This window comes from Phoenix dactylifera, chromosome 15 (assembly GCF_051530095.1).
Source record: "Phoenix dactylifera cultivar Ajwa chromosome 15, Ajwa_hap1_PhDact_Kaust_v1.1, whole genome shotgun sequence".
NCBI lineage: Eukaryota > Viridiplantae > Streptophyta > Magnoliopsida > Arecales > Arecaceae > Phoenix > Phoenix dactylifera.
Genome location: NC_143204.1, coordinates 25158212 through 25290119, shown reverse-complemented (window position 1 = coordinate 25290119; position 131908 = coordinate 25158212). Strand labels below are relative to the sequence as shown.

General features: G+C 40.7%; 9 protein-coding genes and 1 long non-coding RNA gene across 14 annotated transcripts; 6 read left to right on the top strand and 4 right to left on the bottom strand.

The window, feature by feature from the left end:
* Positions 1-20781: 20781 nt before the first annotated feature.
* On the bottom strand, positions 20782-22897 carry LOC148699956 (uncharacterized). Its single transcript, XR_015973682.1, has 2 exons — positions 22445-22897; positions 20782-22323 (listed from the first exon to the last, which is right to left on the bottom strand). It is a non-coding gene; the product is annotated as an uncharacterized LOC148699956 (long non-coding RNA).
* Positions 22898-23275: 378 nt separating this feature from the next.
* Positions 23276-26477, bottom strand: LOC103723137 (protein YABBY 7). Its single transcript, XM_088711823.2, has 7 exons — positions 25761-26477; positions 25520-25654; positions 25257-25365; positions 25109-25157; positions 24672-24747; positions 24489-24569; positions 23276-23890 (listed from the first exon to the last, which is right to left on the bottom strand). Exons 1-7 carry the CDS (start codon positions 25917-25919, stop codon positions 23843-23845), a joined length of 657 nt encoding a protein of 218 aa, XP_088567949.1. The 5' UTR covers positions 25920-26477; the 3' UTR covers positions 23276-23842.
* An 8162-nt stretch (positions 26478-34639) lies between these two features.
* LOC149751272 (uncharacterized) lies at positions 34640-36823 on the top strand. The gene is made up of 2 exons (XM_089927428.1): positions 34640-34847; positions 34905-36823. The coding sequence occupies exons 1-2, from the start codon at positions 34640-34642 to the stop codon at positions 36821-36823; spliced, it is 2127 nt and encodes a 708-aa protein (XP_089783554.1).
* Positions 36824-41947: 5124 nt separating this feature from the next.
* LOC103723125 (UDP-N-acetylglucosamine-N-acetylmuramyl-pyrophosphoryl-undecaprenol N-acetylglucosamine protein) lies at positions 41948-48619 on the top strand. Of its 3 annotated transcripts, XM_088711691.2 has the most exons (10): positions 42059-42242; positions 42331-42674; positions 43191-43542; positions 44134-44167; positions 44352-44579; positions 45953-46042; positions 46669-46734; positions 46832-46923; positions 47024-47071; positions 48039-48619. In XM_088711691.2, exons 3-10 carry the CDS (start codon positions 43220-43222, stop codon positions 48154-48156), a joined length of 999 nt encoding a protein of 332 aa, XP_088567817.1. In that variant the 5' UTR covers positions 42059-42242; positions 42331-42674; positions 43191-43219; the 3' UTR covers positions 48157-48619. The 3 variants fall into 3 exon arrangements, with proteins under 3 accessions (XP_038990377.2, XP_088567817.1, XP_038990376.2); XM_039134449.3 differs by lacking the exon at positions 42331-42674 and having other exon boundaries at positions 41948-42242; XM_039134448.3 differs by lacking the exons at positions 42059-42242; positions 42331-42674 and having other exon boundaries at positions 42695-43542.
* Positions 48620-58824: 10205 nt separating this feature from the next.
* On the top strand, positions 58825-63801 carry LOC103723126 (Mitochondrial import inner membrane translocase subunit Tim17/Tim22/Tim23 family protein). The gene is made up of 5 exons (XM_008813945.5): positions 58825-59239; positions 59783-59887; positions 61248-61503; positions 62473-62550; positions 63201-63801. Exons 1-5 carry the CDS (start codon positions 59192-59194, stop codon positions 63344-63346), a joined length of 633 nt encoding a protein of 210 aa, XP_008812167.2. The 5' UTR covers positions 58825-59191; the 3' UTR covers positions 63347-63801.
* Positions 63802-66174: 2373 nt separating this feature from the next.
* LOC103723127 (ATP-citrate synthase alpha chain protein 2) lies at positions 66175-72311 on the top strand. 2 transcript variants are annotated; one of them, XM_008813946.6, is made up of 13 exons: positions 66175-66548; positions 66791-66899; positions 67185-67361; positions 67471-67632; positions 67814-67894; positions 68065-68116; positions 68243-68357; positions 68492-68573; positions 69670-69765; positions 69849-69950; positions 70214-70330; positions 70425-70541; positions 71913-72311. In XM_008813946.6, the coding sequence occupies exons 2-13, from the start codon at positions 66801-66803 to the stop codon at positions 71982-71984; spliced, it is 1272 nt and encodes a 423-aa protein (XP_008812168.2). In that variant the 5' UTR covers positions 66175-66548; positions 66791-66800; the 3' UTR covers positions 71985-72311. The 2 variants fall into 2 exon arrangements, with proteins under 2 accessions (XP_008812168.2, XP_038990378.1); XM_039134450.3 differs by having other exon boundaries at positions 66491-66676.
* A 1547-nt stretch (positions 72312-73858) lies between these two features.
* Positions 73859-82018, top strand: LOC103723128 (anthranilate phosphoribosyltransferase, chloroplastic-like). Of its 2 annotated transcripts, XM_008813948.6 has the most exons (10): positions 73859-74545; positions 74698-74841; positions 74924-75085; positions 75190-75273; positions 75563-75751; positions 79471-79561; positions 79746-79805; positions 80015-80133; positions 81492-81626; positions 81740-82018. In XM_008813948.6, exons 1-10 carry the CDS (start codon positions 74336-74338, stop codon positions 81752-81754), a joined length of 1209 nt encoding a protein of 402 aa, XP_008812170.2. In that variant the 5' UTR covers positions 73859-74335; the 3' UTR covers positions 81755-82018. The 2 variants fall into 2 exon arrangements, with proteins under 2 accessions (XP_008812170.2, XP_026655781.2); XM_026799980.4 differs by lacking the exon at positions 75563-75751.
* Positions 82019-82986: 968 nt separating this feature from the next.
* GRXC1 (Thioredoxin superfamily protein) lies at positions 82987-88304 on the bottom strand. Its single transcript, XM_008813949.6, has 4 exons — positions 87836-88304; positions 84440-84528; positions 83601-83699; positions 82987-83301 (listed from the first exon to the last, which is right to left on the bottom strand). Exons 1-4 carry the CDS (start codon positions 87952-87954, stop codon positions 83222-83224), a joined length of 387 nt encoding a protein of 128 aa, XP_008812171.2. The 5' UTR covers positions 87955-88304; the 3' UTR covers positions 82987-83221.
* A 2268-nt stretch (positions 88305-90572) lies between these two features.
* Positions 90573-114262, bottom strand: LOC103723130 (Isocitrate/isopropylmalate dehydrogenase family protein). Its single transcript, XM_008813950.6, has 15 exons — positions 113792-114262; positions 113626-113669; positions 113420-113529; positions 112781-112818; positions 111656-111733; positions 110557-110610; positions 110376-110477; positions 110182-110270; positions 110000-110103; positions 109436-109504; positions 109233-109348; positions 93324-93358; positions 93075-93217; positions 92657-92779; positions 90573-91235 (listed from the first exon to the last, which is right to left on the bottom strand). Exons 1-15 carry the CDS (start codon positions 114063-114065, stop codon positions 91133-91135), a joined length of 1482 nt encoding a protein of 493 aa, XP_008812172.4. The 5' UTR covers positions 114066-114262; the 3' UTR covers positions 90573-91132.
* A 5006-nt stretch (positions 114263-119268) lies between these two features.
* LOC103723131 (protein CLAVATA3 INSENSITIVE RECEPTOR KINASE 1) lies at positions 119269-128054 on the top strand. Its single transcript, XM_008813951.5, has 11 exons — positions 119269-120641; positions 121707-121839; positions 121952-122023; positions 122274-122417; positions 122567-122638; positions 122764-122823; positions 122941-123038; positions 123175-123324; positions 124774-125115; positions 126673-127064; positions 127552-128054. The coding sequence occupies exons 1-11, from the start codon at positions 120533-120535 to the stop codon at positions 127867-127869; spliced, it is 1890 nt and encodes a 629-aa protein (XP_008812173.2). The 5' UTR covers positions 119269-120532; the 3' UTR covers positions 127870-128054.
* The last annotated feature ends 3854 nt before the right edge of the window (positions 128055-131908 follow it).

Here is a 131908-nt window from a genome sequence, read left to right as displayed (position 1 = left end):
ACCCTTGGCCAAGCATACCAGTTGGCTCAAGATGTAGATAGTTTCTTACAAGCCCCTGTAGTGAGGCGTACCGACCCTCGACCCATGGCCCCAGGAGCCCGACCTAATCAAAACTACCTCCCACAACCCAAGCAGCTTCCCAATCCTTCTAACCAGCCCGGCCCTAGCCAAGCACCGATTCGGACATCCCCGATACCTGTCCAGAACTCTTCAAATGATAAAGAAAAGGGCATACTAGGTCCCAATCCTCGTTCTAGAAGCCAAACCCAATGTTTCAGGTGCCAAAAGTTTGGCCATATCGCGTCCCAATGTAATGCCAAGACCTATCTAATGACTGAACTTGAAGTAGGAACCCAGGAGACTGAATGTGTCGAAGAAGTCTATGAACCAAACATCGAAGATTTTGTAGAAGACTTTGGAGACGAACAGACCGGGTTAGAGTTTATCCAGTCTGAACCCCAAAATGAGCCTACTGATCGGAATGACCAAAATCCTAGGCTTCATGTGGTTCGGCATACTCTAGCTCAAACCAAGACCGAACAAGATTGGCGTAGAACCTCCATATTTTACACGTTTCTTAAGATCAATGATAAAACATGCAAAATCCTATTTGATAGCGGGAGTTGCATCAACGCCATTGCGTCTGGAGTTGTTTCCCGCCTCGGCCTGAAATCTACCCCTCATCCCAACCCATATAAGGTAGCCTGGGTAGATAAGACATCCATCTCGGTGTCGGAAAGATGCCTTGTACCGATTCAATTCCTATCTTATAAAGACGAGATCTGGTGCGACTGCCTTCCGATGGACGTAGGTCAAGTCATTTTAGGGAGACCTTGGTTATACGATAGGGACGTCACACTTCATGGACGTTCGAATTCGTGTAGCTTTATGTTCCAGGGTCGGAAAATTGTACTGAACTCATTGCCTCCCCGAGAGCCCGCCTCTACAAAAAAGAGTGCTACCCTACGGAAAGATAAATCACTTCACATCATTACTTCGAACGAGGTAATAAAAGATATCGACAGCCAATCACCTGTGTTTAACCTTGTGGCTAGAGTTATCAATGTGGAGTCGAATCCTGAGCACCCACCCGCAGTAGTTTCCCTGTTGGAGGAGTTTCACTCTGTTTTCTCTCAGGATCTTCCAGATATACTTCCTCCGATGCGTGACCTCCAGCACGTCATTGACCTCATTCCTGGAGCATCCGTACCAACTCTTCTCCATCATAGGCTCAACCCAAACGACCACACCAAACTGAAATGTAAAGTTGACAAACTCCTCACTCGAGGGTATATTCATGAGAGTTTGAGCCCCTGTGCTATACCCACACTCCGCACCCCCAATAAAATTACGGTTAAGTATCGTTTTCCCATCCCTAGGCTGAACGACCTCTTAGATTTTATGTCTAGTGCCACGATCTCATGGCAAGATGTCAATATGGACTTCGTGTTGGGACTTCCTCGTACCTATATCAAGCACGATTCCATATTTATGGTTGTGGACCATTTTTCGGATATGGCGCCTTTTCTCCTATGTCCTAGGACTTCTAACAATTCTAGAGTTGCCAAACTTTATTTCAATGAAGTCGTTAGACCTCCTGACCTTCCAACACCTATTATGTCTGATAGAGATGTTAGATTCGTGAGTTCCTTTAGGAAAATTCTTGGACACATGATTGGCACTAAATTAAAATTTTCATCGGCCTATACTAGGACCTGGGATTTAGTGTTACCGACCGCCGAGTTTGCATATAATAGTTCAGTCAATAGGTCCTTAGGCGTGAGTCCTTTCGAAGTGGTGAATGAATATAAACCTAGGCAGCCCATAGACTTGATTCCCATGTCTCATCAACATAGAGTCTCTGAGTCTGCACAATCATTTGCTTCACACTTGCATTCATTGCATCAGGAGATCAGCAAACATATTCACTCTAATAATTTAAAATATAAATCTCTTGCTGATTTGCACAGACATTATAAAGAATTGAATGTAGGCGATCATGTCATGGTAAGAATTAGACCTGAACGACAACCTTCGGAAATGTTCAAAAAGTTGCAATCTCGTAGTGTGGGACCGTTCAAAGTTTTAAAGAAAATCAGTTCGAATGCTTATGTTGTAGATCTTCCTGAAGACTCTGGGATTAGTGCGACATTTAATATTAAAGATTTAGTCCCAAACAAGAAGTCCACATTCATTCCTTCTGATCCTTTTGTTGATACACCCATTGTTGTTGATCACCCTGACCCAGCACCTGCTATTGAGCCTCCACCTCCAAAGTTTCATGCACGCAGAGAACACATAGAACATATATTAGATGAGCAGGTTATTTCTACCAGGAGAGGAAGCTACCAACGTTACCTTGTTCGGTGGAAAGGTCGAGCCGAATCAGATGTGACGTGGATTTCGCAAGCCGAGTTGCAGCGCCTTGACCCTGATTTTCTGGAGCAGTACGATAGCCGACCAGATCTGCACTCGACGAGGTCGAGTTTTTCCCACCCGGAAGGAGTTGATGGGGACATCAGCTAGGCCACCAGTTTATTTGCATGTTTATTTTATTCCTGGGTTATTGCATTTTAGGGTTCATTTGTGTATTTTGGGTTTATTGGGAATTATTTTGTGTAAGGGGGTTTATTTTTAATTGTTCTTATTTGGGCCCTATTTATAGGGGACTTTATGTTGATTAGGGTTAATGAAGAATTAAACATTTTTTCTCCACCTATTCTCCTCCTCTCTTCTTCTCTCCTCCTCTTCTCCTCCTCCTCCTCTTTCTCTTCTCCCTCTTCTTCTGTTCTGATTTACAATCCCGCTGAAGTTCTTCCTCCAGATTTGGTCCGGCATCAGATGATCATCCCGGAAACAGACCAGCCTGAAGCCCCGACCGGTCGCCTCGGCTTGCGCCAGCCTTGGCCGACCAACGAGCGGAATTCCCCGAGGCTCGGCCCTCGGATGCCAGGCTAACCCGATGATCATCCCGGGAGCAGACTAGCCTGAAGCCCCGACCGGTCGCCTCGGCTTGCGCCAGCCTTGGCCGACCAATGAGCGGAATTTCCTGAGGCCTAACACTCGGATGCCTGGCCTAGCGCCGGAAGAATTTCCTGAGGCCTGACCCTCGGATGCCTGGCCTAGCGCCGGAAGAATTTCCTGAGGCCTGACCCTCGGATGCCTGGCCTAGCGCCGGAAGAATTTCCTGAGGCCTGACCCTCGGATGCCTGGCCTAGCGCCGGAAGAATTTCCTAAGGCCTAACCCTCGGATGCCTGGCCTAGCGCCGGAAGAATTTCCTGAGGCCTAACCCTCGGATACCTGGCCTAGCGCCGGAAGAATTTCCTGAGGCCTAACCCTCGGATGCCTGGCCTAGCGCCGGAAGAATTTCCTGAGGCCTAACCCTCGGATGCCTGGCCTAGTGCCGGAGGAACTTCAAGAGTCAGGAGTCGGCGAGACGCTACCAAAAGTTAAAAAGAGGAAGGACGAAAGTGAAATAGGGAAACACTTTGTTTGCATTAACTTTCGTTGCATCAGGGCCGAGACCCATACAACATGGCAAAACGCCAACATACAAAGAAAAGAACAAAGAAAAAGTACAGAGGGTCAGCTTGGAGGAACCCCTGGATCGGGAACGGCGAGCACGTCCGCGAAGGGTAGGGAGACGGTTGGAGAACCGGCAGGCAATGGCATCGGAGGGGAGTCGAGGAGGGAGACCCCACTCAGGTCAATTCCGGGGTATTTAGTGGACACCCTTGCCAGGCCTTCATCGAAGCCTAAGGCAAAGGAGTCGGACCCCGCATCCGACATGTCACGGATGAACTCGGCAGACTGACGATAGGCCTGTACCGCCTGACGCCCGATTTCTGCGCTCTTCTCGGCCAGCGCCGCCTCCGCTCGCTCCGTAATCTGAGCTTTCACTTCCATGACCTTCGCCACAATCCGGTCGTCCGCCTCGGAGGAGACCCTCAGCAGATCGGCCCGAGCCTCCGTGTGCTTCGCCTCGGCAGCGACGCGGGCAGCCTCAGCCTCCTCCAGGCGCGAATGAAGCTCCTGGTTGCTCGCACGAGTCCCCTCCAAGGCCGACTCCAATTCGGCCATCTTGGCTTCAAGAGATCGGGCTCGGTTGCGGGCGTTGTCGGCCGACTGCTGGGCCTTCTCCCACCTTTTCCGGAAGTCGGCAGCCTTCCGGGACTGCTTTTCGGCTCGCTCCTCCGCCTTCCTGATCTCGCTTTCGAGACCCGAGGCAACCCTGAGTTGCTCCTGAGCCTCCAACAGTTGCCTCTCGAGGGCGGCGAAGCCAAGTGCCCGCTCTTCGGCCACCTGGAGCCTCGTCTCGAGGTCCCTGGTCGTTCTCCCCGCCGCAGCCTGGCCTCCCTCCTCTACAGCTTTCAGTCGGCTCTCGGCCTTCGCCAGGAGCCTCGCCTGTTCCTCGTGGCTGTCCTCCAGACGGATCATGTACTGGGCGAGCTAAGAGATAGGAAAAATGAGAGCGTCAGACGGGGATCAATAGAGCCTATAAATGACGAAAGCGACCAAAAGAACACTCACCGACATGAGACAGACGCAGCTGGCAGCTCCGACTTCAGGGATCCTCATCTGCCGGACCTGCCTACGGTCACCCTCCAGCAGCACCGTCTCGATGAGGTTTCGGGCGCCGGCGAAAGTGAAGGCCGACCCCGACTTCGCCCCGGAGCCGGACGGTGGTTCTGCGGCCTTACCCTTACCCATTGCTTGAGGGAGAGTCATGCCGACCGTGCTCGGGGCGGGGGCCGCGCCAGAAATCGACAGGGTCCCGCTCGGCCGGGGCCTCGGCGCGCCCCTCCTTCTCGTATCATCCGAGGCCGACCGAGTCGAAGGCCGGGCTGGGGACCGACCGCGTCCGACCCGGCCGTCTCGGGCGCGCCCGGATGACACCTCTGGAAAAGCGGTAGTCTCATCACCGGAGGGCTGATACGACGTCAACCGTCGGTCCGAGCCCGCGGCGTCCCCCTGATCGGTGGGCCCGGACCCGTCTGTCGGCGTCGGAGTCGCCTGCTGGCGGGGCTTCTTCGCCGGTGGGACCCCGCTCGGAGGAGTCCGTTTCTTCCTCCGGACCGCTTCCAGTAGGGACGCCCTACTAACAGCCATTGCCCTGTCCGACTGCATGACGTCGTCGATTTCTGCAAAAAGAACGAGATGGTTAGAAACTAAGAAACTGATGGAAAGAAGAAACGAAAGAGGAGAAAAGAGCTAAAAAAGAAGGAGTGATGGCGGGCTCACGGTCGGCGGGGACCGAGCTCAGACCGACGTTCACCAAGGCATCCTCGGAAATAAGGCGAGCCACCGGGGGGAGCCGGCCCTCGGCAACCAACCCCCTCAAAACGGCGACGCCATCGGACTCCTCCCTTGACAACCTCGATAGGCCGATCGGGGACTTCATCGGCGTCTCCCAGGTTGTCCCGATTCCCCAAGAGGGATCTACGTCAATGAAAAAGAAACGCTCCTTCCAGCCATGAATGGAGGAAGGAGCCTCCTTGACGAGGCCGCACCCTCGCCGCGCCGCAAAGCACCACCACCCTCTGTCCCGGGGGTGGCCGTTCAGGCCGTAGCATTCCCAAAAGACATTCAGGGTGGCGGGAACCTCGTGCATGCGGCAGAGAACCTGAAAGGCCGTCAGGGTACGCCATGAATTCGGCACCAGTTGCGTCGGCGCCACTCTTAAACCTCGAAGCACCTGCACGACTAAGTCCGATGGGGAAAAGCGGAACCCAGCCCGAAGGATGTCCTCATTGATGGCGGCCTTCCCTGGAGGAGGATGGGACATCCTCTCCTCAGGCCCCGGGAGCGTAACGTTGCAGGCTTCAGGAAGGTGGTACCGGGCCACGAACCTATCTAGGTCTTCGGGGACCAGCTCCGACTGAATGCGGTCCGCTCTTACTTCGTCCATCCCTAACGGCCAGAGAATCTACGGTCAGGACGGGGTCAAGAGGGAAGAAGGGACCGGAACGACTGGGGTACACTAATACGAAAGGAGAAAGTACGGAGAGCCCTAAATTGAAGAATGGGGCAACTCACCGGAAGGGAAGGAAGAACGGCTCCAAGAGCATCAAAAGAGGAGCGAACGAACAGTCCGACAACAACGGCAGCAGCACAAGAGAGAAACTCGAGGATGCCTGTGGAAAGAAAGGCGGACGGGGAGGGCCCCCGGTTAAATAGGCGGAAAGGCGGGTGACGCCTCGGTGACGCCAGAGGACGCCTGGCTGCCGAAGGATCGTTCGCGCCCCAAAGGCGAATCGACGCCATTAAGGAAGGATGTCCGCCGAAATCCGCAGACTGCCAGATCAGCGACAACCGCCATACACCATAAAGAAGGCGGGGAGCTCGGAGCGCGCGCGCCTTTCCGAGGGATGGCGGCAATCTCGAAGCGTCACTCCCTTCACCCGTTCCCCTCCTGGTTCCAGGCTCGGAAGTGGGGGGCTACTGTTACGGAGGAACTTAGCCACCATGCCCCACGTGACCGGCATGCGCGCCCAGAAAGACTATGGCTGCCCCTTGATCCAGCAATCCGACCTCGGGTCGGATATCTTCGGCTCCGCAGCCCGACCCCGAGTCGGCTGCCCCTTGATCCAGCAATCCGACCTCGGGTCGGATATCTTCGGCTCCGCAGCCCGACCCCGAGTCGGCTGCCCCTTGATCCAGCAATCCGACCTCGAGTCGGATATCTTCGGCTCCGCAGCCCGACCCCGAGTCGGCTGCCCCTTGATCCAGCAATCCGACCTCGGGTCGGATATCTTCGGCTCCGCAGCCCGACCCCGAGTCGGCTGCCCCTTGATCCAGCAATCCGACCTCGGGTCGGATATCTTCGGCTCCGCAGTCCGACCCTGAGTCGGTTGCCCCTTGATCCAGCAATTCGACCTCGGGTCGGCAATCTCTTGACAACAACAGACTGTTCCCCTGAGGCACGTCGCGGCCCCCTGCTCCACTACTTCCTGCAACGGCCGAATCCGGCGCTGCCCCACGATCCCCTGTAACAGCCGTACAAAGCGGAGCTCCACTACGTCCTGCCATGGCCGTACCCAGCGCTGCCCCACGACGCCCTGTAACGGCCACGTCAGTGGCAACCCCATCGTGCCACACGATGACCAATCCCCAAAAAAACCCCCCAGCCTGATATATATGGGGCTGGGGGGGGAAGGGGGAGGGTAAGAAAGATTTTCCAGAGTATCATCTTACTTGCTACCTCTCCTTCTCCTTCTCCTTCAATCTCTCCTGACTTGATCGTCGGAGGGCCCCCACTACCCTGGTGGTGGTGCGAGGCTTGCTTGCAGGTTTCACGGCGGAGGGCGGAGCGCAACCAAAGCAACTCAAAGGGAACCCCGTTCACACCGCTGTGCCAATCGTTCTCGGTTTGGACCCCCAGCAACAATTACTATTCTCGATTTTGTTATATCTACTTGCTAAAGAAAAAATCTGAAGCACTTGATGCTTTTAAAGTCTTCAAAGTCGAGGTAGAAAACCAACTTGGTAAGAGAATTAAAGTAGTAAGATCAGATCGAGGTGGTGAGTATTTTGGTAAATAGACGGCCATAGGCCAAGCTCTTGGCTCTTTCGCAAAGTTTCTTGAACAGTGTGGCATAGTTCCTCAGTACACCACTCCTGGCACGCCTACCCAAAATGGTATAGCTGAAAGGAGGAATCACACATTAATTGATATGGTCAGAAGTATGATGAGTCTTTCTAACCTACCACTTTTCTTGTGGGCTGAAGCCTTAAAAACAGCCACGTATATCTTGAATCGGGTTTCTTTGAATGTTGTTCCAAAGACACCCTATGAGTTATGGATAGGAAGGAAACCGAGTTTGAGACATTTTCACACGTGGGGTTGTAAAGATGAGGCTAGGGTGTATAACCCATATATCAAGAAGTTGGACCATAGAACCGTATCAGGTTTCTTTATCGGTTATCCAGAAAGGTCCAAAAGGTATAGGTTTTACTGTCCATCATCCCATATCAAGATCATAGAAACAAGAACTGCGAAGTTCTTAGAGGATGACTCAATTAGTGGGAGTGCACAACCTCGACACATAGAGTTTGAGGAACTGGCAGAGCAGAACTCTTCCTCACAAGGGACTTCTAGACCTATTCCATATGGGTTTATACCATTTTCAATGTTGCAACCCATAATTCAGGAACCTCGAAATGTGGAGGTGGAACAGGAGCCGCTCCATCAAGTTACTGAACCCGCTGCTATCCCACAGCAAGAACCAGTGGGAGAACAGTTAGAATTGAGAAGATCCTCTAGACAGAAAAGATCGGCCATACCGAATAATTATATCGTCTACCTACATGAAAATGGCCTATGTGTTGATGATCCCCTTAGTTTTTTCGAAGCCATGAATAGTAATAAATCTGAAGAGTGGTTCAATGCCATGAAAGATGAGCTTGAATCTATGGCTCAAAACCAAGTCTGGGACCTTGTTGTATTGCCTAAAGGTTTGAAGCCTGTTGGTTGTCGATGGATTTTCAAGACCAAACAAGATTCGAAAGGTAACATAGAAAGATACAAGGCCCGATTGGTAGCCAAAGGATTCACGCAGAAAGAAGGTATTGACTTCACTGAGACTTTCTCTCCAGTCTCGAGAAAGGACTCCTTCAGAATTATCATGGCTTTGGTAGCTCACTTTGACCTTGAGCTACATCAAATGGATGTCAAAACTGCTTTTTTAAATGGAGATTTGTGTGAATATGTTTATATGACTCAACCTAAAGGATTCATACAAGATGGGCAGGAGCACTTAGTATGCAGACTTAAGAAGTCAATATATGGACTAAAACAATCCTCCCGACAATGGTACCTCAAATTCAATGAGGTGATTTTGACTTATGGTTTTAAGGAAAATGTTGTTGATCAATGTATATACCAAAAGTTCAGTGGGAGCAAAGTTATATTTTTAGTCCTATATGTTGACGACATTCTGCTTGCTAGTAATGATCTTGGCCTGCTACATGATACGAAAGCCTTTCTAGCTCAGAATTTTGAAATGAAAGATATGGGTGAAGCTTCCTATGTTCTTGGCATAGAAATTCTGAGAGACAGATCGAAGGGTATTTTAGGTCTGTCTCAAAGACCTTACATCCATAAAATTCTGGAAAGGTTTAATTTTCATAAAGGCAGATCCAATACTGCTCCGGTACATAAAGGGGATACACTCAGTAAATCGCAATGCCCGAAAAATCAGTTGGAACAAGATGGGATGGTAGATATACCTTATGCGTCTGCAATTGGCAGCCTTATGTATGCACAAACGTGCACACGTCCTGACATAGCTTTTGCCGTTGGATTGCTTGGTAGATTTCAAAGTGACCCAGGCAAAGCTCATTGGGATGCTGTCAAAAAGGTATTTAGGTATCTACGAGGGACTACAAGTTTCATGCTAACATATAGGAGGTCAGATAAGCTGGAGATTATTGGGTTCACTGACTCTGATTTTGCCGGCTGCCCAGATACTAGGAAGTCAACATCTGGATATGTCTTCCTACTAGCAAGTGGAGCAGTTTCATGGAAGAGCCAGAAGCAGTCTATTACTGCTCCTTCCACAATGGCTGCATAGTATATTACTTGTTATGAGGCCACATCACAGGCGATTTGGCTGAGAAACTTTATCACAGATTTTAAGATTGTGGACTCTATTTCTCATCCACTCAGGCTCTTTTGTGATAATTCATCAGCAGTAGCTTTTTCCAATAACAACAAGTTCTCAAGTGGGTCTAGGCATCTAGACACCAAGTATGTTGTTGTAAAGAAAAAGATTTCTAGTCGTCAAATTATAGTTGAGCACATCGGTATAGACCGCATGCTTGCAGATCCGATGACTAAGAAGCTAGCACCTGGTATCTGTATGGATCATGTAAAATCAATGGGAATTGTTGATTCTTTTGATGTGTAAAACTATGCAGTATATACATTGGGGTCTATGTAGATCATGTACAGTTATGTATTTTGTTTTGACTGGCTATAAAGTTGTTTCTAATCCATTGGGATTATACGTTAGGACCAATGATAGACATAAAGATATGTCTGTCATGAGAGTGAATTAAACATGACTCGTTCACTCATTAAGTATCCCAAATAAAGTTACTTGATGATTATGCTTTGATAGCACTTGTGGTTACGAAAGGAAGTGTGTGGCTCTTTAAAAGGATAGCACAGGACTGCCTGACCCTTACCATTGAACTTTTTCATTCAAGTTAAAGGAACCTAGAGCATGGTGAAAGGACCATAAAGTTGTTTTATTAAAAAAAAATGCCGGCATTTAAAGTTTTTTCCTCTGATTATTCAATCACTTGACCACATATAGATAAATTTAAAGTATATATATATATATTATAAATATAAAATATGTATATATATATATATATATATATATATATATATATATATATATTCTTTTGAAATCTTGTGGTCAACATGATCCAAGTGGGAGATTGTAAGCTTATGAGCTTCTGGATGTGGCCCAAGTGACCACGTAGCTGTTCATATAAGTGTAACCCACTCCGGATGGGCCTAAGTGATTGATTATTGGGTCTTTCACTTATATAAATACTTAAGGTTATTGGGTTAATTGTGACGATCCCATCCGTCGGATCTTGAGAGTTATCTTTGATGGGGAGAAACTCCACTAGTATTTATAGGGTCTTGGTCCCCCTCCCAGATTGATCGATCATTTTTCTCTTCTATCAAGTGGAATATCCCTTCTGTCCATACCAAGAGAAAGATCAAGTCTCAAGTAGTGTTGGGCATCGGGCCGTGCCGGGCCGGCCCGGCCCAGGCCCACCGGGCCCAAGGTCTAAACGGGCCGTGCCTGGCCCGGCCCGCTTATGAAGCGGGCCGTGCCGGCACGGCCCGTCGCGGGCGCAAAAGGAAGCCCGGCCCGGCCCCCGGCCCGTCTATTGGCGGGCCGGGCACGGCACGCCACGGGCCGTGCCAGGCACGGCCCGTAACGGGTGCAAACAGGTCGTGCCTGGCACGGCCCGCAACGGTGAGGGGTGAGGAAAATAGCCGTTTCCAACGGCTATTTTGGGAAAAAGTCGGTTTTACCCCTCCCAACAGTCCAATAATGGCTGAATTGAGGGGTATTTTGGGAAAAAAAATTTGGGCTTTTATAAATAGCCCTTTCCTCCCTCATTCTCACCACAACAAACCAACTATTCTCTCCTTCTCTAATACTATTATTTCTCTCTTCTAAAGTGCTCTTCTAGCAATTTAATTTTTAGTTTGCATTTAGCAAGTGTTCAAGTGCTACACAAGAGGAGGTTCCTGTTGAGAAGAGAAGGTCACTCCTGTTGAGAGCACAAGAGGAAGCTCAGAATCTCGGCTCTGCGGCTCTGCCTCTGCCCTCCGACCCTCTACTCAATTCCTCCAATCCTCCTTGTGGTTAGTTTTTATTTTTTTAATTCATCAATTTAGATATGTCATCTTTTGAGGAAAGTCAGTTTGGCATTCCTCCTGTTTCTGAGGGAGAAGAAACTAATCCCCAACCCCATGTTCCTAGTTCCTCTAGAACTAGTGAACCGAGTGAAGATCAAACCTCTTCTCGTAAGAGGACTAGTGCTGTATGGACTGAATTTGATAGAGTTATGGTTGATGGAGTCTGGAAAGCTAAATGTAAAAAATGTGCCAAACTTTATAGTTGTAGTAGTAGTGGGGGAACAGGGCATTTAAAAAGACATCAAGAGAGTCATAGGATGCATGATTCTCATGCTCAAACTCAAAGTACCCTTAATATACAAGGAGGATTACTTGTAGGTAATTTTGCATATAATCATGAAAATCAAAGAAAAGCACTTGTAAAATGGATAGTTAAGGATGAATTACCTTTTAGTTTATGTGAATCTTTTAATTTTGAAGAATATGTTCAATTAAACCTACAACCTGCTTACAAAAGAACTAGTAGGCGTACATTTAGAAGAGTAGCTATGACTAACTTTTTAGCAATGAAACAAAGTTTAATTGAATCACTTTCTACTTTAAATGTAAAAATTTCATTAACTTCTGATATTTGGTCAGCATCTGTAGGTAGTAATTGTTTTATTGCCATTACTGCTCATTATATTGATAATGATTGGCAATTAAATAAACGTATTCTTGCTTTTCGTGCTTTTGATTTTCCACATTCTGGACAACAAATTTCAAATATCATTTATCAAACTGCATGTTCATATAATATTAATGATAAAATTATGTCTATTACTTTTGATAATGCATCTAATAATAATTCTGCTGTTGCATTATTAAAAGACTCATTGCATCCCATGTTAGATGGAAATTTATTGCATATTAGATGTGCATGTCATATCTTAAACCTTTCTGTTCAAGCTGGCATGGGTATGATTCAAGATGTGATTGGTAAAATTAGAAATGCAGTTTCTTTTATTCATGCTTCAAGATCAAGACTTCAAGAATTTAAGGAACTATGTATAAATCATGGTAAACGTTTTAAAAAATTTAAACTTGATGTAATTACTCGTTGGAACTCAACATATAGCATGATACATGATGCATACCCATATAAAAACTTATTAAGTGCATATATTAATGATCGTGGATTAGGCTTTACATTGACTGAAACTGATTGGAATAAAGGAAAAAATTTGGAAGATTTTTTGCTTAGTTTTTATAATGCTACCAATGTTCTTTCTGATATTTATTATCCAACTTCATGTTCATTTTTACAACAAGCATATATAATTAGTCAAAAATTTGCAGAACATAGATATGATGATGTTTTAATGCCTATTATTGACCTAATGGAATCTAAATGGAATGAGTATTGGGACAAGATATGTCCTATGCATAACTTAGCTGCTGTATTTGATCCTAGAGTTAAATTAAATGGCGTGCTAATTTTACTTGATGCATACTGTGAAAATATGATTAAAGATCCTGAACTTGCTAAAAATGAGGTAAAACAACTTCTTTATGATATTTATGCTATATATGATGAAAAAATTCATGGATCTAGAACACAAATACAAACCTCTATTCCTTCTTCTAGTAGTTCTCGTTCGTCATCTATTTTTTCATTCATTGCACAGAGAAGACACACACATGCTTCAAGTTTATCTTCATCTTCTTCATCTTTAAGTAGTGAACTAGAATTTTATTTACGAAATGATCTTCAGTCTGCATATGATGAAAATCAAATAGAGAATCTAGATGTATTATCTTGGTGGAAGAGTGTTAGAAATCAATATCCTGTTATGTCTGCAATTGCACGCGATATTTTAGCCGTGCCGATGTCCACGGTAGCATCGGAATCCGCTTTTAGTGCAGGTCGGCGTGTTCTTGACGAAAAGAGAAGTAGGATGACGGGCGAAACGGTGGAGATGCTTCTCTGCTTCAAAGATTGGTTGGATGCTGAGGCAAGACTTCAAAATAAAGGTGGACATAATACAACATCCTCTTATGATGATGATACAAACACTACTGAAGACTGAAGAGTGAATACTGATTCACTGAATCACTGATGATTAGTAAGATTTCTTAATTTTTTATAATTGTACATTTTTATTGTATTTTGGAGGTCAGACCAAGGTCCAAACCTCGGCTCTTTGGCCCCTTTCTTATTGTATTCTGGAGGTCAGACCAAGCTCCAAACCTCCCTTCATGTACCATTTTGATTTAAATTAATAAACTGGTAGGGGTCTATGCCAAACCCCCCACCATTAAGGTGGCTTTATATTCATAAATCCTTAATTTTCAATATTTATTAATTTATTAAAAAAATTTATGAAGTATTAATTTTTATCGGGCCGGGCCGGGCCCAGGCCCGGACCATGCCAGGCCCGCGGGCCAGCCCAGCCCAGGCCCTGATGGGCCGTGCCGGGCTGGCCCGCGGGCCGTGCCGGCCCAGGCCCGAAGCGGGCCATGCCGGGCTCGGCCCGTGGGCCAGTAACCTGTGACCCGGCACGGCCCCTTTAAATGGGCCGTGCCAGGCACGGCCCGGCACTGTAGCTATCGGGCCGTGCCGGGCCGTGGGCGGCCCGGCCCAGTGCCCAACTCTAGTCTCAAGGAGCGGAAACCAATAACCAATACAATGGAATCATCTTTCTATGGGTAATTGATCTCTTCCCTAATCTTTTGGTAGAGATTTGGCAAATCTAATTTTTCAGGCAACAAATTCTCCATTTCCTCGAAAATAACAATCGAACCAAGTGGGCAAAGATAGGATGCTCTCTCTCATTCATCCATGTAAAGTCAGATTATCTTTCATACGTTGTGGTCATCCCTTTCTATTCTCAATATATTTTGTGATGTTGAAGTTGCCACCCAGCAACCATGGACCAGGATGACCATGTCTGGTATATTTCAAGAAGAAATTTTTCCGGAGATCATGCTTGTGAGGACCATAAACAGAAGTGATTGTAAGGGATTGCTTCAGAGCTGGGCAGTGCAAGATAGCAGGGAGGGAAAAAATCCTTTTGTTTGAACATCTGAGAGAATTAAAAGAAAGAGCAGTTCCAGTCTAAAAGCAGCCCCTCAGTAATGCCAACAAAGTCCGCATGAATCCATTCATCAATTCTAGAGCCCCTAATACAGCGAAGGAATGATAGAAATGGAGATGCACTTTTTGACTCCTGAATCATTATGATGTCGTAGCCTGAAGATAAAATGAGGTCCCTGATAGCCCTTCTTTTTGATGTAGGCCCAGAGCCTCTAACATTCTATGAAATGATGATCATTTTCATACCACCATAGCAACTCGATAAGGGCCATGCTAGGAAGCCCAAGCATCACAAACCTTTTCAAGGGGAGATTAGGCTCAACATGGAGTAGGGAAGCAGGACACAACATTAGCCAATGTGAGCAAGAAACACATAATTTAACAGAATTAAGTGTTTAACAGGTAGCCAAGAAGGTGAGTATTCCAATTTAACAGATAGCCAACAAGCAAATATCTAGCCCAAAATCTAGACACCGGCAAACCAAACACTTTAGAGAGGGAGGAAAATAAACTAGCCTACTGAACAGTACGTAAAAAGTAGCTAGCCCAGGAGCGCCAAGCAGCCAAAATGTACGGAGATTAAAAATAAGGATAGAATCCAAAAGCCCACCAAGACCCACAGCATGGCCAGCATTCCATCCAAAACATCAAACAGATTATTACCTAGGAGAATTCCAAACCATCAGTTAACAGCAAGGGACACCTTTTTCTTTTCAAGATCAAGAAGGGTATTGAGCCCCGCCACCTCCTCCGAGAATGTGAAGCCGCAAGCTCTCCCTCATTCCAGGAGGAGTCGGTGTGAGATAGCATGCAACAAACGACTAGGGTCCTGCTGACCAGCATCCCTCCCAGTCATTTTTCGTTTCCTTCTGCGCCTGGCTGTTGGGAGATTGGATGTAGCCTCCTTCACCCCATCAACTGCCTTCAGCCTTATAAGTCTGGTGGCTGTGAGGGGAGGGGCATCTGGCAAGAAGATGGGAGACAAACTTAGACGACTTGCCCAGCTGGTTGGGAGTTGGGGACGAGTTTCGCCTCCACATCAGGGGCTTCCAGCTTCCTGATTGTAAATATCGGTCACTCTAGATGGCCTCGCCCCTTGTGCCTTGGTGGGGTTCACCTCTTCTTCTTCTTCTTCTTTTTGTTTCTTTTTTTCTTTTTTTTCTTTTTTTTTTCTTTTTTTTCTGGAATCGGCAAATCATATAGCTCTAAGTGAGTACACCCTGCCAAGTCAGAAGAAAGAAGTGGGGTTCATCTCGGGGGAGGGGGATAGCTATTGAAACTTGCCCCATGTCAATAATTGCTGACTGATGAAGTAGAACAGCAAGAACAGAGGTAAAGATCGAAAGAAAAAGAATTTGATTAAGAATGAAGATGGGAAAAGAGAATCGTCACAAGAAGATTGAGAGTAAAAGTGTTTTCATTCTCTACTGTTTTTAGAATACAAGAAGTCTAAACTCAGAATACTAGAGTTGAATACAAGAACACTTCTTTCTCTCTTCTGTCATACTACTCTGTTTATATAACAGCCTCATTAACCACCGAGTAACTGGATGCAACAGTATAACAGTATTTCTAACTGACTAACAGTTCTAACTGAAGCTTAACAAACTTAACTGAATCAACTGAATTACAGCTAAGTTTAACAAACATAGTAAAGGCTGTATAAATAGAACTGCAACACTCCCCCTCAAGATGGCATGTGAATGTTATGAACACCCATCTTGCTTAATAATGCATTGAATTGAGCAACTCTAAGAGCTTTGGTTAACATGTCAGCAAGTTGATTTGCTGTGGAAACATGTAAGGTTCGAATAAGACCAGATTGTACTTTGTCTCTCACAATGTGACAATCAATTTCAATGTGCTTTGTTCTTTCATGGAAAACTGGATTGGCAGCAATATGTAATGCCGCTTGATTGTCACAAAAGAGTAATGCTGATCTTGTATGATTAACATTTAGATCCTTGAGAAGATTCACAAGCCATGTGAGTTCACAGCATGTAGAAGCCATGGAGCGGTACTCCGCTTCTGCAGATGATCTTGAAACAGTGGTCTGCTTCTTCGATTTCCATGATATGAGTGACTCCCCAAGGAAAACACAGAATCCTGTGACTGATCTGCGTGTGTCTGAGCATGCTGCCCAATCCGCATCACAAAATGCTTTCAAATGTAGTTCTAAATTTGAGGAAAAGAACAACCCTTGCCCTGGTGTAGTCTTTAAGTATCTCAATACATGGTAAGCTGCATCCAAATGTGGCTGTTTTGGTGAGTCTAAGAACTGACTTAACACCTGTACAGAGAAGCTCAGATCTGGCCTGGTTATGGTAAGATATAACAACCTTCCTACAAGCCTTCGATAAACCGTGGGATCCGCAACAGGTTCATCTTCAAACCTGCTCAATTTTAAATTCTGCACCATGGGGCATTTTGTAGGTTTTGCACCAAGATATCCGGCATCTTCTAATACCTCCAAAGCATACTTTCGTTGAAAAACAGATATCCCTTTAGAACTTCTAGCTATTTCAAGCCCAAGAAAAAATTTTAAGGTTCCCAAATCTTTAAGCTTGAACTGTGCATCAAGGATCTGTTTGAGATGATCAATATAGGAAAGATTGTTTCCTGTAACTATTATATCATCCACATACACAAGTATGGCAGTATATGAGCAGTCATTTTTCATGGTAAACAAAGAATAATCTGCTTTGGATTGAACAAAACCATGTGAAACAATGAATGATGACAACTTCTCAAACCATCGTCTTGAAGCTTGCTTTAAACCATATATAGATTTGTTCAATTTGCATACTAATTTCTCCCCCTTCTCCCCCTGCTGCTCATAACCAGGAGGTAAGTTCATGTATACCACCTCATGAAGATCACCATGTAAGAATGCATTGTTTACATCTAGTTGGTAGAGGTGCCAATTGTTAACCGCAGCAATTGCCAATAATGTTTTGATAGTAGTCATTTTAGCAACCGGAGAGAATGTTTCTTGATAGTCTAAGCCAGCTTGTTGGGTGTAACCTTTAGCAACTAACCTTGCCTTTTTTCTTTCCTCTGTACCATCAGCTTTAAATTTTGTTTTATATACCCATTTGCAGTCCACAACTTCTGCACCTTTAGGCAAAACAGTAACAGTCCATGTATTGTTTTGAATAAGAGCTCTCAGTTCATTATCCATGGCAACTTTCCATTCAACAGACTTAAATGCTTGACCATAAGTTTTGGGATCCACATGAGATGAAATAGATAAGGCATAAGCACGATGAGAAGATGAGAGCTTGTCATAGGTCAAGAAATGAGAAATGTCATAAGGTTTACCTTGCTTTGCAGAATTTTCTGATTGCTGGTTGACCAATTGAGAGTGAGGGGGTCTTGAGACCAAACTACAATGATATTCTTGAAGATAAGAAGGGGGACGTCTAATTCTAGATGACCTTCTAAGTGACTGATTTTGAATAGGTTGAACAGCTACAGGGGAAGAAGCTGAATGTGGTTCTGCTGCAGACTTAGGAATTGTATTGGTAATTAAGATTCAGAATATCAAGGGAATTTGATGTATGGATAAGTGTTTCAAATCCAGAATTGTTCAAACTTGTAGGACTATAAATGGATTGAGGGAAACAACAGTCATTATGAATGTTAGAGGATGTGGAAAAGATAGTATCATGATACGGAGAAGAAGAAGAAAGAGTATCATGATACGGTGGTGAATGTATAGTGGGTGTAAGAGAGTTATGTTGGAAGGGAAAGATGGACTCATGAAACACAACATCTCTAGAAAAGAAAACTGTTCTTGACTGAATGTCATAAAGTTTGTAAGCTTTCATGCCATGAGAGGGTATCCAAGAAAAATGCATTGTCTAGCTCTAGGATCAAATTTTGACCTATGTCTCTTCAAAGTAGATGCATAGCATAAACAATTGAATACTCTTAAATGAGAATAAGAAGGCTTTGAAGAAAATAGGACTTCATAAGGAGATTTATTGGAAAGTTTGGGGGTGGGAATTCTATTGATAAGATACACGGCAGTGAGAACACAATCTTCCCATAAATTCAAAGGAACATTGGCTTGAAACATTAATGCTCTAGCTATGTTAAAGATGTGCTGATGTTTTCTTTCCACAATTCCATTTTGCTGAGGAGTTTCAACACAAGTTATTTGGTGAATGATACCCTTTAATGAGTAAAATTCTGTCATGTTGAATTCCAGACCATTGTCAGACCTAATCATCTTAATTTTGACAGAAAACTGAGTTTCAATAAGAGAATAAAAGGATTGAATAAGTGGCCGGACTTGTGATTTTGAGTGCATGAGATACACCCAAGTTGCTCTACTAAAGTCATCTACTATAGTGAGGAAGTATTTTGAACCATCTAGGGAAGTTGTTGAAAATGGCCCCCAAATAACACAATGAATTAAATCAAAAGGAAACTTAGATGCATGTTCAGATTGGGGAAAATTCAATCTATGTTGCTTGGCAAGAGGGCAAATTGTACAGTGAAACTTCTGATTAATATGCATCTCAGGTACAATCTTATTCAACACACTAAGCATGGGAAATGGAATATGTCCTAGCCTACGATGCCAAAGGCTGGAATTGCATTCAGCATCATCAAAAACAGCAGACAAAGAAGCAAAAGAACTATTGACAGCTTGGCTGTTGTTCACCTAAAGATGATACAAACCATTCTCAAGTTTCCCCACTCCAATCGTCTTCCATGCAAACAGGTCATGTATAAAGCAAAGGTTTGTTAGAAAAATAAGGCAGCAATTGTGAGCATTTATGAGTTTGCTTGCTGAAATAAGGTTGAAAGAAAACTGAGGAACACAAAGAACATTGGTCAAGACTAAAAATTCTGTGAGCTTGACTGTCCCTATGTGAGTTACAGGCACCAAATCTCCAGTGGGGAGCTTGACGGTTGCATTGACATGGGTTGTGATAGTGTGGAGGTGTGAAATGGAGCACACCATATGATCTGTTGCCCCTGTATCTATGATCCAGGAGGTTTGGGTTTGCTTGTTACTGCACATGCTTGAGAAACATGCAGATTTACCTAAAAAAACTGGGGTTGATGCCAAATGGAAATTACCCACTTGATTTACAGTAGGTTGCACTGGATTTTGTGTGGCAGAGGAAAGAGATGAAGATCCAGATGAAGAACCATGGGACTGTAATTGAGGTTTCAGAACAGAGATAATTTTCTGGCACTGTGCTGGAGTAAGAATCATTTGAGAGAAATCATCCAATGACTCTGAAACATTTGCTGCAGGAGATCCTCTGCCCTTTGTGAACTTGAAACCGGGAGGAAAGCCATGAAGCCTATAACATTTTTCCTTTGTATGGCCTGAGATCCCACAGTGGCTGCAAATTGGCTTGTCCTTCCTAGAGATTTGATTTTGATTCTTGTAGTTTTGTTTCTGTGTAAACCTTTCATTTGAAGAATAGGTACCTTGATTCCCTTGTTGCATAGATTTGCTGACGAAGGCAACTGATTCTACCTTTTGAGTCATTGAGGATACCACTCTTTGTCTTTCCTCTTGAAGAATTAAAGCAAATACCTTATTGATTTGTGGAATAGGATCCATTAGCAAAATTTGACTTCGAATTGCTGAGTAAGATTCATTCAATCCCATAAGGAACTACATGACTTGATCTTCATATTGATAAGGACATTGATGGTGAGGCCTGAAATTTGACAATTCCTCCCAAAATCCCTTTAAACAAGTAAAATATGGAATGACAGAGTCTTGATTCTGAGAAAGAGAGGAAATATTTTTCTGCAATTGAAAGATCCTTAGTCCATTGCTTTGATTGAACCTCTCTTTCAGCTCAAGCCATATCTTTCTGGCCGAATCCATGTAAATCACGCTTGAGCTCATTTCTTTTGGAATAGAATTCAGAATCCATGAGGAGACTACCATATTGCATCGTCTCCATGCCATGTATTTTGGATCATTTGGTGGAGGCTCAATAATGCTTCCATCAATGAATCCCTCTTTGTTCTTGACACTCAATGCCATGATCATGGATCTGCTCCAGGTAGAGTAGTTGTTTTCATTCAGAATCAATGAAACTAACTGTAACCCCGTGTTATCACCATGATGCAAGAAGTAGGGGCTGGCTGGATCTTCGACGAAGCTTTGCAATGGAGAAGAACCTGACTCAGACATGATCGGAAGTGTTTAAAGCTCTAATACCATGTCAATAATTGCTAACTGATGAAGTAGAACAGCAAGAACAGAGATGAAGATCGAAAGAAAAAAAATTTGATTAAGAATGGAGATGGGAAAAGAGAATCGTCGCAAGAAGATTGAGAGTAAAAGTGTTTTCATTCTCTACTGTTTTTAGAATACAAAAACTGAATACAAGAAGTCTAAACTCAGAATACTAGAGTTGAATACAAAAACACTTCTTTCTCTCTTCTGTCATACTACTCTATTTATATAACAGCCTCATTAACCACCGAGTAACTGGATGCAACAGTATAATAGTATTTCTAACTGACTAACAGTTCTAATTGAAGCTTAACAAACTTAATTGAATCAAATGAATTACAGCTAAGTTTAACAAACATAGTAAAGGCTGTATAAATAGAACTGCAACACCTCATCTTACGTGAAGGCTCCGAAATCATTTCATGCTCCATTCAATGGGGCTAAGTAGAACAAAGGACACATGCAGCTGAGTTTGGCCGCAAAAAGTTGGTCTAAGTTGGGCTTGTAGAATGAAGCTTTCTAAGCACCAGACACAGCCGAACTATCAAAAGAGATCAAGTCATAGAGCCCCTTTGTTTTCTCGAGCCCCACCCCGTGTGGCTTGGAATTCAAATTGGTGTTGGCTAAACCGAGTTCATTGGCTTGTTTGTTCACACTTGGATGGCTTGTGAATCAGGAACTACAGCCACCTGGATAAGGGATCGAGGCAGCCATGCACCTTCTTGCCGGATAGATCACCATCGCCTTTGTGGATCTTAGAAGAGGAAGGTGCTGGTCAAGCATCCTAAGGAACAACCTCCCGGTGGATTGTAGCAGCTCTTACATTCGAAGGTTCCTCGGTCATCTTCTGTAAAGTTCTCCTCCTGAAAGTCATCCAGGTGTGGCAAAGGATGGGGCCTAGCCTGATCATCAAGAGAAAAGGGCCCCTCTTTGCATCCAGTCACCTTCCCGATCAGATCTAGGAGCAATATCCGATGGCAAAGGTCTTCCTGCTGAGGCATCCTTGATGTTCACGTATGCCTTGAAGGTTGCATCCTCCAGGGTCATCCGGACGATCTTGGGGATTGCTTCCAAGCGCTCACAAAATGCAATGATTTAAGACCGGCATGTCTGTGCCCACCAGGGTTCTTGGATTCACTCTCTCGAGAAGAGCAGACCAAGCTATCAATCTCTTGAAGGATTTACTATCCCGAGCATGAAGCGGGACCTCGATCAGCTCCAAGCTAGCTTTGTTTTGCAGGTTGCGAGGAACAGCACCCTTCCTACAAGGCCAAGGTTGTACCCTGAATTCAAACCACCGGTCTCTTTGGTTAGCTTGGCGGAGAGCCCTAAGGATGCATCCTCTCGAGGCAAATAAAGCCATGAATGTGTTGTATCCGACGGGGACTGGATCCTAATCAAAAAAAGGATGGAAGTTCTTCAAAGTATAAACAATCCTCTGTGGTCCTGATGGCCAAGTTCTAGGTTTCCAAGAGAGTACCTCAACAGGAAAAACCAGCATGGCCATCTCTAAGACCACATCCGCTGACCTTAAAGAGTCTCTATTCCACCAGCCTCCTGGCCTCACAACTCTTCCTGATCGGCGATCAGTGTTCCTCCGACCTCGTTGTCCACGACCTCCACCTCAACCTCCTTCTCTGCATTGACATTCCTCCCACTTAGACTACTGGTTTTTCATCTTCCAAAGAAGGTTTATGCAAGGAGTTTGTGCAGGAAAATATTTTTCCAAAAATAAAGTATTTTGCTCCATACACGTACCTATAGTGCCAATGATCTGCATCATGGTGCATGCCTTAATTGTGGCCGGTCATTTCCCAGCTTTAATATCCCAGAATACTGCTCTATTTGTTTTTTGTTTCCTGCTTTATGAGTTCTCAAGTGGCTCTATCTTTACTTTTCCAATCCCAGCTTTAAGATCCCAAATGGCTGTACCGGCTGTGTTTTGCTAAAATCCTTTTTTGTAATAAAAGAAAGGGCCTCACACAAAAGAAAATGCTAGTAGCCTTTCCCATTCACATTAGTTCATCAAGAAGGTTATGCACTATTTGCTTAACATTTAATAACTGCAATTATTGGTTTTATTACTATGCATTGCCTTTGGATTGATTAGCCTAAACTTGTTATCAATCAGAGTCATGCAGAATGCGTTCTACAATCATGTAAGGGTGGAAGTTGGAATCCTAAGATACTTTCAATCTTGTTATTTCAATTACTTTTTTTCTAAACCGCAATCTTTAATTAATCTTCCAATTCACATATATATATATATATATATATATATATATATATATATATATATATATATATATATATATATATTAATTACACCATTGCTGTAATTTTTCTATATTAAGCATGAGAAAGACAAGATTGATCTAATAATTTCCACCAAAAGAGGGTGATGGACTATAAAAAAGCTTAAAGTAACTGTTTTCAAATTGATGAACTTGGGTTTGCCCCAGTGGTCATGTCTCTTAACGACAAAGAGATTCTGGATCAGAGACTTGGATAACGCAATTCTAAGTATTGGACCTTAGCAATGAGGGTCTCTCTCTCTCTCTCTCTCTCTCTCTCTCTCTCTCTCTCTCTCTATGTGTGTGTGTCTACATATATATAATTAAAAGAAGAAAAAAAAGTTAATTTTTGAACTATCTACCTCTTTTAGTGTGAGTTATTAGATGAATCTTTTCTTCCTTAAGGTTAATATAGAGGTAAGGAGGATATTTATATTTTCCCTCAACAATACATACAAATTTGTAGCATTTAGAGTTATCACTGCCATCATCATCATTTGCTTATCAATAGAGGAGGACATCTCAATTTTCTGAAAAAAGTCATGCCATCATTGTGCCTGTATTATATATAGGTTGTTGTAGATGCATATAAGGAATAGCTACCCTTGCCAAGGACTTCTTTCCACCAGCTAAATCCAGCTTCAGAAGCATCAACTATAAGAGGACGGGTCATGACATCATATGTAACAGTACATCTTGTAGAAGGAAGAAATTAAAGATAGCTTCAAATGTAGCTAGCAAGTCTTTTTGAAAATGAAATTCCAAGCCAATATTATGATATCCGTTAACCTAACTCCATGTCTTAGCTTTTAGAAAAGACCCATTTCCACCTTGCTCGAAAGGATGTCCCTATCAATAGAAGTTACCTTGATGCCTTCCTCCTGCAAATACCTTGGCTTCTTCCATCCACCTGAAAGAAATGGAAGTCCAAAACCCCATTTCAATGGCAAGTAGTGATAGTATTTCAAACCCTATCGAAGATTATAGAGCTTCCCAAATCAATGTGAACAAGAAAACTTCAACCATTACTCCTATTTCTCCAAAAAATGCAAATGATTGCACTGGTGTAAAAATGAATCCTTTCTAAGTGTTTGCAGCATTCGAAAAAAATATAGTGGCCACTTGGGAAAAGAGTCTAATCATTATATATCTTCAAGAAGCCATGGCCAACCAAATGTATGTAAAAATTAGAAAAATGTATTTCAAAGAGGAGAGAACTAATATACTGGAGTCCCTTTAGGGTGCTTACACCATTTTTTCTCTCTCAAAGAAAGCATTGCCGAAAGCGATGTCGACACAAGGAAAGAGTAACTTTTCCCTTTTAAAGAAGATTAGTGTTTGAGTCAACTAATCGATGACTGCATAATGTTGTATAACTCTCGTTAGCCACCATTTGATTGCCATTCATCTTATGGCCATGGAGTATTGTATAGCACTCTACAGTGCAAACCGTGCATCCTAGAAGAATTATGCTTGAGTCAACTAGCTTATATATGCATACATATTACCTCCTCATCCGTGGCGTTTTCCCCTTTTCCCATGCTGCAGCTCTCACCTCCCTTGTGCTGAACTCGAGGGAAGTGAGCCCACTGTAATTTTGCAACAAACAAGAGCTAGTGAAACAACTGCCTTCTTGTGACCACCCTAGCCATTACGACACAATAGTAACAAGAGTCCAATTGAAAACTCACATTTTTAGCAGCCGTGCTAAAGGCCTCCTTGTGGGTGATGTTGGGTTCTTTAGCTTTGATCCTCTGAATCTCTTCTCTGCATAATATTTTTTATCACCAATTTGGTCTTTAGATTTGTATCTTTCAGCTAGTATAACGTGTTATATCTGACCGTCGTATGTAATGTAATGTGGGTGGAAGCGGTTTTTAGTGACTTCAGAAGTTTTCTTTTAAGTAGTAACTTGCGAGTTTGAAAGTTTTGATCTTCTCTAGCTAATCGGGGGGGAAAAAATTGTGGAACTTCAAAAGCATACTCGGTTGGCAACTTGATCTAATACTCTATTGGGAGGTCTAAATGATCAACTAAGTCTGTCTGAACTCGATGACTATCACCATCACAAAAAAAAAAAAAAAAAAAAAAAGGAGGAAGAAAAGTCGATGGAGAAGAGTTCTTTTACTTGATGAAGCGGTTATAAGCTGATGGAGCTCGCTGTCTCTTCTCTGGAGCTGTAGAGGAACCAAATGAAAAATATTATGCCCTGATTCTTCTTTCTCTAGAAACCTGAAAAAAGATGGATATGAGTGGGGAGGAAAATGAATGCTTACGTTTATTTACCACAGGGGTCTTAGGGGGACCCTCTTTTTCATTGTCTTCTTCATCGTCTCCATCTTCGCCGGCCCTGGGAGGCGCATCCCCACATTCTTCATGTTTTTCCTACGGAAGTTTAGAAGACATGATTATTAGATGTAGATCCATGGAACGATTGGCAATAATTGTGCATGAAGTTGTAGGAGAAGGTTGACGACATTGTCGATGCAGCATATACAACAATGATGCAGGAAGTAAGGTCCAGGTGGTCAGAGACTACCTCATCAGTCCCTAGGGAGGCTAGGAGCTGCAGAGGAAGAAAGGAAGTCCGCACCAAGCTAACAGAGAGGAGACCAGTGCAGTGTCCACATCGAACTGTCACCACCTTCAACAGGCTGCTGCATGGTACACTGACCTGTAGCTCATAGGAGGAACAGAAGGAACTGAGAAGCATGGAAAGATGCCGTACGATCAAACGAGTAACCGATGAATTCGAAAGATCATGGAGGGAATGCATCTACCAGCAGAATGGTTGTGCAGAAACTGCACTGGACATAGCCTAGTTGCTCTGGGAGCTCCAGGAACGAGTTGCACGCAGACATGGTTTCGCTTTGAGCTGAAGACTGCTTCAAGGATAAAAGATGAAAGAAGCACGGTGGCCGCTGGGCCTGTTTGATCATAGCAAGGTGGTCTTATAGGGGGCTATAGGACATGGTAATGACGATGGAATGCTCGCTGTTGTTCTGTCACATTATAGAGAACAATCGGTTCTCTCTGATTAAGGAATTTTTGTTTCCAAAGCATGAGAAAAGCTTCGCAAAGCCAGCAGTGTCATGATCTTATCCGAATCAAAACTATGCTTATCTAATCTGGCTGTTACTGTAAACGACATTAAAGTGCCCCACAGGTGTGCTTGAACTTTTTATATGCCTAGCTAGCTGGCCGATCAGCACAAAATTCAAATAGAACTGCCACATTATTTTGGAGGCTATATATATATATATATATATATATATATATATATGGTGAAGACATCCGACTGCGCTGTCAGTGGTATCAGCCAGGATCGAAAATAGCATCCCTGAGTGAAGATGGTGAAAGTGGCTGTTTTTGGATCCAGAAAAGACACAGTGCTCGTTTTTGCTGTTTGCTTCATACGTTGTTTTCTCCGCAATTACTCTCCACTCGTCTCCTCCCCTGCCATCTTCAAAGGAAACGGCATCTAATCTCCGTCTCAAGTTTCTTCCCTCGTTCCAAGGCCGCTGCCTGCTTTGCCGTGGTCGATCCCATACAGGGGAAGTGGATGGTTCTGGAAAGGGGCATTGGGCGAAGGAAGATGGCATCTCCGCACCACTAGATTGGTCTTCCCTCGAGGGTGGGTCGCTTTCGCCAGCCACAAATGCCTCCCCCATTTCTCCAGCCGACTCCTCTTCTTTCGGGGCGTCTCTGAAAACGGATGGATTCCCATCCGTCCGAACTCCCACCTCCCCTTTTTCTTTGCAGTTTGCACCTGGGCTGCAAACTTTAAAAGCGGCACCTACTCCCCTACCACGAAGAGGCATCCCTGACGGGGTACCTGAACCGCCACCTGCTCCCTTACCAATCTCGCACCCGAGCTGCTCGCTTCTCGCTGCATTGTCGCTGTAACCTTGCCGCATCAAGCCACCCTCGTTACTGCCTCAACGCCGGAACCATGTGCGGCGCACCGGGCTGCTCACGTGCAACATGCGTGAGCTTGATTGGTGCGGGGTGTCAACCTTTTGAATTGTTAGAATGTGTCTAATGAGTAATGAATCTCCACAACAGTGTCCTGTTCTTTGGTTGCGGTTTGTTAGGATAGTTATTTCAACACTTACTTAGATAATGTTTGTTTATTTATTTATTTATTTTTTTTTAGGATAGTACGCTCAGAAACTCGAACGAGATGAAGAAGGTGGAAGGCCATGACCTCAGTTGAGATGGCAGGGAGGAGTCGAGGTGGGGATTCGAAACGGAAGGTAGGTCAAAAAAACAGGGGAGCGACGGTGGTTTTGCGCACGTCCTCCGGCCACGCCAGCATACCCAGCCAAAGGTCTCCGGCGGCAGATGAGCACCCGTGCCCCCCTTCCGGCTGGCGTCCGCCTGCTCCCATCCTTTCCGGCCGAGGATTCCGCGTTCGATTTCCTCTTTCGGGCGGAGCCAGGGAACTCGCCCAGCTTCCAGCTAGACAGTTCGAGCAATCCGGTCCATTCGGACCGGCCGTTGGCTAATGACGGTCGACTCTTCACATTTCAGCAGTGTATCTAAAATTTTTGGTCTCTCAGCGCGCGCGCGCGTGTGCATATACCATCATTATTTCTTAAACTTCTGATCTGATACAGAAGTTTGATTTTGTAATTTTGTTTGACTGCAGTTTAAATTGCCCATGGATCTTAACTTCATGACAAACTCTCTGGTGTGCATATTTTGTATCAAGGATATTTATGTATATTCTTGCGTGGATGTTGCCGATCTTAATAATGCACATGCTTCTGTCCCTAATTACTCAAATCAGAGAAAATGAAAAGGTGTTGATATTGCTTGGTACCGAGTATAAGGCGTGCAACCGCCCCTTTTTTTGTTTAATTTTCACATCCTAAGCTTGCCGGTAAAGGATTTTAAACTCCTGGAGCATAATGGACTGCACTAAATTGAAAATTTATCCTTGGAAGCCATCATCTATTATTTTTTGATGAAAATGCAAAGAATATTTAAAATCAAATTTCATTAAAAAAAATACTATTTTTCTTTTGCACACAATCGCATCACTTAATTTGACTTTTTCTAAGGGATAATTGGCAAATGCTATTGTTGATGCCCTTGTGAGTAATGGTAATAAATTGAATATTGCCATGCTCAGTCCTGTTATGAAATAAAATAAGCCCAATTTTATCTGGGGATAATGGTTTGGTGGTAAGTGCAGATTGATGGCTCCTTGTGAGGAATGGAATGAACGTTTGCCATGCTTTTCTCTTTCTCTAATTTATTACTTGTGTGCTTTTTCTCTCCTTTTATGCTGTTCTCTCATGTTATATAAGCTCTTTGCCATCTACTAGTGCATACATTAGCATGCACATATGCTTGTGTATGCTTTCAAGGTATATACTGTTACACGCAATTAACTCCCTAATCTTATTTCTATAAGATCCCATTTGGTAGCTGAATGTAGAGTCAAAAGTGTTTAGATTAAGGGGAGGAGACAATCAACAAAAGGGTAATATTTTTTCTGCCTATTGGATTAGAATCACTAAGGCCCTGTTTAGATTTTCTTATAAAATTATGCTGAAAATTCTGTAAGAACCGAGCTTGTTGGCCCATGTAGATTGCATTTTCTAAAGGACTATCCAAATCCAGCCTAGATCTTAGCCTTTGAACTGCAAGAGAGATTTTTTTTTTCTTTCCATAGAATTTGGGCTAGGTGAAGTCTGGTAGATACTGAGCCATGCTTAAATGGAAGACCCAGTCTATGAATTCTACATTATTTTCAACCTAATTCTATAAAAACAGCGGCCCTAATACCATACAATGTCCTGTTCAACTCCTTAGGAGGCGTTGGATCATAATAGATGCCAAAGGAAAAAAACTGTGAACGTTGGGTCAGCACACTTTTAATCATTATTCCAGTATTCTTCAGCATTCTATTTAATATTTCCTGTTATACATTTTCCCCTACTGGAAATGTTCTGTCTCCTTTCCAGCAATGTTGGTGTAATAGGAGAGCAGCCATTATTCTTCCTAGGACTGGACATGCCCATTAAGCACCCCTAGTAGAAAATTGAATGAGCAAAAGGAGAAGATTATCCAGACGTTCAAAGGCAGGAGAGCTTTCATGCAAGTAATTTTTGGGTTTCCAGATACCATACATTATGATTTGTTTATTATGCTCTTGCCGTATTTTATTCTGTTTGAGAAGAATTTTTGGCATATTTTATCATGTGTCTTTTCAGAATGACTTTGTGCAACATTGGTTTTGATTACATTTGATTGAGAGATCCATTGATAGTTTTGGACTCCTTGGAAATATTTGGGTGCCGGCTCCTCACACCAAACAAATATGAGTACAACCAACAAAATCAAAAAAAAAAAAAAAAACTATCTAAGCAGATCGGGAATGTCCGCCTAGTTCACCAAGAGGAAGCCCCCAGAGTGATGCGCGCGCATTAAAGGCCACCCAATCAGCAGTTATGTTTGCCTCCTAGTAAACATGTGCTGCCCTAAAAGCCCCACAGTCCTCGGTCATCCTCCATATGGTTTGGATCAGAGTCAGCTCGTCCGCCACGGTATGCCGCCTGCTGATCCTCTCGATCACAAAAGCGGAGTCACTCTCCATGTAAATATACTCGACACCTAGAGTGTGCCTCATGTAGACGACATCCTCCCATGTCGCCCGCAACTCTGCTCCACTGGCTGAGGTGTCGTGGATCCGGTACCCACCAGCCACCATAAATCTGGAGTGGTGGTCTCTAATCATAAATCTAACATCTCCCCTCATGCCCTGCTCCGCAGCACTGTCATCAAAGTTCATCTTAAGAAAACTAGGGGGTGGGGGCTCTCAGAAAACAAGAATAAACCTGGTAGCTAACTCGGCTGAACGAGAGACTCAGATGTCCCTAGCCGTCTCGGGGGACTGAGATAGTGCACTGTTGATGACCTTCGATGCATGAAGCAGGGCTCTAGCTGCCACCATCTTCAGATGCAGCCGCCTATCGCGAAATAGGCACACAAGACTCCCACTCCACCATATCTGACCTCTGGATCCACAAGTAGAGTGTCGGATTCACCAAAATTTCTTACCTTTTATGCTTTTCAATGTTGCCATTGCCCCATTCTTCCTTTCCAGCTGTAATAAACGTAGGCAAGTGGGCCAACTTGGACAAACTCGTCTTTAAATAGGTTGCTTTCTGTTAAGATGACGTCGACTCTCCAAGTTTCCCATCCGGGTTGGCATCTATTCCCCCGTCTCCCAAGTGAACTGGGTTATGCCTCTTCGAGAGGTAAGCAGCAGAGCGGTGGGATCCATCTAAAACGTGTTAGGTGGCGTAAAAGCATATACAACGTGTTTGATAGCAATGCTCAAAGAGATTATAACAGATTGGCCACCAACCATGACATTGACACCAGGGGATAGCAATGAAATAATATGATTTATTTTTATCAGCACATTCATCTCAATAGAGTCAGAAGCTCATTAACTATTGCTATCAGGAAGGAAAGGGTTTCTCTGAATAAATGCACATCCAAATCATCTTTGATCAACAGCAGGATGGTCACGGTGAAATGGACCTGTCCGCTTAGCCCCTTCTTCCGAAACTGATGCAGGTGCATGAATGCCAGACAACTTGCATGCCATTTTCAGAGTATTAAATGGCCGAATTTAGAAAAGTTATTAACATAAAGGTTTCAGGTCTCTTTCTCTTCTTTCCAACAAGCCTAAGAACATTATAATCCGAGTTATGGTTGGAAAGTTATAGGTATTTCAAGAGGCAGGTGTCTTTTGACCTTTCAAATTTTCTAAGAGAATTTAGTTGGTTTTGATGTCTTTTATTGTGTGAGATACCCATATTAAGGTGACTTTTGACCTTTCATTTTCTTTTGTCTTTTCATGTTACCCATGACTTGCCTATAAATAGTCATGAATTGTAATGAGAAGGCATCCAAGTATTTGAATGAAAGTTATCTTCCTCCTTGCACAAGAAATTTATCTTGTCTTTTCTCCCACTTCCATTGGATTGCAAATTGATCCCAGCGGTATCAAGTAGTATCAGAGCGAGGTTATCATCTCTTGATGTTTCGAGAGGAATCCTATCGCATTTCTCGTGGTGGTGTTGACGCAAGCTTCAACCAACCATGGCAAGCCGAGGCAACCAAAGTCGTTCTAGCGATGAAGAACCTCGTAGAGAGCGAGATCTTCGCGACATAGAGAATGATGAGTTGCGGCGGCAAGTCCAAAATCTTACTGAAAGGTTAGCTCGTTATGAGCAAAACCTGAGTGAAGAGGAGGGCGGCACCACTGAAGAAGATCGCAACACCTTCCGTGACTAAAGTTTACGTCGTGGTAGGAGGAGCAACTCTTCTTCATCTCACTAACATCGTCATCAATTTCGATTTCCAGACATCAGGGTAGACATTCCTGAGTTTGAAGGAAAAATGCAACTCGACATCTTTCTAGATTGGCTTAACACTGTTGAGCGGATCTTTGACTACAAAGAGGTCCCCGATGAGCTTAAAGTAAAGATTGTAGCCATCAAGCTTCGAAAGCATGCATCAATATGCACCAATGAGAGAAATTCAACATTGCATTGATCTTATGCGAGGTGCAATTTTACCAAACAAGGCGGCATATAGAATGAGTCCCAAGGAGCATGAAGAATTGCAAAGACAAGTGAACGAGTTGGTGGCCAAAGGCTTGGTACGTGAAAGCATGAGTCCATGTGCGGTTCCTGCCTTACTTGTCTCCAAAAAGGATGGAACATGGCGCATGTGTATTGATAGCCGAGCTGTTAACAAGATCACCATCAAATACCGTTTTTCTATCCCTCGGCTAGACGACATGTTAGATCAACTTGCCGGCGCTTGCATCTTCTCCAAGCTTGATCTTCTAAGTGGCTATCATCAAATTTGCATGAGACCGGGTGACGAATGGAAGACGGCATTCAAGACAAGAGATGGACTATATGAATGGCTTGTGATGCCATTTGGGCTCTCTAATGCACCAAGCACATTCATGCGCCTCATGAATCAAATCTTCAAACCTTATATAGGTAAATTTGTCATTGTTTACTTTGACGACATTTTGGTCTATAGCAGGGATCAAGAGCAACACTTGGAGCATCTTAGACAAATTTTTATGATGTTGCGAAAGGAGAAGCTCTATGTCAACCTTCGCAAATGCGACTTCTTGACCGATAGCCTAATATTTTTGGGTTATATGGTCACCGCCAACGGCATCAAAGTTGATCCTAAGAAGATTGAAGCTATCTCTAGTTGGTCGGTACCTCGTACCATTCACGAGATCCGGAGCTTTCATGGGTTGGCCACATTTTATCGAGGTTTATACGACATTTTAGTTCTATTATGGCCCCCATCACAAATTGTTTGAAAGGTGGATCCTATCAATGGACTATGGAGGCTCAAAAAAGTTTTGAGAAGCTTAAGGTATTAATGACAACGGCCCCTATCCTTGCCTTGCCAGATTTTGAAAAAGTTTTCGAGGTGGATTGTGATGCCTCTAATGTGGGCATTGGCGCAGTGCTTAGTCAAGAAGGACGCCCTATTGCCTTCTTTAGTGCCAAACTTGGAGATGGGCGAAAGAACTATTCAACATATGATAAAGAATTTTATGCTATTGTTGAGGCTCTTCGTCATTGGCGGCACTATCTTGTGACTAAGGAATTTGTTCTCTACTCCGATCATGAAGCCTTGCGATTCCTCAATACTCAACACAAGCTTAGTGCAAGGCATGCCAAGTGGATTGAATTTTTGCAATCTTTTACCTTCACCATCCATCATAAAGCCGGAAGTCTCAATCAAGTTGCGGATGCTCTTAGTCGAAAACATGCTTTGTTGTCAACCTTGGAGATTAAGGTAATCGGTTTTGATTTCATCAAAGATCTCTATTCTAATGATGATTATTTTGGCGAGATTTGGGCTCGATGCAGTGATGCTCCTCATGAAGATTATTCAATTCAAGAAGGTTACTTATTTAAAGGTAACGAATTATGTATTCCTAATTGCTCTCTTCGCCAAGCAATCATCAAAGAAGCCTATAATGGAGGACTTGGAGGACACTTTGGCCGAGACAAGACTTTAATCCTTGTCAAAGAAAATTTCTTTTGGCCGAAGATGAGAAAGGATGTAGAGAGACATGTCAACTTATGTCGAACATGCCATATTGCCAAAAGCCGAGCTCAAAACACCGGCCTTTATACTCCTCTTCCTATACCTCAAGCTCCATGGGAGGATGTAAGTATTGATTTCATTCTTGGTCTTCCTCGCACTCAACGTGGAAAGGATTCGATCACGGTGATTGTTGATCGATTCTCTAAAATGGCACATTTTGTACCTTGCGAGAAGACCTATGATGCATCTAAAATTGCTGATCTTTATTTTCGAGAGATTGTCAAACTTCATGGCATTCCAAAGACTTTCACTTCGGACCGAGATCCAAAATTTGTAGGACACTTTTGGCGGACTTTATGGGCGAAATTGGGCACCAAACTTCAGTTCAATTCTTCTCATCATCCACAAACCGATGGTCAAACGGAAGTGGTGAATCGAAGCCTTGGCAATCTTATTCGAAGTTATTTGGGCAATAACAAGAAGCAATGGGACTTAATTCTTCCTCAAGCGGAGTTTGCATACCACCACTCAAGTAGTTCTACTACCAGTGCTAGTCCTTTTGAGATCGTCTATGGGTGCAATCCTAATGGCCCCCTTGATCTAGCTCCCCTTCCTCATGTTGTTCGATTTAGCGGTGATACAGAAGCAAGAGCTAATGAAATCAAAAAGATGCATGAGCAAGTTCGATCCAAGATTGAGAAGAGCAATCAAAAGTTTAAGGAGAGAGCTGATAAGTATCGACGCTCGGCATCATTTAAAGAAGGCGACCTTGTATAGATTCATCTTCGTAAAGAACGATTCCCCATGGAAGATATAGCAAATTACAAGATCGTGCTGATGGACCATTTCGAGTTCTTAAGTGTATTGGAGAAAATGCCTATCCAATTGAACTTCCTGATGACTATAGAGTTTCTGCTACCTTCAATATTTCTGATCTAATTCCATATCATGATAAAGAAGAGGCATTGGACAACTCGAAGACGAGTTGAGCTTCAACCGGGGGAGTATGATGCAGGTGCATGAACGTCAGACAACTTGCATGCCATTTTCAGAGTATTAAATGGCCGAATTTGGAAAAGTTATTAACATAAAGGTTTCAGGTCTCTTTCTCTTCTTTCCAACAAGCCTAAGAACATTAAAATCTGAGTTATGGTTGGAAAGTTATAGGTATTTCAAGAGGCAGGTGTCTTTTGACCTTTTAAATTTTCTAAGAGAATTTAGTTGGTTTTGATGTCTTTTATTGTGTGAGTTACCCATATTAAGGTGACTTTTGACCTTTCATTTTCTTTTGTCTTTTCATGTTACCCATGACTTGCCTATAAATAGTCATGAATTGTAATGAGAAGGCATCCAAGTATTTGAATGAAAGTTATCTTCCTCCTTGCACAAGAAACTTATCTTGTCTTTTCTCCCACTTTCATTGGATTGCAAATTGATCCAAGCGGTATCAGGTGGTATCAGAGCGAGGTTATCATCTCTTGACGTTTCGAGAGGAATCCTATCGCATTTCTCGTGGTGGTGTTGACGCAAGCTTCAACCAACCATGGCAAGCCGAGGCAACCAAAGTCGTTCTAGCGATGAAGAACCTCGTAGAGAGCGAGATCTTCGCGACATAGAGAATGATGAGTTGCGGCGGCAAGTCCAAAATCTTACCGAAAGGTTGGCTCGTTATGAGCAAAACCCGAGTGAAGAGGAGGGCGGCACCACTGAAGAAGATCGCAACACCTTCCGTGACCAAAGTTTACGTCGTGGTAGGAGGAGCAACTCTTCTTCATCTCACCAACATCATCATCAATTTTGATTTCCAGACATCAAGGTAGACATTCCTGAGTTTGAAGGAAAAATGCAACCCGACATCTTTCTAGATTGGCTTAACACTGTTGAGCGAATCTTTGACTACAAAGAGGTCCCCGATGAGCTTAAAGTGAAGATTGTAGCCATCAAGCTTCGAAAGCATGCATCAATATGGTGGGAGCGCCTCAAGTTGCAAAGAGCAAAGGAGGGCAAAACCAAGATTCGTACTTGGAAGAAAATGAAGAAAGAGCTTCGCAAAAAGTACCTTCCCGAAACTTACCTTCAAGATGCATTTCTCACTATGTATCAATTCACTCAAGGGATGCGAACCGTGGAGGAGTACACTGAAGAGTTCGACAATCTTATGGTTCGTTGTGGTGTAGCAGAGGCCGAAGAGCAAACAATAGCTCGTTACCTTAGCGGATTGAGGCATGACATCCATGATATGGTACACCTCCATTCTTTTATTTCTCTTAATGATGTTATTAAACTTGCTACTAAGGTGGAACGCCAACTTCAACAACGGCGAGAAAAGGGTTTAACAAATGCTCCTGGAGGCCGAAATTTCAAGCATGAGGGCATTCCTAACCGGGGGAGTGCATCGCAATCTCATTCATCTTCTACATCTAAGCCAACCACGATGGTGAAAAAAGATGCTTCATCTTCTTCTCGGCCAACATCATCTCGACCTCAATGTTTCAAGTGTTCTGGCTATGGGCACATTGCTTCTGAGTGTCCAAATAGAAGAGTGGTTTCTCTTGCCGAAGAAAGTGATAGTGAAGAAAATGAGTCAGATTCTATATATGATGAAATTGAAGGAGACATCACATATAGTGATCATGGTGAAGCTCTTGTGGTCCGTCGAACCCTGAATTCAATACGAAGCGAAGATGATCACATGTGGCTCCGGCACAATATCTTTCATACTCGATGTACGGCTCATGGCAAAATTTGCAATGTTATTATCGATGGAGGAAGTTGCGAGAATTGCGTCTCAATGGAGATGGTGGACAAGTTGAAACTCAAGACAAAACCTCACCACCACCCATATTCTCTTTCTTGGCTCAAGAAAGAAAATGAGGTAAAAATTTCCCAACGTTGCCTTGTTCAATTTTCAATTGGAAAAAATTACCATGATGAAATATGGTGTGATGTGGTTCCTATGGATGCTTGCCATTTACTTTTGGGGAGGCCATGGTTATTTGATAGAAGGGTTGTTCATGATGGATACAAAAATACTTATGCATTCTTGAAGGATGGTGTCAAAATAACCCTTAGGCCTTCAAAAATGGACAACACACCCAAACCCATTAAGGGAGAGGGAAGTACCTTTTTGTCCATGGCAGAGTTTGAAGTTGAAATTCGAGAAGCCTCCCAAGCATATGCTCTTATAGTGGTGGAATCTAATCCAGAGGGCAATTTATTGCCACCCAAGATTACTTCTTTTTTGCAGGAATTCCGAGATGTGACTCCCCATGAAATTCCTTCTGGACTTCCACCAATGAGAGAAATCCAACATTGCATTGATCTTATGCCAGGTGCAATTTTACCAAACAAGGCGGCATATAGAATGAGTCCCAAGGAGCATGAAGAATTGCAAAGACAAGTGAACGAGTTGGTGGCCAAAGGCTTGGTACGTGAAAGCATGAGTCCATGTGCGGTTCCTGCCTTACTTGTCCCCAAAAAGGATGGAACATGGCGCATGTGTATTGATAGCCGAGCTGTTAACAAGATCACCATCAAATACCGTTTTCCTATCCCTCGGCTAGACGACATGTTAGATCAACTTGCCGGCGCTTGCATCTTCTCCAAGCTTGATCTTCGAAGTGGCTATCATCAAATTTGCATGAGACCGGGTGACGAATGGAAGACGGCATTCAAGACAAGAGATGGACTATATGAATGGCTTTGTGATGCCATTTGGGCTCTCTAATGCACCAAGCACATTCATGCGCCTCATGAATCAAATCTTCAAGCCTTATATAGGTAAATTTGTCGTTGTTTACTTTGACGACATTTTGGTCTATAGCAGGGATCAAGAGCAACACTTGGAGCATCTTAGACAAATTTTTATGATGTTGCGAAAGGAGAAGCTCTATGTCAACCTTCGCAAATGCGACTTCTTGACCGATAGCCTAATATTTTTGGGTTATATGGTCACCGCCAACGGCATCAAAGTTGATCCTAAGAAGATTGAAGCTATCTCTAGTTGGCCGGTACCTCATACCATTCACGAGATCCGGAGCTTTCATGGGTTGGCCATATTTTATCGAAGGTTTATACGACATTTTAGTTCTATTATGGCCCCCATCACAAATTGTTTGAAAGGTGGATCCTATCAATGGACTATGGAGGCTCAAGAAAGTTTTGAGAAGCTTAAGGTATTAATGACAATGGCCCCTATCCTTGCCTTGCCAGATTTTGAAAAAGTTTTCGAGGTGGATTGTGATGCCTCTAATGTGGGCATTGGCGCAGTGCTTAGTCAAGAAGGACGCCCTATTGCCTTCTTTAGTGCCAAACTTGGAGATGGGCGAAAGAACTATTCAACATATGATAAAAAATTTTATGCTATTGTTAAGGCTCTTCGTCATTGGCGGCACTATCTTGTGACTAAGGAATTTGTTCTCTACTCCGATCATGAAGCCTTGCGATTCCTCAATACTCAACACAAGCTTAGTGCAAGGCATGCCAAGTGGATTGAATTTTTGCAATCTTTTACCTTCACCATCCGTCATAAAGCCGGAAGTCTCAATCAAGTTACGAATGCTCTTAGTCGAAGACATGCTTTGTTGTCAACCTTGGAGATTAAGGTAATCGGTTTTGATTTCATCAAAAATCTCTATTCTAATGATGATTATTTTGGCGAGATTTGGGCTCGATGCAGTGATGCTCCTCATGAAGATTATTCAAACCGATGGTCAAACGGAAGTGGTGAATCGAAGCCTTGGCAATCTTATTCGAAGTTATTTGGGCAACAACAAGAAGCAATGGGACTTAATTCTTCCTCAAGCGGAGTTTGCATACAACCGCTCAAGTAGTTCTACTACCGGTGCTAGTCCCTTTGAGATCGTCTATGGGTGCAATCCTAATGGCCCCCTTAATCTAGCTCCCCTTCCTCATGTTGTTCGATTTAGCGGTGATGCAGAAGCAAGGGCTAATGAAATCAAAAAGATGCATGAGCAAGTTCGATCCAAGATTGAGAAGAACAATCAAAAGTTTAAGGAGAGAGCTGATAAGTATCGACGCTCGGCATCATTTAAAGAAGGCGACATTGTATGGATTCATCTTCGTAAAGAACGATTCCCCCATGGAAGATATAGCAAATTATAAGATCGTGCCGATGGACCATTTCGAGTTCTTAAGCGTATTGGAGAAAATGCCTATCAAATTGAACTTCCTGGTGACTATGGAGTTTCTGCTACCTTCAATATTTCTGATCTAATTCCATATCATGATAAAGAAGAGGCATTGGACAACTCGAAGACGAGTTGAGCTTCAACCGGGGGAGTATGATGCAGGTGCATGAACTCCAGACAACTTGCATGCCATTTTTAGAGTATTAAATGGCCGAATTTAGAAAAGTTATTAACATAAAGGTTTCAGGTCTCTTTCTCTTCCTTCCAACAAGCCTAAGAACATTAAAATCCGAGTTATGGTTGGAAAGTTATAGGTATTTTAAGAGGCAGGTGTCTTTTGACCTTTTAAATTTTCTAAGAGAATTTAGTTGGTTTTGATGTCTTTTATTGTGTGAGTTACCCATATTAAGGTGACTTTTGACCTTTCATTTTCTTTTGTCTTTTCATGTTACCCATGACTTGCCTATAAATAGTCATGAATTGTAATGAGAAGGCATCCAAGTATTTGAATGAAAGTTATCTTCCTCCTTGCACAAGAAATTTATCTTGTCTTTTCTCCTACTTCCATTGGATTGCAAATTGATCCAAGCGGTATCAGAAACTCAAGCTTTTCATTATTGGAGATGACGCTGGCGAACCCCATTAAGCGTACAGGGAGGTGATGACATCGTTTGTGAGTGGCTAAAGATTGTTTGGGGATTGAAGGGGAGGCAAAGCCAGCCAATTATTCAGTTGTTAATTTATTACGGCACGATTTCAAGACAGTTGTTAAATAATGATCTTTCTTTTCTATATTTTTTGTTTATACAATATTATTTTTACATCGAATAAATTGTTAATCAATTTATATGTGATTTATGAATTTTATGAGATGACAATTTGAATGAGAAATAGACATGTAATTTGGAGTAATATTTTTCAAACTATTGTTATATTGTTTACTGATCTTACAACATATATGTATATTTTGATTGGATTATGATAAATATGTTATTTTGTAAAAAAAAATTTGACATGTATCATATTTGAACTCTCATCCTGATTATATAATGGATCCTGCCAATTTGGGGTTATGCATTATCACTTTGGCTATTATTAAGGTCATTGATTTTGCTTATGGCCCCATCACAGAATATAAATATGATATTCTGGTTCACTCCATAGGATATACGTGCGGCATTCTGGCCTCGCCACAGGGTATAAATGTGATATTTTGGTTCATTACGTAGGATATAAGTGCGACATTCTGGCCCACTCTACAGGATATAAATGCGGTTCTTTTTCTGTTCTAGCCACAGGATATAAATGTGGCTATAGTAAAAAGCTGTTGAGTTGAATGTGATCTATTTTGAATTGAATTTATAATTATATATATGAATATTTGAAAGAAATAGATTTTAATGGATTCGTATTTTAAAGCGGAATTGGTTATGTCTTTATATTGATTTGTGGTAATTTGTGTTTTACTATTGTATCTTATATTATTACTGGTACTATCTAATTAAAACATTCATTACTTTCTAAGTCGTCTAGCTCATTATACGACTTCTTATTTTTTTATAGATTCAGAGAACTAGTCTGATCTGAGTTCTAATACGAGCGACTAGCAGAAGGTTGACACAGTTATCTTAAATTAGAGTTTATTTAAATTGATATATTACTTTAGAATATTGTTAGAATTGTGAAATATTTAAATTTCTGAGTTAGTTATTAAAATAAGATTTGAATACTATTATTTAAAATTATTTTACTTTATGTTTATGATAACGTGATGAGATGTCTTGCATACTTGTAGAGGGAGTTTTTTATGAGTATGCGGTGGTTGCTGCGACTCTCAGCTTGTGATCTTAGGTCAGAGGCGTGGCACATTTTCTCAAGAGGGGAAAAGGACCTGCCAAATTGTCAAACATATCTCCTCGTCCCAATGCCAACCCAGCACCATTCTTTTGGTTTGCCATCACTACGCCTCTCATCGCCCGAGCTCTACATATCCCCTTATATCTCTCTCTCTCTTCAGAATCCAACTCAAATTCAGTCAGGCAAGCTTCTTGCAATGAAAGGTATACAGTCGACCCTCCCTAGCTCCAATTTTTTCATAAGTAGGAATGAGTAATTCTCAGGGGCCAAATGTGCTCTTGCTAGCTATATGTTCGGTAGTGGACTGCGAGGTGGCAGGGTGGATTTGCCCTGGCTGATTAGTTCATACAGCCATGAACTTTGTCGTGATTCCTCGGGCCAGTTAATCTCCTCATCCCATAATGATCCTATATTCACTAGAGGTGTCCTTTTTTTTTGTGTGTGTGGGGGCATAGGGAATGATCAGTTTGACTAAAAGAAAAGCTAACGAACGACACACCTGTACACTAGAGGTGGTTGATGGCATAGCTTGCTTAATTGGGTTACCTAGTGGCTGTTTGTGTTTGGACCGCGAGATGGCTGGGTGGATTGGCCCTGACCGGCTAGTTTATAGAGCTGGGAAGTTTGCCTCGATCCCTCAGACCGGTTTAATCTCCTTATCCCATGATGCATGTAGAATACTGCAGGGAATAGGATTACCATTGAAGCTTGTCAGCTCCCAGCAGTCAATTATAAGGCAGAGTGATACCATGTAGACATGGTTCTAACATAACTTTCAGAAGCCAACAACCGGTTGACTAACTTCGCCCGTGAACTAAAAGTTGGCGGCATGCACGTGTGTATATATATATATGTATGTATATATGTGTGTATGTATCTATCTATGTACGTACGTATGTATGTTTGTATGCATGCATGCATGCATGTAAGTATGTATGTATATATGCATGCATGCATGCATGCATATATTTTTTTGAATTGCGATCATATTCAATAATACCACTTTTAAATATATTTCTATTTTTTTTTTAAATGCATAACTCCTATACCGTACACCATTTTAGGCATAAGCTAGGAAGACGACTGATTAAAGAAAATTTGTGGTCCCTTGACTCAGGATTCAAGATTGGTTGTAACTTGGAAGCGGGAAATAGTAGTTTCTGTGGGATAATCGTGGCCAAGATAAATTGATTTATGGCTCTCGGTTTGTATGAATCATTAGGACCATTTTTTTCGTGTGTGTGTGTGTGTGTGGGGCATGGAATCATGTTTTGTTTGAAGTATGCAGTTACGTCTAATTGAACGCATTCTTATTTAATTTTGTATACACTCAATCTTCACATGAAGATCCAGGGTTAAATAATACCAGCAATTACAAGCAAGGTCTGGTCAACGAACCCTAACCGCGAACAGCGAAATCAGGGGGAGGTGATAATTTTCGGGCGCCCAAGATTCTCAGAATTGCTGTGGACAAGCACGTAGCGTTGCTGATGTTTCTGTAACTCTGTGGCCGTACAATAATTTATAACAGAACGGACAGGAACAAAAAGAAAAGCCTACGGTTGTTGAGGTGTCGCCCTGAGAAAAAGAGAGAGAAAAGAATCCATTCAGAAACACAAAAAAAAAAAAAAAAAAAAATGGAGGAGGTTCGCAGGGGTGTTTTGGTCCCCGGACTGGTCCCGAGCTTTCAGGTTGCGTCCCTCGCACACCTTGCCCGAGAGGACTGGAAGGCACCGCCCCCCCGCCCCCCCGAGCATTGTGATAAGCTCGTCTTTATTTTTTTCCATTCTTATGAAGCAATCCGGTAGCCTATTATTATACGCATCCTCCGTTCCCTTGCATCCACCGCCTATCTACCTATACACGGGTACTTTCCCAGACTCCCCACCCTCTCTCCTGAGGACCGAAGGAAAAATATATGCATATATTGGAAAGGACCGGTCGCTGGTGTGTCTGAAAGAAGAAAGGACTGGAGTGGGACTGTTTTCCAGCCCTCCTTTTCTACGTATAGAGGAGATTGAGGACCGACATTATATAATATTACGATATAGGGAGGTGCCTGCGTGCTCCCGCTTTGTTGCTTTTCCCTCCAAAGGGAAGAAGCAAGGTATCTCGTCCAGTTATCTGCTTTTCTTGGGCGTAAGTATCCGCCTTTCCCTTCCTCTTTGTCTGTTCATGTTCCCACTAATCAATCGATCGATGATAATGATACTAGTAACAATAACAGCAGCAATAATATTAACGGCTTGTCCCCTTTCCGGCCCGGCGGAGAACCCCATGATCCAAAGTCTGGCTTCTTTCCTCGATCCCGTCCGTCTATTAATTAGGTGCCGAAATGCAATTAGCATAAAGGGGTTGCGTGCTGAGGCGATGGCATCTCGGGTCCCTTTTTGGATATTGTGCTCATTCCCGGCAGTTTGTTTCTGGATAATAAGCCCGCTTTGAATTAGGAGGCGTCTTTATCGCCCTTGGGGTCTACCGCTACTAAATTTTCTCCGAATTAGGCTTCCTTCGAGAAATGGGCTATCCTCTTCTTCCTTACGGTCTTTCGGAGCTGCTGCTTAATTTCAAGTGTTCTCTCTCTCTCACACACACTTTCCTTTCCTTTTCTTTTCTTTTCTGCTGAACTGGTTTGGATTGGCGAGTTCTGTCGTAGAACAGAACAGCGGTCAGGCGAATGGCTTTCCTGTTATTTTCCTTCGCAGGGTTCCTCTTCCTTTTTATTGCTTCCTGACCTTCGAATTAGCGGCAAATGCTGTGGAAAAAATGCAGATGTAGTTTTCATCCCCCCCACCCCACCCTTTCGTCTTCTTCTTCAGATAGTCGAGGGGCTTGCGGTTGGACATGGATGTTCTACTCTTGCCGGCTTTCTGAATTGTTTCCATGTCCTACTTTCTAACTTAATTTGCTCTAATCTTCAGCTCGAGAAAGGAGCTTGTGATTGAAATTCATAACCCGGCATTCTTTGTTTCATTTCACTCTGGGACTGGGGGAGTAGTTGCGAGGAGAGAGGAAGCAGCAAAAACAGTAGGATATATTATTCGGATGCGGGAGTGAGAAAATAATCCTCTATGCATTCCTCAACAGGACCTTCAAGAAGTTCTTGGCAGCCAGCCATGACTGCTGATACCACCAACCCGGATTATTGGCTCAACTGGAGAGTTTCACTATGTGGGATATGGGTGCTGTCTTGCGTGATCGTAGCATCCATTCTGATATGGAAATATGAAGGTTCCAACTCAGAGAGAGAAGAAAGAGCAGAAACTCAACAGGCGACGCCGGGAACTTTGTACATGGATGAGTCTTGGAGACCTTGTCTTCAAGAAATCCATCCTGCTTGGCTGCTGGCTTTTCGGGTCATAGCGTATTTTGTACTTCTGGCATTGCTCGTCGTCAATGCCATTGTGAATGGAGGTGACATCTTCTACTACTACACACAGTAAGCCAACTTGTTCCTGTATACGCGGTGCTACTTTTGCTGCATACTGTTCGAATTTCTTCGAGTATCATGCATATGTAAATCAGCTTTCCACTCGTATATGTAAACCTCTCTGCAGTCCTCGGTTCAAAGAGTACTCTTTGCACCAAAACTACTCTATGAGTTATAAAGTGGGAGAAATTTTGCATATCTGCACTCTTATGGAAATTTTCTTCCATGCATCGGTTGGAAACTTAGTTTCTTTCACCCTCTGTTTCCTTAATAGAATCTGCCTATTCAGGGCACCCGATTGCAACGACATGACCCTAGTAGCTGCATTTGTGTCGCCTAGGTTCTCTCCCCCATTGACAACTCTAGTTCATGATCGTGCCATCATCCGAATATCATTTCCTTCTTCAGATGCTTCGTGCCTCATTATTTGACCATTTGTTGCTCAACGTTTAAGCTAAACTCTGTATTTTATGAAGTCGCAGTTTCAGTGAAGCTCTTATTCTTGTTGCATAGAGTTGACGAAATTCTTGATTCGTTTTCTTGTTGCCAAAATAAATGCCTTCTCTAATGCTGGATGTGTTTATCATGTCGTTGGCTCAGGTGGACTTTTGTGCTGGTTACTGTTTATTTCGGGGTATGTGATTTTAATCTGGAGCTTCACTATTTAAATATCTTTGTACTTGTACTGCTTCCTCAGAGTGGTGATTAGTGCCATGAGAAAAATTTTAGAGTTATACTTCTGTCTGTAATATGTTAGCTTAAATTTGTCGGAATCCATCGCTTCTGAATCTGCTGTCACATGAAACCATTTCTTTTAGCTTGGTTCGCTGCTATCTGCTTATGGGTGCCATCAATACCTCAATAAAGTTGGCGCAGACAAGCTCGACCTTGTAAGGCCAGATGAAGAACGTGGCCCATATATGGCTCCTACAATTGAGGAGAATTCAAATGTGCATGATGAAGTGAAAATCTCTGGCTTCCATGAAGAAGACAACATTCAGGAAATTGCTGGATTTTGGGGTTATGTGTTTCAAATCATCTATCAGGTAATCTTTCATGAATCAAGTAACTGCAAATGTCATCTTAATGTCATTTAATCTCTTCCATGAGTGGCAGGCATCAGGCGTGACTTGGAAGAAGAAAAAGAGTTTTCTCATAAATATTAATTATGGCGAATCCTGAAGATTATGATTCTATCCATGTGTGGCATTAATATCATGAACCAAGTCTTTTGTTTGAGTATATCTTTGACCATAATGGTTAGTAAAAATATTCTGAGTAATTAATAATTGGTCAAAAGACTTTCTAGAACATTTTTTTTGCTTCTGGATATGTGAGGCATGACCGGTCTTGGGAGATATGAATTTAGGATAGCCTCTGATCTATGATGTCAGGGCCCAAGCCACATTTATTAAGCTACGGATGTTGAACAGACTGGTGCTGTTACTAACCTGATACTCCAAACATCCCACGGTTTTCTAAGACAGATATTAATCTAATTGAAGTGCAACTTATTGTCCAGGTTTCTATGATGAGGACCGAGATAATACCTCCCATACAACATCTGTGTCTTCAGGTGTTGGACAGAAAATTGAATACAAATTGAAGTTAGCATTTCTCGTTCATAAATGAATGAATTGGATGATTGCATGCCAAGGGTGGTCTTATATATGAATGCCATTTTTTGAGCAAAGGATGAGGGAAACCTCCAGCAGAGTTTGAATTTTACTAGTGCAGGCATATGATATACCATAATTTAGATGCCCAAACAGTTTATCCACGAATAATTTGTTCTTGGCAGAAAATATAGTTCGAAAAGAGAGGGAATCCAAGGACTTGGGGAAGTCTTGGAGCCTCTAATCCCTATTTTTCTGCGATGAGGAAGACCACCTCTCATTTTGATTATTTTATCTTCCAAAATCAGGATCAGAAGTTTGATAGCGTCTTCCAACTGCTCATGCTTATCTTCATCTTCTTGTTCTTTCTGAAGTAGCGCTCTCACCCAGCACATTCATCCATGAACAATTAGTTCGAGCATCCAAACAACCCTAAGAGTTTCTGATAAGTTGAATTAGATGTTCTTGAAAATTAGATCCAAAATGGAGGATAAGGCTACAAAGTATCTATATTAGTGCACTATTTTGCAACTGGATATGTCGGGCCTGTGGCGGAGGAATTCTGAAATTGCAGACTAGGTTTTTATGTCCACCCTTTATCAACTCATGCGGATTTCTATTTAAAGAAAACAAAAAAATGGAATCATAGACAACACATGATTTTAATAAACAAAAAATAAACAAGATATTTTGCACTTGTTCATTCAGTTTTCCTGTCATTCTTATGTCATTGCTTTTACTTAAACAATTCTTTTCTCATTTCCTTGCAAGTCAACTAATTTGCCTCTTAAAATTGTTGCCAGACAAATGCAGGCGCTGTGATCCTTACTGATTGCGTCTTCTGGCTCATCATTTTCCCCTTTCTTGCCATCAAAGATTATAATCTAAATTTTGTAAGTATGCAGGTTATGGAATTCCAACTTTTTAATTTCCATGTGTTTTTCTAATAATTTCCATTGGTATTATCTTGCTTTCGTATGACCAAATTTGAGGGTTCATCTAATAGCAGATGGTGGGAGATGTCAACATGATGACCTTAGTACCATCTGTAGAGTAGTGCTGCTTCATACTATTTGTGCAATGGGCTGAATATTATTTCATGTCATCACTAGATGCAAACTGTGCAATCTCATTTGTGAATCAGGAAAAGTAATTTGAGCTTTAAGTTATTGCTTAGAATAAAACAACGAATCCTCAATGGCAACATGTGATGTGATTAATTACAACTTCTTAAAATTAAGCTTGATGAAAACACTGCATTTGATTACCTGATTGAGATGAGAATGACTCATAAATAATTGGTATGCTCTCACTTATGTATGCTAATATATATATATATATCCAACAAAATTTACCATTTACCAGTCGATTCTAACAGTTCAGATGTTACATACACCTTTGGTTCTGTTGCAAAATTTAAATCATTGAAAAGTAATATATGGAAAAACCAAAAAAATTGATGTTTGTATTTCTATCCTGGTTCTGTGCTAAAAGTATATGTGTTTTCCTTGTGTTGCAGTTACTAATTGGTATGCATTCGGTCAATGCAGTCTTCCTCCTTGCTGATACTGCCTTGAATAGTTTGGTACACCCTTCTATCCTTCGTCATCATTACCGGTGGAGTTACTGTTACTATATTAGTGATTTTGCTTAGTCTCTATTCTTTTGTGTGTATGTGCTAGCGGTTCCCATGGTTCCGGATTGCATACTTCCTACTCTGGACAGCAGCATATGTCATTTTCCAATGGGGGGTCCATGCTTGTATCTCAATCTGGTAGTGTTACGCTGCTTTTTTTATAGTTTGCAACAAGAATTTTCTCGTTCCATTATGTCATTTTGTATTTACTTAGTTATTTAGCTATTTATTTTTACAGGTGGCCTTATCCATTTCTTGACTTGTCATCATCTCATGCCCCTATATGGTATGCCCTTTCTATTTGACGAAACTTTGCGTGTTTCATTTGTATGGTATTAGCCAATGATGTCATAGGTATCCGGTGGTGTTAAGTTACAAATATATCCAATTATCCACTTTTTTAGTTTTGAGTAAAAGTTTTGGAAATAAATAACATGTTTTTATATACCAATACCTGAGAAATAGACCAATTATGTTTACAGTTGAGCAAGATTTACACTTGAGGTTCCCAGATAAGATGTCATCTTTGAGAGGAATCAAGATAATCATTCTAATATCTTTTCATCTCTTCTTCATTGACAAAACATTCATTTTCCAAAGATATCGTCAGCATCCTTTCGACCCTTTGGTTATTTATTGTATATTGTTTTTAGGTTCACAGACTGGCAATTGCAGGATCCTTTGAATCTGAACTGGCCGCAATAGTGGCTAGAGATTCTAATAAAGAAAGAAACTTGCTATAACCAACAATGAAATGCAAAAAAGAGATGAACTCAAAGATAGTATCTAGAAGAAAAAAGAAAGGAAAGAAGAATTGAATGAAAGAATGGTTCGAAACAAAGAAATGAATCCAAAGTCAGTTCTAACTTTTGGAACTGCAAGCACTCACTAGCTAAGCTATAATGGTGCTAGTTTTACTCTCTTTTCCCAACCCATAGAACCGCAATATGATTATATCTGTTCGCTCTAAGCATAACAAATTCAAATGTGGAAAACATGTTCAAACATTCAAATCTACATGTGTAATGTAATTTTATTCGTGTTCCATTGCGAATCATATTTAAGCAGTCCCTGCAACTTTTTTGAGTTGGCATGGATTTTTGAAAAGCAAATTTGTGGAGACTTACCAGAGAAGATAAAAAGAGTAAATTTGACCTCCACTTGCCACAGAGAAGCTGACAATCAGACTACTTAACTCTGATAAGCAGCGTTGCCAGAAGCTGACACCTCTCCTGTTCCTCCCATGACAACAGGTATTTCGTGGTGGCATTGATGCATGTCCCTTGCTATGCTGTATTCCCATTGGTTATAAAGTTGAAGCACATTCTGCTATCCAGATGGTTTCCTCAGTCCTACCATGGTATGAGGTAAGCCAGCATGAATCATTAGCATCAACTGTGGCTTCATTCAGCACAGTAAATCGCCAGAGTACGGTCATTCCCCAGCTAGCTCGCCTTTCAAAACAGCTGCATCCATGATGGTGGGTTGGAGCCGCAAATAGTCAGGAGATCTATCTAATAAAATCAGATATGAAGTGCCTTGATGATCTCTGCATCAAGGGCCTTGATGAAAACGAGGCATAAAAGGATGCATGAAAGGAGCTTTGCTCCTAGACTCGAGCTGCTAGTTCTATCCATATTGGAATATACAATTGTATAGGGAGCTTATAAATTTTTTCAACACTCCTATCCTCTTTGTTTCAGTGCATATTGTGATAATTTTCACAATCATCTCCTATCTACGTGAGTAATCAACGGGCATTCACGTTTCAGATGGCTACCAACTGAATGTTGCAACTTCAAGATGAATGGAATTAAATCAGCTGACAATTAAATCTTGCAACTTTGAGACGGATTTACCTTCTTATCTTTCTTTTACTTCTTTTTTTTTTCTTTTTTTTTTTTTGAAGGAGATTGCTCTGGTTGAAGACTTTGGAGAGAGAGAGCTCTCCCTTTGTAGAGGAGCCCTAGGGTCTTGGCAGCCCTTAGGACTCCGACTTCTAGTCAGAAACGTCGGAGGAGAAGAAGACTCCAACAGCCGGAGCCTCTTCTCTCCTGCCTCGTGCCGCAGGACACGGTGGCTTGGGCTTGGCCTTTTCGGGCCGGCCCACAAGCCCAAAAGTTGGCTGGGCTGGGCTTCTACAGCATTAGAGCTGCCCCTTTGTGTCGCATGATTGTGCACGCATGCGTGCATGCACAAATTGCGACTTTGGGATTTCCTGGCACCGGTTATGGGACTTACGCTAATACGAGGCTTAAGCTAATCCCTTAAATGGCATTCCGCCAAACGGCTCTAGTGGTTTGTGAGCGACAATGTAGCATGTTTTGATGATCATATATATAGGCAGCCATTTTGCTATGTTTTTCTATGCGTAAGGTCAGTGATGATCGGTGCATCTACTCCACAATATAATCTAACAATAAAGTCGCTGGTCAGCAGCTTCTCTATGATTATATTTTTTACTGTGAATCACCAAGTGAGAAAGAAGGTGGTTCCTTTCCAAAATTTCTATTTCTTCGCATACTGCCTATGTACCAATCATTCAGCCCACTGCTGCTTCCTATGAGGCCATATCTCTCTCCTAGTAACCCCTCATTGACATGGATCATGACATCATCCCATCCCAGAAAGTACAATGCTCTATATTAACTCAATAGTGAATCTCATTTCTCTGCTCGCTTGTACTCTGATCTGCCATGCTTCTATATTGGATGGGCATCAAGCCATTTATTTGCATCTCTTCTTTGATTTTCTTTTTCTATTTGGAATTGAGTTCTCTGCTCCCTTATATTATCATTTGCCTTGTTCCTTTATTGAATAAGCATCAAGCCACTTTTGCATCTTCTTCATTGGTTTTCTCTGTATTTTTTTCTTATGACCGTAACATATGGTATAAGATTTTGAACAAATGCTAAAGATGGTAGTAATGATTATGGTAACCAAAACTCAGAGAAGTGACGGTTGTACTTCAACCTATTCTATCCGTAAAATTTAGGGCACCATGTTTCATGCTTGATAGAGAGTTGCCGCCGAGGCTAGCAATCAACTCAAGCATTGGCCCTACTCCTTCACTAAAACTGTATAATCATCACCTAACCATTGGGCACCGAAATGCCGCCTTTTATGTTGTGAGAGTTGTTATAGGTTCATCCTTCCTGGAGCACACTCAACTTAAGAATCTTCATGGGATGACTTAAAAAAGCAATAACAAGAAATTCAAGATTAGACTATATAGAGTATATTAGACTGATCAATGCATTCGTAGAGAAATAAAACTACCATAACCCAACATATATTGGGAGGAAAGGCAGGAGGAAAGAAGTACGATAACTCACTTTCCCCACTAATTAAAAATCTAGAGAGAAAATAATAGGTAGGTGTAGACACAACCTAGTTATAGGAATAATATCCTTACATAGTGACAGAAAATTCTAATTTGACCTGAACTCTAGTCTATCCGGCCAAAACCCTAATTTGACCAAAAATCTCTAATTATATCCAAATGATATTCGTTCAAGCTCAAGACACTTGATCAAGCTCGATCATACTTAATCAAACCCTTTCCCAACCAATTTAACTTTTTCTTAGACCTATGACATGCATCTTGCCTCAATTCATCCCTTTTTTAGAACCAAGCCTAGCATATTAATCTAATTAGTTCCTAAATCTTATATTTACACTCATATTGAGCTTGACATGAATCCAATATAAAATTGGGCCAAGCTTAGATGTTATTAGATCTCTCGATATTCTCACCTCATGACCCGTATCTCTTATCAAGAGTATACCCTAAGAAGAATCTAACTTACTTACAAGGGTGCACTATGATCAAACAACACCTATTCCTCTCCTCCCTTAGAGATCAGTTGCCAAGTGGTACCATCTGATCCCTCAACCTCATTATTGTCTCTAACTTGATTTCCTTTTAACTCTTCATTTATCATGTGTCCACACCCTACCAAAATGCTGTTCCTTTGCCATGCGTCCATCCTCCCAAAATTCTCTCAAGCTTCCTCCATCATATTTAATCGTAGCTCCAATAAGTGACAAACTTAAAATTCTTCTCAACCACTTTGTCCATTTAGATGCCAAATCTTTGACATGGTATCCCATGTTTGACCCTCATATCCTTCCTAAAAGTTTTAAATAATCTTAAACTCTCTTCTAGATCTAATAATATTCACATCAATGACATCATTAACCTACACCATTGGATTCTTTCTCCCTCTTCTACAATATCGTAGCCATCCATCCACCTTCCACATCACTAATCCTTATGAGCAGAGGAAAAATCAATTTTCTCCATCTATGTGTCTTTCTCATTGTTAGATTAAAATCTTAACCCTAATCTTAGTCATCTCCTCTCGCCTCTAATCCTAGTCTTCCGATCATGGTCTTAGAGAATGCATGACTAACCGATAAGGATGTTTGATTAAAATATACTGTAAGTACTAGATAATCTTGATAGAGTTGATTGACTATAGATTGATTTCCTCGAGCTCATCACTCTAAGATTTTGCTTCTCATTATTCTTGTGTCAATTCAATCTAACCTAATCCTTCTAAATTGCTATATAAAAGAGACGATCCGATCGAGCATCCATTAAGGTGGATGGATGTATAGTAAAATTAGGAGCACAATTAAAATTAAGAATTTTAAAAGGTATAAGTAGGGGAAAATTCAAATGGCTTATATCAAAGTAATGTAGGTCTAAGATGATTGTTTCATGTCTAAAGAAAGAACCAAAAAGAAGAAAAGTTCCTTGATGTCATCTAATAGTGGTGCAATCTAAACATTTCTTAACCAATTATAGCAAATGCATGGTAGGATATAAGTGAATATGTTTATCATCAAATCAAATGTATCCTCTTTAAATCTCTATCATCTACAATTTCAACCCTCTCTTTATACTCCTTAGCTAATAGTACCTTCCCATCTCAGCTTTGTCACAATACTTAAATCTCTAAAGTTTAATCATGACCATCAAACCAAACCACCTCTTTCTACTATTTAGCAATCTAAAGAAACACACTCTTCTCCACCATCCGCCTCTCTAATCGTCTTTTCATCTAAAGAAACAAACTCCTCATAACCCTTAGATCTCTTCAAAAATTGAATTGTAGCTCTCAAACTAACCCCTCCCTTTTTATACAATTTTAGTTCTACAAAGAATACAACTTAGGGAAACACACTTTCTATTATCTTAATCCTCCATTTATGCCACCTCACCAGTCTCCACTTAAACTAATTAGTCAATAGGATTAAGCCATCTAATCCCACTTTGCTAACTGCTAGATTTAAGGCAACCCTCATCCCTCATTAAATCCTAAAAATTGAACTCCTCATCTCTCCCAATAAATAGCCCTCTTATTTTCCAAAATTCTAAGGAAGAAATCACAACAAAAAATTCTTTAGAATTAGACTAGAATTTAGAAATCCAAGAAAATCCATCTCTCTCTGGAGCCTCTCCAAACCTTAGCCATCTCCTTCACAACCCTTACACTCCACTAACTGCTTGATAAGGAAGAAAAAAGGAGCTTCAAAGGAGCATCAACACCTGCATCCCTTTCCTCTCTTCCCCCTCTTCTTTTTCTCCATTTTTCTTTTATTTTTTCCATCCATGCATAAAATCCTAAGGATGAATTAGGAGACCTATTATACTTTAGAACATCCTCATGGGAGGGGTGATGTAGTGTGTTCATATGATGTGAGTCTGTGCCTATTGCATACATCGATTGGAGAGCAGCGCTAGACAACCCGAATGAGAAGATGTGGGAAATAGTCCAGGTATGTCCCATCTTAATTTATTTTTATAATGTAATCTATTCCTTTTCACATAAACATGACTTAAATATGTAGTATTCTTCCATTAATGCACCAAACATATAAACCTTCAACATTTAAAATTTTGTTCAAACTACATTTGTTGATTTATTACATGTGTTGAAGACAAATTAAGATCCAAATTGACACGATAGCCAAAGATTGGATTCTCTATCTATGAAGTGGAAGGTTTGGAAAGCCCAACTTAAGTGACAATATTTTGATATCCATGAGAATGATGAGGAAAAGCACAGAGCCTTTCAAGATCAAATTAAGGCATATATATTTGCAGTTTCTCCTCACTGATGAAATGAAGGTAATTGTAGAGTAATACATAACACTTATTTAATAGATTTTACTTATATCCAATTCCTCAATATTTGTTATTGATGAAAGAAAGACAGCGAGACTGACAAGGATAATTGTTCAATGCAAGAGACGACCCACACCACAGGAGCAAAAAACTTTACAACAAGAAGTCATGGAGAGGTAAATGCAATGATCAATTATTAACCATATTTCTTGCCTATCATTTTATGTACTCAAGTATCAATCATAGTGCGATCATAGTGCAATAATATACGCTCGGAGGAGGCCTAATGGCTTGCATCCTACAGGGTTGAACACCCACTAGACCTTTTCCTAGTGTAGACCTACCTGCCTGATAATGATGAGATTTGTTGCGGGGTTTCACCTGGCAGCAGCCCACACACCAGCCGAGCAGGGAAAGCATCTGTGTCCCTCCCGAGGTATTGTCCGCTCTGGGATTGCCGCTTCGGGTCTCCGGGAGGTCGCCCAAGGTCTTTGCCCAATGACAGTCCCGAGCCCTAACGGCGCAGGGGTCCGCGGAGGTACTACCCCTACCCTCACGGTTTTGTCCTACAAAAGGGCCCTCGCAGAGAGAGTGCTGGAGCAGCTCAGCTCAGAGCGAATGTAGTATTGTCCGTTTTGGGGATCGGGTGAACCGGCCCAGCGGCTGCCGCCCCCCCGCACGGTTTTGTCCCTCCTTAGAGGGGCCCTCTGTACGCAAGGGACCTCCATAGAGGAGCCCTCGGTAAGGAGAGGTTATTGAGCCCCCCATTTAAGGCACAGACCTTTCCGCTGATTAGCCGATGTAGGACTAAACTGGGAACCCCATCCCACAACACAGCCCCCCCAGTGGGAAGGTCTGTGCGTGGCCGGGGCCCTTCCTCTAGCGCCAACTGTTGCGGGGTTTCACCCCGGCAGCAGCCCACACACCAGCCGAGCAGGAAAAGCATCTGCGTTCCTCCCGAGGTATTGTCCGCTCTGGGATTGCCGCTTCGGGTCTCCGGGAGGTCGCCCAGGGTCTTTGCCCAATGACAGTCCCGAGCCCTAATGGCGCGGGGGTCCGCGGAGGTACTACCCCTACCCTCACGGTTTTGTCCTACAAAAGGGCCCTCGGTAAGGAGAGGTTATTGAGCCCCCCATTTAAGGCACAGACCTTTCCGCTGATTAGCCGATGTGGGACTAAACTAGGAACCCCATCCCACAACACAGCCCCCCCAGCAGGAAGGTCTGTGCGTGGCCGGGGCCCTTCCTCTAGCGCCATCTGATGCGGGATTTACACCCCGTCACCAGCAGAGCCCACACACCAGCCGAGCAGCAGAAGAGAGAGTGTCCCCTAGAAGGTATTGTCCGCTTTGGGTCCGATTCGGGGGTCGAGCGTACCCGGAGCCCTCCTCACGGCGCCTCACGGTTTTGCCCCACAAAAGGCGCCTCCTTAGGGAAGGGTGATTGAGCCCCCCATTATATGGCACAGACCTTCCCGCTACACGGCCGATGTGGGACTAAATTCGGAGAACCCCCCGTAACACAGCCCCCCCAGCGGGGAGGTCCTGTGCCCGGGTCGGCTCCTTGCTGGATAGGCGGAGGGCCGAGGCCCTCCTTCTAGCGCCAACTGTTGCGGGGTTTCACCCCGGCAACAGCCCACACACCAGCCGAGCAGGGAAAGCATCTGCGTCCCTCCTGAGGTATTGTTCGCTCTGGGATTGCCGCTTCGGGTCTCCGGGAGGTCGCCCAGGGTCTTTGCCCAATGACAGTCCCGAGCCCTAACGGCGCGGGGGTCCGCGGAGGTACTACCCCTACCCTCACGGTTTTGTCCTACAAAAGGGCCCTCGCGGATGAGAGAGTGCTGGAGCAGCTCAGCTCAGAGCGAATGTGGTATTGTCCGCTTTGGGGATCAGGTGAACCGGCCCAGCGGCTGCCGCCCCCCTGCATGATTTTGTCCCTCCTTAGAGGGGCCCTCTGTACGCAAGGGACATCCTATCATTAATGCATGAGACCCCCTCAGGCATCCGATGCACTCAGTCATTAAATGAATACGGCTCAAGATGATCTCCGGATCACTGAACCATCAAAGCGTATGGCTCTTTCTGACCACCGGTTCACTCAGCAATCAATGCACTTGTCATCTACGAACCCCAGGCCCACCATGGCCGGCGGTTCAACCACCCCAACGGGTCCGATCAATCGTGACAGCTCCCTGACAGTGACGGTAACCCATTAATTCGTCCAGTCACATCACAGGTAACCCTGCCACTCTCCCTATAAAAGGAGGAGGCTTCTTCTCCCTCTAAAAAGAGGGAGGAGGCTTCTTCCTCCCAAGGGGATTTTTCGGACTTCACATACAGTCCCTCTCTCTTCTCCAAAATTAAGCCCCCCTCTGACTTAGGCATCGGAGGGCCGGCGCCGGAAAGCCCGGCCACCGGCTTTCTTGCAGGACTATCCAGGAGGACGCCACCAGTCGACGCACCGCCATCCACCGCCCCGGCAGCGGAGCTCCTCCTCCTCGGTTCGCGGCTGCCCCCGGGTCCAATTTCCAGCAACAGTTGGCGCTAGAGGAAGGGCCCCGGCCACGCACAGACCTTCCCGCTGGGGGGGCTGTGTTGTGGGATGGGGTTCCCAGTTTAGTCCCACATCGGCTAATCAGCGGAAAGGTCTGTGCCTTAAATGGGGGGCTCAATAACCTCTCCTTGCCGAGGGCTCCTCTACGGAGGTCCCTTGCGTACAGAGGGCCCCTCTAAGGAGGGACAAAACCGTGCGGGGGGGGCGGCAGCCGCTGGGCCGGTTCACCCAATCCCCAAAGCGGACAATATCATATTCGCTCTGAGCTGAGCTGCTCCAGCACTCTCTCATCTGCGAGGGCCCTTTTGTAGGACAAAACCGTGAGGGTAGGGGTAGTACCTCCGCGGACCCCCGCGCCGTTAGGGCTCGGGACTGTCATTGGGCAAAGACCCTGGGCGACCTCCCGGAGACCCGAAGCGGCAATCCCAGAGCGGACAATACCTCGGGAGGGACGCAGATGCTTTCCCTGCTCGGCTGGTGTGTGGGCTGCTGCCGGGGTGAAACCCCGCAACAGTTGGCGCTAGAGGAAGGGCCCCTGCCACGCACAGACCTTCCCGCTGGGGGGGCTGTGTTGTGGGATGGGGTTCCCAGTTTAGTCTCACATCGGCTAATCAGCGGAAAGGTCTGTGCCTTAAATGAGGGGCTCAATAACCTCTCCTTACCGAGGGCTCCTCTACGGAGGTCCCTTGCGTACAGAGGGCCCCTCTAAGGAGGGACAAAACCATGCGGGGGGGCGGCAGCCACTGAGCCGGTTCACCCGATCCCCAAAGCGGACAATACCACATTCGCTCTGAGCTGAGCTGCTCCAGCACTCTCTCATCTCCGATGGCCCTTTTGTAGGACAAAACCGTGAGGGTAGGGGTAGTACCTCCGCGGACCCCCGCGCCGTTAGGGCTCGGGACTGTCATTGGGCAAAGACCCTGGGCGACCTCCCGGAGACCCGAAGCGGCAATCCCAGAGCGGACAATACCTCGGGAGGGACGCAGATGCTTTTCCTGCTCGGCTGGTGTGTGGGCTGCTGCCGGGGTGAAACCCCGCAACAAGATTAGTTCAAGCTAACTCGAGGCTTGTTTGCTCTAACCTCATTCAAGTTAGAGCTACCCACTGACCAAAGTAATCCAAGATCCATGCTAGGACTGGACGAAACATCAAGGCCGAAATGGTTACAGCGTGGGTATACTTCACCCTTGGCTTGACCGAATCCCAGGGCAAAATGATTTATATTTAATAAATATGTTATTTTTTACATTTCAAGGTTAATTGTATGAATGATATAAGGACGGTAGTTCCATATCACTATCAATACGAGCATTCCACAATCGACCATGCAGACCAAATTATTAATCTTCTTCCTCGATCTCCAAGCTTCCCAAGCACGAACCTGGTATAGCCTACTCAACGAGCTCACTGTCGTGTGGCCTCTCCTGCTTGACTTCACCTTCTATTAATTGGACCCTCATGGCCCTCACCGCACCATTGGGTCATTTTGTTGTCATTTCATCTCTCCCCCCATTCCCCCTCTCTCTTTCTATCCATACACACAGCCATAAAAATTCCTTTCCGAAGAGCTGCAGATGTCCCAGTGCCTCGAGTTACCATGCAGAGTATTAACCTGTCGATAGTGACAAGCTAAGGCAACGGCTCGAACGGCAATAATATCAGGATCGGTGATGCAATGATTGAAAAATCTATTATTCGGGCAGTTCCATAATAACCATCCACAGTATCCAACAATAGATTGGTGAAGCGATATGACCGACTGTTAAGAGAGATTTGTTGTGTAATTCTTGATTGGTTCGCTTGTCTCGGCTGATAACAAGTTCCAGATCTGGGATGCAGTAGAGCAGTGGCACAAGATGTGGTCAAGGTTCTCCTCGGCACCACATTGATCACAGTTAATCCTTCCAAGATCCAGCATCCAGCGAGTAACAAGGAAAGCTTTACTCCAATTTTCCACCAGAACAAACGAACTCTAGGAGGCACTTCAAGTTTCCAGATTGCTGAAAAGACATGGTTAGGCTGAACAGTAATATCACCATCCGCATCGAAGGTGTGGTAAACATCTTCCACTTTTAACTGAAAGAGAGCCAGATTGATACCAAACCTTAATATTCTCACAAACATTCTTAGAAATAGCAACATCCATATTGTAATCAACAAGGTCACAGGAGCAAATACTCCTTGAGCTGGTTCAGGAGCTCCATCTTCCATTTGGTTTGGAGCTCGTGTACCTTTATCCTCACTGTACATTATTATTGTCAGTATCATAGACAAACAAAGATTTTGACAAGTTTCTTGTTTGAAGTGCCAACAAAAGCAATCAAAGAATCAATGCAGTCATCATGGAAATTTAAACCAAAAGGGAGAGGAGGGAGTGAGGGGATCATTTAATTGCCTACCTCTTTCTCTCTCTCTCTCTCTCTCTCTCTTTTTTTTTTTTTTTTTTGCTTTTTGTATCTCTGTTTCTTGTACGAGCGAGGAAGACACTGAATGGTGGGACGCACACAGGAGAAAGAAGAGCGGCTCTTGATTCTTGAACTCGCAGTGCTTCCTGGACGGGGGTTGAGGAGCGAGGTCGAGGAAATGCAATCGGCGCGCAGAGACACGCAGGATAGCTGGCGGACTTCAAACTTTAACTTTAATTACAATTCATTTTAAATCGAGCCCGAGGGGCCGTGTTTCCTCCCGGCAATTCATCAAACACATATCTCAAAGCTCCGAGCCCCTATCTAACACCAGATGCTCCATCGGACCATCAAGTGGTCGTCCAAACCCTGCATACATGCCTCCATGCCTACATCAAAATTTATTATATACACAAAAACCGGCACGTCACCGGATCTAACCCGGGCCCCCTCCGAACATCTTTGGACTCGTTTGGTTCGCAGGAGGTATTTTTTTTAAAAAAATATAATTTTTAGAAAGTAGATTTCTAGGAAGAGGATGCCTAGGAAAGTACTTTTGGCATGTTTGGTTGACGATGGGAAGTGATAGATTTCCAAAGAGCTAATGTTTGGTTGATCATCCACTTTTCTGGAAAAGTTATGTATAATTTCTATTATACTCTTAATAAAAATTAGATTTTTAATGCCTCTTTAATGCTTCTTTAATGCTAAAGGATTTTTTGGGAAAAAAATAAAAATGGAATGATTCTACTTTATGGGAAAGTAACTTTCCTATGTTTTTCATGGAAAAGATTTTTCGATGAAATGTAAAAATCATATTTTTATGGGAATACAACTTTTTCATCTCTCTTTTTTTGAAAACTCCAATCAGACAAAAGACATCTCATTACTTTTTCATTGACCATATTCTTCTCCTTCTTTTCCTTGCTAACCAAACCAGCCTTTCGTGGAAAGAAGCCTCCCACCTTTAACCACAAAAGAAAAAAAAAAGAAAAAAAGCCTCACACGGACGGGCTAACGCGTGCAGCGACAGCCAGTGGCTCCTGAACCTAGCTGAGGCTGCCGGCTCATGCTCTCCGACTCTTCTTCTTCCCCCACCCCAACACCCCAACACCCGCACAGAACACAAACTGAAAAAAGGGAGGCCCGCCTTTAAGGGCTCGATCGCTCTCTCGCTTGCGTGCGGGCTGGATGGATTTGATTCTGGTATTTGGTATTTTCTAGGCTTTTGAGTGGGCGTTTTGGTGATTTTGTTTTCAGGGGAAAAAAGAGAGGCGAAATTGATATCCTACTTCCATATTTTTTGGGGGATCATGGCATGTGCACAACACCCAGAGGAGGAGGAGGAGGCGATCCCAACGGTACGCATCTCTCTCTCTCATAGGATCTGCCCAGATTCAATTACTAAATCTTAAAACCTCTTGCTCAATTTGTTACCGATTTGGAGAGGAGATAGTATGATGGGGGTTTATCGTTTCTAGTTAGGGCTGCCAAGGGGTGGATCCTTCAAACGCCCGTGTTTAGCTTCCTCTGGAAATCGTTCCATGAATATAATTCTTTCAGTTAGAAAGAATTTCCGCTTTTTGTACTCCTACGATTTGCGGGAACGTTGCAGTTCGTTATATTTAACTCGATCCTGCTTCATTATGAGAGCACCTGTCGACAGAATGAGTCATTTTTTTGGTTCTGCAAGAGTAAAAGGGCGAGGAGTGCACCAAGAAATGACCTTTTCCTTTCTCCAAAATGAATAATCACTGCTAGAATGGAGTGATGATGCACGAATACTTTAGATTAGATGCTGCTGTTGATCATCATAAACACTTATAAGGACGTCCTGGTCGGATTTGATAATAGATACTTGGTACTGTTTCAAAGATTTCTAATCCCATGTTGTGCTAATCCAGGGAAGTCCAAGAATACCAGGAACAGTTAATTGGGGTACAGCAACAGTCGTCGCAGTATTCGCTGGCCTGCTATATGGAGGAAGCAGGGAGGCTGCTGCATCTATTGTAAGCTTAATTTTTCTCTGAGTTCTTTAATTTTTTTTTGTGGAGAACACGTTTGCACCTAAGGCTCTTAGGACTACCTCTGGATTCCTTTTGGATACATATAGTAATAATGAAATGATCTGATTTTTAAGAATATTCATCTATAACATGGATTTCCTTTTTCTCATATCCTGAAAATTTTCTTGTTATTTTGCCTATTGGTGTCAAAGACTTTGGAGCAAACCTTCTAGAATTAGATAAGTGGCACCATGAACATTTGTGGAGTGACTGGTTGCATGAATGTTACCTTGGTGGGCATGGTGGAGTGATCGGCTCACCATTTTTGTGGATTGCATTGCATGCGGCGTAGTGGGAAGTACAGGAGAAATGGAATTTGGTGACTTGGGAGCATCATAGTCTCAACATTGGTTGGGATTTAGGACTTCACCTTAGACTACTTTCTCTTAGCTGCTGATGGTAGGAACAATTTTCAGTCTATATCTTGATGCCAAGTGTTGTTTGGAGTAGGTTTTATAGTTTCTCTTATTTCCCCAACATGGTTGCATTTCATCTGCTTGATAATAGGCAAGGTCTCCCAATATTTCCTGGACAATTTTGTTATTTTATTGATGCAATCTCCAACTTGAAATAAATGTGGTTCTTTTTGTTTATTAAAAACTAAGTCGCTATTGTTTTCATTTTCACATTGCAAAAGTATGCCGGATATGTAGGTGCTTCTTGTCAAGCTGAGTTTTTTCCCCCCTTTTTAACCAATAGCTTATTTTCTGTCACACAGATACAAAGGAATAACAGAAATTGTTGTCATCATTCTTTTTCTTCCTGCTCTCACCTAAGGTCTTCAAAACCAGATCCTATGACTGCCTAAATTTCGCTTCAGAAATCTGTCTATGCTTTAAGTTAATTCCACGCCTTAATCCTGTATTAGGTATTTAGTTCTATTTCATTCAATCTCTAAACCCAGAAATTTCAGATTAAGCTTGCATTTTTTTTCCCCCAAGTTTTCAACTTCCCCAACTATCATAGCCCCATCGATCCAGAAACATCTTATTTCACCCTTTCCTTGCTACTATTCTTTAACTTTCTTCTCAATCTGTCCAAAAGCTTATTTTCTGATAGCAAACATACAACTAACCTTGGGCATATCATACCATTTTTGGGTCAGAGATCTAGATCTTGTCTCATTCCACCAAGCAAAATATAGAGAGAAGAGGAGTTAGAAAACAGATTAAGTGTGGAAGATATGTATGGGTTAACTAAACTAACAATGTCTGTTCGATACAATTTGATTTTCCATAGGGCATGAAGAGTTTTCATTTTATTTCTTCTTTTGTTGATCGATAAGAATATGCTATCTTGGCAGAGCAAAGATGCAGAAGTGATGTTGAAGCTTGGGAGTACACCAGATAAGCGTGAGCAGTACAGACTAATGAGAGATGCCATGGAGAAAAGGTTCATCCGAGTTGCTCGTGGTTCAATAATTGGTGGTGTTCGCCTTGGCATGTTTACTGCTACATTCTATGGCTTGCAGAACCTTCTTGCTGACAAGCGTGGTGTACATGATGTGTTCAATGTTGCTGGAGCTGGTGCTGCCACTGCAGCAACCTTTGGTCTTATATGTGAGAAAACAGTTTCTATCTGAATTCTTTCTGCATTTTCACTTAGTTTTTCTGATACATTAGACCAGTGTTTCGTTGATATTTATCATTTATTTGCATGCGCTTGTCCCCTGTGCCTGCAGTTATAAGGAGCGCTGTGCTCTTTCTTTCTTTCTTTTGTAAAGGAACTTTCTAAATGCACACTAGTTTGTTATCTTAAAATGTGGAGTCGTCATGCTACTTATCACATGAATATAAAAAGCAATGTTTGCTTTATCTTTCAGTATATCCAATGCCTTCTACTTTGAACATAAATCTTGTTCAAATTTTTGAGCCCTAATTGAAAAATCACCTCCTTGTTTCTAAGGCCACTGCTGTTCTATGTTGCCCATGGCTAGGCCATCTCGAACAGGTCTCGATGCCTTGTTCTTCATAGATGCAGAATTTAGAATTTATTTCAGAATTTAAGATTTTGTCCAACTGGCTTTTGATGCCAAATCCCTTCTATATTGGTGCTAGATCTCTGATAGAGCTAAGTTGCCACAGAGTGACAAAACTATCAGATTATAGAAAGCTCATCCAATTATCCATGTTTTGTCATTGTCAAACAATGATCCATGTTATTTCCTTGTTGTTCATCTATTTGTTAAGTTAAAGTGATTTATTATTCCACAGATTATTCACAACTTGATCATGATTTCATATTGATTATTGGTTAGTTAAAGTTGTTTGTTAGTGTCCTTGCATCTCTTATGCTTGTTGTCTTTTGGATGTACTACTTTTCTTACTTTCCAATTTGAGGTACTTCTCTAATTTCTTTAAATTCTTTTTTATTGCAAAGTTCCACACTTTTTTATGTCATAATTTTTTAGTTCAGTAGTTATCGAGGCCTAAATTCTGCATTATGACTATGATAGTCGGTAGGGATTACCACCCACAAGAAAGTTGTTCCTCAACTGATTCCAATTTTAATTTATTCTGTAATTTCAGTGCCAGGTTCTATGTTGTGGCGTGCCAGGAATGTATTGCTTGGTTCAGTCCTTGGAGCTGGAATTTGTTTTCCTCTAGGTAATATAATCTTTTTTTGCTGGTGTATTCTCTTTTTTTGTTGTTGTTGTTGTTGTTGTTGCATCCAGTGCTAATATGGCCAAATCAATAATTTGAATTTTACTATTAGCAAAATAGCTTGAAATATTTTTGGTTAAAATGCTTCCTCCAAAACTGGAGCTAATACAATGGCATTTGTCTTTGGATTGTATGTTTTACATATTAAATATCTCCATCCCTTCTGACCTTTATTCAGTGGGGTTATTAGAAGGTATGATCTATGGAAACATTGAGAGAGCAGCTTGCGAAAAACCTTAAATGTATAATCTGCATTTGGTAGCACTCTATGAATGATCTCGTGAACTCTGAAAAATGATGATGCAGGAATTTTGAGAAATTCAATCTTCCTTGTTCAGTTTCCTTTGTTTACTGTAGCCTAGCTTGAACTTCACATTTTTACTACTATATAATGAGCGTTGCTCCATGAACATTTGGTACATCATGTTCTCTAATATCTAATGGTGTTCATTGTTCAGGAACTCGTTCTTCAGCTATTTTACTTTTCAAGGATGAAGCATGCTAAACTGTTTTCTGTTGCTTAACTAAATCTGTTCCTGACGTTTTGGAAATTTTTGCATGTATCCTTGGTTAATAGATGATGATATTTACAGGCTGGTTACATCTGAAGCTGGTGGAGAAGGCAAATGAAGATATGCCGAATTGTAAATCGTCATCTGATTTAAGTGAGAGGGGAGAGATGAGTGGTACCCGTGTTGGCGCTGCAATAGAGAGGCTGGAGGGCAGCGTACAAAAATAACTGTTTTCTCCTACCGAGCCTGGTTTCATCTGTTTTGGTACATCAGGAAGGGGATTAGGTGGAAATAAGATGACCGTTCGCCAAGAAGAAACTTGACTGGGATGATGTGTGCTGGTGATTGGTGGGGCCGGTGTAAATTGACCCGGAGCTTTTGCAAATCCTTTGAGTGCATCATTACTTTCTTGCTTAGGCAAAGGTCTTTCCTGAGTTAATATGCTATGTTTTTTCATAAACCATCTGAGTTTTGGTGCATACAGCTTATAGTACTGAAGTGGCCAGATGCTGTTCAGCATGGCAGGCATGATTGGCAATGGTATACATGCACCCTTTACATTATTGTTTGGAACTTGCTGTCATTTTTTGCGAGAGGAATTCTTGGATAAATTTATGTATTTAGTTTTTCTACTGAGGCAATCAATCATTATCTATTGATGGCAAGCAGCCATCGGAATCTATTACTCAGCATTCCACAGAAGGAGCTATTAGAAAAGTGATCCAAAAAAATCACCGAACTCAATGCAGACTATTTAGGCCACTACGAGTATTCAGAAAGATAATCAAATTCGATATGAAATATTTTAGCCATTATGAATATCTAAGAAGATTATTAAACTCAATATGGATCATTTTAGCTACTACAGATATTTAGGAGGATCACCAGACCCGATGTGAATTATTTTAGCTACTACGAAGATTCAAGAAGATCAATAGACTCGATATGGAACATTTTGGTCGCTATGAACAAGGTCGGATAGAATTCAAGAGCGAGATTTGTCACATTGGAAAATCTAGTCACAAGTCAAATTTTAGAAGGTCATAATTTGGTCATACGATATCCGATTAAGATTTTTTTTTTTTTTTTGAAATTCGGTATCTTTTCGAGATCTCTACAACTTTGAGCCAACTTTCTAAGAGGTTGAATCGGGGCCCAAAATAGGCCAGTCAAATCGAAAGTTTTTTTTTCGGGTAAGATTTTGACATGGAGTAGCTCTTTATCCAAGAAAAATTAGGCGGAGCGATAGAAGATAGAGTTAATATAGAAGTCGAGATCGGCTGCTTTGAGGATTTTAGCTTCTTGTAGAAGATTTCTATTAAATATGTCTATTTTAGAAAAAGGAGTCCTACTGGGGTTAGGAAGAAGATCTAATCCAATTTGTGTTAGGGCGGATCTCACACTATAAATAGACCCAATTTGATTATAATATCTATTTTATATTTAGTTAAACATGTCAGACATGTTAATGTTATGATAGAGAATATTTTCAAAGTATATTATGTGATATATTATGAAAAATAGAAAATATGACTGGGCAAATTATGAAAAATCTGTTTTGTATGTATACATTCTCAGTATGACTATGATCTAGCCCCGCTAATGGGGATTATTTGTTGGCCCTATAGACTTGTAATCTATAAGAAACTAGTTTCGACACCGCACCACCGGTGATTAGAATAATGAAATTTGGACATCATACCACCCATGGTTAATAATACTGGTGTTTGACACTTTATGCATTCTAACTCATACCACTAGGTTACGTGGTCATAGCCTATTGATGTTGGGTTTCTAATATCAGTTTATAAAAATGATAATATATTTCAAATATATATATATATATATATATATATATTATTGATGATTTATTTTACGGTCAAAATTTTATGCTTTAATTAAATATTTGACATGCTTTGACCCCACTTTGGGGTATTATATTACTTACTAGGCTAGTATAGCTCACTATTATATTTCTCTATTTTTCAAATCCAAATGCATAGACGCAGATTGCTCAAGACTTGGGGAGTGCATTAGATTTTCTGAAGATATCTTCAGTTATTGGCATTTTAGTCAGACTAGTTAGAATATTTGATTTATGTTATTAGTTAGCACATGCTAACTTATGTCACATTGGAACTATTATCAAATTGATTTGAATAAATTATTAATAAAATAAATTTTTAGAATTTATTATTGCTTTAATATGATCTCTAGTCTTGCATATTTTAATGGTCCGCCCTACATGTGTGCAGTGTCTGTTACGCTCTAGGTTTGGGACAAGACAACATCATTATTATTATGCATGTTAATTATCTTCCCTCCATAAATACTATATTCTAAGTAGTTGTACCACTCCTTCCATATTCTGGAAAGTGGTAAGATATATGCAACTATTTCACTTCTCTTATATGATGAATAGTTGTAAGATAGGTACGACTATCATCTTGAGACTCCGCTCCACTAAGATCTCATCCTAAGTCGATAATTCCTGCTCTCTTAGATCAATATCATATTCATTTGGCTTGCATCTTTGATGATTCGATCTACAGCTCCCTTCATATAGCGGCTTTTATATCACAATCGTTGGTCCGAATGTGGTGTAAATAACTAGATTGGCTTCAATATTGATCGGTTCGCTTCCAAAAATTACCTATACAAGATTGTGTGATTTTAGAGTTGCACCACTTCATTATATCTCCATTGGAGATTCCTCCACAACTAATAGATAAATTTAACAAATTCCAAAAATATAAATACAATCATTAGAAGGAACCAATATTATTTTGAAGCAATGGAGACCATAACTCATCCTTGACACAATGATGGTCACCAGTATAGCCAAAAAATCACGAGCCATCGTTTCAAGCATATATATTTTGCACAGTTGATCTGTCATCCATTCGAGATGCCAAAGTTATCCCTGTAAGAAGAGCTCTTTTCCTGAGTCCTGATGATAATACGATCGCAAACGGGCGAATCCGGGATTTGGAGGAGGTGATACGCCCCCGCCACGCAAATAAAGAACCATCACTGGGTGACCTCGCAACACCCCACACACACAGCCAGCCGAATCCAATTATAAGCTCCCTGCATCGTCGCTTGAGTTCTGTTTTAGAGTGCGATCAACGATCGTTGGCCTATGTAAATTTAAAACAGGCGCACGAGAGCGCGTTACACGAGGCATGGCGTGGCGCGAACTCCGGGTGGGTTTCACATTTTTTATTTTATGTTTTTTTTTCTCCTTTGGATACCAAACGCACACCGATGAGGGCAGTAGTCATGACGTTTGTCCATTTACTCCATCTTCCCACCAACCCCCGAACCCCACCCTCCTCTCAAATCTCTCGCCGTGCCCTCCTCTTCCAAGTAACTCACTCGCCCACCGCATCGCATTGCCTCCAACCGATCGAGGAGGATAGGATACGGGTGCGTTCTTCTGCTCTGGTCTTCCACTAATTTCATTTGTTACTGCAAAAAAAAAAAAAAAAAAAAAACAATGAAGAAGAAGAAGAAGAAGAAATCTCCGCTCTCTGCGTCCTTCTGATCATCTCTAGGCAATAGCATGATTTTTTTCGTGTCATCACAATGCAATCATATCTTGTCCTAGCAACAAGATTTCTCTCTTTTTCTTAAAAATAGGGAGATAAGATTTTGAAAAAAAAATGCAGGTCTGCAACGATGGCGCGGAAGAAGATCCGGGAGTACGACTCGAAGCGGCTGCTGAAAGAGCATCTCAGGAGGATCTCCGGCATCCATCTCGACATCAAATCTGCCCAGGTTGGCACTGGAACCCCCCACCCCGCGTTTGTTCTTTCTTTTTTATTTCCGGCATGGAATGAGATGTCGTCGAGATTGTACCTTTTCTCCCTGAATCGGCTCGCGATGAAAGTCTCTACTTTAGGGCTCGTAGTTCTGATCTCCTTTTGTTCGAATTCTTTCTTGATATTTTTGTTTTTTTTAAAAAAAAAGAAAAAGAAAGGAAAAAAAAAAACTTTAAGATTTGATGGTTTTGCTTCTGTTTACCTATTTTGTGCATATCTTGCGCTCGATTCGTGTCGTCAGGTGACGGAAGCCACTGACTTCAACGCATTGGCGGAAACAGAGGCGTGGCTCTCCTCGGAGAAGCTGGTCGTGAAGCCTGACATGCTCTTCGGCAAGCGTGGAAAGAGCGGGCTGGTGGCGCTCAATCTTGATCTTTCCCAGGTCGCTGCCTTTGCTAAAGACAATCTCGGGAAGGAGGTATCTCGATCCACCACCATGTGGCATGGCATCAACACCTTCTTTCTCGCATGCATGAAACAAACTTTTGGGTTTCTGTTTTTTTTTTTTTTTTTTGGACATTTGATAGGTCGAGATCGGCGGCTGCAAGGGACCGATCACCACATTCATCGTCGAACCTTTCATACCACACACGCAAGAGTATTACCTTTCCATCGTTTCGGAGCGACTGGGGTGCAGCATTAGCTTCTCTGAGTGTGGAGGGATCGAAATCGAAGACAACTGGGACAAGGTAAACATGCATATACTAGTCCGGGAAGAAGAAAGAAAAGAAAAGAAAAGAAGAGAGAGAGAGAGAGAGAGAGAGAGAGAGAGAGAGAGGAGAGAGAGAGAGAGATAATATCATGCCACAAAAAGCACATCAGATATCGTATCCATCTTTGATAGCCCTGCTGACATTCAGTTGCAATCAGGTGAAGACTGTGTTCATCCCAACCGAGGCATCTCTCACAACAGAAACCTGCGCTCCTCTGCTTGCTACCCTGCCGCTGGAGGTAACTTCTATTTACACAATTAATCTACAGGTTATTTGTCACCTAGGCTTAATCCTTCTACTATCAACCCTGCTTGCTTGGGGCATGAACATGTCTGAAGTAGTTTCTCTGTTTTTTGTTAGCATCAACGAACACGAGATTGAAATGGCTGATGTTTTTTACTCCTACAGGTTAAGGGAAAAATCGAGGAGTTTACTAAAGCAGTCTTTGCTGTATTTTTAGGTAAGCGAGATTACCTGTGCTGTTGAATGTATATATATACATATATTGCTTTAGAGCTGCTTCTTCCCTTGAATTATGTGTCCAACCCCTAAATTCTAACCATTTACAATCAAAATTCGCTCACAGACCTCGACTTCACATTCCTTGAGATGAATCCTTTTACATTGGTTAATGGAAAGCCTTATCCTCTGGATTTGAGAGGGGAGCTGGATGACACTGCTGCTTTTAAAAACTTCAAGAAGTATGATTTCTTCACCTCATTATTGACTGCATAATTTTATTTGTAGTCCCATAATAAGCCAAATGATGATAGCTGGTCTACTTGAATACAGATGCCATCTTTTTATGTCCCTTGTAAACACTTTTTATGTGCAGGTGGGGTAATCTTGAGCTCCCACTGCCATTTGGTAGAGTTATGAGTGCTACAGAAAGTTTCATCCATGGGCTGGATGAAAAGGTACATATTATTTCGCTCCACTTGTTGAGAGAACATTTATGTGTCATCTCATGCATTGCTCCATCTCTTGTCCATGACAATGGATGTGGTTTCTGTTATAAACACAAGAACAAGGTAGTAGATGGTGGGTACTTTTTCCTCCAAGAGGGAAGGCCATAAAAAAAAGAGAAAGAAAACAAGAAAAAATTCCCCATCGAAGTCCTAGAATTTCCAAAGCAGTGCAAAAGACTCCTCACTCCTCATCCTTTTTCTTTAAAAGGAAGCAAGAAAAAAAATGATTATCTGACAACATATTAGATCAACTAGGCTTTATTAAATTGAACAACCTATATAAATCCCGTCTTTTATTCTTTTTCCTTTTCTTTGAGGTGGTAATAATTTCTTGGATCAGTAAAGCTTTTGAAATAGCCATTGGGAACATTCTCCAGCCATGACCTCATTATATTTCAAGAAGTTGCTTACCTGCATAATTACATCTGATTGCATATGTGATCCTTAAGGTTCCATCTTATACATAAAATGGAGAAGTCTCCTTGAGAAGAACACCTTGCAAAAGATGCCTGTTTGAACTGAGTGCAGTTCATTAAATAGACATAGTCATCGTCTTCCCTTCATGACTATGTTTGCCTTATAAAATTTTTTGTTAGGTTACGTTACTCTAGGCCTGACACAATCCTGCATTTTCAGGCTTTTCTTGCGATATTTTAGATGTTTGTTGAGACAAGCCTGTGATGTTGTTGTTTGAAACATTAATTTAATGGCTGAACTTGGTCCCCCCCCCCCAACCATCTTTCTTTATTTCAGATGCTTTGATAATCTTTTTATGATTGCAATTGATCTTGGACCACATTGGACACCTGGCATGTTTCTTATTTATTAAAGAGATTAAATTCGCATATGTTACCAAATAAAAACTTACAGCTTCCTCAGATCAAGGCTTTTGTTTTCTTCATTCAGTTTATTTAATTAGTCCTCTTAATTTGTGAATAAAATTCTAGTTCATGAGCATTCTTTGGGATACATTAGTTTAAGGGTTTGCTGTCCAGGCCTATCAAATTACATCTAAATAGTTTTCTGACCCACTCCTTGGCTGCAGACTAGCGCATCTTTGAAATTCACCGTACTGAACCCACGAGGACGAATTTGGACCATGGTAGCTGGAGGAGGAGCTAGTGTCATATACGCTGATACGGTAGATCCTTTACCTGTTGCACTCTTTACTGTATGGAATCCTTACTTGGTGAAGTAATACACTGAAATATTGGAGCCTGTCAGGTTGGAGATCTGGGTTATGCCTCTGAACTTGGTAACTATGCAGAATATAGTGGAGCACCAAATGAAGATGAGGTGCTGCAGTATGCAAGGGTTGTTATTGATGTAAGTGCTCTCTAATTCTTGCATGTTATTTTGTGAACCTGCATTTATGTGTATTACACTGCCTTTTGCAAATACATGATTATATTTTGTATTCATATTTCTTTCAATATATTCTATAGTCCTCTTACATGCTTAGGTTAAGTTTGTTCTTGAAACTACATTTTTGTGCATGAAGGTATGTTTGACCATGTAAGCATGTGTTGTTAGTGCTGCCTGGTTTTGGTTTCTGACTTTATAAATTTGTTGACATGTGAACTCTACAGTGTGCAACTGCAAATCCTGATGGCCGTAAAAGAGCTCTTGTAATTGGAGGAGGAATAGCCAACTTTACTGATGTTGCTGCTACATTTAGTGGAATTATAAGAGCTTTAAGAGAGAAGGTGGCCTCATCATTTGACCATTTGCTTATGATTTTTCAGCTGTCCTTCAAGTGTTACTTTTCCCTCATTTCTGGTGTTTGCTTTGGCTTGACAGGAATCAAAGCTTAAAGCTGCAAGAATGCATGTATACGTGAGGAGAGGAGGTCCAAATTATCAAACAGGTCTTGCAAAAATGCGATGTCTTGGCAAGGAAATTGGCATCCCTATTGAAGTAAGAAAATGAATTCTGAAGCTGTATGAAGTGCTATAATATTTTTAATATTTTTATGTTATATGGATTGGTTAGGGTGAAATATTTTTTGCTGATGGTTATAGACAATTATGTCACCAAGAATTTTGAAATCCTTCCTCTCAAAACTGAGCCTTCTTAATTACCCGTTCCACTATTCGAACTCTTACCCTCAAAACTGCAGCCGCTGCCTGTGAGTTTATCCTTTGGTTTTCCACATCCTTGACACGGCTATGTTGTATGGTCTCTTATCACCTTATCCTCCTTCGGTGCATGGTGAAGCTTAGTCTGATGTACTCGGTTCTAATTTTATACTACATTATACTATTCATTTCATGCGGCATTCTTTTTTCTCCCAAAATTGATGATATATGTTTTGCTGATGGTTATAGACAAATATTTCACCAAGAAATTTCAAATCCTTCCTTTCAAAACTGAGCCTTCTTAATTAGCTGAATCACTATTCTAACCCTTACCCTCAAAACTGCAGCCCCTGCCTATGAGTTTATCCTTTGGTTTTCCACTTCCTTGACATGGCTATCTTGTATGGTCTCTTATCACCTTATTCTCCTTCGTTTTCAGTTGTACTCTTTCATAGTCTTATTGTCATAGTCATTGATGTTGTTGACTTGTTGTATGGACAACTGGCTATTGAACCTTTTATTTATCACACTTTCATATTCACTGCCCCAATATTAACTGACCATTGTCGATTTTCTGGCCTCTCCCATTTGGTCCTGTGAGCATGAAAATTTAATCCTTGTTGTCACTGTATCTGCTCTCTGTTTTTGAACTGTTTCTGCTGCAGGTGAAAATTTAGTTTTTTTTTTTTTGGTATTAAAATCTTTTTTAGATCCCAATAATATGCATAGGGCTGCTTCTTTGTGCATTGGAATATTATTTCTAGCTTTTTTTATTATCTGACTTGGTTTTGAAGCATTCAAAATCAAGGGACCAATCACTCCTTAGAAGTCCATCAATCATAATATAGTTTTGAACTCTTTCCTTTTTTTTAAAAAAAAATCCAGTAACAGCTATTCCAACTCACTATTGGCTTCCAAGTTAAACGTATTTTACCCTGAAAATTGTGAGTTGTAAATTGATGATACATGGGCTTCTTGTCAGATGTTTTCCTTTATTAGCCATTTTATCTAGTGTATGGTCTAGCTTGCGGCTTTTAGTGCAGTCAATCTTATCTGGTCATCAGTTTTATGCTTGAAGTACCTTCACATATTAGATCAGAAAGCACGAATCATTAGCTATGCTATACCCTCGATCATTCCTTTATTTGTTGGGAAATCAGATGTGGATGGTGTGGTTCAGTTTTTCACAGCATGTCTTATTGGCATATAGGTTTATGGGCCGGAGGCAACTATGACTGGCATCTGCAAGCAAGCCATTGACTGCATCACTGCTGCTGCATAAATTTGGAACGTGGAAGACTGAATAATGTTTCCTTCTCTCTAGGGAAATTCAGAAGATGGGCATGAGAAGGGGAAGAAACAGCATAGAGAAGTTAGCTTTAGTTTTGTGGTCTGAATTGGCTTTGTAGTCCAGAACTGGTGGTTTAGTGGTTGAACTCCCATTTCTCTGATGTGTCAACTTTTCTTAGAAGGTGTTGTTTTATAGCAGTCTGGCTGATGGCCTGCAAACTGTAGCGAACCACGAGGCCGTTAACGTGGAAAGCTTTTGATAATTCCTCCTCCTCTTCAAAGAATGTTTTGACCATGCGTGCCTGGTGGCTTAGAAGTACTCGGTGCCTCTTTTGATGAATTTTGTTGTTGCAGGCAACCCTGCCAAATATTTTTTTGAAGGGTATCCATCCAGCCTTATCCATTTGGGCAGGTAAAAAGAGACCCACCAATTCCCTTCCATGTGTGGATCGATTGCAAGCTGCAGCGTGGCAAAGCTTGCAACGAAGTGAAAAATGATGAGAGGCTGAGCGATAGCAGAGCCTTCTTCACCCTCTCCCTCTTCTTAGGTTTTCAATTTCAAGCAGGGTTCAAGGCTTCAAGATTTTGTCCCATAGGAATGTAGTCCAGGGATTTCCGGGATCCAAATCTCGGCTTCGTGTCCCAGGCCAGCCCTACTATGTCCTCTTCTACAAGTGGGACTGACTTCCTTTTTTTTTTTTTTTTGCTCTCCCTCTTCTTAGGTTTTCAATTTCAAGCAGGGTTCAAGGCTTCAAGATTTTGTCCCATAGGAATGTAGTCCAGGGATTTCCTGGATCCAAATCTCGGCTTCGTGTCCCAGGCCAGCCCTACTATGTCCTCTTCTACAAGTGGGACTGACTTCCTATTTTTTTTTTTTGGAAAAAAAAACAAGCGCTGGACCAGAACTTTTGATGTGGATTTTAATTTAGTCAGAACTTTTGATGTGGATTTCCATTTCTGACAGGCCTCACCCGGTTGGTGAATATGATGCTCACGGAATCCGCTGCCTCCTCATGTCGATGAATTGTCCAAGGGAAAACTGGATCCGCTGCCTCCTCAAATTGAGGAATTGTCCATAGTATATGGAATATCAGCCAAAACGGGAATATATGGAATATCATAATATGCATATCCATATTTATTTAAGAAATATGCGCAAATATTAGTTAGATGTAAAAATTTATATTTATATTTAGTTTAAACGTCAAATAATTAAATTTTATAACTATAATATCAAATATATTACTAATTACAAGTAAATCAAGTTAATAATAATTAGTATGTTAATTTATTTTTTTAAAAAAATATTTGTTTGGGATTTGTTATTATATCATAGGATAATTTGATGTGAATCATTTATTTAAAAAAATAATTATGAGAAAAAATAAATTTTACTATTTTTAGTTGGTGGAAAAATTATTTTGGAGAAAAATTACTGTATTTAGTTGGAGATAATTTTATATAGAAATATTATCAAATTTCCAGCAATACTTTTGAATAAACAATTCAACTATTTTTTTAATATATTTTTTGGTCATTTAGGCTTTCTTACACGGAGGCCATCAAGATGGATCATTTTGAATATTTAGATATTCCTCCATGAGTTAACATATATTTTTAAATTAATTATACATATATTATAAAATATATTTTTTATTTTAATAATTTTATAAATATATTTATTAATAATAAATATATTATTTTTTGATATATAATAATAATAATAATAATAATAATAATAATAATAATATATTATTTATTAATAAATTAACTATTAAATCATATCCATATTTTTTGGGGGGTACAAAAATCATATCCATATTCATTTCCTCATCCGGATATATTTCGATAGGAAGTTAAATTTCCGGTCCACTCCCAGGTTAAAAACTGCCGAAACTGGTTGCGCGAGTAATAATGAGAAAATTTGAGGCGATCGGGCCGGACGAGAGAGAAAGAATAGTGGGGTTGCAAGTGGGCACGGCGAGGGAAGGGAGAAACGAATCCTGCTTCGATGGCTGCGATGCTAGTCCACCATCACTAACGCTGTCTCTGTATTCATCCATCATCTTCTTCGTCTTCTTCTTCTTCTTCTCATCCCCTCCGCCGTTGCTCCCACCCCACCCAGAACCAAACTGAAACCCCTCCTTCGTCCGCGCTGCCGCTCTGATCGATCCCGTGTCTGTCTTCCCGGGTCCTAGTCCCAGCTGTTGGTTGTCGTCACCGTCATCTTCTTCTTGGATCTGGCTTCTGGGCCTCGTTCGTTGGTGGGGTTTCTTTCCAATTCCTCCTGGGTGCGGGGCAAGGCGTGAGCGCGATCCCATCCCACAGATATATCCGTAATAAATGGCGCTATACGGATGCTTGGGCGGCCTCTCTCCTCCGTACGAGGGGAGGCCCTTGCAGCAGCGACCATATCACAAGCCAAGGGGCCTCTTTTCCACGTACACGCCGGTCCTTCGCCGCGCGGGCGCGCGCGCAGGGAGGCCCTCAATAACTTCCCTGGTGCCCGCTCTACCGACATCCCTAGGGCCGGCCCAGGTCTCATTCAAGGAGGTAACGAAATGAATACCCCATACACCTCCGGGGGCCTCCTCCTTCCTTGTACTCTTCTGTTGTATCCATGGTTGATTTTAGGGTAAAAGGTGATGATGCACTGCCATTCTTGCTGATTGATTGCTCCATTGATCGATTGCCTGGCTGTCTAGGTGATTGAGTTGCTGATAGACCGGGTCGATCTATCCGAAGACGAGGCCGAGGCATCTCTCGACCTTCTGCTTGCGGAGGCGAATGAGGCTCTGATCAGCGCCTTCCTCGTCCTACTGAGGGCCAAAGGAGAGACCTTTGAAGAGGTAATCCCCTTCCATCTCTTCTCGCCGTCAAGATCTCGGCCGGTAACCTGTAGACTGAAGCATACGGCTTAGCTGGATGCAGATTGTGGGATTGGCAAGGGCCATGATCAAGTGCGGCGTCAGGGTGGAAGGACTGGATGATGCAGTTGATGTTGTTGGAACGGGCGGTGATGGGGCGAACACCGTGAACATCTCCACCGGTGCTTCTATTCTGGCTGCAGCTGCTGGTGCGAGTGTTGCAAAGGTGAAATAAGTTATGCTTAAATGTTTGTCCCGTGAAGCTTGTTGGTGCTTGGAATTCTAAATGTCATATAGGGGAAATGAATGATGCTCTTGTGTGCCTTCCAGCAAGGAAACCGTGCCAGCTCTTCTGCTTGCGGGAGTGCAGATGTGTTGCAGGCATTGGGCGTGAAAATTGATTTGGGCCCTGAGGTACAGAGGATGAATGATTGTGATAGATGAAATAACATTTCTTCCATTAAGCTGTAGTCTACAAGGCTATCATTTCTTCTGTTCGTATACCATGGTATTGTCCCAGTAAGCAAGCGAGGAACACCTGAACTGGGTAATCTGGATAACAGAACCAAAACATGCCCTGAAAGCTAGACATGGCATAACATGGTTTTGTCGTGCTGTTGCGTTTTAGACCTTATGTGCTTTTATAATCTATAAAACATAGTTATATTGATCTTTGGTGCTAATATTATATTTATTGCGTAAGGAGGTGAAAAGGTGCGTCAAGGAAGCGGGCATTGGGTTCATGATGGCTCCCAATTACCACCCAGCTATGAAAATTGTCAGCCTGGTACGGAAAAGGCTTAAAGTGAAGACAGTATTTAACATTCTTGGACCAATGTTGAATCCAGCACGGGTACCTTTTGCTGTTGTTGGTGTGTACAACGAAGATATCGTAAGTAGATAACATAGTAGGCGTTGGTTTGATATTTTTGCTTCTGATTAAAACATTGCTAATAGCATACCTTCTGAGATTTTGTTTCTTAAAATATAACCCTCTAAATGATGGTAGTATTAATGTTATTAGTGCTCTTCAGTCTGGTCGATATGGCCGTGAATTAGGATCAGTAATATTTTGCAAACTGAAAGCTTTTCCAAAGATAGCAACAACTTAATGAGAGAACCAAACCAGCACTCGGAAAGAGTGGAGTAAAAGAAGCAAATTTTGGCAAACATGGTAAGTGAAAACTACTGCGAAACAGTGATGGTAGGTCCCCTCCAATTTTAGAAGGAATTTAAGGCAATGGAAGAGTTACCCATGAGTGGTAAGGATATGAAGTGGGTAGAGAACTAGAGATGAAGATTAAAATTTTGGAAAAAAAAATTGTTGAGTGGAGGCTTTCTTGATAAAGGGCTCATCGGTTCACCATAATGACCAATAGCTCCCTTTTCCCCACACTTTGTTCATCACCACATTATGGACATTTAATGGTTGATCAGTCATAACATCATCCACTAGATTTTGGGGTCAATATCTGCACAACAGAAATGTCTGATGTAGTTTAGTTGCAGTTTAAGTTTTTTTATTATTTATTGGTTCTGTTGTTAGTTAACTTACTGTTATTGAATCTAAAGAGACTTATTACTAGGTCTTTTAGGAGTTGGTCAGGATTTTCTAACTTTCTAGGGATTTTCATAATCAATTTTTTCTTTTTTTGCTGAGATTTTGAGCCCTATTATAAGTGGGAATATCATCTAAAGGTCATATTATCAGGTTTCACTAGCTTGCACTGCAAATTTCATTAAACTTTCGTCTGAAGCTAACATTAGACTCTGGTGTTCATTATACCATTGAATAAATTAAGAAACTTTTGAACCCATTAGGATTGCAATTTGAAGAAAATTTTATGGCCTTTTATGTGGAATCATATAAAATTGCAAGTTTTATTTTCAAAAAGTTTTTGTGGTCGTTCTTTTTGCTTTTTCTCCCTGCTCTTTATCCAGATAAATGCCAACCTTCAGCTCCATTATTGTTCTCCCCTCATAGCCATTTCATTTACTCATATTCCATTCCTTTAAGCGTGACCTTTATTTTTTTGAAATACGAGTGTGATAGACCTAAATCTTGCCAAATGTAACCTCCACCTTTTGAGTTACACTTGCCCATTTTGGAATTTTCTTGCTGCTCATACTGAAATACTACTAAGATGGTTAAGACTCTACCAATCTCTCACTGTCAATTCTATTTCATGTTTCAACGAACTTTTCTTAACATAACATATCTCAGCCCCCAATTGTCTACTACTTGTCATGCACTATGCAGATTTCGTTGGAAGTAGGCACGGACAATTCGGTTAGTTCGTGCAACGATAAATAATCTTCCAATACTTGGTCAACGATTGGTTTTGACTAGTTGAATTTATTAGAGGAAATATTGACCAGTTTATGTCTTTACTTACAGTCTAAGAAATCAATTGGACTCCTACTAAACTAATAACAGTGTTTAGAAGATGTATGTTGCAATCCTATACTAAACATCAATTCTCGTATAGTGGCATAAGATCTTATATATCTCATGCCATAATTGTAATTGACCAGATTGTTATGGCATAAACATTAGTGACATCCCCATTTTCTTAAAAGTAATAAGCTGAAAAGTCCCTTTTAGATGCAAACAAAAGCACCATCCTAGGAGAAACATGTCTAGTTATGTTTCCTGTGAGCAACCCCTTGCCTCCACCAACCCACGCCCTTCCAAGATTTTCTGTTGTGTGAATACTAATCTACTATTTGTGCTCTCATATGTGTTGTATTACAAACAAACCAAATCCAATAGCCTTTTAGACTCCTAATTGCCAACCCCCTCTAAATTTTCACATGTTCCATGATGAGATCTTCATAAATTACCAGCAATTTCCCACTTTATTCCACATCCCACCCCATTTGATCAGACCCTGCAATTTGCACTCTAAAATTGCTGTGTTTATGCTCTTGAATCTCTCTTTTCCAATCATCAGAGTTACAATTTTTTTGGAAAGGAGCAAGTTTTCTTTCCTCTGCACATGCTAAAAAGACGCCTAGCTTGATGTATTTTTCAAGGTAAGGGAAACACCTTTGTTATCTCCTATACTATTTAACATCTCGTCGGGCCAACCCATCTAACTCTCTGGTCCTTTGAACACATTGATATAATGCACCTTATTATATTCCCCATTGATCTTCTTAGATTTCTATGTTTATGGTGTGCCGCCTGAAGGGGTGGCAGAATCTAACACCTAAACCTGCCAATCTACATGAACCCACCCAGAACAAATGGGTTTGGGTGAGGTTTCTTAGAAATTGGATTAATTCGAGGTCAACCCATTTTGGGTTTAGCCTTGGACCTGATGGATCACCCTGAGTGATCCAATCAAGAACCAACTAGCTCGTAGGCACAACATAGTTCGTAGTTCTTTAATTTTTCCCATGTGGCTCAATTCACTTTAAAAGGGGTAATAGAGAGTGATGGACAGGGCGAGCCATGGGATTTTGGAATTCGGGGCTGCATTTTAGCTATTTTACCCTTGATTAGTTTAGGACTATCATATAGCCTAAATTCCTAATTTTTTTATTGTGATTATGATGAGATATCTGAATTTAAATCTGATTTCCTTGTTTGTGATCTTTGCATATCATGTTTTGCTTTATTTTTTAGTTATATATGGACGATTGATGGATGAAGACTTAAATGGGTTGGTAGGTGGTTAGGTTTCTATAAAAGAAACAGGTTGCTTATGAGCTTACAATTTCCAACCCAATCATTAATGGGTTGAGTATAGGCTGAGAGTTTTTTCTATATCAAAGCTGGCTCGGACCAACCCAACCCATTGCCACTCCTAGCAACCCGTTAAAGTTGCTTTACATTTCCACAAAACCAAACTTGAGAATGAGATTTGTTTGACTTAGTTGAGAAGGCCATTTCTCTTCATTCTTGAACCCCCTCACACTCTCTTTGCCTTGTTCATTTCTTAGGACAAAGGCTAATGCCCCAAATAACTGCGGTTAACGACCATCAAAACGTCACATCTCAAAACTTAAACTCTCCCAAATTCTCTCTATCCCTTCCCTCCTAACTCCATGGAGGATAACATTTGTTTCTTCTTCTTCCTTACACCAAACAATTCAAATCCTCTCAACCTCCCACCCGTTGCTCTCTCCTTGCGCATGTTATCATGAATAAACAAGAATGTGGGAGGATGTTGCACAAAAATAAAATGTGAAGGACTTAGGTTACTAGTTTAAGTTTCCTTTTGTTGCACAAGAAATGACTACTAATCTAAGTTTGTTTTGCCATCAAACTTGAGTCTATCTTATTCAAACTAAGGTCGCTTTTGTATCCTCAGTATGGCTGTCCCATTGAATTATTAAGCTAAAATTAATGGTAGAGATGCTATGAGGTTTTGTATCTCTAGTCTTTGTGTAATTAGATAGCAGTCCACCCCAGTAGTTTGCACTTGTAAGGCAACAGAGGTGACCTAGGCTTATATTGGGTATGTTTAGCACGTTTGCTGAAGGACTCATGCATGCCCTGTGTATGTTTATGTTAAATTAATCTCATGTTAATATTACTAAAAATTTATTTGTATAATTTCAAAGGCAGATTTTATGAAAAGTTGGGATTAATTGCTTGAATAGGTAATGAAGATGGCCAAAGTATTGCAACGGTTTGGAATGAAAAGAGCATTAGTAGTACATTCAGAGGGTTTGGATGAAATAAGTCCACTAGGTAAAATCTCATATAACATTTTCATTTCGCCTGCTCTGAAATCATTCAATTTATTAGAAGTGTCCGTGTCATGAGTTCCTGACTTGATGAGTATCCTTCGATGCTATTTATCTTTGAACTCGTGTAGGGGTATTTTCCTCACATTGACTCACTGATTTGTAACAAACTATTGTGCTTTTTGCAGGACCTGGATATTTTCTTGATGTTACTCCTGAAAAGATTCGGAAATTACACTTTGATCCATGTATATAACTTTTTTTGATCATTCCCTCAACACTTTTGACTAGATGAACTGAAGTAAATGCTGTTAGTCTTACGGAAACTTGTCTCTTGCAAATGCATTTTGTTGGAACTCGTAATCAAGCACATCCACGAATAAAAGCTCATTGGCCTTGGTTTTTATCTAAATATTCCAAATTTATGTTCCTACTAATCCAATCCTTGATGATGCAGTGGAATTTGGTATTCCTCGATGTACTATAGAAAGCTTAAAAGGGGGAGATGCAGAATTCAATGCTAAAGTTCTTAGAGATGTTCTGTCTGGTCAGAAGGGATCAATTGCAGATGCTTTTGTAAGTCACTCTATCTGAATTATCTGCTTCATGAGGTTGATTTTGTTTCCTTTGTTCTGTTCTCAAGGAGGCAAAGTTTTTCTGTTTTAATTAGTGCTTACTAAGCACTACGTACTTTTCAGTTTATTTTACCATCTGAAGCTCTGTTGTGGCCTTTGTAGGATATCATGGTATTGCCTTCAGTTATAAAATTGATTAGTACTTCATGAGCATAAACTGGACTGACTACAAATATGGTCGGGTCTTTGAGGTTATGTTGGTATCACAACGTATATAATGGTTTATTTTAAGAATTTCCTAAAGAATCTTAATATCATCACTCGGCAAAACTTTGATGAGTATGAAACCATCACATCACAAAAGAAAATCAAGTTGCTTAAGTTATTCATTAAGAAGATAAGATGTCCTCAATTACATATCTTGTGCTAATTTTTTAGAATCTTCAAGCCAAGAACATATGACCATGAGTGCATATTGGACAAAATTTAACTTTTGGGGAAAAAAGGAGTAGAAACTTTTACAGACATCATTCAGAGTTGTCTTAACCGATGGCCACAATAGTCTCTTCTTTCACATGTTTATTTATCACTGAGCAGATTCAAATGTAGGGTATAGTTTCACTATGAGGGTTTTTGAGCATTGAGATTTCCTATCCAAAAAAATTGATTGCAAGGTAAAAAAGTATGTAGAAGGTTAATGAAATTCTGCAATTCAAGTAAAATTGATTGTGCAATCATTAGTCATCTGATAGCAAGTAGTTTGGCAAAATGTGCTAGTTCAAAATATCAAATTGATAAAAGGGCAGCCCGGGTGCACAGGTTACGAGGGTTAGAAGTGAGCAGTCTTGCCCTTGCATGCAGAAAGGTTGTTTTCCGCATTCTGAACCTGTGGCATCTAGGTTATGATGAAGCAACCTTACTCGCCCTCCTAAAAATATCAAATTGATCATTATACTAAAATTTTAACCTGACACCCAAATCTTATAGGACTTAATGTGGATCTCCATTGTGATCATTTGTGATCAATTTCTTAGATACAGTAGTTTCAGTTCTATTCTTTTTATAATATAGCCAACCAAAACCAAACATACACACCTGAGCTAGATACATTGTTGGCATGATAATTCCTTCACTCCTGCTTTATTATCATGGCAGGCTGCTCATAACTCCAATAGTTTCTTGCTACAAACAGTGGTTTACACAGCTCGTTCTAGCCAGAATCTATGGAATAAAAATTAAAACTGGCTCTAAAATAAGTCACCAACAGTGCAGCACTTAGCTTCTTTAACTGACTTATTACTGGTAGAGATGCCTCTGAACGATTACCAGATGTTTTACTAATTTTCCTTGAACATGCAGGTACTGAATGCAGCAGCTGCACTTTGGGTTAGCGGTCGTGTGAGCACTTTAGGCGAAGGAGTGGCTCTAGCGCAAGAGACACATCTGTCTGGCAAAGCCATTGATACACTGGAGTTATGGATAAGACTCTCCAATGTAAGTGTATTTAGTCTGTAAATGGTTGCTTCTCCAGTGTTGCTAATTGATTTTGTAGATTCCCGAAGTTCAGATTCAATTTCACTTTTCCTCATTTCATGTGGTGAATGCAGAAATTGAGAGGATAAGCCAGCCGTCTGTTAAATCTTGAACAATTCATGCCTGTGATTCAGAAGTATCTGAAGATGTAGCACGATAGCATCAGTATAGGTCTCCAATTCTGTAACTTATGGGGCATTAAAATTTTTCCATGGATGCTGTATCACTTGTTGATAGTTGTTGTTTCCTTTGATTTTTTCTGTTCTTTGCATTAAGAACAGGAGGTGTTGGGATTATGAAATTACTCTGGTATTTTTACTTGGAAAAAAGATAGGAAGGGGTTAAGCTAATAAGTTTACCGACTTGACGAGTTGATAAAGATTTTTGTTTCATCTCATTAGCGACTTGACAAGTTGGCATCCACGTTATTAGTCCTAGATGTTGATAAAAATTCTTGTTTCATCTCATATTGAAAAACACAATCAAGGTCAATAATGATTTCAATGCCTGGTCAAATCATGGAGCAAGACCATGGTCGGTGTTAGCGAACGATGTCTAGATTTGTGACCTCAGGCTTGATGTTCTGCATGGGGCAGTGGTACAGGCTGGAATGCGGTCAAGGTTTCGATGCCTCTGAGCAAATAATTTTTAAAAGATATTCACCTTAAAAAGAAGTTTAAAAATCTCTCCCATTAGCGACAACAGAACCTTGAGACAAATGTTTCCAAATTAGAAATTCGGCCGGTTCCCAAGCAACCATTTCATTCCCCGTGCCTCGGTTATGCTGGGAACATGGAATCGGTTTCTCACCATGCAGGGAACATGGAATAAGTGCTTTCTCACCATGCGGGGAACATCGAATAAGTGCTAGAGCCGAATAAATGCTAGATTGAATGGATCCAAATTAGCAAGAGCAGCAATTCAATCTATCAGCCAGCATTATCAGCCGATGAAAGATTCAAAACGGAGGGGCACTTCCACTCATGCCCATCCAGCAATCATGCCCAATTCATTGAGTATAACCCAATTGAAAGTCTCATGAATCCTTCATTGAGTATAACCCAATTGAAAGTCTCACGAATCCTTCATTGAGTATAACCCAATTGAAAGTCTCATGAATCCCCAACGTCATCATTGTGGTTCCCAATTCATTCATCATTGTGGTTCCCAATTCATAAAACCCAATTGAAAGTCCTCATGAATCCCCCCAATGTCTTCCCTGTTCATTATTCTTGCATCAACATTTTGAAATCTTCAAACACACGCACGCGCTAACTAATGCATCAACATTTTGAAATCGGCATTGCTTCAAAAACAAACATGAGATCAACATTCAAATATCAGCTGCATATTAAAGTTCAAACTACCGAGACAAGCGAGGAAAGGCATGCCAGTAACAGTGAACAGCTAGCCACAGTTTAACATAATTATATGATAAGACAGGACTGATTCCTTATTACTGATTCACAGCTGATATTAACTCTCTTTTTAACATAATTATATGACAAGATAGGACTGATTCCTTACTTTTCCCTTCTGCACCTAACCATGACCATCTATGCTGCAGGACCAGCAAGAGCACCAGCTTCAGTTAGCAGGGGTACCAGCTTACCTCCATTGTGCCTCCCCATAACACCTGTTAAAATAATCAGACATCTCAATGAGCGACAACAATATAAAAAGGCTTGAAAGAAAAGCTCCCAAATGAAAGGAACAATCCCTTAGACAAAATTCACTGCAACAAAAGGCATTGCCATATATGGGAATTGTTATTTCCACTGGTTATTTCTGTCCATATATCATGACCAGGCAACAACCGAGACAGAATTTCATTTCATGCCAGATGAATGATAAAGAAACAGAAGCTAAGGTTTTTAGGAATAATCAGTTTTCCTACATACAACCGCACCAATGTGAGTAGGTTATGGAACATACTGTCGCAACCACCAATATGATTTCCACCAATAAAAACATTGGGAACTGTCCTCTGTGCAGTCCACTCTGCCAGTGCTGACTGTATCTCAGACCCATCACCTTCATGATCAAGACTGAATGAGTCAGTTATTTATTAAAAAAAAAGAAAAAAAAATCCACCAATACTCAAAGATATTCCATAACAAACTTGCATGACAGAATTAATAAGCACTAGTCAGAATAGGATGTTGATCAATTGAATTGATGGTGAATGAAAGAAAGAATCATTAAAACAGAAAAAGGTGATAACTGATTGGTTCTCAACCAGTGCAAAATGCACCATCACCGTAATGATTTCTGCTAGCAACCTTAGAGCTTAGCACTTAAAAACTTGGCAAATACTACAGAGGCAATAATGCTAGTTCAGCGGTAGCCCTGACTACATTTATCACATACCAAACAGTTTATTGCATGCTGACACAATAATTACTAAACAAGGAACAATCCACAGATTATATAGTGATTTCCTGCCTTACATCCCGGATGTCTGAGGCAACAATTTAATGAATAAAGAATCACAATTACCAAACCCATCTTCCAATGTTTTATCAAAGACATAGCTGCCTCAATCTGAACAGCATATTGTTACATTAAAAATTTAGTCTCAAATATGTAAACCACAATCGGAACAGCATATTCCCAAACTAAGAATTTAAAGTCAAATATATAATCCAAAAAAAGAAATAAAGCACTGATATCAACCCCGACTATGGTTAGTTGCTTGTCCATAAGAACTTCCAGAGAAAAATAATCTGACTTCAAGAATTAAAATGACCCAGGGTTTAGCAAAGTGGACTCACTTTCCACATCCAGCTCAATCACTTTATAATTGGCACCTAACTGGGAAAGCAACTGCTTAACCCGCGTGCAGAATGAACAGTACGACTTGCTGCAACAACCAAGAAAACAAAAGTAGAAATGCATGAGCTCTGATGGACAAAGGGTAAAAAAAAATAAGCAATGGGTTTAATGAAGACAGAGTTAACATTGACAGTTAAGGCAGAGAGATGAATTTCTTCAAGGGAAACCGTCAGTTATCATGGTAGAGAACTACATTTTTACAGGCACAAATGCAGAATTTTTTTATGCATCTCCGCCACTCAGCAACAAGAATAAATTTAAGTTCTTAAAATTCAACTTTAGTTCACATCAATCTCCAGAACTTAGTAAAATAAAGACGGGTAAGGCAGAGCTCTGAATACAAGTTAAAAATTTTAAACAACATATGGCTAAAAGGTAAGAAGCCAACTAATAAAAAGTACCTTAAAAATTGTATGTAACTATGACTTGCAAAATGATTCCAAATAAGTTTGTCAATAAATAAGCTCTTAAATCTAATTATCACAATTTGCGGTTTCATATGTCAACAATGAATACAGTTCCAGTGGCTGCACTGCCATAGCAAAATAGTTACCGATTCATCCAGACTTCCACAGCAAAAATAATGATTATTATTAGTCCATGAATTATAAGGCTAAAGGTTTAGCCCACATGTCCACAGGAAGTCAGCTGCCAATTTATGGCATTACTTTACATAAGTTCCATTTAAGCTAGGTATCTTCACTTGTATGAAAATCAAAGCAAGAAAATTAATGTAACATCAAAAATGCTAAAATTACCTATATGAAGTTGATAGGTTGATTCTTAATATTTTCACCTTTTATTAGGCAACATAAGCTAGAGCTCACTTAGGTCCTCTTCATCCCCTCATACTTCATGGAAGTGGAAGTACAGAATGGCATCTTTCATTCATAAATCTGGGTGCAAAATGATGATGCATACACAAAAACTAAACCAGAATTGTTGGAAAAATCATTGTTCAGATATCCGAAGGCTTGTTGAAATGCACTTTGACAAGTACAAGAAGTTCAAATCACTAATGATTTTAATTGTAATCAACCATTTGAACATATTCAGAAGCACCATATATTTGTGTTAGTATCTGGATGTTTAAAAGCTGAACCCTCATATTGAAAATTGTATCTCAATTTTGAGAGCAAGGTTTTATGTACCTAGAGTATCATTGCAGTGATCAATTACCGCTTGTAAATCACACAAAATTTCATGCGCAAACCATAAGAAATTTAAAAATAATTCTGACACAAGGACAAACTCCATATTTAACTTTCAAAAGAATATCCAAAATAAAAAATCCTTATAAGCTGTCTTCTTATCTGCTGATTGGTGTTTTTGGCTGCATCTGGCTTTGGTTAAAGGAGGGTTAAATGGAATCAAGGCCACTTTTAGCCATTCGTTCCACTTTAACTCACCAAAGACTAGATGAAATAGATTACACCGGCAATGTCAACATTTTAAAGAGTTGGTAAATCTACCTTTTCCACCTAACTTGAAGCAAAATGCTCTATCATATAGGGTATAGTAGTTTATTACAGAGTAAAGTGGGTTAGGAGTAAATTAACCAAATTGCTCTGAATTAACTTATTTTGGAACCAAACACAGCCTTTAGATTTTATCTGAAGACCATGGATATCACCCAAAGTTGCCCTGACCAGGAAATTGGCACAGAAGATCACCTCTTAGCCCATTAGGCCAATGAAAAGTGCATCCAGAAACCAATAATGAATAGACCCAACCTCCAAAGGGTTCATGATAGGTTGAGAGCCAATCAAAAAACATTCTCGGACATCAAGGATCATAACTCGATTCTTAAATCAGAGCCCTTCGAGGTGAGATCTGTTAGCATGAATAACAAGCACTCACTAAAGTTGCAAAGTTAAACACTGGATATTGAATTTGGATGTCAGTCAGCCTAAGATAGATTTAGCCGGAGATAAAAATGGTGTTTAAAAAAAATATAGGACTAGTCAGAAATGTTTAACAAAAGACTATGGGTACTAAACCAAAAGTGTAAGTTGCATTTAGTATGTCCAACAATGTCTATCACCATAATGGGGAAGGGAAATGCTTAAGATCAAAAAGAAATGTAACCTTCATAGCTTGCAAGATAATGACCATAAAAACCTAGCTGCCAGCATGTGTTTGAGGAATGTCTTCTATGAGTAGGAAGATGACTATACGGTCCTTAAAATTGTGTTTAGTGCGAGATAACCAGCCAACTCACTTCTCGCCCTTGATAAACATATAGACAGTGCTTACTTGAAATTGCTGGTACAAATTCCTTTATACCCTCGTGCAGTAGTCCACTCACTGTAGAATTTACTTTCTGGATTTCAATTCTGACACTAGGACTGTATCTAACTGAATCTAATACTACCCTACAAGTGTGCTTTAGTAAGGTGTTGAAACATAGACTAAAGTTCCTGCTTGGATTGTCCTTTAGAAGCCAATATGGTTGTGAAAGGGGGAAAAAAGTTCTCAATCAGAATCATCTAAGAAGGTAGGGAAACCACATAACCAGCCTTGGAGAAAATTCTAACATCCAGACTCCCAGATTGGAGGACATCAATCCTATGTCTCTTTCTCTGAGCCAAGACATGGATTTTTTTTTTTCTTATCAGAATTTGCATTACAAATCCAAAATGAACCCTCTTTGATCAAACCCTCAATGAATTCACATTCTTACTCCCCGATGATGATGCTCAGATATATGGAATAACTTAGCCCTCTGGATAGTTGACCTGATAACCCATTATATTTCAAATTAATGCGGACGGATTATAGTTGACCTAGGAGATCGGTTGACCGCATATCTGTGCCTATCTCCATACGACAGAGGATCCAGGATCCCCCCAATCGTGAACCTGCTTGATGGATGATATAAACGGAGAGTAAAAAGGGGATCCCTGGATCTCGCAGCTCTTTCACTCCTCTCAACAACTCACCCCACTGGATCTCGGACGCCTAAAATATATCCCGATGCAGCCGGCACCCATAAACCCTACCTGATTCCTACTGTCGGAAACCCTAATCCAACGATTTTTGTTTAACCTGGAGAGAGAGAGAGAGCACGGGATTCCTACTCCATGAATAGATCAAAACAGAACAGAACGGAAACCCTAAGCGCAAGAACAGACCATGACGCAGCCAACTCAAGATTCCCAAATCTCCGCAAGCATGGCATCAAGAAACCGTGAGAGTCACCACGGACTGAACGAGGGATACGAAGAGAAGGAACGATCGATCGCAAGAGAGAGAAAGGGAGAGAGGAGAGAAAGTATCACGCAGAGAAATGAAGAAAAGGAAAGGGGATGTGGGAAGGGAGAAGAAGAGCGTACCTGAAGACCATGACGGGATTGGAAGAGACGAGTTCCTTGGCCTTGGCGAGCGCCATCTCCCTCTCCTCTTTCGAAACGCCGCCGCTGCTGCTGCTGCTGCTGCTCCACAGCCCTCCCATCTAACTCTATTCCCTTCCTCCTCGTTATTTATAGACGCAGGCAGGAAGATCGTGAGCAGGACGACGACGATGCTTCTGAGAATGGACGGCTAGCGAAGCCAAGCTACCCTCCAGCGAAAAAAAAAAGCCAAGCTAACCTGGCCCTGGACTTGGGTAGAGCTCATCGCAGGCCGGACCTAAACTCTATTCATTGTTAGCCCGATTTCAGCCTGGGTCTATTTAAAATTTATTTATTTATTTATTTATTGCGTCCAAGGCCGGCCGTGATCAGCTTTACCGCCGCCCATTCTCTACCATATACCATTGAAATTTAATATTTATCTCGATTTGGAGCTAACCTTTTGGGATTTCTTCTTCCATGCGGATTCCGGACCACAAATAAACAAAGATTAGACCATCACTTGCTAATGAACAACTAAAACCATTTTTTGCAACTAAACAAAGAACATACAAACCACATGACACTTTGGATAGTTGACTGTTATGAGAGTGCAAAAAGAAAGAAAGAAAAAAAAACATGTACCCAATATATATATTTAGAGAGAGAGAGAGAGAGAGAGATTTTAAAACCAGTAACAATCACATTGATCTCCTAGCTAGATAATGGTGTAAGAAATTTAAATAAGAAATAAAGGAATTTGGTTTCGAAAGCAACAAAGCGGAGAGCTTTGTGTTTACTAAAGTTGCTAAAACCTATAAAGTTTTGCTTACGCTTTATGTAGATAAATTATTAAGTTTTAGTGGAAATATAGAAGGTACTAATGAGATTAATTTTTTTTTAAAATAAAAGTTTTTTGTTTATAGATTCAGATGAAGTCAATGTGATTTTAGGAATGGAAGTAATAAAACAAAGTGATGCATCTAGTTCAATCCAATCACATTATAATGAAAGAATATTAAGAAAATTTAATTTCTTTGAATGTGAGCCTAGTGTAGCACCAATTGGTCCTCATCATAAAGGTAAACCTGTTAAACAAAAAGAATATGAAAAGACTACACAGTTTAATAAAGGTGACCTAATATTCATATGATGTTGCTAGGTTATGTAGATTTATAAAGTAAACCTAATAAAGAATATTGGAAAAAGCTTACTAGAGTTGTGAGATATTTGAAATACACCACGAATTATACTTTGCATTATAAGTATACTTCGCATGTTTTGGAATGTTATAGTGATACTGGTAGATATAGTTCTAAATTTACTAATGGCTATTTATTTTCTTTGGTACGAGGCATAGTTGTGTGGTCTCCCATGACACAATCATACGTTGCTTTTTCTTTTATAGAAGCCAAGTACATTACTATGTCTCTTGCCCTCAAGCAATTTTTATGGATGAGATGTTTCTTACAAGGTATTCCTTTTATTGATATGCTTAAAGACGCAATCATCACTGTGTATTATGATAATTTATTTGTTATATATATGTTTCCAAAAATAAGAACCTTACCGGCAGTAGTAAGCATATTACCATATTAGAAAGCTTGTACAGAAAGGTAAAGTAATTCTCAAATATCTAAAATGTCTGCAGATGCTTTAACAACAAAATCATTATAATTTGGTGAAAAGATTTATAACATAGAGAGATATGGAGCCATTACCGATCACATAGAGATATTCCTAGCTGAATCCCACTCTACAATTGAGATGTCATTCTATAAAATACCTTTATAAATTGAAAACCTAATGAACAGGGTTCAAGGAAACTTGGCCAAAGATCTTCCAAAAAATATTAAGTAGGTAGTATTTCAAGTGCAATTGTCTATTATTAGAATAATGGGTGAGTGCTTTCATCTCCGAGATCCTTAGAGCCGTTAGAGACCTTGAAAGTGTTAGATGTTATATCCTGGAGATGGAAATTCGAAGAGAGAAATATACTTTTTTCTTAAAGACGGCACTTTATTCAGCGTGCCTTGCCTCACCATATACTTTGTTTTAATTCCCATACAAGACAAGTCGGATCACAACCGCCGTAACCTGTCCGTTCTGCACAAGTTAAGCAAGCAAATTACTTGTACCGATTCTCGAATGAGCAAGAGACCTCATCGGACAATCTTGTTGTATATGATATGGATTGCCATCGTCCTGTTAAAGAGGAGATAATGAATCGCCCTCTCTCGATCTCTGTCTCTTTATTTAATGTTGGAATGAAAATCAGGTGCGATCTGGATTTGAGGAGGATTGATGTCACCAGCGAGGGGGAGAAAAGGCCAATCGGCATGCATGAAAAACGCTACTGAATATGGAGGGACCATGAAAAGGAGGAGATTATTCTCCTTTTCCCTGTACTCCTCCATCCCCTCGTCATATCTTCTTTCCTTTTGTACGTGCCTCCGATCAATCAAAGAAATTCGCCCGCCTCATGCCCCACCGGTCTAGTGCTCACCCCACTCCCCGCGACCGCTACTACCACAAACAAAGAACATCATAAACCATCTATCTACGTATCCGAAAACAACACAACTACCCCCATTCCAAGTCCTGAATCCCCCTAGCAAGTACTAAATCAAATCATCCGTAAATCACGGTATCATCATTAAAAAAAAAACGAACTAATGAATTAAAAAGTTCTAAACTAACCTGAAGACGACGACAAGAGCTTAAGTTACAGCACCACGCAGACATAATACCAGCATAGCTGGTGTGGAATTAGCCACAAAAAGGTTTCTGCAACATTGCGCAACCACAAAAGAATGGTAACGACCTCTCCAATATGGGATAATGCATCAGCCTTCTACTGTATTTACTATTGTCGTCTTTCACAAGCACACCCCGAAAAGTTCCAAACTGGATAGATAGATGGACCCCAGACCAAAAAGGCTTCCCAAACTGGATGGCACCTTCGAACGCCCATCCAGTTCCATGACAAATCGGGGCTGAACTAGTTTCGGCTTGAACCATATGAATGTTTCTGTCAAGCTGTCAATATCCAATTATGATGCCACCAAAAAAAAGAACAAGTGGAACTTTGATGAGTTTCATGTGTGCAAGGAATTTGGGACCCTTAATTCCAGGTCTGCTCAAAAGCTAGGCGACAAATTTAGTTTTTCCTCTTCTCCATGTGCAGTTCGGGAGAAAAACACTCTCTTCAGATACTCTTCCGATGCAGGCTTCTGTGGAACCGTGCTTGCAAAATGCTTTCTGCTGACATGGGTAGCCACCTTGAAAATGAAATTCTGCTTATAAAGCTGCTGAAGCTGCTGCCAACTGGATCTTCTCTTTGAGATTTTGAGCAACAGCGTCAAGGAACTCCTCCGTGTTTAAGTAAAGTTCCCTCGATAACCTGCAAAACACAAAAAGATCATATTTCCAAGCAGCAAAATAAAGAACCACATAGAACTCAGGTTGCTTTTTACATGGAGATCAGATTTCTTTAAGCCATGAGAAATGTGACCGACCTGGAATTGAAATATATACAGGAACCGATCATATGCTAATTATTCTAAAAGGCAAATCTCAGTTGACGCTTTAAAAGATCCGGCATCAAGCTCAAGTCAAAAATGAAAGACAAGGTCAGGCAATATGCACTGCAGATTCACATGACAATGGAGGCCAAAAAAAAAAAAAAAAGATTTCTAGGGGCTCACATGTAAATTAGATAGCGAGTCTCGTTTGAGGTGCACTACACAGGACCTCTTATTGGAGGTAGCAAATGAGCTTTTAATTATTATAACCACAACTTCTACAACAAAAGAACGGGCGTCTTCCATACTTTTGCATGAAGTTATGTAAAACTCAACTGTCAAGGATAATTTTGCCCAAACCACCCAATTGATTTCCATTTTTGCAGGCTTGGCCAGCACTCTTTTCTTTTCTTTTTTTTCCTTGGGGCATGAATGACCCAGCTTTGAAATTTTCCAACAACTTTGTCTGTGGCCCCAGGGATATGCTCCTGCTTTTGAATGTGCATTGCTCACTCAACAAATATTTTCATTTTTTCACCAAAAATAAAAAACAAATATGTACATTTAGCGTTAAAAATGTGCATTCATATATAAAAAATATATGCATTCATTATCAAAATATGTGCATCCTAAATCCATTCAAACAAGTGGTATAGTGCGCCCACTAGGGTAAGGGGCAAAAGTCCAAAAATTTCAAACCTATTAGGGGAAAAAAGGAAAAAGAATAGAAGTGATCCACTGCAAAAAAGCAAATAAAGTGAGCCATCTATGCAAAATCCATATTGACAAAACACAAGTATTAGACATATTAGAATTTGCTTAATAGGTTATTTTTTGATTTACCTGCTTAAGATTTACTAAAAATATTATACCAAGGTCAGACAAAACACTCATCATTTCCATTGCTCTCACTCAGATCACTTTTTTACAGATGTCTTTTTTGCTGAAAGATCATGAAATTAACATCTTAAGCATAAGCACGTACCCTTACCTCATTAAGGGTCTCAAGATTTCAACTTATGGCCTTTAAACAATTTTTAGACATGTTCAAATGTTTCCAAAATTTAGCATGTTCCCCGCATCCCATGGACTAGGAGCATTATAAGCAGACTACCGCAAAAACAGAAACATACAGGAGATGCTGGCAAGCATAATTGTATTCACTATTCACTAAACAGATATCAGAAACTAAGAAAATAAATCAAGCAAAAGTTCATTACTAGATAGTAGATATTAGAGTAAAAAATGAACATATGGGGCGAAAAGAATAGAGAGAGCATAACAATGAGAAAATACTGACTTGGGACCATGGACAAGAAGTGCAAGATCTTTTGTCATTTTACCAGACTCCACCGTTTCAATACATGCAGACTCAAGCTTCTGAACAAAGTCTAGCAACCTGTCGTGTTTATCAAGCTTTGCTCTGCACAAAAATCGATCAGAGTTTAAAAAGGGGAGTAATCACCTAATGGAAGCACATGGTAATGAATGCAATTGTCATTTCTTCTGCGTTCAAAAAAAAAATGTAAGATCCTGCTGATGCCACCAATGATGAAAAGATTACACCAACAGCTACTACATGTTCAGGTGCCATAATCTGATTCCCCTAGCAGTACTCAAACATTAAAGCACATAGGTGTAACTTAGACAAACTACCTCACATCAAAACCCTTTGAAAAGTTAATTTTATATGGTCACCATCCAACAGTAACAGATACCTGTGAGCAAGTCCACGTGTCCATGCAAATATGGAAGCAATGCTGTTTGTACTAGTCTCCTGTCCCTTCTGATATAACCTAAAATGTCGTGTCACAGTCCCATGAGCTGCTTCAGCTTCCAGTGTTTTCCCATCAGATGACAACTGTAAGAAATTTAGAGCATAGCATTGTCATTGCTATTTATGGCGTCCAGTCAAAATATAAATAATATTAACTAGAGATTATAAGAACCGCATATTTGGTAATTACCAGCACAGACGTCATTAATCCTAATGAACCAAAGCCTGCATCCACCAATAATTTTTAAGAAAGAAGGATATTTAAAAAAAATAACTAAAAAAATCAATTTGAGCATTGAAGATAGAGAGGCTAATTTTTTTGACCATAATCATGCAAAAAGATTGGTGCAGCTGAACCGGTATCGTGCCACCGATTCAGCACGGTACACATAGTACGGTGTGATGGTTCGTACAATATGGCATGCCGGTTATTTTTTAAAATTTTTATTTTTAAGATTTAATGAACAATAATCAATTTTTTTATTTTTTTAAATCATTTAAAGTCTAAATTGATGTTTCTTGATATCTTTTGATATTTTTATCATCCAATACACCCTCTTGATGTTTTTGAGTGACTTTTCTACATTATTGTGGCATTGTTCTTAAATAATGCTACCTTAGAAAGGCAAAATTTTGGCAAATCTGATCATTGGATTTGTTACCCCAGCTATACCTTTTGCATGAGCATCAGGCTGAAACTAAAAGGTAAAGAAAAATGCCAGCAATCCTCGCTTTGCATGCCAGAAGAAGCAATATGAAGTATCTTAAAATTAATTATTAAAATACAAAACACACAATAATACAATCAATTAGATGTATTTAAATACAACATACATATCAATATCTAAAATCTCGTGGAGTGGCAATATTTCGAGATCATTAGCATAGTTAGAAGGCACATCAGCCCATCCCTCTAACCAAGCGGCAATATAGTCATGTACGCTCATTCATAAGGTATGCGCTCTGTGTTATAACTAGTCTAGGATCTTTCATTGAAGCTCTGATTTTAGAAGGTGTCCTCTAGCTGGTAATATGACTGTAAAAAGGCCCATTTGAATATGCCGACAGCAAAATCCAATCCGTAAGGTGCTCTGGATGGCATAGGGTAGAGCCAATGGAAGAAGATGCCTCATACGCACACTATTCATATTCGTATGAATCATAAGCTGTCTATAATTGAGGGCAAGGTTCACCGTCTTGATCCCGAACCCCGTATCGATGCCACACTAGCACAGTGTCGGTATGGCACGAATTTTTTTTGGCGTACCGAATAATGGTACGCCACCCATATCTCAGTACCGAACTGATACGGTACAGTACGCTCCAACCGCTTGATTCGGGCTGGTACAACATACCATAGTTAAGGATAATAGGAACTAGCATGCAACTCAGAACCTGATACATCTATGGATCCTACTTTATATGCAAGGTCATATGCAACTACATCGTGTCCTAAACAAGCTCGAAAAACTCGCCTCATGTATGCAATCATATCCACACGGACTCTACCAGATCGTGCATCGTAGTTTCTGTCCTGTGTAACGTGTCAACTGAAACTCACTCATGAATCGAAAACCACCCTCCTTCCACTCCCTCCCTAACTACCAGATCTATGATCACCAGATTGCCCTGGTCTCTGAGTTTGAGTGAACTAATTCCTCCACTCTCTCCATCGGGGTTGCAACTACCTTTCATTTTCTTTTCCGGATGCACTGAGCAGCTACTTACTTTTCTTTCGTGCTCCTTTCGTATAGCTATGCTGGGATGATGGATGTCACTCTTCCAACTAAGTCGACCGAGTAGCTTACTGGCCCCGTTTAAGCAATTCTTGGTCATATCGCTAGAAGGATATCTCAGACATAGAGTCATGTGATGATCGGCTCCCCACTAACCTCTATGGTTGCAACTAATCAACTGGATGCATGCGTCAAATGTAGTGATCTACCCATTGCTCTGCATCCGCCCTAGCCTCGCTAGACAATGTGGAGAATTTCTGGCTCATCGAGCTCCGACTCTTGTTGCTGACCCACAAGCCATCCGATTATGAGATCATCCTCATCTTGCACAAAAGTATTATAGATTGGATTTATGTACTTCAACTCCACTTCCTTGTGAATGCACTTTAGCCTCAAACTCAAATTGTAGTGGACATATACGAGCTCATTGAGACGCCTCTATGTCAGACAAATCCTCTACTTGCTGGGGATGAGAGCAAATGTAGACCGGCTGCACTTATAACTACTCAAGGAGAAAGGATCTTGATGGCTAACCCCTTAAGATATCTCGCCGACAAACCAAAATGAATCTGTCATTTAGCTGCAAAGCATAAAAAAAATATGGAAGATAGTATTATATTAGTAACTCTAAAACGCCAAGTAATAGTTATCGTCCATATCTAATATATCTGGATTCAACGCTTTCTTATTTATGATAACTGTCGAGACTCCAAGACTGTCAGTGTCCTTCCTAAATATTTTCGTTTGTGAAAAAAAGACATGATATAATATGTTGGTGATTGAAGACACGAGTTATATGCATACCACTTAAGTTAACTTACCTCTTATAAGACCGCAACTTCTAGATCTAGATCCATCTTATAGATTATATTACGCAGGACGACCAGAATTTCCTCGTCCATATCAATCCCAGTTACAGTAAACTAAAATCTTGTGTTCAGGTAGTCACCAATAGAGTTTGTAATTGTTTTAGTTACAAGTACAAAAACAGTCAAATTTTTAATGTTCTCACTTACCTGCCACATGCAACTTTCTACCCATCTAATAATTTCCATCTTTACTCAATAATATTAATGGACTCCTACACATCCTTCGGATCTGACTTTCTGATATGATTCTTTGCCCCTCTCCATCATATATATATATATATAGAAAACCCATCTGGAGGCACTTGTTACTATCCACGGTCCGAAGCACTTCATATAATGTCTTGATAGTTTTCACTATCTTCTCAACACGCTACCAGAACGTCTGCCTCATCACAAAGTTCTCTACATGGCTCCCCTCAATGCCAACCCTCACAAATCTACTCTTCTGCCACTCAACACGAACAAACTGTTGGGAATTGTGTCCCAAAGCCAATTTATTAGTTGTAAAAAATTGAATTATGTATATGTTTTATTAAAATGAATAAAAATTTATTCTGGCAATTTTCTATTCATCACAAGTGTTGCATCTTCAAATTGAACTCCTGTGTATTGTGATGAAGTCCTTAGGACTAATTTAGTGGATAAAAGAGGTTTTATCAGTTAGTCCTTAAACCAGTTCGCGACCAAATGACGAGCTGTCAATTGGACGATAGCTATGTCAAGTATAGGTCGTTGTGTGCCATTTAGTTGGTTGTCCTCTTAAACCAAGGAGTGTGGAGACACTGTATGGCATACAGGTGAGATGTAGGAGTACATCGTCACTGAATAGTGACTCACCTGCGTAGCACTCCACTGTCGGGAGTTAGCTCGTAAAACGTATGGGCATAAGTACCCCTTAGACCTGAGACTGTCACGGTGACTTGCAAGCAACTCACTGTACTTAGGCACTGGATGACCTGAATTTCTAATTCAGGAATCGGAAGGATGCTGGGTGCAGTCAAGTACTCGCGAAGTCTGTGTATGAGTCAAGATGGGATTGACCGCTTCAGATTTTAGGAGTTGATGTCTCACTGTATTTCAATTCAGTAAAACCTTGGCCAGGGTAAACCAAGTGATAAGTCACTTGATTTGATTAATTGAAATACACTATGAATGACCGGACCCAGAGTTCGACAGTCCACTCTGAGGTCATCTTGAGCATCGAAGGTCATAGGGATGAATTATGCAACAACCATACGTCTAGGTTCTTGAATGTTGCTTTGCATATTTGACCTATCCGGACGTCGGGTATCATTGCTAGATGGTCACCTCGATTAGTGCATGGAGTAGTCCATGTACTACCGGCTTAGTGTTCGAACCTATCGGAGTCACGCACATTAGTCAAGCTAAGTAGGAAGGTCTTGACCCAATTTAATTAAGAATTAAATTATGGGTCATTTGGAATTTGGCTCTGTCTATGCTCAGCTAGCACTGAACATGAGGTACATGCTAAATTTCATGGATGAACAACTAATTAAGTCTGTATTTCGGGTCAATCAAGTTTTAATTAATATAATTGAACTTGATCAGGACTCAATTGTTGAGATTGGATTTGATTGGGTCTAAATTAGTGTAATTGGGCTCGATCATGATTTAATTGGGATTTAATTTCGTATTTGTTCTGATCTAAGTCGGACTTGGATCGAGCCGAAACTAGACCCAATTGAATCTCCTATGAGTCAGACTCATGTGGAATTTTTTCGGGTCAAAAATTCATTCAAATGGGCTGCAAATTTGGTTTAGAACCAAATTGACTAACTTATGATCAAATGGGCTAACCCATTTGTATCACAAGTTGACTTTTCCCATTTAGAGTGGTTGCTGACCGTGAATAAATCCCATGGACCCGTGGACCACTCCCTTCACATGGACCCTTAGCACCTTTTTTGTGAGTCGCGACTCACCTGGGACGCATGAAACAGAGCTTCTCTGTTTCATGCGTCCGCAACCCTTCCGACCGTCGATTGCGCGGCCAACCGGCCTCCGGCCAGACGGCCGACTGGACCGGAATGTGCGGTTTTGAACCGCCAACATTCCAGTCCAGTTTGATTTTTGAAATCCAGCAATAATTGACATTAATCACTGTTTTATTCCACGGTTGTTTTTGAAACAATCGTTATCAAATTCATTCATATTTGATAATGAATGAATTCAATAACGCTAGACCATTTACGCCTCTTAACTCCTCTCAGCGTTGGCCTATTTGTAGGCCACCGTTTCCTCTCGAATGGAGAGAGAGAGAGAGAAAATTTTCTTGGGAAGAAAACGTGAGACAGAGAGATAGGTTGATTCTGTGAAGAAGAAGAAGAGTGAGGAAGGAGTTCCTCTCTCTCTCTGGTGGTTTGGAGTTCGGCCCAGGTCCGGCGTCCTCTCCTCCCTTCCATTCCTCTGTGATCAGGATCAAGAGACGGGTGTCTCTTCGGCCTAGGCGTGCTGTGAACAAACGGGAGAAAGAAACCGAAGAAAGAAAGAAATAGGAAGGTCCTTTTTCTAGTTTTCCTTTCTTCCAAAGGTCCTTTTGCAAAAGATTGTTTTGCACGAGTAAAGACATCATCCAACCTTCTTGCGAAGCTTGACATGCGTGCGAAGTAGAGGGCTTGCAGATCCAGGCCTTGCAGAGCTACCTTCAGGGATCTAGATCCAGATCCAGATTCAAATTACCTCAACCAACTTCCGCTACGGGCTTGAGGTAATTTTACATAAAAGTTAAATTTAATACTTATAATTGTTATAAATAAAATAAAAAAATTTAAAACTGATTTTTCATGCCTGGCGTTCGATTTTATCGGACAACTCGGAAAATTTTTCCTACAACTGGTATCAGAGCCAGGTTGGCCGATGGAATTGGCCTATAATATCTAGAATTATGCATGATTTAATTTTTAAATTTAGATTAAATCTAGATTTATTGATAAAATATCAATCTTGTGCTGAATTATAAGGTTGTCCTGCTACAAGGTTAACCCCTTATAGTGAAAAGGTTGTCCTAGCACAAAATTGAGATAAATTTGTATCATAAAATAAATAGTTTATTTTTGTGAAATTATGCATAATTGATGTTTATGAAATTTCAGTTTTAAATTTATTATGGCCACAAAATTTAAATATAAATTGTTTATATTTGGAATAAATTGACACCTTGAATCCATGATCATAATGCATTTAATAAAAAATTAAATGTTGAATTTAAAATTTAAAATTTGAATTTCAAATAAAGATTTAAAATTCAAAATTTGAAATTCGAATTAAAATTTAAATTTGAATATGGGATTTGGGGATGGGTTAGCACAATCAGATTAGTTGACTAGGTTAGACCTACTCATGAAATCAAATTGAAATGGACTAACTTAAGAAACATGATTTAATCTAATCAATAGTTGAACTAGACTAAATCAAGGTTTATAAAATGATCAAACTCAATAGTTGTAGTTTATCATATCCAAACATTTCAATTGGATCTGATTGTGGCTTAGTGGTCGAGCCCGAGTTCCCAAGGATAACTTAAATCAACTTGATAAACCAATTGGTGTCTAAGGTAAGTCGGCATTTGATCATGGTTTTTAATTGGGGCTACCTCTTACCTGGCCAACATAGTTGGTGTCTAGGAAAGAGGTTAATGGCGTAACCCTCCCATGATCTCTCTTACCTGGCCAATTTGGTCGATCAAGTTTTGATTAAGGTACCTTGAGACTTGGCACTCACCCATGCCATTAAGAAAAATCAGTGTGACTGATTTAGGTGTCTAATAGACCAATAAGAGCTAGTCCTCTATATGATTTGGTGAAGTCAGTGGGAGGATTTAGAATTATCGGTCAGTGTTACATATCATTTAAAATCCTCTAAATTATTAGGTCCTTAAAATGATAAAGTTATATAGATAACTAGATCATAGCCTCCCATTAAGGTGAATGATAATGGGTCCAATATTACAGTTGAACATGCAGGACGCTTCCGTCTGGTGTTCCTCTGAATACTGAAATTATCCTTCGTTATATGATAGCTTTTTGAGCTATCTAATTGTGATTAGGTTGGCCGAGCCTTCCTCGGGCCTGATTATACATTAGGTAGTGTCATCGAGTTAGTTCATTAATGGTTGGACCTAACCAGGATCTTCAGTGGAGGCCTCCGCCTACTGATTACCACCTGGGGCAAAATTGATTACTAGAAATTGGTTAGAGAAACAATTGGTAATAGACCTACCCTTAGATGCAAATGGGTTGGTCGAGCCTTCCTCGGGCCCGTATGCAGTCTATGCGGATTCTAGTACTCACTAGGAAATTAAAGTAATTCCTCGAATTAAAGGTAGAGGCTATTAATTCGATTAAAATAGTGGGAGAAAACTTTTGACTAAAGTCCAAGTCTTTAGGATTAAATAAATCATATACTGATTAGTTGGATTTTTCCTTTATTTTTCAGATATGGCTAACTCATTGTCCCTCCGAACACTATTAGACAATGATAAGCTTAATGGACCTAACTTCGATAGCTGGTATCGAAAGATGAAAATAGTATTAGAGCACGAGCGGATCCTGTATGTGATATCGGATCCTGCACCTGAGGAACCTGCAGCCAATGCACCACGTGCAATCAGAGACGCTTATCAGAAGTGGCTCAACGATCGCACTACAGTGCGTTGCATCATGAGGGCCTCGATGAATGACGAGTTTAGTCGTAAATTCGAGGAAGCGCAGCCAGTGGAAATCCTTCAAATGTTGAAGGAGTCTTTCGGCACACCTGATGATGTTGAACAACATAAGACCTCCTGCGCTATATTCAATGCCCGCATGAGGGAAGGAGCATCGGTCACCGATCATGTATTGTATATGGTCGAACAAATCGATCGCCTAAGTAAACTTGGCTTTCCTTTGCACGAGCAATTGGGCAAGGACGCCATTTTGAACTCACTTCCCAAGTCCTACCTGACCTTCCTTAGTCATTATAGAATGACTAAACCTGAAGTATCCTATCATGGTTTGCTAGGTTTACTGCAGACCTATGAGAAGGATCACCAACTCAAAAAGGAGTCGGTGAATGTGGTAGGTGGGACTTCTGCAGGACTTTCTTCCTTTAAGAAAGGAAAGAAGAAGAAGGTGCAAAAAGCTCGTGCTGGGGTCTCTAAGCCCAGCCAGACTAAGAAGCGTAAAGCCGATAAGAGCAAGGCAGAGTGCTTCTTCTGTAAGAAGATGGGTCATTGGAAGCGGAACTGTCCGGCTTACATAGCGTCCCTTGATCCAAACAGGCCTAAGAAGAAAAAACAGCAAACAGTTGCTGCACAAGGTAATTATATGATAACACCTTGTAATTTTTCTATTTATGATTCTACTGCTTGGGTATTGGATACCGGAAGTCCAATTAATATTTGCAATTCATTGCAGGGACTTCAAGTTAGTAGAAGATTCAAGAGTGGCGAAAGATTCCTGAACGTTGGAGATGGAAGATCAGTTCCAGTCCTAGCTTTAGGAGTCATTGAGCTTGTTTTTGAATCTAGAGTAGTCATATTAGATGATTGTCATTATTGTCCAATATTTTTAATGAATGTCATCTCTGTAGGCCTTTTGGCCAAAAATGGTTATTGCTTATCAATAAAAAAAAATTTTTGTGATATCATTTTGAATGGTATTAAAATTTTTCGTGGACAATTGAAATATGGCATTTATACTCTATCACTACCTGTGAATGTAATGTACACCTCTAATAAACGCCCTAAGTTAGATAATGTCAATGAAGCCTATTTATGGCATTGCCGGCTAGGTCACATAAATAAAAACAGGATAAACAGGTTAGCCCAACAGGGCATTTTAGAAATCAATGATTGTGAATCATTGCCAACTTGTGAATCCTGTCTTCTGGGTAAGATGACCAAGTCACCTTTTTCTGGAAAGGGTGAACGAGCCAGCGATGTTCTTGGCCTCATACATACTGATGTATGTGGACCTATGAACGTAAGTGCCAAAGGTGGTTATGCCTACTTCATAACCTTCACAGATGACCTATCCAGGTATGGGTATGTCTATCTGATGAAGCATAAGTCGGAATCATTTGAAATGTTCAAACGATTTCGTAATGAAGTAGAAAAACAGACTGGAAAGAGTATTAAGATCCTTCAGTCAGACCGAGGAGGAGAATACCTTTCCGGTGATTTCTTGACTTATCTAGAGGAGAATGGGATTCTCTCACAATGGACCCCTCCAGGAACACCTCAGCACAATGGTGTATCCGAAAAGAGGAATCGAACTCTGTTAGACATGGTTCGATCCATGATGGGGTTTACTAGTCTGCCTCTATCTTTTTGGGGTTATGCTTTAGAGTCTGCGTGTATAATACTAAATAAGGTTCCAAGTAAGTCTGTTGAGAAGACTCCATATGAGATATGGATTGGGCGTAAGCCGACACTTTCATACCTTAGGGTTTGAGGATGTCCGGCTTATGTTAAACGTTCTCAAACTGACAAACTTGGTCCTAGGTCCGATAAGTGTTATTTTGTAGGGTACCCCAAGGAAACTAGGGGTTATTACTTCTACCTTCCTAATGAACAAAAGGTGTTCGTAGGACTTAAGGCAACCTTTTTGGAAAGGGAATTCCTTAGTGAAGGAATTGTTGCCTCTAAGGTTGAACTTAGTGAAGTTCAGCAGGTGGAAGATTTAACACAATCTACTGAACCCACAGAACCGGATTCAATTAGATCAAACCCGGAGCCCAATGTAGAAGCACCATTAAGGCGATCAGGTAGAGTACTGCGTCAAGTGGATAGATACTATGGTTTCTTGGTCCAAGACGCAGATCCCATTGAGCTCGATGAGAACAATGAAGATCCGATCACCTATATGGATGCTATGCAGAGGTCCGACTCTGAGTTATGGCTTAACGCCATGAGATCCGAAATGGAATCCATGGAAATCAATAGTGTATGGACACTAGTTGATCCACCCGAAGGGATAAAACCCATAGGGTGCAAATGGATCTTCAAAAGAAAGAGAGGCGCAGACGGAAAGGTGGAGACCTATAAAGCCCGTCTGGTTGCCAAGGGGTATCGTCAACGTTATGGCATCGACTATGACGAGACTTTTTCCCCTGTGGCAATGCTAAAATCTATTCGGATCATGCTTGCTATTGCAGCATATATGGATTATGAAATCTGGCAAATGGATGTGAAAACAGCTTTTCTAAATGGAGAGCTGGGAGAAGAGGTGTATATGATACAACCTGAGGGTTTCACATCCACAGACGAGTCCAAAGTATGCAAACTACAAAAGTCTATTTATGGACTTAAGCAAGCTTCTCGAAGTTGGAACATACGTTTCGATAAAACTATCAAAACGTATGGCTTCGTTAAGAACGAAGAAGAACCTTGTGTCTCCAAGTGGACTAACGGTTCAGTGATCACATTCCTTGTCTTGTATGTGGATGACATTCTCTTAATTGGAAATGACATTCCTGCATTACAGAATGTGAAACTCTGGTTGTCATCACAGTTCTCCATGAAGGATTTGGGAGAAGCATCCTACATCCTAGGGATGAAGATCTATAGAGATAGATCTAAGAGGTTGCTTGGATTGTCCCAATCCACGTACATCGACACTATGTTGAAGCGGTTCAACATGGAGAATTCCAAGAAGGGCTATCTTCCGATAGGCCAAGGAATTTCTCTCTCTAAAAAAGATTGTCCGACAACTTCCGAAGAGAGAGAGCGTATGAGTAGAATCCCATATGCTTCTGCAGTAGGTTCTATTATGTACGCCATGACATGTACAAGACCGGATGTTGCTTACTCACTAGCAGTAGCGAGTAGGTATCAGTCTGATCCGGGTGAGAACCATTGGAAGGTGGTAAAAATCATCCTTAAGTATTTAAGAAATACTAAGGACCAATGGTTAATCTATGGAGAATCTGACTTAAAACTTGTGGGGTTTACAGACTCTAGTTTTCAGTCAGACCATGATGACAGTAAGAGTATGTCTGGATTTGTGTTTACCCTGAATGGAGGAGCAGTCTGCTGGAAAAGTTCCAAGCAGCATTCAGTAGCCGATTCTGTATGCGAAGCAGAGTATGTTGCTGCATCAGATGCGGCAAAGGAAGCTGTTTGGATCAAGAAGTTTGTAAATCAACTTGGTGTTGCTCCCTCAATCAACGGTCCAGTTCTTTTGTATTGTGACAATACTGGAGCCATTGCACAAGCAAAGGAGCCAAAGTCTCACCACAGGACCAAGCACATTCTGCGTCGCTACCACCTTGTACGAGAGATCGTGGAACGAGGTGACGTCAATCTTCAGAAGATCGATGGAAAGGAGAACCTAGCTGACTCATTCACTAAAGCCCTTTCTGTAAAGGAGTTCGATTATCACAAATCGAAGATGGGTATAAGATACTGTACAAATTGGTTTTAGTCCAAGTGGGAGTTATTGGGAATTGTGTCCCAAAGCCAATTTATTAGTTGTAAGAAATTGAATTATGTATATGTTTTATTAAAATGAATAAAAATTTATTCTGGCAATTTTCTATTCATCACAAGTGTTGCATCTTCAAATTGAACTCCTGTGTATTGTGATGAAGTCCTTAGGACTAATTTAGTGGATAAAAGAGGTTTTATCATTTAGTCCTTAAACCAGTTCGCGACCAAATGACGAGCTGTCAATTGGACGATAGCTATGTCAAGTATAGGTCGTTGTGTGCCATTTAGTTGGTTGTCCTCTTAAACCAAGGAGTGTGGAGACACTGTATGGCATACAGGTGAGATGTAGGAGTACATCGTCACTGAATAGTGACTCACCTGCGTAGCACTCCACTGTCGGGAGTTAGCTCGTAAAACGTATGGGCATAAGTACCCCTTAAACCTGAGACTGTCACGGTGACTTGCAAGCAACTCACTGTACTTAGGCACTGGATGACCTGAATTTCTAATTCAGGAATCGGAAGGATGCTGGGTGCAGTCAAGTACTCGCGAAGTCTGTGTATGAGTCAAGATGGGATTGACCGCTTCAGATTTTAGGAGTTGATGTCTCACTGTATTTCAATTCAGTAAAACCTTGGCCAGGGTAAACCAAGTGATAAGTCACTTGATTTGATTAATTGAAATACACTATGAATGACCGGACCCAGAGTTCGACAGTCCACTCTGAGGTCATCTTGAGCATCGAAGGTCATAGGGATGAATTATGCAACAACCATACGTCTAGGTTCTTGAATGTTGCTTTGCATATTTGACCTATCCGGACGTCGGGTATCATTGCTAGATGGTCACCTCGATTAGTGCATGGAGTAGTCCATGTACTACCGGCTTAGTGTTCGAACCTATCGGAGTCACGCACATTAGTCAAGCTAAGTAGGAAGGTCTTGACCCAATTTAATTAAGAATTAAATTATGGGTCATTTGGAATTTGGCTCTGTCTATGCTCAGCTAGCACTGAACATGAGGTACATGCTAAATTTCATGGATGAACAACTAATTAAGTCTGTATTTCGGGTCAATCAAGTTTTAATTAATATAATTGAACTTGATCAGGACTCAATTGTTGAGATTGGATTTGATTGGGTCTAAATTAGTGTAATTGGGCTCGATCATGATTTAATTGGGATTTAATTTCGTATTTGTTCTGATCTAAGTCGGACTTGGATCGAGCCGAAACTAGACCCAATTGAATCTCCTATGAGTCAGACTCATGTGGAATTTTTTCGGGTCAAAAATTCATTCAAATGGGCTGCAAATTTGGTTTAGAACCAAATTGACTAACTTATGATCAAATGGGCTAACCCATTTGTATCACAAGTTGACTTTTCCCATTTAGAGTGGTTGCTGACCGTGAATAAATCCCATGGACCCGTGGACCACTCCCTTCACATGGACCCTTAGCACCTTTTTTGTGAGCCGCGACTCACCTGGGACGCATGAAACAGAGCTTCTCTGTTTCACGCGTCCGCAACCCTTCCGACCGTCGATTGCGCGGCCAACCGGCCTCCGGCCAGACGGCCGACTGGACCGGAATGTGCGGTTTTGAACCGCCAACATTCCAGTCCAGTTTGATTTTTGAAATCCAGCAATAATTGACATTAATCACTGTTTTATTCCACGGTTGTTTTTGAAACAATCGTTATCAAATTCATTCATATTTGATAATGAATGAATTCAATAACGCTAGACCATTTACGCCTCTTAACTCCTCTCAGCGTTGGCCTATTTGTAGGCCACCGTTTCCTCTCGAATGGAGAGAGAGAGAAAATTTTCTTGGGAAGAAAACGTGAGACAGAGAGATAGGTTGATTCTGTGAAGAAGAAGAAGAGTGAGGAAAGAGTTCCTCTCTCTCTCTGGTGGTTTGGAGTTCGGCCCAGGTCCGGCGTCCTCTCCTCCCTTCCATTCCTCTGTGATCAGGATCAAGAGACGGGTGTCTCTTCGGCCTAGGCGTGCTGTGAACAAACGGGAGAAAGAAACCGAAGAAAGAAAGAAAGAGAAGAAAGAAAGAAATAGGAAGGTCCTTTTTCTAGTTTTCCTTTCTTCCAAGGGTCCTTTTGCAAAAGATTGTTTTGCACGAGTAAAGACATCATCCAACCTTCTTGCGAAGCTTGACGTGCGTGCGAAGTAGAGGGCTTGCAGATCCAGGCCTTGCAGAGCTACCTTCAGGGATCTAGATCCAGATCCAGATTCAAATTACCTCGACCAACTTCCGCTACGGGCTTGAGGTAATTTTACATAAAAGTTAAATTTAATACTTATAATTGTTATAAATAAAATAAAAAAATTTAAAACTGATTTTTCATGCCTGGTGTTCGATTTTATCGGACAACTCGGGAAATTTTTCCTACACAAACATCTAATGCAAGCATGCTTTCCTCTCAAGAAGGCTATCATGCGTCATGTAGTTAGTAGCAACCATATCACAGTTGATCTAAAGATCTCCCCCATGCGTACCTCCTTATCAATGATAAGACCCATATATGGTTATAAATAAATTTGGTGATAGATTGGGCTATCTCCACTATCTACTGCACCCTCTTTCCATTCTACATCAAAATGAGGTCAATACAATGTGCAGCACATGAGGTTTAGAAAATGTGGCCACAGTTCCATTTAGATCTTCCTGGCGATCTTATACTATAGCCCATTATCAGTGATAATCTACACCCTGATCAATCACCTTCAAAAATCTAAGGATACACATGGCGTCTTGCACATGATCGGAAGCATCAACTAATTTCTAGAAGAAAACCTTCATGTCACACTATATCAATAAGTTAATGATGCTTCGTCTGACAGGACCGATCCAACCATCACACATCACTGTCAGTCCATATATGGGACACTTGCTCTGGTACGAAGCAATCCACTTTTATAGCTCCTTGTTGTTGCCAAAAAGCTCACCATAGATGTCCTACGATCCTGAAGGAGCTACACCCGGACCAGCAGTCTGTATAAAGAAAATAGCATACCTATAGTACGTGTCACTTGCCATATTCACTGAATACAACTAAAATGGAACCGGAATCCAATAACACCCACATATCCTCCTTTTTATCCTTCTTCAGCAAGGTGTCAATCCTCTGCTGCTTTGAATTTCTATGGAAAAAGGCATGTAGATCTAGATCATGGATAGTGGCTCCCAGTAGAAGCTCTCTGAAGGACTTCTTGCTGTTAAAAGCCTCCAGCATGAATGCAGTACAGCCACTACCTCTACTGACAGCCTCCTTAAAGAGGTCTTTCTAAACTTTGGATCTACCTCGTCCATCCCAAAATCAGAGCTCAACTAGTATTGTGAGGGTCTAAATCAAATCCTATGCCTGACCACCTCATCCTACTGCACCTTATGCATGATCACCTCATCCTGCTGCCATTGATTCAAACTCGTCTGAATGGCAATCTGGATCTATACCTCATCATCTGGAACGGAAGCCTCATCTCACTTCCTAGAGCAATAGAAATGTGGCTCTACTACTCGATGGTCCATCTCCGCCTTCTTTTAGGCAACCCCCTCCTTCGCTGCTCTGAAATCAGTATAGTGCTTCTTCATTAGCTATCGAACCTCTTGTGGGCATTTCCAACACAGATATATCGAAATAACCACCAGCCAGGTGCTGCTTCAACCTGATTATCCCCCCTTCCTTGAATTTTATGTTGCACCAATTGCACCTCCAATGATGCCGATCCAAGAGCATTTGCTCATGATCCCAACCAACATCATGCTTTGAATCCTTCTTTTTCCTCGATGGATCCATTACTATAGATTTATCGAGCACATACTAGTTTATTAATTATTTAAAAATAGTAAAAATTTGTTATGATAAAAATATATTTTCTGCTACAAAAAATACTTTTTAATCATCTATGTAGTACTGAAATTCATATTTTTATATTATTTATGTATTATTAATAATGTTTAAATTAAAAAATAACTTTAAATACCAAAAATTTAGAAAAATACGATTTCTACTTCCGAAAATGCCTATATATTATCTAATACATAGTTGTACTATAGATACTACATATATATTTTTTTTCCATCCGTGAGCATACATCAAAAACCATTTATTTTTTAATTTTATTCAAATTTGAGCCTAAGCAACTGTGCACACGACCGCGTCCAAACTCGAATAAATGAACACCAAATTTAGATCGAGAATAGCTTGATGCCCCTAAACAAGCTACTAATTTTACAGCTATTTTTTGGATTTTATTTTATTTCATAATTTTTTAATCCAAAATATATATTTTTATTTAAAAATTATAGATTTATATTAAATTAAAGATTTGTCTCATGATGTAGATCATCCATATATCTATAATGCATCATAAAATCATACTAAAATCAAAAATTTCGACATGATCTCTTATTTTCCTACTTTTTGGTATTTTTGACAATAAAAAAAAGAAATAAGGAAAAAGAGAGCCACCTTAAGGGGGGGGACCGGTTCATATTAGTGCGAACCGAGTTGTTCGCATCGGTTCTGCTCCAAACCACCCAATTCGAAGCGGTTCTCTTCATTTCCCCAAAAACAGGGTCTAATCATCCCAGTTCTGTCCTGATTCGATTCGCCCGGTTCGAGACGGTTCGATATACCATACATTAGATAGTAAAAAGGACATCCTAGTGAAGAGGCTCCCACCACTACAGGTTTGGGGAGAGTAGATGCACACAGCCTTACGCCGCATGCGGAGAGGTATTTCTGTATCTTGAACCTGTCACCTAAGTTAACGTGGAGCAACCATACCATTACGCCAAGACCTACCCTCGCTAGACTTTAGATAGTACCAGAACTAAATGATTTATATTCCACCCATTTATAAGGTGACACTATACATGCACCTACATGTGCATCTAATTTATTAAAAAAACTACCAAGTTAATGAGGAATATCTGTACAGCAGCTTATTAATGATTTTTATGTAACGATATAAATATAAAATTAATGGTTTCCTCAGAAAAATTTTGATTTGTAGTGGTTACTGAGGTACTAAAGACAAGACAGAACCTTGCGCAAGAAAATCACTCTGAACATCTCCATCATAGTTTTTGCAGGCCCACACGTAGCCACCATCACTTTTCAAGGCATAAGCCACCATGTCATCAATCAGCCGATGCTCATACCTGAAATATCAACTTATCAAAAATCATTTGAAGATATTCTTTCCAGCAAAAAAAATATATATTCGATCAGCATAAAGGAATGCTTACCAAATAGAATGTTCTTCAAACTTTTCCTTCCATTTCTCTTCATATACCTCCTGAAATATGTCCTTAAACCTATAACAGCCCCAATATTTACAACATCAATTGTAACTTACATGAGCATCTAGATGCACACCTAATTTGTCTAGAAAGGAAATGGATAGTTTGTGCTCTATATCACATGGTTATGAATGCACGGTTCATTCACAATATGAATGAAGAAAGAATATGCAGTCATAACTAATACACAGAGAACGGAAAGCAAATAAAAGAACTCTGCAGCTTTTGGAAGGCACAAAACTTTAGCAAGTTTCCTTCTAATAGGCATATTCCTGCAAATAATACCAAAATCCCAACAAAAAGAAAGAACAGTGGAAAATAACAAATTTTAAAAGTGTGAGCTGCGTTAGTAAGTACAGGAGAAAATCACTTGGTAGTACCTGCAAATGGCAAATGCGGATGCAACAACCAGATAAAAGCAGCCCAATGTTTAACAATTGAAAAGAGGAGAAAAAATATTTACAAGTTGGAATTAAAACCAGAGATGCATCATGTAGTAAGAAAAAATACCTGCCATCATATTTCTTGAGAATGGTATTTTTCGTACTCAAATAAAGAGGCCATTTTTTGGAAAATGCCATTGACATTGATGACTCAGCAAAAGCTTGAATAGACTGAAAAAGATGAACTTTTGGTTAAAAAATGATGAAACAGATGAATGTTTTTTCTTGATAAGGTTTGCAGTGGCACACCTCATCTACATTATACATAGCTAATGCAATACCAGGCCCTTTAAAATCATAAACATTCAGCTCCACAGGCACATCTCCATCCTCTGGGACTGATTCCATCACAAACAACCAAGATATAAAGCATCATAGGAATCAAACAGCAAAACAGTTAACGAGCTATCCTGGATAGCTCAGTAATAAGTATCAGAGCTCACCAAAAATCATTTTAAGCCTTCCTGGGCCTTTAACAATCATATCAGTTGCCCGATACTGATCTCCAAATGCATGCCTCCCAATACATATAGGTTTCTTCCAACCTGCATGTTTTATGGCCTGAGCTGTGTCCAAGAGAAACTCAAACATTTTAGCTCAACAGCATGTAGTATGTCAATTTACCTCGAACAATTCGTGGTATATTGCGACAGAGAATTGGCTCACGAAAGACAGTTCCTGAAAACAAACTAGATTAAGGAACATGTAGTTATTAGAAAAAAGCTTACATGAGAAAGAAACCATAGAAGACATTCAGCAAGGATTAAAGACATTTGAGGGAACTGAGACTCCATTAAGTTATTTTGGTAGAAAATCTGATTTGCCAATTGATAACCTCATAAGCTTCCGAGGCATACGACAACAACAGGAAAAAAAGTAAGTGGTATATAAAAGTACAAAAGAAAAACTGACTACCAAAATTCACTTATCCATCTCTGTCCAAAAATTCACATCACGAGAAATAGCATGATTATAGAAAGAATCATCTTACAAAATCTTCATAAAAAATATGCATTTTCAAACAAGAAAGATGGCTTAATTAAGGGCACCATCTTTAGCCCACCTACCTCAGCATTTACCCCCCTATTGCATCATCTTACGCATTTTTGCCCCTTCAAAAAACCACATCTGATGCATACTTAAAAGCTTGCCAAAAAATTTAAGCATAATCATGACCATCAAGCATTAAACTTGTCGTAAAGCAGACCTAATTTTTCTTTAATGCCCAGATATTATTTTCTAGTTACATAAAACTTGAACAGTGCATCCTTCATCCAACAAGCAATAATCTTATTCAATACAACCTCATCTCACATTCCCTCATCTCTAACCATAATCAACTCAGGGGAAATTATATCTTTGGGCAAGAGCAACTGTGCTATAACTAAATAATGTCTGAAAATTAACAACGTTGCCTTCAATATGGATCTTACCTAATTGTTTCAAAAACTCAGACTTCCATTTCACATTATATAGGTATTTCAGCATGCAAAACATTGGGACGGCAATCTAGATATATACCACAAATTCATTCCTTATGACGATATGTTACCACTGTTATGAATCTTATGACAAGCATCCAAATAAAGGCAAGTATGCAAAGCAACAGCTATGAATTCTTAAGAAAACAATTTGCTTAATCAATAAAACAATTCCTGAAAAATGTTCATATTACAAATTTTTTTTTAAAAAAAGGAAAAAAAAACATGTAAACAAAACAAACCATTTAAGATGTTCCTTATTGTGCCATTGGGGCTCCTCCACATAGAGTTGAGCTTAAACTCTTTCATCCTAGCTTCATCTGCATCGTAATTATAGAGAAAATCGTATCATAACTGAACCATGTATCACATATTGCAGTCAGATGTTGATGGGTTACAACAATGGTATTCAAAAAATAATTTATACATTAACATTAAGAATAAGCTGGGTCTAATTTAATTAACTGAGTGCCTGTGAATCCTTTAAACCAAGAGAGAATCTGAATTCTCTGTAAATAAAATTGCTTGTCAGATTTGGTGTCTATACTGGAATCCTCCACATGAGATTTTTCTAGAGTATTATGAAGTGGAGCTCTACCGTGCCTTCATCTATCCAAGTGAGTGAAATATCACATGGAGATTGATGTTGAAGATAGTATTTGCACAAACTATGCTATTCCTTGCTTTTATTCCACAATTTTTTGAAAGCAAAAAAAAAATGTTTTATTCCTTAGTTTATTCCACTATTTTTTGAAAGCAATAAATCTTTGCTTCCAAAAGCTCTAAAGACTTTGCAAAGAATTTCAGAAAACAACCTCTCTTTTCAAGACTGTGCTCTGTGCTCTCCCTATTCATCTTTCTTTCTTTGTCAGCAATCAAAGAAACGGTCTGCATGTTAAAGGCCTGTTTGCTATTGCTTTTGTTTTCAAAAGCCCAAGAAGAAAAATTAACTAGGCCAAACAGCATGCATGATGAATCCAGGAGTGAAGGTTGGCAACAGCAAAGTTTGGGACCTATTCTAATGCATTTTCTCCATGTTGTACCCGCTTTACTTCTTCTCGTGAAGTAGCACAATCCTTTTGTATTACAAGCTATATCATCTTGTGCACATCTTACATTTTATGATCCAAATCTAATTATTTGATATTATCATACCATAAAACATAAAAAGGAAAACACTTGAGCAATAAAGCAATGCATCTTTGCTAGTTAATAGTTTGAAAATAAATTTATTTGTAGTGTTTGTAGTAAGGAAAGGAGAATTGGAGCTTTCTATAGTTAACATGCCTTATTTCTTATATGTCATCATACTTCTAACCCAGGAAATAAAGGCACAGTAAGGAGGGAGGAGGCATAAAATTCTCTACCAGGAGTTATTGTTGCGCATTTGACAGCAACATTATACCTGTACAATGCAGGGGAAAAATTTACATATTTGTAAAGAAGATTTAAAAGATATGAAGACCGAAAAGATGCAAATGCTGCAAATCAAATTACACAGTTGGCATGCATGTCTATAATTAAGATTGAGGAATGTTAATACTGCATGACAAATGAATATTCAATGATCGATATTGAACAAGAGAAGAATGATCTTGTAGAGAAGATTTAAAAGAAACAAAGATCAAAAAGATGCAAAGTTTGCAAATAAAATTACATGTTTGGCATGCATTTTTATAATCAAGAACGAGGAATGTTAATACTGCATGACAACGAATCTCCAATGATCGGATTGAATGAGAGAAGAATGATAGAGGGGGTCAGTGCCGTAAAAATTAGAAAAATTTGTTCGCAACCAAGTTTCATAACCAACCCAGAATTCTTGAATGGCTAAGGTAGATAGATTGTCTAGAATCCAACGTCATGTGCTTCTCTTATTGCAATAGAACAACATCCAATACCATGAAATAAACAAGAAGTTGGGGGGAGGGGAGGTGGTGGCAAAAGAAGAAAAAAGAAAGAAAGAAAGTAAAGGGGGGGAAAAAAAGAGAGGTAAAGAAGCTCACTTGAGGGTGGCTTCGGCGCTTTCAACTGTAACCCTGTCATCGGTGGCATCACGATTGAAGATCCCCAGATCAAAATACTTGATATCCAAATCTAAATGCGGATGTATAAGCTGCGATCAAGAATCGAATACGCATCCATTAGAAAGGAAAGGGATACATAACGCCGTCCCCGATATCAGGAACCCACCAAAGAACGAAAGAGTCACCTTTTCCTTGATCATCTTCCAGATGACCCTCGTCATCTCATCGCCTGGGAAGGAAGGAAGGAAGGAAGGAAAGAAAGAAATATTTTACTCGAGGAATGGTATGGTTCTAAAAGCTGCATTTGAAGAAAGAGGGGAGGTGCAGGGTTTAAGGAAGCGAGGGTATCACCATCCATCTCGACGATGGGGTTCTGGACTTTGATCTTATCCGCGGTGGCGACGGAGGACGCGAAGCAGCGGAGGGAGACGTCGCAGCCGAGGCGGCGGGAGGGAAAGGCGAAGAGGACTCCATCGAAGCGCCTGGGTCCGGAGCGGGGCGAGGCGGAAAGACTGGAGTTAGGGTTTCGGGGGAGCGGAAGAGAAGAGAGGGAGGAGGACAACGAGGAGGAGAGAAGAGCGGTGGGGGACGGCATCGCAGCCGCACCGAAGGGGAGCCGCTGCATCGCCGTCGGGGGGGTCGCCGAGGGATCCGACGCACCTGCGAAACTAGATAGATGGTTGGGGTCTGACCGGCTACAGACCCGGGCAACGTTGGGCTGAGCCCAGGGATTTCAACTTTGTATGGGCCAGAGTAGAGGGAATCTACAAGCAAATTAATTTGAGAATAAGGCCCAGTGTGATGAGTACTAGCTGGCTCCTCGTCTGATTCTGCGTTGCTTGTAGGAGGATTTATGATGGATGCATCAGGTCCTCCTCCTCCTCCTCCTTTTTTTTTTTTAATTTTCTTCTTTAATTTTTTGGGGGACTTTTTTTTATTTTATTTTCTGCGTTGGGCCAAATTAGACGAGCAAATAGGTTGGCCCGACTAGATGATCGGCTGGGTCAGACTGTCTACCTTCTAGTCCGTGGGGTTTTGGGTTGGCCTACGATTTAGAATTTGGTAGAGCTTGTTCTAAGTGGGGCCCTGGGTAGTGATCGGCCTAACAGGGAGGCTGGCCCATTGCATTCATTGCTCAACGCGCATTATGTTCGAGACACGCACAACCCTATTCAGATCGTAGTTATCCTAACACATGCCGCATTCCTGCCCTCCGCGCCCGCTTCTGGCTTCCATCGCCCGGGTTGGGATTGATAAATGGCCACGCTAACATTCTAATAGAATCATGACCTTGTCCTCGTGGCTGCCAATAGTTTCTTTTCTTCTTCTTCTTCTTTTGGATATAAAAGCAAATGCATAAAATAAAGACAGAGACGGGGTATGAGTTACGACCGGTGATGTACTCGTTGCAAGTCATTGAATGCTGTTCTAGTGGCTTACACAGCCATAATAATAGCCTGAGCTTTGTCCTAAAACAAAATATTCTGAAATTAGGTGAGTTCATGGTTTACCATCTTACATAGCCCGACAACCCAAGGGGGAAAACAGAGACATGTTTGGCGACCTCCCCGCATGCAATACAATAAACCATCACTCATAGTCTGTAATAATAAATATCTACATAATTTTCAAATGTTATAATGATATAGTGACGTATGCTAGCTACCATGTTTATTGGGCGGACTTTTATTTTTAAAAAATATCGATGTGTGTATCAAAAAAAAAAAATATATCGATGTGAGCTACGCCTTGCAAAGTTGAACAAAACCTCTCTCGAGTGCAAGAATGAGGAGATCTAGTGGTCCGATGCTAGATCGGACGAGCAAACACAAATGTTATCGATAAATAACAGTCTCCGACCAAGTAGAGAGAGTGGGAATGCATGTTGAATGGCGTGCCTTTCGCGCATATATTTTGGCATTTAGCTCAAACTCGAAGAGCCTTATTCATTCACGAGTGCATCTTCATATTTTTCTTTTTCCTTGTTCGTCTGGCACGTATCAAGTCCATTTCCAAATCTCTATAACTGCTCGCATATTATACAGATGCATGCTACATGACGAGAGAGAGAAAGATAGAAAATATAAGTTTTTTTTCTAGTTTCTACTCCCTACCCTTTCTTCGCCCATAGGGGAACATGCATTGCACGATACCTTGTGATTTTGGGTGGGGGGTAAATATCCCATATGATTTTTCCAATATAAAAAACACGAGACGAGCCAAGAGAATTTGTGTCTTTCTTGGTGTCACCGTTTTGGCATTATTGCTGGGACGGGGTGCTCCCGGTCTTGTTAAGCTTGGGGGGAGGCCACTAATAAATTGCACCTATTCCTTCCTGGACCACGTAACAGTGACTGTTTTTAAAGACTTGAAGGCTTATATTCAACTTCATGAGTGGCTCAGGAATAATGTACGGGAATCCTCTTCTCCCGAGGGAAAGTATTCTTTTTTCTTCTTTTAAAAAAAAATCTCCCTCGTTCGAGCGGCTCGGCCGCGGTAATACCCCAATAATGCCTTGGGATTTACCGCTGGTAGTTTGGCGGGGTTTGTTGGGTATTTCCTTTTCTCCCAAAGCGACACAAATACTCTTGGGAGTGCGAGACCCTCGGGCAGACAGCCTTAATATTTTATTTATAGTATATACGTATAACATATATATATATATATATATATATATATATATATATATATACATTATAAAATTAACCTATCTCGCCCCAAGATCAAGACTAGCTCCAACAGATAAGCTCAGTTGGGTCATAACCATTTCCTTCATCTATGCTATAAAAAAAAAGAAATCAAGCTCGGAAGTGGAGAATAAGTCATGTGCTGAATATTTGTTAGCCTGACCTCGGTATAAGTCGACGTCATGTTAACCTTAGTAATGTCCGAAGTAAATACCTTGGTTTCGTCTAGGTGCCGGTTAGATCCAAACAAGCAATAGAGAAGAGCCATGTATCTTCAATTTAAAGCCTATTTAAGAACGTGTTCTTGCGACGATTACTGTGCGATTGGAACGGTTGCCACCAAGTGCGCAATATAGGATCCATTACCCAACAATTATTGTGCATTTCATTATTCTTGATAACAGACACCAACCCTACTCTATATAAAGAGAAGATCGGAGGACCTTCGGATATATTTTTCTCACTATTCTCTCTTCTGAAACTCTGCATCTCTCTCAAAGTCTTTCTGTTCCATGGAATTCAGTTGATTTAAGCATCGGAGGGTTTTCTACTGGATAAGCTCCAGCAAGAAATCTTTTTCTGTTTTCAACCTATATTATATGGGTTAAAAATAGAACAAGTAACATCGGATATGGATTAAGTCAGATATCTATCAACCTAAATCCAACCTATTTATTAAACAGATCTACGCTTCATTGTCTTATTAAACGGGTAATCCAAACTGCATATAACAGGTTGAATTAAGTTAAATGGGTTAAGCGTTGCCATGTTAGTAGTCATCAAAGAAGATGCAACTGTAAAGTGGTGACATTGGGTTGGAGACAAGTTTCTCTTTCTGATGCAGCTTTTATGCCATTGCTATCAAATGGATGGGTTCGTTTAATAAGTTAAAGAGAAACCTTTTTAGAAGTACCCAAAGGTATGAGGCGTTTTTGATGTCTTATGTTGCTCATTAAATTTGGTTGGAGAGGAGCGAACATATCTTCTATTTGATGAGAGTTGTTTCTCTAACCCAGTAATTTATTTGCATAAATACTTTAAAGCGACCTCTGATAGCAGGAAAAATTTGTGGCCATTATTCTGCAAATTTTGCATCTCTGATTTATTTTTCTTGAGAGTCGCTATCCTAGGCCCATTTTGATAGTAATGTTCTAACTAAAGACGGGTTCGAAAGGGCAGTTTTGTTATTAGAAGTTTAGATGATGCATTTGTGGCGGTAGGTGGTATTAAACACTTTGACACCACGATATTAGTGGCGATGAAAATACCTGAAGGCATCCCAAATTATTCTTGAAAGGGATTCATGGATAGTGATTGGATGGTTATCAGACCATCCAAGTTCTGGAACTTCCCATCCATCGCTATAAGATAACAGGGGGTTGGCTTCAGCTCTAATTTATTATGAGGCGATACATATTTTTAGTAAAAATTGGCACCACAACTAATTGGATGGCAATATGTATGGCAAATCAATAATATTGATTCTATCTTGTGAGCTGCTATAATTTTTTATATATATATTATTTTCTAATTTATATGGACGTGTTTTTTTGGAGATTAGTACAAATAAAATCTGATTTTATCAAAAAGAAAAAGATGCAATTGCCCAGATTATCGACAGGGCGCTGGCAGCATGCTTAGCTCCACCAACTGGCGCAAGCTAATTACGACCATATGGATCTGGATATCCGGACCCTGATGTTCATTGAATCAAAATGAGCTCGTGCATTTTCAAAATAATCCTTTTGATAGTCGCATGAGAAGCGAGAGTGCAGGGGACCCAAGCACAAACAGGAGCGGCACCGGTGATACCTTCCCAAGAGGACAGCCAAAACGGAGCCAGCCACAAGGGGACGTGGTCCAAGCACATTATTATTTTCAGGCTTGTCCCATGGATGGCCGAATGCGTCCAAGGAGGGTTGATCTAAACTGTCCGTCCGGTTGCCGGACACCAGAGCTTCATCGGATGGGAGTCACAAATTACCTTGGTACCAGCCATCTTTCCTTCTCCGGACCTCAGCCACTTCCATATGTATAAATTTCACTTTTGTTACTGCCTTTTCAGCCTAGCTAGCAGTTCTGTTGTGGAGTTCCCAAGGAAGGGGGTATCTTTGCTTGCTGGAGCGAGCATCTCCCGTGCTCCCATGACAAGAAAAAGATTAAAAATTAAAAAAAAAAAAAAGGCCCGGGGAGGGGCAGATGGCGGTGGCAGCCTGTTTGTACCGTTTGCTGGACTGTTTTTTTTTTTGGTACATCGGTTTTGCTGGACTAATTAAAAGCCCACCGGCGGGAGGATTTTTCTAGGGTTCAGGGCTCTCGTGGTTGGTTTAATTTCCAAAAACCCATCCCTTCGCCCATCTGGGGATTTGGCGGTATATTTTCAACAATTTGTCGCCCCGTTGTATCTTAATAAATTCCACGATGAGAGCTGGTGGAGACGGATCCCACACTGTTTTTTTTGGTTGTGCTCACGTGAGAGAAATCTCTCTCCAAGATGATGCATTCAGCCCCAGCAGATATCAGAGACCCACCCTAAGCGGAAGTCCGGTTCGAGGGGATCGGAACATCGCAGCAGCACGGTGGATAGGGGATGGATGCTATGTGCCTGCGTCTTGTTGGTGGTGTCAAGATAACATGTGCAGACGGGACCCACACCATAAGGGGGTGGGCTGGGGGGGTCGCCGTCCGGAGCTCGGAAACCAACAGAGGCGGCGACAAAAAGCCAACCACGTGACCGGCTCCCCAGAGCTTTACAGCTTTACCATACGACACTCCTTTCGCTGCTGCTGCAGCATCACTTCACGAAGGCTGCGGTGCGGTCACCTCCGGTGGGAGAGGAGATGCATTACGATGAACCGGAATTACAGAGCGGCGGCCATTTTCATATGATACCAGAAGGAAAAGAGAAAAATGAAAAAAAATCTACACAATGAGTGTCTTTCGTTGCTCCACGCCTCCACCTTTTTTTTATTTATTTTTAACCAGGTGTGGATGATGCACTACATCTTGCTTACGCGCACATTGTATTGTAATTGGGTGCGGGCAAGGCATTACATCTTGCTATTACCTCAGCACACCCCACCTGTTCATATCTCTGCCAATTGTTTCATCTATTTACAAAGTAGCGCCATAGGAGATGACAAACAGCTTCGATTATCAACCCCAAAAAAAAAAAAAAAACGAAACAGTTGCCATTTAGAGGCAAGCGAGCAACATGATATTTCGCTCTCCCAGGCCCATGCTACTTGCTCTCTTTCTATATTTCCACATGTGATGATACATGTAATAATAGATCAAGAACAAAGGCAGATTATAAATTCTTCCACATTTCTAGTTAATCGCTCCATCTTTTAGCTGGTATCAAAAGAATCATCTCTTGTTTGTGGGAACTTGGAGAGGAGTCGAAGTGACGGTACCGGAAGTGATGGGACACCATACCGGCTGCCCTCAGTTTTTTTTTTTCAATAACAACAAAAAGCGGAATCACGAGAGCAATAAAATTCTAAGCTTTTCAATCTCGCCTTCTTTATAATTTTACAGCCCGTAATATGAGTTCTTTTCTTTTGTTTCTTTTGAAGCTGGGCAGCTTGCGCTCTGCTCTCTCTCTCTTTCTCTCTCTCTCTCTCTCTCGCATCTGCATCCGTGTCGCGTTTGGCAGTTAGCACTGTCCCTTCGCGTGTTTGGTTGCTGTGTCTCCCCTCCGGTTCTGTGTGTGTATGTGCCCGCAAAAGGACATCAGAATGGGAGCGTCTTTTCTTTCTCTTCTCAGTTGCTGGGACTCAGAGTGAGGAGGAGGAGGAGGAGGAGGACAAATCTGGCAGCAGCGGCGAGATTGTATTCGCCTATATCAATCGATCCCTGAGAGGACGCTGCTGGAGAGGAGCAGGAGTAGGAGGAGCAAAAGCAGAGGATTCCTTCCGATAAGAAATTTGTCTCTTTTGCCGGGGATGGCTGGAATTTGATTGTGTGTGTGTGTGTGTGTGTGAGTGAGTGAGAGAGAGTGAGAGAGAGAGAGAGAGAGAGAGAGAGGGGTTTTTGGCGCCTTATCTAGCTGCTTGCTGATCCGGGCCGTGGAATTTTCTCGTCCAGCGTTGGATTTTGCATCTGGGGGGCTTCTGTATGGAGCGTGGCTGGAAAGGTGGTTCCTTTTTTTCGCATCTGGCCTGAGGGAGAGAAGGATACCATCCCGGCTTCTGGGCCAAGGCAGTTTGGTCGGAAAGGTAGCTTTTAGCTGGCCGACTGAGGACTGATTCCGAGTTTGGAATTTGCCGGCGTTTCTCGGCCGAGTGCTCCTGTGGCGAGATGGTTTTCGGGTGCGGAGTTGGTGAGGGTGCGGAGGCCATGACAAATTGGCTGGAGGTATAAGGGAGAGGGAGAGGGAGGGAAATTGGAGTGGGGACAAAGCATGGCAAGGAGGGTTTTGGGCTTCCCTTTTTGGATGCTTGGCTTGCTGCTATGGGCATGGCCGGAACTGCCTGCTGCTACTCTTTCACCCTCTGGTATAAACTATGAAGGTCAGTGGATCTTAATTTTTCTTATCTTTCTCTCTCCTTTCTTCTTCTTTTTTTTTTTTTCAAGATTCTTAGCAGCTGGATATGCTTAATTCTTTGAGCTACTTATCCACCATCAGCGTTTTCTGATGTAAATTTGTTTCCTCTTCCTCTTGATCGTCCTCTGCTCCTTTTTCTTTGATTTGTTTGTAGTATGATTTTGGCGAACTGCAAGAGTTGTTCAAAGCAACCATCTTGCCTTGATGGTTCAATCTTTCAGCTTGTAGAGTGAAGAGATGATCTTTTCCTTCTTTTGCTTTGTATTTTACGGTTTTCTGTATATAGTCTGCGTCCATGGAGGGCATCTGCATTTCACGTATTATCCTACCTCGTCATCCTGAAGATAGATTCATTCATTCATTTATATATTTTCCCATATTCTACCCCAACTTCTGGTTGAATTTAAGTCGACATATGTTAGAATCTAAGAGCATAGGAGACATGCAATGCTTACCAAAAAAAATAATAACAATAATAATTAAAGGAATATCTGGAGTTCTCATCCCATATTGGCTCAGCATGCTAGCTTGGCAGATGTAGTATTAAGCATGCAAATTTCTGATCCAATACTATCTTTCAGTCAAGAGCTGCCCTTTGCAAGCTTCCACCTAGCTAAACTAAAACCTAGTTATCCTTTTCTGCCTTTTATTTTTTCTTAAAAAACATTGCCATCGGTGTTACTGGCATTCCTTCTTTATATCCAGATGCTCACTTCATGGTATTTCTTATGTACTTGAAAATATGAATTGGACTCTTCCATGGAACATTTAATCACTCATAGTTGCCTGCCTCATTTGAAGACAACCATAGCTTCATTTTGTGTCCAAGATTTTAGAGTACAAACTCATCTGATGAGAGACGACATTCAACCTCGACAAAACTTCCTAAACTTTCATTTTTCTGCTTTGCTGCTTTTCATCTTTTTTCCCTTTGGAGATTCAGATCATTACTCTTGCCTTTGAACAATAATAACTGTCAGGGCATGAAAACCATAAGTCCTTGGCATTTGATTTTGTCCTATAAATGCAGTTGTTGCGTTGATGGCCATAAAAATGGAACTTAATGACCCGTATAATGTCTTGGAGAATTGGGATATCAACTCAGTAGATCCATGTAGTTGGAGGATGGTTACCTGCTCAGCTGATGGATATGTCTCTGCGCTGTAAGACCCAAATGCCACTTTTTACAATATCTGACCGTTTTCATTAATAACATATCATTTAATAATTGCTTCTGTGTTCTCTTCTTTTTCTTTTTCTAATTAATCTTGCCAGCGGAATGCCCAGCCAAAGCTTGTCCGGGACTTTATCACCAGGGATTGGAAATCTTACAAATCTGCAGTCTGTGTAAGTGGGCAAACCTGCTCTAGATCTGAATACGGAATTTTAAACTGGACTGATCTTGACTCTTTTGTATAAACAATGATATTGATTATGATATAAAAGGCCCAATCATATAATGTAAGCCGTTGGGGAAAACATTCTCCTCATTCCAGAGTTGAAAGTTTAATATTCACAATTGCTGTTGAGATTTGTTAAATGCATTAGCTCATAGGTTTATGTAAAAAAAAATGAAAGGTGGCATTCGTTTCTACAGGCTTCTGCAGAACAATGTTATTTCTGGACCTATTCCTGCTGATATCACTAAGTTGGAGAAGCTCCAGACGCTGGATCTTTCTAACAATCAGTTCGATGGTGGAATACCAAGTTCATTGGGGGACCTAAAGAATCTGAATTATCTGTAAGATTTAGAAAATTTTTTTTATTGTTTTCCTAAATAAGTTAACTATTTACATTAGTAGAATGATCGTGCATTTTCTTGTTAATCTTGCGTACATGGAAGCTTACTCCTTTTTTAATCAGTTTTGTATTCTGATTTGAGTAAGTTAGGCGCCTGAACAACAACAGCTTTTCTGGACCTTGCCCTGATTCGTTGTCCAACATCAAAGGTCTCACTCTTTTGTATGTCCTTGTGTCCTCTAACTCTTCTTCCTATCCTCAAGTTATAAAGACATGTATATTTTCTCTGTTTTTCTCCTTCCTGGTTTAATTTGTGATATAATTATCACATTTGATTTTGTTTGTAGAGATCTTTCATATAACAATTTGAGTGGTTCCTTACCCAAGATATCTGCAAGAACTTTCAAGTAAGTTGTTCTTTTTCTCCCACTCCTTTTCTCATTTCATTGCTCCTAGTTTCACAGTTGCAAATTGAAACAATTATGGATCACTAAGCTGGTTGTTATTCTTGAAATTTCTGCCAGTGTTGTTGGAAATCCTTTGATATGTGGGTCAAACTCTAGAAGCAATTGCTCTTCTGTGTCTCTGGATCCACTTTCATATCCCCCAGATGATCTAAAGGGTATTGCATTTAAATTTCATTCAAATGCTATGGCTGATGGAGCATTTTTATCCTCCCATATAATGAGTTATCTGAAAACACTTCGGTAATTTCCTCCAATGATTACTCTAATTAATAGACATCTTGGGTTTCTCAGCTCAGTCACAACGTGGAGTGACAAGAAACCATCGGGTGGCTATTGCATTTGGTTCCAGTATTGGTTGTGTTACTTTAATAGCAATTGCTGCTGGCTTGCTTCTTGGTTGGCGTCGTAGACACAATCAACAGATTTTCTTTGATGTAAATGGTAAGTTTGATCCCAATTTGGAGTTCCGTTCATTTCTGCTTGCTAGTCATTTCTCTAAAAAGTTGTTTTCTTTTGACTCATATGCTTAGAGTAAACTCACTTACCATGTCAAGAGTTTGTATTCACATGTTACTCTGCAGTACCATAGTAATAATTGATGAGCTCTGAATCCTGTACATCATTCTTTAATGTTCTTTTTTTAAGTAAACATCGCCCAAAATGCAACCCGTCATATATCATGTCCTTGCTAATCTGAAGTCAACATGGTACACAAGCTATTGTAATGTGTTTACTGCTGATGCTTAGCATGCACCAGCACCAAAGGGTGCTTGACACTGCCTTTTTGCAACCCACATTCTGGGTAATGCTATGAGCACGTCCTCTCCTTTTCTCCTCTCCTCCTAATTTTATCTAGGTTACTTTCAATTGCTTCCTAATTGGGATGGACATTTTCTAAATACTCAAATGATATTTTTATTTGGTCTAAGTAAACCTGCCATCATAAACCAACGTAAGTTCATGCATTGGTTGTTTATTAAATTTCTAAAGATTTGTACTTCACAATTATAAAAAAGTTCAAGATAAATTTATATGAACTAGCAGAATATTGATTCAAACAAGCAATGGCAGATGAAATAAGCTTAAAAAATAATAATGTACAATGTGAATAGTTGAAAAAATCATACAATCACTTCATGATATTATACTTAAGGTCAAGCAGAAATGCATGGATGAGATGCAGTCACATAACGAACCAAATAGTTTTAAGCAAGCTGAGCACATGAATTAACCCCTATCCATCCTCCCACTCTATAACTAGAAGTGATAGATGTGCAGGATTAATAAGTTATATACAAAAAATATGCTATCAGTCCCAAAAAAAAGCTCATATTATTAGAACATGACTCAAGCATCTGGGACAGTTTTGCAGTGATCATCTACAGTCAGATAAGAAAAATGAGCAAACCCATGATGTTCTTATACAAGAGTGTTTACTTTGAGCAGGCGAACTATGTCCGCTTCAACATGCAAAGATGATAGAAACCAAGCTTAGTTACAACTGAATGCCCAACTCATATGCAATCTTATCTCTAACATATATTGAATTATTAGGGTTTCCGGTTCTTTTTCCTCAGAATATTCTTCAATTTGGCTGCAAATGAATCATCTTATCGAATTCATATTTTGGATGGAAGTGTCAGGAAGGGGCTATCCTTTAGAAAGAGACTAAAATGGAGGTCTCATTATGCTCTGTGGAATGTTCATTTACTTGTTCAATTGCCCACATTTTCATGTATGATCCAAGGTGGAATTATCATATAGTAGTGCGATGGTTTTATTTCTTATGACTGAGTGGTAGAAATATGTCATTCGAATTTGATGAAGTTTGAATTTCTGAATTCGTATATATATCTTGGTATTTATTCTGAACTAACTTGTTCTTTTCAGATCAATATGATCCAGAAATATGCTTGGGTCATTTGAAACGCTATTCCTTCAAGGAGCTTCGAGTAGCCACCAATAATTTCAATGCAAAAAATATTTTAGGAAAAGGGGGTTATGGTATTGTTTATAAAGGATGCTTGCGGGATGGCACAGTTGTTGCTGTTAAAAGGTTGAAAGATCACAATGCCATTGGTGGGGAAGTCCAGTTTCAAACTGAAGTTGAAATGATAAGCTTGGCCGTTCATCGGAATCTCCTTAGACTTTGTGGATTCTGCACAAAAGAGAATGAAAGACTACTTGTCTACCCTTACATGTCAAATGGAAGTGTTGCTTCTCAATTAAGAGGTGAGTGTACAAGTTAGAACAAGTGCATGGATATTCTGCTATTTGCATCAGAAAATTCTAACACAAGCACAGTAGGAATACCACAAAAACTGCATGAGATAGGTGTCAGTTAATTTTGTGATACAGGGAAAGCATCATCTTATTTTAGATTGGTTATGTCCTTGCTGGGCAAGTGTTTGGGTATGGTAACATGCAATGATTAGGTAACATGGCACATCAGCAAAAACAATGAAATATTCATAGTTATTTGTGTATGTTGGAGGCTTTTTCATCATTTACATGTAATGAGATAAACACATCTCTTTTTTGAAAGTTATGATATTAGCAAGAATCATGTTAATTATTTTGCAGTGGACCAGTTCTATGGTGTTCATTATGTTTCATGTGATATTTGGAGCATAGTTCACGATAAGAGTCATGATCAACTGCGATTCTGCCATTGTAGGCTTCTGAGTTAACAGCATTTTGATTGTCATGACATGCTGATTCCTTTATGTCTATTGGGAAACTTTTTAGCCTTATCCTATGTTTTCTCTATTGAAAACTTATAGGGAGCCATAACCTCTTCATTCCCCCTGGAGATAGAAACCACCAAGGTGAGGACCCATGCAGGTGTTTGTTTAGCCCCACATCAGTTATGCACTGAGTTGTCTTGGGTACATATAAGGGATTAAGGAACCAAATAACACCTTGTGGAGCCTTTTTAAGTGAGGTCTTGGCTTGTTACAGATGATATTAAAGGGGCGTGGCCCATGGCCCATGTGGATCAGGGAATACTATAGCGTTTTGTGGCTGATCATGGGCTGATCATAGTATTTGTGTTCGATTTTATTTGCATTTGGACCTTTAGCTTGGCAAGGATGTGAGGGCTTAAATAGGGCGAGTATGTGAGAACCCGTATCATGCTTGTATTTAATCCCACATCGATTATGCATTAAGTTGACCTTGGGTACATATACAGGGCTAAGAAATCCAAATAATATCTTCCAACTAACTTTTTTAGATGAGGTCCTAATCATTACAAACATTGTCGGAGCAGACCCGACGTATAACCCATGTAGATTAGGAGATATTGTAGCAGGGCCATTTTTAGGCTGACCATGAGCCCATCATAATATTTTTGATTGGATTTGAATCTTTCTTCATTAGGATGCCAGGGCTGAAACCAGGGAGTATGCGGGAGCCCGCGCTAGCATGTATTTAGTTCCATATAGTTTGTGCATTGGGGAGATTTTGGATACTTGTATAGAGCCAAAACATATAGGAGATGATTTTCCCTTTCCTTTGCAATTGTACTTTTCAAGAACATTTCATATCACCCCCCTTCTACTTTCTTTGAGCTGTCATTTTGCAATCGCTTTTGCCACTTGTTTTTGCTTTGCACTAGAATCATGAGAGCTACTGAAAACTATCATGCAGTTTAATATTAAGATAAATAAACTAATTTGCACAAACACGATTGGATCATCAAAGATTTAAACACTTGCTAGTTTACGGCAAGGTTGTGTCACACAAGAATTATAGTTTTGCTTATATCTTGTTCCTGTTATGTGGCAGAACACGTTAACGGTAGGCCAGTTTTAGACTGGTCAAGGCGAAAGATGATAGCTTTGGGGACAGCACGGGGATTATTGTACTTGCATGAACAGTGTGACCCAAAAATTATTCATCGTGATGTTAAAGCTGCTAATATTCTTCTCGATGAAGAATTTGAAGCTGTTGTTGGGGATTTTGGTTTGGCAAAGCTTTTGGATCATCGGGAATCACATGTTACAACAGCAGTGCGTGGTACAGTTGGGCATATAGCTCCAGAATATTTGTCAACGGGTCAGTCATCGGAGAAGACTGATGTCTTTGGCTTTGGCGTCCTGCTACTTGAGCTGATTACTGGTCAGAAGGCACTGGATTTTGGCCGGCTAGCAAACCAGAAAGGAGTAATGCTTGATTGGGTAAGCTCTCTGTTTCACTCTCTCTCATATATAGAAATGTAAGGGGCTTCATGAAGAGAACTTGACCGGGGATTTACTCTCAAATAATGAATGGATCACACTTGTGGGAGTTACTTGGATTCCTCTCTATTCTGTAGTATATGAGAGAGCTGCACGGTTTGCCAACCCCAACCCTTTAAGAAGGAAAAAGTGCAAGCATATTTTGCTCAATTTTAGAGCAATGGACAAGTGATGGACTGCAAAACCACTTAGAGACTGCCTCTTCCAATAATAAAATGGCGACTGAAAAGTTACCACGATCTTTTATGAAATGGAAAGAATAATCTTTGAAAAAATGGGGAGGGAAGGACAAGAAGAAAAGTCTCCTCTGCTATCTCTGGATTCTGGGCAATCTGTTTTGTGGTAGAGAGCAGCTGTACAAGGACTGGTAATACAATGCTAGTCATAGCAAGGGTGTAGTTAGCTAATGGCCACTTCTTATTTGCAGGTGAAGAAACTCCATCAAGAGAACAAGTTGAGCATGATGGTGGATAAGGACCTCAAGAACAACTATGACAGGGTTGAGCTGGAGGAGATGGTTCAGGTGGCTCTCCTCTGCACGCAATACCATCCATCCCACCGGCCCAAGATGTCAGAAGTGGTGAGAATGTTGGAAGGTGATGGTCTGGCAGAAAAGTGGGAGGCCTCACAGAAGATCGACGCGCCGAAGTCTCTTTCCTCGGAGCAGCCACCTCCAAGGTACTTGGACTTTGTAGAGGAGTCTTCGCTTGTTGTAGACGCAATCGAGCTTTCGGGCCCAAGATGACTTCAATAGATATTCAGTTGTACATGTCCGACTCTTGGAAGCTTGGGAATGAAGGTTGCTTGTTTTTTTTGGATGAGAGTGTCGGCTTGGTGTTTATAGCTGTCTGATTGCATGCAATATTCATTTGTACAAAAAGAAAGATTGTAGGAATGGCTAAAATTTTTCTACTGGAAGTTTCTCTGTTATTCTAGCATTTTAGAAGGGAGATCCTGGTAAATTTTTTGTCTACCTGAGCCTTAAGTGAGAAAGTATAGAAATTTATTGATGTCGGGCCTGCAAGGTTTAATGCACCCTTTCAGCTGATAGACTTGGTGCGCATTATGTTTCACTTCACCACAGCATGCGAAAGAGGTAAGTTGGATGCAGTTACAACAAAAGAAACGGAACGAAGTAATCCAAGTGTGCTATCTATCTGATAGGCAAAACCAATAGATGCAGAGCCAATCCGTCCGATGAGTTGATCTAAGGCGTGTTACGGTAGCTGATAAAAAACCAAAATTTCAAGAAATGCCTGCTCAACTCGAGTCTAGAACCCAAGGGTGCCTGCTACAATTTTGCTCCTCGAAGCCACTTTGATAGGCCACATTCTCAGTACGGCATGAAGCAGTTTGTTTTCAAGAAACAGCAAAACCTGAAATCTGAAAATAACATACGGTAGGCTTGCCTCTTAAGTCATAATCATCTCATACTTCACAAATAATATCTTGAAAAACCAACGAGCAACGACTAAGAAGAAAGCGGTTTCGGCGTTCTGCCAAAAGCACTAGGATGCAATGACATTTCACTGAGGTACCCAGGCCCCAGAGGATTATATACCTGTAAAGCTGTTTGGTTTTTCTACCTCCTACCACAATCTCACTCGAGGACTGAATTGTGCCATCAAATATTTTATTGAAACTTGACTCATAACGTATGCAGAATAGAGCTCCAAGTTGACATAACAAAAAGTTACCCTTGCTTAGTGTTTGCTGCCTTCTCCTTTCAACCGTCAGAGGGGGAGAGAGATGTGTGCCGAAGAGACTTGGTGGCATTGGCTCTTGCTTCGACTGTATGGAGAGGAGTGAAAAGTCTGGTAGCTAGGCTGCAGTAGATGCGTGGTCGTGTCACCATCGTTAGATTAGCCAAAAATAGGATCAGAAAGAAGATAATGAAAGTAGCCTGGTTCTAAATGCCTTGACTTTTAAGAACTTTTAGTACTGTCAATTTCTGTTTTAAGGAAGGAGAATAGGGTAGGATAAGTTGTAGCCAGAGTCATGATCAAAATATTTCTACTACTACTCTTATGGGTAAATTAAAGTCCTACTGGTAAACTACAAGCATGAAATTTAAAAATAAAGCAAAAGTATGTAAGTATAAAGATAAACTGATTTCATGGATATGTTGAAAGTGTCCTGTCTTTCAGATTATATCCATTTTATGATGTCATTCCATATTTGGCCTCCACTTTTCTTGACATTTTTGGCACCAATTGCCCTCCACTGCTCACATCCATCCTAACGGCTAGATCCAGTATTTTTTGTCAAATTGATAACCATATACTTGATCAGCCTTTATCCTATCACTGATCTTTCTAGCATGTTCCATTGTAGTTCATATTAGCCGTCTTCTTAAATTATTAGGCCTATGCCATAATACTTTCTAGATGACTCCGCCAACTTCTCCATGATGTTCATCACTCTGGCCTTAACTCTCATCAGAACCTTCAACTGAAGCTCTATTATACCAATCATGCTCTCACCCCACCATATGGCTGAGCGAGCACGTCTCTCGGGTGTCATCGTGGGTAAACACTTTGGGTTAAAAATGGTGCACTGTCCATATAATTTTCACAAAAGCATCTGAAAAATTAATTAGAGCATGTACAAAGTTGGCAACCCTAGTGGTTTCAAGTTGGTTGTGGGAAAATCTGCTAAAAGGATCCTGAATGAAATTTGACTACTTGCGGGTCCATAAGTCGCAGTTTTCAAATAAAGTTGGCAAAGCTTTGCTGAGGGGATATTTGACGTTGTTTCTGATTACAAAAAGAGGAGAAACTATGAAGCAACATTTTCTAGCTTTCCTAAAAATGCTTCTTTAACATTTTTCTGGTAAAAGCACTATCCATTGATGTTTCTAAGTATTTTTTGCTTGAAAAGTCACCAAAATACTTTGCAACGGTTTAGGATGCCATCCAACAAAAACTAGCTAGAAGATATTATTTGAGTTTTTTGGTTCTCTATAAATATTCAAGATCTATCTAATGCATAATTGATATAGACTAAATACATTAACCGTACGAATCTTCACACACACTCCTCGTTTAAGCCTGAGAGTTCTCATCGGGCTAAGAGTTCAAATCCATTCAAATCTAATCATAAGCACAACCGCAATCTCAATAGGCTTGTGCTGTAGTATCTTCTAATTCAGAGATCATAAGTTAGATCCACTTTGATACCATTTGTAACGATTCAGCATCTCACCCAAAAAAGCTATGTAGCATATATTATTTGGATTCTTTGGCCCTGTACAAATACCCAAGATCTACTCAAGATATAGCCGATGTGGGACCAAATTAAGGATATAAATAGGTCAGATTGACCTGCGACCCAACCTGCTTAGACCCAACCAAACCCATTTTGGAGGACCCGCGGGGTCGGGTCGGGTTCTAAAATGGGATCCGTTTAATTTTTTGGATTGGGTTTGAATTTACTCTAAATTCAGTAAATTTGGATAATTTTGGGTTTTCAATCCTACAACCCAATCCGATCTAAATCTGTACAAATTTTTGGGCCTGCGAGCATGCAAACAAATTTTGAAGCCATAGATGGGTTGACCCGACCCGAACCCGAATTTTTTGGATTGGGACCAAGTTATACATGGACCTAACCTGACCTAATCTTCTATTGGGTTAGGCCTGGATCTAAAATTAAGATCCAAAAAAGAAATCAAGTTGAGTCGGGATCACTCATGATTCGACCTGACCCATTTGCACCCCTAGACCAAGTACACTCCCTAACAGATCCTCGCAATATTTTTTAAACAATACCAAAAGTTATAGTTCATGAAAGGATTAAAAAATGATCCTAAATTGTCATTTAATCCCTACAAGAAAGAGCACCTAATTCTCGATGGCGTCTAGAAGAGGAATTCAACCTGAAAGAATTGTCTCTCTTTTTAATCGATCATTCAGGAGAAAAATTTTCAATGTTGAAATCACATTGAAGAACAAAAATAACAATAGCTTCTATCTTAACAGGTGATGATATGCAAAATCATTCCAGTCAATTGCGGAAGAAAATTGCACGACTCATGCTCATAACTCAAACTGAGGCATAAGGCTCCATTTGGCAAAGCTTTTGGAGGGACAAAAAAACACTTTCTACTCCTCCAAAAGCACTTTTAAATGAAATAAGGATGTTTAGTAAAAATTTCATAAAGTTATTTTAGGCTCCATTAGAAAATTGTTTTAAGTTATAATATTTTTTTTTGGATCGAAATATCGGTAATAAAATATAACAATTACACAAAATGTTCTTTTATAATCATAAAAATATTATATTATATTATAGATATTATATTATACTATAATCATGAAAATATCTTATCCCTTTATTATTGTCATACTATAAATATAATATAATATCATAATATATTAATATATTATATTAGATAATTTAATATTATGTTATCTTATAGAAAATTAATTTATGCTAATAATTATAATATTTTATATCGTTATTATTGTATTATACTATAAATGCAATATTATATTACATTATATCATAATACATCAAAATTTTATGAATAATTTAATATTATATTATATTACAAAAAATTAATTTATATTAATAATTATAATATTTTATATTTTTATTATTATATTATACTATAAATATAATATTATATTACATTATATCATATATCATTTTATTGTATCAAAAATATTTTTTCGATTTATTTAACGAATATATATTTAAGTTTTGCAGCAGCGCTACTCAGCAAAACTATTATAACAAACAGCTCTACAAAACAGGGCCTAAGGCCCTAAGTACTTTTCGGT

Coding starts and splice junctions, on each gene's coding strand:
- LOC103723125 (XM_039134448.3), top strand. CDS start 43,175: ATGCATTCCTCAACAGGACCTTCAAGAAGTTCTTGGCAGCCAGCCATG. Junction 46,735..46,831: donor ATACTGCCTTGAATAGTTTG/GTACACCCTTCT, acceptor TGTATGTGCTAG/CGGTTCCCATGGTTCCGGAT. Junction 46,924..47,023: donor CATGCTTGTATCTCAATCTG/GTAGTGTTACGC, acceptor TTATTTTTACAG/GTGGCCTTATCCATTTCTTG.
- LOC149751272 (XM_089927428.1), top strand. CDS start 34,640: ATGGCAAGCCGAGGCAACCAAAGTCGTTCTAGCGATGAAGAACCTCGT. Junction 34,848..34,904: donor TGACCAAAGTTTACGTCGTG/GTAGGAGGAGCA, acceptor TTTGATTTCCAG/ACATCAAGGTAGACATTCCT.
- LOC103723131 (XM_008813951.5), top strand. CDS start 120,533: ATGGCAAGGAGGGTTTTGGGCTTCCCTTTTTGGATGCTTGGCTTGCTG. Junction 122,024..122,273: donor CTTACAAATCTGCAGTCTGT/GTAAGTGGGCAA, acceptor TCGTTTCTACAG/GCTTCTGCAGAACAATGTTA. Junction 125,116..126,672: donor TGTTGCTTCTCAATTAAGAG/GTGAGTGTACAA, acceptor GTTATGTGGCAG/AACACGTTAACGGTAGGCCA.
- GRXC1 (XM_008813949.6), bottom strand. CDS start 87,954: ATGGGAGGGCTGTGGAGCAGCAGCAGCAGCAGCAGCGGCGGCGTTTCG. Junction 84,529..87,835: donor AATCCCGTCATGGTCTTCAG/GTACGCTCTTCT, acceptor TGGTTGTTGCAG/CAAGTCGTACTGTTCATTCT. Junction 83,302..83,600: donor TCATATTGGTGGTTGCGACA/GTATGTTCCATA, acceptor TTATTTTAACAG/GTGTTATGGGGAGGCACAAT.
- LOC103723130 (XM_008813950.6), bottom strand. CDS start 114,065: ATGCAGCGGCTCCCCTTCGGTGCGGCTGCGATGCCGTCCCCCACCGCT. Junction 110,104..110,181: donor CTATGTATAATGTAGATGAG/GTGTGCCACTGC, acceptor CATCTTTTTCAG/TCTATTCAAGCTTTTGCTGA. Junction 109,505..109,999: donor CTCAAGAAATATGATGGCAG/GTATTTTTTCTT, acceptor GGGCTGTTATAG/GTTTAAGGACATATTTCAGG.
- LOC103723127 (XM_008813946.6), top strand. CDS start 66,801: ATGGCGCGGAAGAAGATCCGGGAGTACGACTCGAAGCGGCTGCTGAAA. Junction 68,358..68,491: donor GCTTTTAAAAACTTCAAGAA/GTATGATTTCTT, acceptor TTTTATGTGCAG/GTGGGGTAATCTTGAGCTCC. Junction 69,951..70,213: donor ATGCAAGGGTTGTTATTGAT/GTAAGTGCTCTC, acceptor TGAACTCTACAG/TGTGCAACTGCAAATCCTGA.
- LOC103723128 (XM_008813948.6), top strand. CDS start 74,336: ATGGCGCTATACGGATGCTTGGGCGGCCTCTCTCCTCCGTACGAGGGG. Junction 74,842..74,923: donor AAGGAGAGACCTTTGAAGAG/GTAATCCCCTTC, acceptor AGCTGGATGCAG/ATTGTGGGATTGGCAAGGGC. Junction 75,274..75,562: donor AAATTGATTTGGGCCCTGAG/GTACAGAGGATG, acceptor TTATTGCGTAAG/GAGGTGAAAAGGTGCGTCAA.
- LOC103723126 (XM_008813945.5), top strand. CDS start 59,192: ATGGCATGTGCACAACACCCAGAGGAGGAGGAGGAGGCGATCCCAACG. Junction 59,240..59,782: donor AGGAGGAGGCGATCCCAACG/GTACGCATCTCT, acceptor GTGCTAATCCAG/GGAAGTCCAAGAATACCAGG. Junction 62,551..63,200: donor TGGAATTTGTTTTCCTCTAG/GTAATATAATCT, acceptor TGATATTTACAG/GCTGGTTACATCTGAAGCTG.
- LOC103723137 (XM_088711823.2), bottom strand. CDS start 25,919: ATGATCAAACAGGCCCAGCGGCCACCGTGCTTCTTTCATCTTTTATCC. Junction 25,366..25,519: donor CCTCCCTAGGGACTGATGAG/GTAGTCTCTGAC, acceptor AAACTTCCGTAG/GAAAAACATGAAGAATGTGG. Junction 25,158..25,256: donor GACCCCTGTGGTAAATAAAC/GTAAGCATTCAT, acceptor GTTCCTCTACAG/CTCCAGAGAAGAGACAGCGA.